This window comes from Ixodes scapularis, unplaced genomic scaffold, assembly GCF_016920785.2.
Source record: "Ixodes scapularis isolate PalLabHiFi unplaced genomic scaffold, ASM1692078v2 PGA_scaffold2__306_contigs__length_199485367, whole genome shotgun sequence".
Classification (NCBI taxonomy): Eukaryota; Metazoa; Arthropoda; class Arachnida; order Ixodida; family Ixodidae; genus Ixodes; species Ixodes scapularis.
In genome coordinates this window covers 61,328,883-61,442,444 of record NW_024609857.1, presented here as the reverse complement: position 1 = coordinate 61,442,444, position 113,562 = coordinate 61,328,883, and the positions used below count along the sequence as shown (strand labels likewise).

The window sequence follows — 113,562 nt, the reverse complement described above, 5'->3', positions numbered from 1 at the left end:
CACGACGTCGAACCGCTCGCAACTTCTCATAATCGCGTCGATCGCAAGGTATTTGGCGGGGAGTTTCACCATTTTCGTGCTGGATGTCAATGATGTTGTTATGCGGGCAGTGATGTCTGTATCTCCTGCACCATTTTTATATGCTGACTCTGTTTCGTTTCTGAAACGACTCCAGTCTGTATATGGAATTGTCCGGTTGTGCCTTCTTCCTCCAAAGCCGTCGAGGGAGACGAGTAGAGGCAGGTGGTCGCTGCCCCTGGTGTCAAGATCTGTCATCCATCGGACGGGAAGACGGAAGTCCTCAGAAACCGCAGTGATATCAATGGCGCTCCTGAGCTCTCCCCGAAGAAAAGTGTATGTTCCATCATTAAGGACCCCCATGTTCCAATAGCTGAAAATGTCTTCTAGGAGTCTTCCTCTCGCATCAAGTTTATCTCCGCCCCACAGCGGGTTGTGTGCGTTGACATCGCCACAAAAAAGAAAAGGTCCATCAATTTCCTGCAGCACGGCCTGAATTTCCTCGCCAGAGAAATGCACTCTTGGCGGAATGTAGATCGCGATGATTGTGAAGGATATGTTTTTGTACCGAAGCTTGAGACACACGTAATCGGCTGTAGTGCGAAGGGAGACTTCTTTCCTGGCAACTGAAATGTCTGTGCGCACACACACGGTGATACGACTTTTTTCCCTATCAGGAACGGAATGATGGCACTCGTATCCGGAGATGCGGAGCGTTGAAGATGCATTTGATTCGATAAAGATTGCAATGGGCGTTTCATACTTTCGTACAAAGTCCCGTATATCAGCAAGGTGGAAAGTTGGGCGAGTTGGTTGATGGTCATATTGAATGGGTCAAAACAGCGCAGACAGACGAAGGACCAGTAAAAGAAAACACACAGACACAGCGCTGTTCTTCGTCTGTCTGCGCTGTTTTAACCCATTCAATATGACCCGTATATCAGGCAGTTTGTTTCGTAGGCCGCGCACGTTCCACTGGAGCACAGTGCATTCGCGGTATATTTGATGAATAAAAAGTTCTTCTACAGAGTCTAGACGTCGTTCACTAGCGTGCTCTTGAAGTACGATACCTGTGGTGCTCGTTGCGTGTGCTGTAGGTAACTCATTTGTGGAAGTTTGATGCCTAGCAAGCTCCATCGCAGAGCCATTGCTGAACCAGTGTGATTATATGGAGAATTGCTCGCACCACAGGAGAGTCAAACGGCTTCAGAAGTTCCGTGACCACTGGCATTACAGTTCGTGCAAGGGTTCCCAGTGAGGATATCAGGCTGGGCTGTTCGTTGCCGGTCGCGCTTCGGGAGGTTTTACGGTTGCTGGTTGGCTGTGATTGTGTTTGAGCAGAGGCAGTGCGGAGCGCATGACTGTATGAATTCCGCTGTGCTGTGCGCTGCGATGAACGCTGGGATGTGCCTTGCTCTCTAATGCAATTTGGAGGCTCCACGCGCTGTTCTCTCGATGCACCTTGTTCCCGAGAGACTGATTCAGGGTTTGATGATGCACACCGTGCAGGGTGCGAACTCCGTGTTTCACTCTGTGATGCGCTGCTCTGCTCGGGGGGGAGGTCCTGCGTCTCATCATAAAGGTCACTGAAACGGTTCTGAAGAACGATCAAGTTGTCGTGTTCGATGTTGCGCTGGCCGCGGCTTCGGACGGCAGCTCGGGCAGTTTTGAAGTCTACTTTGTTAATTGTTTTGTACTTGTTTACGGCTCGTTCTTGTTGCCAGATCACACAGTCTTTCGAGGTTGCCTCATGTGCGCCCTTGCAGTTCACGCACTTGGCCCTTTCGGCTTCGCATCTTTCGCTCGCGTGGGAGCCAGAGCATCTGGTGCACACCTCGGGGCGAGTGCAAACTGCCTTGACGTGTCCAAACTTGCCACACTTCCTGCACTGCGCTGGTCGATCAACGTATAGTTCGACCTTATGTCGTACTCTGCCCAGAAATACGTGTTCCGGAGGGTCGCAGAAGCGAAAGTGACGCGAACCGTTTCCGTGTCAGCAAAACGACGCACCAGCGTGATTTTCGTCATGTTCGCGCTTAGGTTCCGAAGCAACACTTTCCCCGAGATGCTTGCGTCACCGTCCCGAATAATGCCCACAGCAGTGTTCGGATTCCGAGGCTCGTATGCCCGCACTGCAATGCCGACGAGCTTCCTGATTCGCAGCAAGGACGCTGTGGATTCTTGATTTCGTGTGTCCACCGCGAGTATGTTCAATCTCTTGCTGCAGCGAATTTCACCAACTTCGGTAGGGGCGTGACTATTTAGAGCCTCCGTGAGCTTCAGGCCGTTGAGCTTGTTCAGAAGTATCGTCGGGTCTTGCGGTGCGAAGATGACCGTCAGACCGAGTGAAACGATGGCTTTCTTTCTGCTTTCCTCATCACTGGCGCTCTCGATCTTGCGCTTCCGTTTGCGTCCTGTCTTCACAGGAATGAAGTCCTCGTCATCCTGGTCTTCTGGGCCTGATGTAGTCATGTCAGAGTCAGAAGTGTCGTTGGAAGTTGAGTTGTCATGATTTCCTTTGCTGCCGTCCACGAGCTTGCCACTTGTCCCTGCTTCCGCAGGTTGTTGACCGTTGTCGAGATGACCGGCTGCCGTTGTGTTCGCACTGGTGTCGTTTTCCGCAATCACAATTGGGGGCGTAGCCATGGTGACGGCAGCCCGAAATTGCGACGCCGGTGAGAGCATGAGTATGGGAGGCCGGAGGATACCCTCCGTCCTCCCTGGGGCTGATCGTGGGAGCAGTCGCTGTTCCGTTGGTCGTCTTGTGGTGTCGGCGAGGGATGTCTACTTCCCAGGCTTGTGTTTGCGAGCAGTTGATCTGGGCGCACAACGACGGTCAGGGAGCCACCCGAAAAATTATCAAGAGAGCGGCGGTGCGAAGGCGGGATGCCGTGAAAGGCGATCTCGATCCGAACTAGCGCAAAGCTTGCCGGCGATGTCTTCTTTTTCGTCGTCTCTCTCTCCGGTCATGTTTAGAACGAGCTCACATTAATAAGCTGCTAAGACCGGCAATCTCTAAGGTGTCGCACGAGCTCACATTAATAGGCTGCTAAGACCTGCAGTCTTGATGGTGTTGCATGCACGTTGCAAATGAACTGTGGTAGCTCGCTATGAGCTCGCGCTCAGCAGTCGCGCACTCAGCCATCGCCGGTGAATGCGGCGTAGTTGTGACGTGGCCCCTACTCTCGTCAAGCTTCGGGGTGTTCGCCGCTTGGGCGGGTCGGGGATCTAATAGAGAGTTTTAGTAGATCGTTCCCATGACTCCGATAACGATACCCGATACTCCGCCACCGCCTTCCTTGCGCATGCCTAGCATCGTTATCGGGGCTATCGGAGGTATCGGAACGATCTACTAAAACTCTCTAATAACTAAAGCTTCTTTATCCTGGGAAAAGTGGCGTCATTCATTGCTGTAGAAATGCTCGAGGCACGTGCCGCGCGCCACTTCTGGGAAGAACATGGCGTCTGAAATTTAGTAGTAGTAGTAGTAGTAGTAGTAGTAGTAAGCGTTTTATTGAAAAGGTAAACCTGAACAGTTGGCCACTCCTAAAAGTGGGGGCGAGTCAGTACAGGGTTGGGGAATGGGTTAAAGTAGGGGCAGATTAAAAGAAAATAAAGAGAGAGAGAGATAAGGACAAAGGGAAGGGATGGATGGCTGTCACTTCGTGACACTCTGCACTTAAGGTGGGGTCTTGTGGTTTATAGGCGGTCGAATAATTCTGTATCTTCTAAGAATGTAAGGAGGCAAGTGAATGATTTAGAAGCGGTCCCGGCCGGACCCGGAAGAAAATGAATTTCCTCTGTAGTGGCATGTACGTACGACCTAGCTCAGTGCTGCGCTGTGCCATCAATAATTCTAAATCTAGGCCATTAATAATTCTAAATAGTTTCGATATTTTGCAAGTGCTCGGGTATTGGATACGCACCAATCACTTTCTGAGCATAAAAGAATGATAACTTAGCTCGGTCGTTATAGAGCAAGCTTCTTGCGAGACGCACGCCTGACGCACACATTTTGCCTCCAAGACCGACGTCGCCGTAGAAAACCGTTCGTTGACGTCAAAATCGTGCCCGCTTTGATAAAGTTTTTCGCCTTTTTTCGTAGTCGTATCACGGAAGAACAATCCCACAATGCTATCTTTAAAGCCAGCTCGAAGAACTAACGCTCTAACCACGGGCACTTTCACCGCCATAGCTTCCGAAGCGAAGAGCCCCCCCCCCCCCCCCCCCCTTTGTTGTCTGCCATCAATCTCAATATTGCACGCCAGCCGCTGCGCAAGTGGCGCTGCGTGCGGTTTTATAAGCGCCCCCTATAGGTCGCTCCCGCACGGAGTGTAGACACTAATTCAGCTTCCCTGCCAAATTTAGCAGCAAAACGTAACACCGATTGCGTATCCATATATAGCGACGAGGTGCAGCTGCTCCTAGTAGATAATTTCGGATAGCAAATTTGTCACGCAGCACACTCGCTCGCCCCGAAGAAGCAGCAGCGAGCTCGTTTAGGAACAGCTATTAGTGTACACATGAAACGCGTTAAATCATTTGATGAAGAACGCCGTGAACGTAGGCGTTTGGGGTTCAGAGTATCGCAAAATGTTAGTGATGCAAGAACGTTTCACGTATTCAGCACAATTGCCTAGCAATTCGTATACATTTTTTTTACGAACGGCGGCCAGATTATTTTTTAGGCGATAGCTTAATGGGTCATACTTTGCAAATATTTCGCCCTCCTCCCTAAACGTTACTGCGCACGAGAGGAATAGAAAAACCCTTGTCTTCTCCCCCTTCTTGCCGCGAGGAGAGGGAAGTGGGGACTTTCAGTCCGCCGTGCTGCGCGAAGTGAGGGAAGAGGGCAGCCCGGGCGTCCCGCCAAGAATTGCTCAAGGAAGGAAGAATCATCGTGCTGTCTGCTTGAAAGAATTGTTTTCAAACATCACTCACGTTATGCGATATCCCAGTTTGGCAGTATCCAGTTGCTACGCGTAATGTTGGATGGTTTTAGAAGCTTCCACCTCCTCGCTTACCCACTTACTGCACGGATCACTGTTGGCATTTGTCAGTGGCACCCACGACGCCAACCACGACGGCTATGAGAATTAACCACGTAGCGCCTCCGTGTTTAAGTACGTGAAGGCACCATTCCATCCGCATTGCGCGACCGTGCTACATTTATCGCTTTCGTTTCTTCGAACGTAGTGGGCGAGAAGTACGACTTTTTCAGTAATTGTACTCATATTTTAAACGCAGTTGTGCTTGAACATGTTGTCGCCATAACAGTACCACCAAAATGCACAAAGCAACAGGTGTATTGAAATAGCCGCCACAATGCAGCGCGGAGGTCTCGATTGAGATAGACCGCTACGGAGCGAGGACTCAGGGAGATTACAACGTACGAAACATATCGGCATGCCCTACAACGTCGTGTTCCTTACACTCTTTAGTTAACGTGCAATAGGTTGGATATAAACTATGAAGCAAATTGCGAAAGAAATCGAAGAACGCTGTTTCCTACCACTCTGTCCGGCTGTGCTTAACTTTCTTGGTCACTCTTGTCGGAGACTGCTTGCTTTCGGGAAGACTTAAAATCCGATGCCTTTTCCCCTTGTTCTGTTATCGTAGCACCGTGGCACACAACAGGTAAAGCCACCCATTGAATATCGTGAGAAAATACACGATGAGAAGTCTCGTGCTAACCCGAACATTTTCAAACGTTGGGCACACAACGCATACTGACGCGGCTGGAAAGCTGGGGAGAACTACAGGTACCAGAATGCACCGCGGTAGCGGTGGCGTCGCGCAACTCCTGGTGAGGTCGGTCTATTGCACCACACCTGCGCCAAGATGGGCTTAAACAAACAAAAGATAAACATATTTCTATCACTAGTCAGTCCTTCTATATAGAGAAGCAGAAGGAAAGGAAAATGACACAACTGTGTATTTCACAGCGTCTCTCTTCGCCGTATAGTTTGTTCCATCTTTGGTGAGAGCACACTCGAAGGCTGGAAAACATACAACTACGAACAGATACTGAAAGCGTAAGTCACGAGGCATTTGCTGCGCTTGGTTGGTTTAGCCAATGAAAGGAAACGTAAAAAAATATGACGATTATTCAAGATGTCGCGCTTTTGACGCTGTTTGATTGGTGCCATTGGTTCGTAGCGTCGGTTGTGATTTGACTTAAGGTGAAACGTCGTGTATAGATTGCTCCTACACTGCGCTGACCTCGTCATCGCCTGAATGTCGAGACGATATGTCGGCGATGTCAGGAGCTAGAAGTCGCGAGAAAATGTTTCCAAATACTGGGATGACAGCTGCTGGAATAATGCAGAAGCTGGCCTTTACTCCTGATCAGATCACTCGATTATTGTGTGTGCCACTCGTCTTCATGCGCCACTTGCGTCAACCTTCACCATCTCCCACCAGCACATATGTCGAGCTTCACCACTGGGCACTGGAGTGCTAGGAGAAGCGACTTGCTTGGGGAGTGCCCGGGTTAGCGCGATTGGTTAGGGAATTATATTGTGTAGTATTACAGGTCGACCTCTTTTGGTCTTGACCGCAGGTTCACCTCAAATTTCCGAGAGCTGTACCGAAAACGGTAATCAAAAACGCCAGGCTATATTTGAATAAACACGTGCTTCCCATGCAGCAGTTGATCGAAAGGGCGGCAAACTTTGGCTCAACTCTAGTTCCAACGCCGCTAAGGCGCAGTGTCACTTTTAAAGTGCAACTGTCTGTAGGTTTTCACAATATTTGCGGGTGGTCGATTTCGCAGGTTATGACGTTAGAATCTTGAGTTTGCTAGGTTAATTAAACTTGGGGGAACTTACTTATATTGACAGACGTTTTAGTAGGTATGCTGGTTTTTGCCGGAAGTTTCCAGTAATATTACTCACTAAGTAAATAAACTACCGAGCGTAAAATCGGGAGGAGGAGAGAGCCTCTACCTCAAGTGAAGTGTTTGGGTATGCTTTACTTTTAAACGATTTTATCAATACCCATTGCTAATGAAACCTTCTCTGACCTGTGTCTTATTTCTAAAAAGAAGACAGTGTTCCTTTCGCGCCCTACTCCTATCTATTCTTGTTGCAAAAGGTAATAAGTAATTTGCTTTACTATCAATGAGCAACCCTCAACTATTAACAAAGATGAGCTCATGTAGCGATTCAATCCCTTTTTCTTTCTCAAGTGATGTGCTCAAAGATGTTGTGCACCTGCTTCAAAATCGTAAATGGCTGCTCCAAACCAGTGTTTAGTCTGCTTCAAAACGCGCTACAATACGTCAAATGCCGCTTTTATTACTGCAACAAAAAAAAAAAATACAGTTCACGGCGCCACCGTTGCCGCTCTGAGCTATACGACGTTCAGGCGTCATCGAATATACAGGGTGTCTACAATGAAAAACAACACTTTTAACTTATTTTCCGGTTTCTGATTGTGATATCGCAACATAAAACCGACAGACGCTTAGATGGCTGGAAAAGAATCGTAGGTTGTATGCGGCTTCGTGCGCGTCTCAGACAAAATAATTAAATATAATCAAAATAACTTCTGCTTACAGCGTATTCGGTGAGATTACCAGGCTATCAATAGAATTTATCTCAAGAACTCTGCAGATAGTTGCCAGCACGCCATTCGAAACTACTTTTGTCTTCGGTGATGGCGCACACAACCATTCTTAGGAGATGACGTCCACTGTTTGCAATAAAATACCCTAATTTTAAGAACTGCAAAAAAAACAAAAAAAAACGAGCAATTTTCTTTTTTTTTTTATATAGTCTGGACGGTTTTATCATACCACAGAATTTCAAACTCATACCGGACTTGATCTTTAATTCCACTTCGAAGGACATCGTTTTTTCTTTTCACAACTAGCAAAAGGTGGAAGCTGTTGCGTTAGTTTCTGCCTCTTTTCAGTTTGCAAAAGAATCTGTTTACTAGAAAACTGATCTAAGCGGCAAGAACGTTTAACTAATGGTACAACACAAATCGCTCTTCCCGAACCTCCTCACTCCATCTGGAGGACGTTTACTTCTCCGACTTAGGCACAAACATCGTTTGCGACGTTGACCCGGCGTCCGGATCGAAACTGCCGTATCTGCCCACTGCAGCGTCAGATCTTCAACAATCTTCATGCTCTTTCACGCCGAGGCATCAGCGCTTCTCAAATTCTAATTGCGGAACGATTTTTCTGGACTCACATGAACGCTGATGTCCGCGCGTGGGCATGAGCACGCATTACTTGCCAGCATAGCAAGGTGTCCCGGCACACCGTCACGCCCCTGGTAAAATTTGCACTCCCAGACACCCGCATTGTCACCATCCATGTGGACCTCGTCGAACCCCTACCGTCATTGCAAGTCTACCGGTACCTTCTAACCGTTGTCGGCAGTTTCACGCGCTAGCCAGAGGCTCATCAAAGACATCACTGCCGAGACTTTCACCTCCGCGCTTCTGTCCCCCTGGATCGCCAGCTTTGGAGTTCCCACCGAAATCGTGATCGATCGCGGACGCCAATTTGAGTCGGCCCTTTTCCGAAGCTTTGACAACTCTTCTTGGCATCGCTCATTTGAAAGCCACAGCCTACCGCCGGCAGGCAAATGGTTTGGTCGAGCGTTTCCATGGCCATCTCAAAGCCTCACTCATGACCCACGCCACAGCAAATAAATGGGTCACGTCTCTACCCATCGTCCTCGTAGGGTGGCGCAAAGCCGTAAAGAAAGACCTCGGATGTGCCGCATCACATTCAGTTTATGTCCCATCGCTGTACCTCCCAGCTCATTTGGCCAGCCGTACCACCTCCGCCCATGGCGGCTTTACGATGACTGCAGGATTGCCTTACGTGGAGGATTTAGCCCGTCTGTTCGGTGACGTTCTCGCTACACCGACGCGGACACGTCAGAGCAAGCCTCGCTTCGTCCATAGGGACCATGCGCAACAACGGCTACTTGTTTTTGCGCGTCGACAGCGTCCGCCGTTCGCACCAGCCACTTTACGCTGGATCCCAACTCGTCGTGGCACGCGGCGAAAGAACACTCACGCTGCGGGTCAATGGCTGTGACACGGTCGTGTCCGTCGACCGCCTCAAGCCGGAATTCGCTGAGAGCAATACAATCGCTAGGCCGGCTGATCTTCCCACCGTGTACCCCGAGCTCCAGAGTAGCACACGCGACCCGCATCAAACACTCCAGGACGGTTCACTGGGACGACTCCGTCTCCAAAGGGAGAGGGGGGGAGCTACTGATGGAGAAAGGCAGACGCATGTGACCAGTGTCTTCGCCGAAATAACATGGTTGGAATTCCTCAATCCCCACATAGCTTTGTTCGCCATATGAGTACGCCAGCTTTATTGTTTTATCGCGAAATATACTATCATGACCATAAAATGCCACTAGCAGTTCATTCCTGTAGGTTGATGAACTGTATAGTATAAATCACACAAACACACACACAAAAAAACACGCCTTACTTAAAAAAAAAAATTACTCAAAATGTTTGTTTTGTTTTTTTTTGCTTTTTTTGCGTCCGAGTGATAACTACTAAACAATCAGGTATACATCTATCTAGAAATATTACGTTCCTGCGTACGTTTTATATATATATATATATATATATATATATATATATATATATATATATATATATATATATATATATATATATATATATATATATATATATATATATATATATATATATATATATATATATATATATAGAATGGTCGTCTTTGTATTATGCAACATTTTGTTTTCATAAATAATCCTAGCTGTTAATTATACTGTTCGCTTACGTTCGCGTTTGCCCGCGGATCTGTACAACACGGGGTTATCTACTCTTGTACAAGCACACGCGATTCGTTACCTGTCCTTTGTTTGCTTACCCCTCTATCCCGAAAGTTGGAGAAGTCCTGCATCTGAATTTTCTTAATTAAATCCAAGTCTTTCACGAGCAGCACGGGTGTAGCGCCGTTGTAAAACCTTCGTGCAAAAATAAAAAAAAAAGATGTAACGCAAGTTTTATTATTCTGTTTGTGCAAAGTTTACAAATTACACACCACATCAGAAATGCGACATGTAGATTGGAATACATCCACGAAACAGTGTGGAGCATGATGAGTTTGAAATTATGTGCATACTTGACATAAAACTGTGTTGGTATTCTAGATTCATCAGGTTTAGTTTGTGATCGGAGTCAGTATCATATGTTATGTCTATCAAAGGGACAAAGCAAAAACCCACAATTATAATTTGTTAAAGTGCATACAAAACTCACCCGACTACATCTCCATACTTGCTGATCCAATCGTCAAACATTGTAACGGCCCCCTAAATATAAATATGGACAGAGGATTTAGGTGACGGAGCCAGATATGTCTACAAAATCAGGAAACCATCGGAACATTAAAATACTAATTGATTTCTGAGAAGTAATTATTCTCCCGCCTTGTTATTTCGAATTTTTTTTTCTAACGCCACCGCACTGAAATGATTGAATGGAAATTTTTTAGAGCCGATATTATTTCCAATTTTAAAAGCAAATATAAAAAGAAAAATATACATATTTGAATAATTGCGAAAATGGGCCTGGAAAACGCGCGGCGCGATTACACTAAGGATAAATGAAGGACGTTTACAAGTCTCAGTAACGCGAAACTAGAGCGCAGCTCTTGAGGAGGAGCAAGGGAGGGTACGAAGGGGAGGATATGCCCGTCTTCCTCCTCCGTACCCCCTCTCCTCCTCCTCCTCCCCTCCTCCTCTGCTGCTCATTCTCCCCTCCTTTCACCCTCCTCTACCCTCATCCTCTCCTCCTCCTCCTTTCATCCTCCTCCCGTTAAATCTTCCCGCTGAATAGTCCTCTAAATTTAGCGAAAATTTCCCCGAAAAATTTAGCGGGTTAAGTTTCCCCGCTTAATTATTCCGCTAAGTTATCCCGCTATATCTAGTGGAGAAACTGAATTTTTTCATGGGCGACATGACGCGAAGTCATGAGATGTCATTTTCACCGCTAGATTTATCTGGAAAATTGACGTCACGTGACCTCAACACCAATTCAGCTTGCCCACTAAATTTAGCCGGGAAAATGACGTCACATGGCTTCGTGTCAAGTCACCCGAGAACAAATTAAGCTTTTCTGCTAGATTCAGTGGAAAAATTTACGTCAGGTGACCTCAACACCAATTCAATTTCCCGCTAAATTTAGCGGGGCGGTTGCGCCGAGGGTGATGGCGACTCCGCTCAACGCAAAAACGGGCGCCTAAGATCTGCGCTCTAAAATGTGCGCGCGCAATGTAGAATAACTTTTGTCACAACCGCGGATAATGGGGAAGCTGAAAGTACGTTTGAACTACCAGGGGTTCTTTAGAATCTACCAGACAGGACGCGGTGTAGTATCCCTATACTTCAATTTTCCATGAGTGGCAGCAAAACGAAATCTGTATATGATAGAATGCAATACACTGAAGTAGTATTCTAAATTAAATATTAAAAAAATATATACATGCGCGTCATCTATACTTGGTAACAGGTCAAGAAGCTAGGTCGAGGGTAAGGAAGGCTAGGGACGAGGAGGCAGGCGAAATGTTGGAAAGGGGCGGGGGGGGGGGGGGGGGGAGGGGGGAGTTGCCTCCTCTCCTCTCTAGCATTCCATCTTCTTCCTCCTCCCCAGTCTTCCTTTCCCTCGCCCTTGGTTCTTGGCCTGTCATCGACTATATGCTTCAACAAAAAGAGGATGAACGGAAATTAGGCGAAAGATCTCACCCTTTCCATGAGTTCGGACATGTTGCCATAGATGAGGCTCGGTGTGGGTCCAGGAATGCCCAGTTTTTGAAACAGAGAAAACCGACTCCTTCTTGACCTGTGAGATAAAAAAAAAAAAAAAGAAGTGTGCGTGTATGTGTGTATGTGCGCGTGGGGGGGGGTGAAGGGAGTACACCGTCTTAGTTCTGAAACTACCTGATGTAAGACCGTTCTAGATTCTAGGAATTATATCCATAGGTAAAGACTTCACTGCGAGAAATCTGGTCAGTCTACTTTACCGAAAAGCACTTGATAGGGCCAGTTGTTCTAGTGTACGGAGGAAGCACGGCAAAGAACAATTGACAGAGAATGTGTTTAGACCTTTAAAGACACAGACTGCGCTTCTGTGACACTGAACATGATGCTTCACCATGCTTACATAATGTGCTCAATGGCAGAGTGCAGACTGTTCTTCATAGGTCTAAACATACGTATTTTTAGCCTCGACATTCGCAAACCTCGCTCCGTACTTAGGTTGCCGCGAGTGGCTCTCCGAAGAAAGCTTTGAGGGGAAAGTAGGCGCATCAGATTTTCTAGAACGTAGTCTTAGGGATCGGTACTCAAAATCTATACGTACGCAATCCAATTGAGGGTCGGGAGTGCTTAAACGTAGTACGTACCAAAAGAAACAAATGCTAGTGTACCGCGTGCGCATGCTATATTAGGGACTTTTCGTATATCGTTCCATTCGTCCCAGAACGCTTTTTCCGCAACCAGCTACGAGATCCGAAACTCCTCAGACGCGGCTACTGCGCACTTGCGCAGTAGCCGCGTCTCCATCGCGGAAAGCTTATCGAAGGGAGGAAAACGGTCTACGAAAACTCTCTACAGGTAAGCTGTAGAAAAGCCTACGCAAAGTCTGCGTTCGCAAAATAAATTAATAGAGGGTTTGAGCGCTGCTTCTAAGACCAAACACAAGCACTCTGCGTTTTCGTTAGCGTTCGGTGCTCCGCACTATACGCGTTCGCCACACCCACGCTACGCGGCGATCTTTGCGTACGTAATACGCTCGCTGTCGATTTTTCGTGCGTACGTAGCGGCCCTTTCGCGTGCCCTTTTCATTGCTCTAGTCGCGCTCGAGGCAGTGTAAGACTTCCCTTCACTGAAATATGCGAGCCACATCTCAAACTGCTAACCGAATAGGCAGTTTTTTTTGCTGTTTTTTTTATGATGTTTGCTATTTTGAATTTTGATGTAGCTGAGTTGGGTCAAGATAGTGAGCCAATTCATTTGCCGATTGGAAGGTGCTAGATTTCAAAGGGTTCGTGCCAATAGCTCTATCTTTCTTAGCTATACTTTCTTATTGTACTTATGCTCACACTATTTACTTCAGTTATTCCTCACCCAACCCGTCATACCTTAACATGGCAACCGTCGCACAAAAAGGATCTATAGTGATTAAAAAGAAAAAAAAAAGACAGATCACTCTCACAGCCGGCACCTGGAAAGAGATTCGCGACACTTAGTTAACGATGAGATTCGAGGCATCGGACTGGCTTAGCCTAGTATTACAGCGAAGCTGTATACGGCTAGGGCTTCCTGCATTCTTGGTATCCGTGTGCAAAGGCAAAATTGCGTGTGAAAGCGCTTCATTTTATGAAAATGCATATACTCCCTTTCACCTTAATATGCATTCTGATAAGGAAAGACGTCGAAATGTGTGATAATTGAGATATACATCCGAGAACAATGGGCCCTGTCCCGCTCAATTCATGTGACTTCACTGCTTTACATATATAAATGCTGCTGCTTGTATATTTGTACAGATTATATATATATATATATATATATATATATATATATATATATATATATATATATATATATATATATATATATATATATATATAGCATTATATCTACAGGTTTAACTTAATTTAATATAACATTATATGTACAGATTTAACTTCAGCGAAGAATCTCACCAAAGTTGTAACAAGTGTATATCATAGTGACCACAAAGCAATCATCACTCCCGCGGGAAGTTCTTGAGCGATAACTCGGGATCATGGTAAGAGCACCCATATCATTGATGGCGTCTACTATGACAGGCAGCACGAAGAGTTGTTGTTCGCGTTGGTTTCGCAATCACCTATCATTCGTTTCTGTAACGAAGGTAATCATTTCGGGACCTACCGCAATCGAACAGGGTGCAACACAGCTGCAAGAACGCGCTCTAAAAATTAAAAAAAAAAAAAAAACTCGCGCTGTTCGTGAACGTTAGGGTTTGCTTTTCGCGCAGTTTGTCGCCGACGATCGAACGACTCATAGAAAAATCGCAGAAAGCCGCGGTTGACCTGGTAGCCACATTTCTTGATGAGTTTAAAATAAAACAATAAAAAAGTTTCATTTTCATTAAAATACTGGATTGCTGGGCTAGTTGGTTTATCGGCATAATGAAATGAAAGCAAAACTGACGGGATAATGTATGACAAATAAAGTGCGCATGTGTGCGTGTGTTTCTCCGACTTTGCCCGCCATTTTTTTTTTTGCGCTTTTTATTTTGTGTTATTTTCAAACATTGTTGCTCTTGTGTTTTTCAAGGATCTTGGTGGCGGTGGAAGCAGGCGTAATTAAAGCCCCAAAAGTATTCGAGAGGCCCACTTGACAACGTTTACGGAACGGACGAATAAAATCGGTCTGAGCGGTTGGTTTTTTAGCGTACAATACACACACGCCACAGGGCAGGAGATGAAACGGTCACAATCCTAGTGGTTCACTTCAGCTGTGTGGGCAATGAACATAAACTACTCATTTGTTTCTGACGCAGCGTTCGATTGGCCTATCCAAACGATTTTTCAGAGTTCAGCTGGTCCTTGTGTTCAATCAGTGAAATTTGAACACGAATTCCAGCCGGATGCGGACACATGCAGCTTTCGTTTACGATTTCTATCCAGCGCTCAGCCGAGAGAGGCAAGCACTATGTTAGGGGAAATAAAACAAACAACAACAAAAACATCTAGTTGTTCGGAAAACAAGCTAAACAAAGTGGGGCACTTTGTTTAGCTTGTTTGCCAAACAACTAGGTTGTTAAGAAGAACGCTAGCAAGGCATGCTCTATTTTGCTTCGAACGAACACAACACTATATTTTTATTTGAGGTCATTCCCTCAAGTACTTATAGTATATAAAGAAAAAGTCAATGCCTCTGTTTCCTGTGCGTTTTTTTTTTTTTTTGAAGGGGAGGAAAAAGGGGGGGGGGGGGCGGTTGCGCATGATGCTATAAGTTTCACGATATCTCCTGAGGACAGCAGTTTTCTTCATAAAAATGAAAGCAAATCTATGAAAAAAGTCTATAAAATAATAAAATAAAAAAAAACTGTAATAGCGAATTCACGTGGTTCTTTCTGCGTGCTCTCGAGCGCTCTTTCCAGAGCGCGCGAAATCGAGTGGTTGAAAGAGAGTGCTGGGGCCTGATCGGGTGGTTCCATTCCGAGGGCGCCTCTCCCTCTCAAGGGGTGTCCAAACAGGACACTACAAAACCCGCGACTCCGACAAATCGTGAAAATTGAAGCGGACGCTTCTATTTTTACGGTCTGTCGGAGTCGTGAAAATGTTTGCAGGAGTCGTGAAACTTTTTACGATCACGACTGCTCTCCTCTTCAGATTGACGTCAGACGCCACCTGCGTCTGGCTCACCTCGCCAACGCCCTCGCGTACCGCCGTCGCCTCGGCTCGAAGGCCAAGGCTTTGGGTGGATTTGGGACATTCCTGCGTCGAAGGGTGCGTTTCGCCCGCCTCGGATCTGCTTTCTTTGTCGAGATTCACTTTCGTCGTGATGGCGTCCGATGCGGTTCCGTATTGCGAGCGGAGGCCTTGAGCAATTGACCGACAGCCAACAGAGCGTGTGAGTGGCTTTCCGGACCCACGTGATAAGCAGAGCAAGGCCGCCGTGGAGGAAGCGAGGGGAGATTTGACGGAGGGAAGTTGTAAAATAAGGAGAGAGCCGAATATATTGCACTGTGATTTGTGTCACACTGCGATGCTTGCACGATATTTCGCCGTGAGAAAAATGCGGTTTATTAACCATTTTATATTCGCCTGCTCAGTCGTACGCATGACCGCTATCGCAGCGCGTTCACTGTCGAAAACGCGATGAGTTGACATCTGTTCCCAAGTGTTGGCTTTCATTCCGTTCTGCAAAAATCAAATCGCATACTGTTGTTTTCTTTTTTTTTTACATTCCGATGAATAAAACAATTTACGTCAAAACCATTATTTCATCACGTTGCGAGCACAAATTTTTCTCAATCGTCCACCATACGCTGTACGATCGTGTTGTTTTTAATGCATTACCAATGTCCAGAAATTTTACTTCCGTGACTGGTCTGAGAATCTCGGAGCGCTCTGAAGCGAGCAGTTGTGATCGGCTGAAAAGGATCCCGAGTAGCTCTGGCGGCGAGGAGGGGGCGCTCTGCTGAATCGAGGTCAGAGGGGAGAGGCGACCACCCGAATTCACCATAAGTATCGTACTTTCATGTAGAACCTTGATCTCCGTTTATGGTTAGGTCAATGCCCCCTAATTACCTGGTCTAGAATTTTTAAGTCATGCTACGGGAAGGTTTTTTTTTTTTTTTTTTTTAGAAGCAAAGATCTGTATAAAAATGTAATACCAAAAACTGTAAGTACCGTGCTTTCATGGAGAACCATAATCTCCGATTATTGGTTAAATCACAGCCCTCAAAAACCTTGTTTAAAATTTTTTAGTAATGTTAATTTTTTTTTTTTTTTTTTTTTTTTGTAGAGGCACAATTTGAAGCACCAGAGTCGCGCTGCCGACGCTAGGAGTACGCCAATCAGATCACTCGGAGAACCAAAAGGATGAACGTGGATTCGAAGAAGCTCCCGTGGGGAAAGTTGCTGAATGCATGTCGTTAATAAAATCACACATACCCGTCAATAAGATGAACAATTAGAAACGCCACCTTTACCTGAGATTTAAAGGGTCATTGTACGCCACGCGCCACGCGAAGGGTACTGTACCTGCTTTAAAACTATCAAAATGATTGAGGACTTTTTTGGCATTTAATATGTTCGCTTTATTTTTATTCCTACTTCCATAAGCGCTGCTTGTGAGGATAACATGTGCTATGACAGGAACCGCCGATGTTTTGAGAGTAGTTTAGACATTTAAAAACAAACTGAACACCGTACAAACTAACGTGATTAAGCAAAATTTCAGCATATTCGCAATGGTCACAAAAAAAGTCATGAGACAAAACAGTCTAACAAGCAAAGAGCAAACAGGTAGTGGTGTTGGGAAACCTGAATAGATGGTGTAAGTGTCGTTGGATAAGAAGGGGGTGAGTGGCCAGTTTGTTTCCGGAGCAAAGCTCGGAGAACGTTTAGTGAAAGTTCACGCTGCAGAACCCAGGGATCCTGGCTCAAATCCGCACCCTCTGCCCATTTCGACCTGAATGAGCATCGCACCGGCGTGCGGTCGTGAATCGCTACTGCGTGATGCACGTTAAAGGCTAGCAGCACCGGGTGACTCACACCTACAGCTTACACCCCAAACACCCATTCGGGCTCACTAACATCCCGCTTTGTAGACTTGACACACAACACAATTCCTTTCTTCCGGTTAAGAACTCGTAAACAAAATTAACCGACATTTTATTAGTATATGGCAAGCTTACGGAAAAAAAAATACAGGCGCAGATGACTTCGTGTTTGCAAGCAATCAAGAGGGATTCTGATTGCACCAACATTATTTGACATTTACAATATCCATAAAAACTAAGAAAGCAATATCGCCTCTGGTGATTGTTAAGTAAGAGCTTTACCAATTAAGCGCACTGCGGTAGTCCAATATTATCCCAAATAACATATATATATATATATATATATAATTGCATAGATTTGTCATGCGGCCTCGATTCAAATGTAGGGCTTTCGCGTTAAGAAGGAGTCGCGAAAAGAACGGTGAAGCGGGCCCTGCTTTTGTATAATAAATAAAATTGGCTTGGGTCGCTAGGCCTAGACAGGTCGTTACGGCCGCTGAAGGTCCGCGTATCAATGGAGAGTCTTAAAAAGATGAATGGGAACAGGGCAAGCAAGCGCTGGCTTTATTTTCGTGCGGTACTGAGATGCACTACTTCGTCACCATGCATGGTTTCGGTTTCGATCGAAACCGAAACCATGCACACCTCTCCATGGCTAAATGGGTCCCATAATGCGACGTACACATTGTTGCGTGACAAGATTTTTGGAACTAGTTTATTGGTGATTGTTTCGATCAGAAAATACGTCTCCCTGAGCCTTAGATATGAAGTCAGGAAGCTGAGGTAATGTCGTTTTTTGTCTGTCCTGTTTTGTTTGTTTCTGTCGAGGCCTGTTTTACTATTTGGGGGGAGAAGGGGGGGCACGCAAAACATGTTTCACAAGATTTCATATAAAGCGTTCAGATAACTGACAACCCTGCTGTTAAGAACCAAAATGACTGAACTGCCATTACCACTGATCTCTATTGTAGTAGGCAACATTGTGAAACGGGATCCCGACGGTGGCACCACCGGCGGCCGTTCTTTGACACCAGACAATACATGCGAGTTTCTAGGAGAAAAAATATAAAAATTTACTTTTTGTAGTCGATGAAGTGTCTTGTAAAAACAAAAAACTTTTTATGAGGTTTCGCCTGAATAATAGGATGGGGATTTGCAGTCGTTGGTAAATGTTGCGAAGGTCCTTAAATTAGACAAACAACGCGCCATTCTCTGTCGTCTGCTGCCATCGTCGGAATTACGTGGCTCGACTGTTCCGAATCGTCGCAGTCGACCTTCAAAATCCCCGTTCTTGCTTAAAATAACTCATAACGCGAACACAGCTTTTTTTTTTTTTTTTTTTTAATATTTTAAAAAGAAACGTTACTTTAGGAAACAATAATGGATTTGTCACCATACATCGTCTGCTTTATTTAGAAACAAAACTGATGTCTTAAAACGAATCTGTCACCCTCCTTAAGTAAAAATACAAGAGTGAGCATGGCCTCAAAGCATACCTTTCTGACTGCTTGCATGACCGCGTGGCTCCCACCGGCTGTTCGTGGGGCCCGTGGAGGAATAAGTCAACGGGGGATAGAAAACTAGATTTTCAGCTAAAACTTTAGTCTATTAAGTATCGACATCACAACACAAAACTTTTCTCGCCCTTCCTAGAAAACTTCGTTAAAGTTTAATCGTTCAAAACATAATAAAAATGAGAGAAATCTTACTTTTTCACGTTTTTTTTCATCGGGTTCAATATACTTTCTAGTGTCAAACAAAGGCCGCCGGTGGTGCCACTTGACCCCCACAAAAACAAGCCTCTATCGGCGGTTCAGCCCGCTACAATAAACATCTGTAATCGTTGGACTGGAGCGCAGCTCATCTAGTGACTTTAGTTTTCCTACTCACCTGTAGAAAAACAGCGAGGCCAACAACAGTAGAACAGCGATGAGACAGAACATCGCCGCAGGTGTTCGCGCTCGCGATTGGAATGGAAGCGGCGCAATTTCCTGCGAGAGTCGTTTACGAGAGCCGCTTTGCGCATACTGCGCAGATTTCGCCTGTGGCGAGAGTAGGCGTTACCACACATTTCGAGGGCTCGCCCGTGTGAGGTTCACCGCTCCACGTTAAGTTGCGTTATTTGAGAGTTCGAGCGGCCGTTTATGCAGTCCGCTCCGCTTAAACTTACCCACTCAGCCTTACCGGAACGGTGAGGTCGAAACAGGTTTTAGGTTGCCACAGAGCCGTATATGTAGAGAGTTTGGACATTCATTGGGAAGTATAGGAGACAAATCGTGAGGCGCCATTGGCCGAAAGTGAGCTGGGCGTCTTCCAAGGCGTTTTCACAAATTCGAATGTGGCCAACCAGAAGCCGGTAGTAACACCCTGGCAGTGGTCGCGAGAAACAAACTTAATAGGTGCGTCGGGGTAACTGTCGGTGATTGAAAATATGGTGCACGTGATGTTTCAATCACGGTCATCCAAAATCGTGGTGGAAGAGTGCGACTAGTGGAACGATCGACACAACCTCTACGCCAGGCGCCGAGGGCCGGGAATCTGCCGTCCGAGCGGTCACACTCCGTCCGAGCGAAACAAAGTTGAGCGGCACATTCGTTTCTCACGTCTTTCTGCATGATCATGATCGAAGCATCACGTGCACCCTATTTTCAACAATGAAGGGTTATATTACATTTCACTCTTACGCGCTTATAAAAACGATCAAAAACTGTTTATTGTCACCACCGCTAGGAGATTCTTTTCGGCTTCTGATTGGTCAAGAGAGCATGTCAAGCCTAAAGTCACTGGATCCTGGGAAAGTAGCGCCATTGCCTTTCTTACCTACTAGCCGGACACAAACGGATACTAACATACAGACGACCAGAACCTCGCAAGGCGATTGGCTACTCTGTCTACGTTGCCATGGAAATCGCCATCTCGGTTCATTCACATCTTCCAAGCTTCCAGAAGGTCGTTCTAAACCAATCGCTCCAAGATCACCCTGGAGCATCATCGTCCTGGAAACGTTCGTCACAAATATAAGCGTATTTGGCACTGTGGATGCAATCAACTTATCATCCATGGCCATCTCGACGGATCTCCTACTATTATATTGTTTTTCTTGCGTATTTCAAAAGAGTAAACTTATTTTTCAATGCCTCCAAGCACCGACACAGCATGTGGTGGTGCTAGAAAGATGTACGCCTGTTTCGCCGGTGTGTGGATGGCAAAATGTCGGTATACAAGAAACGTCTCGATAAAGCTGCTCGTCACCAGCGAATTTGAATCGGCTCACCAAGAACCTAGGGGTCAAAACAAATAGCTCCTATCACGGACTAAGATGGCGACCATACGGGGAGCTTAGCGCTACTTTCCCAGGATCCAGTGACTTTAGTCAAGCACTCTTTCTGCGCCTCGTGTACACCCTGCAGGCTCTGCCCCGTGCCTCCCATTGACCAAACTCTCTATATAAACGGCTCCGGCTAGCCGCTGCCGTCGTGCAGTTCAGCTATGGTGCCAAGTACGAGTCTCCGACTGCTTTGATTACTTGGTCCAAAAAAGTGGTCCCTCGATTTTCGCGTTGTGGCGTCATAGAAATGTCATGCTGTCGTCGGTCGCGATCCTGGCGGCGTCTCAACAGCGGGGGTGTATGTGGCAGACGCCTGTTCTGCTGCAGGTAGCTCTTCGGCTGGACAGTCCACAGAAACCTCGGAAGCCAGGAGTTGGGACGACCAGAGCCGTATATTGGGAGAGTTTGGCCAGTGGGTGTGGCGACGAAGGCGCCGGAGAGGAGAAAAGTAAGTGAAAGGGAGGAGAGCGCCGAAGGAGCGAGAGAGAAAGGAGGGAGCAGAGAAGAGACGACCACCATTTTTTAGCAACGCTGTCGGAGACTGATCGGAGAAGAGCCCTGCTGAGGCTACGCGTCGTCTGCTACGGGCCGACTTCTTTTTCGCCTCAATAAAAAGTTTGTGGCCATACGCCGAAAAATCTTCATTTATTAGCTTTTTAACCCACCGAGGAATTACAGAATGTCATTTTCTTGCCACAGCCAGCGATATAAAAGGCAATAATCGAGATTTAGATGCCGATCCCACGCATTCCGCCGGGAGAATGATCGAAGACGGCGGCCCTCCCCACTCAGGTGGGAGCAGCCGGGAGTTGACGCGCATGCGCTCATGCCTCTCGCTCTAGGTCTCGTGCTGATTGGCTCACTTGGGAGGAGAGCGTTACGGCGGCGAGATCATAGACTGACCAAACTCTCCCCATACACGGCTCTGGGGACGACTTGACGACAGGGACACTCCCGTCTGCTCGTGCTTTTAGAGTGCAGCTCTTGGCGCCCATTTCCGGGTTGAGTGGCGTCGGTGTCGCCGTCGGCGTAACCGTGAGGTCACGTGACCCCCGTGAGGTTACGTAACCCCAATGAGGTCACGCGATCCCAGTGACGTTACGTGACCTCGGTGAGGTCACGTGACCCTGGCGACGTCACGTGACGTCACCGGTGTCACATGACTTCACGGGGTCACGTGACCTCACCGGGGTCACGTGACTTCACGGGGTCCATGTGAACTCACTTGGTGACGTGATGTCACCGGGGTCACGTGACCGACATTGGCGGCAGCGGCAGCATTGAGCAGGCACGACCAAAGTAGTCCCCTGTATCTTTCAGATAACAGGAGCGCTGCCGGGACAACACTGCCGTGATTTGAACTTCAAATCTGCTGACTTCGGAGCTACGAGCCTGCCTAGACCAGACAAGGCTAGGTCGACCGTGACGTCGCCACTGCTGACAGCAAGCGCTTCCGTCGACCAAGCTGAAGCTACAAAAGGCACCTCAGCGGAGCCTTTCCTTCACATTGGCGGCAGCGGCAGCATTGAGCAGGCACGACCAAACTAGTCCCCTGTATCTTTCAGGTTGGTGTTCTTTTATTCCCTAGTACCACGTTTCATGCCGCTGCTGCTGCTGCTGCTGCTGCCAAGGTGTAGCCATGAGTTCCATTGGTCAGTGTAAAACTTGTGAAAAACAATTCGTATCGTCCGATGCGAAAATTGCGTGCAGCGACTGTGATGGTTGCTACCACACGGGAAAATGTTCTGGAATTTCTGACAAAACAATCAAAACGAAGGGCGAAGCGTATCGTTTAGCTTGGCGCTGCCCAGCCTGTCGTCGTTTAAAATCCTGTGCACAAGCTCGGGATCCTACACTGAGTGACAATTTGGAAACGCACGATGTGCGACAAATGCTAAAGGTGATCAATGAGAAACTTGACCAACTCTTACCGCTCAGAGAAGTAGTTGAGGGCATTGAAGATTCAATGCAATTTTGGAGCGAGCAGTACGACGAACTGCGGGAACGAACAGAACAAATTGAAAAGGACATCAAAGACCTAAAACGCAGAACGGAAAAACTTGAGGCGCAGGACGTTGAAGTAAATCAGTTGCAATGCGAAATCGATAACCTTGAATGGAGAAGCCGGCGCCTTAACCTCGAGTTTCACGGAATACAGGTAACCGAAAAGAAAAATTTGCTGAGCAAACTAAACGTACTTGCCACACAGCTCGAACTGCCACAGCTTTCTGATATGGACGAGGTGTCCATTCACCGTCTGCCTTCAAGGAAAGATAAAACGCCGGGCGTAATCTGCCGCTTTGCAAGACAGGCTGATAGAGATAGATGGTGGGAAAGCAGAAAGAAGTTATGTGATTCGAATGACACTCTGTTTCTACTTGAAAACTTGACAGGACGATCCCGTTCTCTACTTTTCAAAACGAAAGCCTGGGCCAAAAGGAACAATTATAAATACGCGTGGCACAGCAATGGCCGAGTGCTTGTGCGCAAGTCTGACGGAAGCCGCGCGGTGGTAATCTCTAATATTGCCGACCTAGATAAGCTTCGATAAGAAATGAGCAATCGACTATCTATGGCAAGTACAGCCAGCGAATCATACTTACTTCCGAATTCTTTTGAAAGGCATCTAGGAAAACCGTTCTTGCGGTCGTTTAAATGTTTTCACTTGAATATACGCTCAATTAAAAATAAAGAATCCGATCTTTGTCTATCATTTGATAATTTTGGGCTGCAATTTGATGCAATATTGCTAACCGAGACATGGTCAACTGACGAAACAAATGTATTTCGTCTCCCATCGTATAATACCTTTTATTTAAATCGCCCTAGTAGCCGCGGCGGTGGAGTATGCATTTTAGTCAAAAAAGAATATAACTGTGAAATATTGTCAGACTTTACTGTAAATACGAGTGATTGTGAACTTTTGTCGATTCAAATACAAAACACGGTAATTGCCGTTTGTTACCGCCCTCCCAGTGGTACCGTAGCTACATTCTTGGATTGCTTAGAATCAATTTTTGACTTTATTACACAAAATCGTTTCAATTTCATCTGCGGCTGGGATATGAATATTAATATGCTAAAAAGTGATTCGACGAGGTCTAAACTAGATATTTTACTAATGACTCATAATTTACGGAATTTAATTATGCTACCCACAAGAGTGACTGAGCACTCTTCGTCTCTAATTGATCTGTTTTTAACAAATATAAGCTCGAACCAAGTAAAAGCAGGGGTGTTTGCCTGTGACCTAAGTGATCATCTACCAATATTTATCTGTACGAAGGGGCATGTAAAAAATAAAATATTGCAGTCGGCATACCCAGTACAAAAAATAACAGAACCAAATCTGACCATCTTTTGTGATAAAATTGCACAAACAGCTTGGGAAATTGTACTGAACAGTAATGACGCAAATGACGCCTATGATGAATTTCTCAGCATTTTAAAACCGATATATGCAGAAAGTTTTCCTTATGTACGTATTAGGAAAAGCAGAAAGATTCGTAAGCCATGGGTTAACTCCGAGCTTCTCGCAAGTATTAATGAAAAAAACAAGCTCTACAGTCAATTTATTAAAACTAAAGACCAAGAAATATTACGCAAGTTTAAAACTTGTCGCAATCGTCTAGATAAAGAACTGAAAAAGGCAAGACGCGATTACTTCGCAAATCAATTCATTTCTGCGGCAGGGTGCTCTGAACTAATGTGGAAAAGATTAAATGCCGTCTTAAAGCATAATATTTCCCCCGACAAAGTCAACAAGATAATCACAGATGATGGTGAGTTATTTGGAAAAGCACTTGCAGATGCTTTTAACAAATATTTCGTGAATATTGTCAATAAAACCGTAACGAACTGTAACCTCGTGAACATTCCGTCCAACCCGAATTCTATTTTTCTTAACCCTGTAAATGAAAAAGAAGTTATCACTACAATTATAAATTTAAGCAACAGCAAGGCTAAAGACGCTGATGGATTTTAGATAAAACCAATTAAGCACGCTGTTGAACTTCTTGCCCCTTACATAACGCATATATTTAACCTTTGCCTTAGTCAAGCTGTTTTCCTCGAAGAATGCAAGTTGCCCATATAAATGTGCTGTATAAGAAAGGCGATGAAAATGACATGGGAAACTACCTCCCCGTGTCGATACTTCCAATTTTTTCAAAAGCGTTAGAAAGAAAAATTTTAAACCGTTTTATTGACTTTGAGCAGAAGCATAACCTTCTAAATGAATCTCAATTTGGTTTCCGTAAAGGACTCGGTACAGAGTCCGCACTGCTCGCGCAGAAAGAACTAATCTTGACCGCACTCGAGGAAGGAAAATTGGTTCTTGGTATCTTTGTAGATTTAACTAAAGCATTTGATCATGTAAATCATACATTGCTTGTTCAAAAACTTCAACGTTATGGTTTTAGAGGGAAGGCTGCATCCTTAATCACCTCTTATCTAATTCATCGTTTACAAACAGGCCGTATAGACGATCATTTCTCCGATCCACTTCCTGTTTCTTGCGGTGTACCACAGGGGAGTATTCTGGGTCCCTTTCTTTTTAATATGTATCTAAATGACATCGTCTCTGTTGGATCAATTCTGAAAGAAAGACGTTAAAAATACAGCTAGGACTAGGACCAAATGAAAAACTTGAACTGCACCACCTTCTTGGGCCGTGGTCAACGTCTGGAGACGCACATAAGGCCACGAAAGCACTAATTCATTTTCTCTCTCATACTCAATTATTCAAGCTGCTATAGAAGTTGATGTATATGATGTAAATACGTATTATTTTATATAATTTTTAAACTTTTCTTTTTTCTCTCTCTTTTTTTTTTCCCCTTTCTTGTCCCCCCCCAACCCTACCCCCCTCTCCTTTACGAAGTAGCAAATCAGCTTTTAAGCTGGTTGACCTCTTCGTGACTGTAAATAAACAACTATTCTCTCTCTCTCTCTGTTGGATCAGATGTTAATATGATTATTTACGCTGATGATACCAGCATATTTATAAACGAAAATGTATATAATGAGATAGTCGATAAAGCAAATTCGACGTTACAAAAACTAGACGAATGGACGTGCCGAAATAGCTTAAAGATAAATATAAACAAAACTAAAGCCGTCTTATTTCGTAGTAAAAATAAAAGCGTCATGTTAAATCAACCAATAATGCTAAATTCGACACCCATTGAAGTTGTTTCTAGTTTTAAAGTACTAGGGGTTGTTTTTCAAGAAACTTTGTCGTGGGATACACATATTGATTCCGTAGTCGCTAAGCTGTCCCAAATAGTCGGACTTGTTTACCGTAATCGGCACGTTCTGCCACGAAATATTATGATTTTAATTTATAATAGTTTGTTTTCATCTAGGCTTAACTACTGCCACTTAGTCTGGGCATCCACAACTCAAGCAAATCTACATAAAATACATGTCTTACAAAAACGGTTCCTAAGAGTTGTTGAAAATATTCCGTCTTACTTTCACACGCATGAGTTGTTCGTAAAATATAATGTATTGCCAATTCATAACATGTACGATTATCGGCTTTCTAAAACTTTTAAACAAGAGGTAAAAACTAAATCATCATTTTTAAAAGGACTAGCTAACTTGCAAAGCAATACTACCGCCTACACTACGCGCCATGGTGAGCCTTGGAATGTTAGCACTTACAGAACAATCTACGGGCAAGATACGTTGAAAAACAGACTGCCAAGGTTACTAAATAGATTAGCTGCCGGAAATGTTGATTTTTTAGATATTACGTTTAAAGCATTGCGTCGTTATTTCAGCCCCCAGTCGGCTTTCCTTATGTAAAAAATGCTGTGTAATATTATTAAACGTGAAACTAGTTGTGCATGTAAGTAATCTTTTTATTTTTATTTTTTTTCTTGATAGTGCCTTTCAAGATATCCTACAATTGCGTGGTTGTTACGTAATTTGAGTGTGTCCATTGTTGCTTCTCTTTATTCTGTTTATCTTGCTTTTTCTGTTAATGCTGTAATCTGTATGGTATGTTGATAATTTTCTTTTTATAGTGCTGCAAATGCCAATGTGGGGGCCTGTGGCTTTGTCAAGCTGGTCTTGTGACCGCTTTTTCCACAAGCCTCCAGTATCATGTACTCTGTATTTGATGCAAATAAAATATCAACAACAAAAACAACAGCAACGGCGACGCCGCTCGGAGGGAGGAGTAGCAGGCGTGATGAGGAGGTGGGGAGGAGGAAGGAGGGGTGTACCCTCCCCTCAGTACCCTTCCCTCCTCCTCCTTAAGAGCTGCGCTCTTATTTGGCGTTACAGGGGGTTGTAAACGGCTTCCATTTTTTGGCGGTACTTCTAGTGCCAATCGCCAGGATTGCGATATCTGACAGCATGACACACCGGCTTTTCTGATATCATTTGTTGGCACTTCGGGAGCACTTGTGATGTTTGGGCGGGACAGAACGCTAAACACACCTGTTGGATATGCACTCCCGGCACCATGGTTGAGCGGTGTTGGAACTAACGCGAACTACACACGAGCTACACTTAGAGTATCAGCACTTTGTTCCCCGATATTGTGTTGGGCGCAGTCATTTTGAGGATTTCTTAGTGCAGAGCAGACGTAATACCCGATCGGCATGATTCAATGTGTGACTTTCTTCAGCAGAACATTCAGTGTTAGGGCAGTCGGTGGCCGAGTGGGCTAGCACACACCAGCTCGGAGCACGTGGAGCGAAAGCTCGCTTTGCAGAACCCAGGGATACTGGGTTCAATCCCCGCCCCCTGCCCGTTTCGATCTGGATGAGCGTCGTATACCGGCGTGCGGTCGTGTATCACTGCAGCGTGGTGCACGTTAAAGACCCCAGGCTAGCGGTTGTGCCGCGCTGGCTAAATTTCTCATCTACAGCGAGTGACTCGTCGCAACTTTGCCGTGGCTGACCATCTACACGCTGTATAAATGTCCACACAACCCCAATCATAGATTTGGTGGCAAAAAGCTGATGTAATATTGCTTTCTCTGTTGCGAAATGTTAAAGCACTTGTGGAGGACGGAAAAGCGTTTCTTGTGATTTCAGATAAAGCTTCATATAAGTGGCAGCCATAATTTTAAGCTTCAAGATTGGTAAGTGTCGTTACTCTGAAGCGTAGCTTATTTCGTGACACTAGATGGGGTATTTGGTCTCTGAGTGGCGGCCAAGTTTTACAGCGCAGCTCTTAGGTTCCCATTTCCGCGTTGAGCGGCGTCGGCGTAACCGCGCGCGTTGAATTATGGCAATTTTTCCCGCTAAATTTAGCGCAAATATTTTTCCGCTAAATTTACTGTGAGAATTCTCCCCCTAAATTTAGCGGGAAATTTTTTCCGCTAAACTTAGCGGGAAAATATTTTCGCTAAATTTAACATAAAAATGTCCCCACTAAATTTAGCGGAAAAATTATTCCGCTAAATGTAGCGGGAATTTTTTCCGCTAAATTTAGCAGGAAAACTTAACCCGCAAAATTTAGCGGGAAAATTTTCCGCGCTATATTTAGCGGGGAAATTGACGTGAAGTGGACCTCAACACCAATTCAATTCCCTCTAAATATAGCGTGAAATGTTTGCTAAATTTTTCCAATAAATTTAGTGGGAAAGTTTTTGCTCATTTCCCACTAACTAAGCGGACTAATTTTCCGCTTGATTAAGCATTGAAATTTTTAATAAATTTAGCAAAAAATTTTCAAAAATTTACCACTAAATGGGAGGGCAGCAGGCGAGGAGGAGGGGAGGGTACGGAGGGAGAGGAGGAGAATGCCCTCCCCTCCGTAACCTCCCCTCCTACTGCTCAAGAGCTACTTTGTGTTAAAATAAATGAAGTAAATTAAACTGCGGATTTATTTATTTTTATTTGAAAATACTGCCAATCCCTTAGGGATTTTCGCAGGAAGGAGCACACAAAAGTAACCGCCGAATTCAGAAACCTCACTCAAACTACACTCAAACTGAAGGGCCCCTCCACTTCCTCGAGGAAGGCGCGAGGGCCGGCGCTGGCCAATCGCGAGGACGGATCCGCCGTCGCGATTGGTCAGCGCCGGCCCTCGCGCCTTCCTCGAGCAAGTGGAGGGGCCCTTCAGCTTGAGTGTAGTTTGAGTGAGGTCTCTGAATTCGGCGGTAAGTACACACTCGTTCACATTTCATCACGTCTACAATATAAAAATGCAAGTAATTTGTACAATAAACACTGGGACATAACGAAGAGTAGAAATACCTTTAAGATTAATGCGCAAGGGTTAACATACATCTTTTAAGCCAAATTAAACATTTACTGTTCAATCACACGTGAAAATAAAAAATATGCAAATCAGGTCATTCATAATTACACATCACTGTGCAATAAAACATCCAACCGAGATAGAAATGATGTGATGGATGGAGGTACTGTTAGCAATGACAGGATCTAGTTGATTCCATTCTCTAGTAGCTAAAGGAAAAAAAGAGTAGCGGAAGCAGTCATTTTTAAAGCAGTATTTAGTCAATGTTTTACTATGTTTGTGCCTGGTCTGACTAGTATTTAAAAAAAAGACGTACTTGGATTTGTCAATTTTGAAAGCATCATGTAGCAGAGAGTACTAGAACTTTAGCCTAAGTCGCTTAGCCGTCTTAGCTAGTGTAAGGAGGCCAGACTTTTTAAGAACTTCAGTTGGGGAGTCGGTGCGCCTGTATTTGTTAAGAATAAATTTTATGCTTTGCGCTATATATTTTCAAGCTTAGCTATACTTTTCTTCGGGTAAAGAAACCAAACGATGTTTGCATATTCCAGTGTTGGTCTAACAAGACTAGTGAAGCTAAGGCTTTAGTGGGTGTAGCGGCTAGCTTAAGAGTTCTTTTATGTACATAAGTTTCTTTAGTGCTTCTGACATTACATGATTTACGTGTAGGTCCCACCTTAAATCTGAAGTCATAAATAAGCCTAAATATTAACACTGATTCATCCATGAGATCGTTACATCATCAAAGCCGTACTGAAAATCAGAAATAGATGTCTTTCCTGTTACAGACATACAATTTTGCTCACGTTGAGAGACATCTGCCAAAAGCGCACCATTTATTGATCAATTGAAGAGAGCTATGCAGCACAAGGTGATCATCCGATGAGTTGATTTCCCGGTATATTATACAATCATCTGCAAATGATCTAATTTTAGCATTAAAGTTAGTTGTAATATCATTCATGAAAAGTAGGAAGAGGTCTGGCGCAAGGCGGAACCTTGCGGAACGCCGAAAGTGACTCCGACAGTTTCTGAAGCCTCTTGTCCATATTTGCACAAACTGGGAACGATTTGATAAGTAGTATTCAATCCAACTGACTATAGCAAGTTTCAAGCAGTTGGGTGACTGTTGAGTGACCACTTCTAAATCCATGTTGTTCAGGAAAAAGAATTTGGTGTGCATGAAGAAATGTTGTAATGTGCTTTAGAATGATGTGTTCAAGTAGTTTACAACAGGTACAGGTGAGATGAATCGGTCTAAAGTTCGAAGGGTTGGTGATGTCGCCTGATTTGTTTATAGAGATGGCTTTACTTTTTTTTTTTTTTCATTAAGCGGGTACTTGACACGTGCTAAGAGACTTATTAAGGATAATGTACAAGTATTTGCTCATCCATTCAGCGTATCGTTTCAAGAAGGCGTTAGGCATATTATCAGGTCCGCTGCCTTTTTTTGTATCTAGGTTGAGTAAGAGGCTGAAATTTCCTGGTTCAGTTATTACTAGAGGCTCCAGAGCAATAGCGTTAGGTTCGTCTGTTACTTTCAGTCCGTCTGTAAAGACGGACTGAAAGTAACTATTATACTCATTAGCCTTACTCCGGCTCTCTTCAGGGTTTGGACTAGGAGAGTTCGTTTTCTTGGGATTAACAGGGGGGGGGGGGGGGGGGGGATCCTAAAGAACACGCCAGAATTTATTTGGCGTGTTCTTTAGGATTTCATGAAAAGTCACGTTGTAAAACTTTTCTTTTGCTTTTTTTGTTATATTTTTAGCACTTTTACCAATTCAGCAAGCTCAAGTCTACCCTCTGGAAATGCTTTCGTTTTCTTTTAATCTTTCGTATAGCATGGAAGATATCGCGGTTGATCCAAGGATTGTGTTTTTTTTTTTTTTTTTTACTTTTCTGTGTTATGTATCTAGCAACACTGTAATGAACTATATATCTGAACTTTTTCATAAATCGTCAATGCTGACGTTATCGCCAGAGGCATACCATAGAGTAATATACACAAGGAAAAGAGCTGACACTGACAGGCCCCGGCGGCCCAGATAGAGCAGTGACAGCTAGCGCTCCTAGCGAACGGCATTAAGCTTAAATTGATTCCGGTTCCGGTCAAGTGAGTTTCGGTTTCGTTTTGGTGTTTCTGCCCCAGTTCTCCGATGCCTTTTATCATCTATCCAAATACTTTACAAGGGGGAATACATTCCACTCCTCTCAAATACAATAGCCTCGGCGCGGACAGGTTTTCTGGGCTTGGCGAGAGCCATCTATCGTCGCGGAAATCTCGGCTATCGATGATATTGGTGTTCTACATACCAAATTCATTGTTGTGGCAGTGCGCGAGACACGTGCCGCGCGTCACTTCTAAGAATAACATGTCGTCTAAACCCTAGCTCAGTGGTGCACTAAATACTTTGCTGCGTTGTGCCGCCATGATCTTCCCAAGGGTCGCACGTTCCACGTGCCTCCTGCATCGACGCACCTTGCGCTAGTTTTGAAACATGAAGGGGCCTTAGAGTGAAATCGGAGACGACACCGCCGCGGCTGCCGCGAACATCCACGTGCACTTGCGCGTGGACTGACGCGGACCTCCACCCCGTCAGGGCTGGATTGGGCGCTGTAGGCATTTTGTCTAATGCAAATGAGCAGAGTGGAATGTATTCCCCCTAGTAAAGTATTTGATCTATCTCTCTTTCCTCCTCCCCCCGCACTCCTCTCAAGGCTCTCGGGAGCTCCTCGACTTCCGAAGCCGCTGTCTTTTTCTTTTTTTTGAATGCTGACAAAGTTTTATTTTAATTTTTACCATAGAATCGGTGCAAAATGTGTGAAACAATATTTAAACTTACTACTGTAAAAAATTAGAGGGACCATAAAATGACCTTTTTGCTTTATCCAGATAACTTTGACATTAAACCGTCAATGTTCACTGAATGCCGAACAGGCATCCGTTTTCGTCTCGGTTTATTAACTTCTACACAGAAAATTAATGAAATATCGACTTTTTCTTTCTCTCCAACTGACCGCAAAACAAGCCGTGACGTACGCCGTTTCCGGAACCGGGAGTTTTCTCGGCAGTAGGAGAATGGGAGCGTTAGCGGCGACGAGTTGGGGTGCGCCGGTAGGTTTTACTGCGCTGATGTCACCAACGTATTTTCTGAATCGGCGGATCTCATCGCCGCATCGCAGCTGAGCTAAATTCAATGAGATATGTTGCGCTACAACGACAGCATGGGACAAGTCCCATACGCCGGTATGCCTGTTGGGAAGTGCAGCGAGTCTTCCGGTGAAGACTTCAGAAGTCAACCCAACTGTCATCATTGGTAAAAGGCGGCCCGTGTCAGTCGTTTGCAAAGCCACGTAGAAGGAAACAAATTGGCGCGGCGTTTCTCGCGGTCTCGGAGATGCAGGAGCGAACCGACGTTAAAAAAGATACATTTGAACTACGAGTGTCAGCAAGAGCCACGTAAATACCTGTTCACACTCGGAGCGGACGCGCGCGTTTGATGGAAGTGCTGTATTCGCACTGTTGGTAAGCGCTTCGGGACCGATCTTTTACGATTCCAACTCGATACTGACGCGACACTCGGCAGAGAAAGGTTGGACCGGCATTGCATGTATACCTCCCACGAACTGTTATAGCTCGACAGTGACGTGCAGTTTGTCGGAATAAAAATGGCATACCAATAATAAAGTGTACATACCGTGTTACGAAGGTAATCCATACGGCGTTTATTTCAGCTCTATATCACACAAAACAAGAAGATAAAATCGACGAAAGTCCCTTTTTGACGAGTGCTCGTCAACACTGCCTCGGAAAACAAGGGGAAGAGATTGACCTCACCTCTTAATCTAAAATTGAGGTCAGCGATCAAACTATAATACGGGAAGGGTCCACAAGGGTAGCGCGGGCATATTCCATTCAGCACGCTAGCCGGTCGTAGGCAGACGGTCTTGCGACGAAGCAACGCTGCGCCGAGTCGGAGTGCCTGCTAGGCCTATATTCTGAGCAGCTCGCTTCGTCGGAGTCGGTGGATTCGTCGCCATTGTCGCTTTTCTCGGGTGTTCGTGGATCCAGCGTTCTTGTTCGTCGTGGTCTGTTTTAAGTACTTTTTTTCTTGCTGCTTGAAGTCGGCACGCGCGTAGAAACGTAGAAACACATAGAAAAATAAACGTTCAGTCAGTCAGAGTTTCGAGAGGAAGGAAATCAAAGGAAATTACCGTTCGTCGGTCGTCGCGACCCAAGCGACCCAAGTACCTGAAGTCGGCCCTGCCCTACTGCGCACGCGCAGTAGCTGCTTCGTTTACGACGCGACAGATGGCGCTTGGCTCTTAGCATTATCAAATTTGGCAATTTTCGCCACACATCTCTAATTATGCTACAAAATGTGGATCTGAATATTATTTAACAAAACTTTTAGGAAACATTCGCCGGCTATTTATTGTTTACGATCGCGGTGCTGGTGAGGTAGGCTCTTACCCAATAGGCGACGTGGATTCGGCTGACGTGCTCCGTTTCCGCGGATGCATCGTTGTGAAAAGGCAAAGGAAAGAAGGCGCAAAAGAGTCCAGTTTCCTTTTAAAAGTTCTATAGCAAATAATTTTTTTTGGCTCCCTATTTTTGTGTTTTTGTGTTTCTTTTCACACCTTTTACGACGTGCGGTGGATGAAATTCAATTTTAAAATAATTTCATGGTCCCTTTAAAGTTACCCAATCGCCAAATTGACTTCTGGCTGGTGAAGCTGGTGTAGGAACAACAGTAAGTGGTTCGAAACTTTTTATTGGACCACATTCATATATACATGCTTTACTTAAGAAGTTCTGTATGCTTTATCAGAAACAGATACTCACAAAAACAAATGAATATGAAGGAGTAGAGAATATCGTACACCCCGTAATAGATTTTTAGCCGAACCAAATTAACAAAAACTTTCCACGTGGATATGTTTAGGGGTTAAAAGCGCTAAAAACGACGGACGAGTAGGAGAGACATACACCACAGAGCGCTACTTGCAACTGGTTTAATAATGGAAAAACCACACGTACCGCGAAACCAACAAGACACACATCCGATTCAGTTCCAACCGTCGCTAATCACATTTCTTAAGCGCGATCCAAACCAACGCTTCTTTTTGCGCCTGTAGGTCGTGCGGCTGCGGATGTGACGCATTTCGTGGCGTTTTTGCTGTTTCCGGGCGCGCTTTCTGAGTCAGAACTGTGCGCTTCGGTTTGGACGGGCAAAACTTGGGGCGAGCGCGCACGCGCGCACGCAGGCACGAGCGCACAAGCAAGAGAGAAAGAGAGAGAGAGATCGCGTTGTCATGTTGGAAGAGAATAAAAGGGGGGGGGGGGGGGGGAGGAGAGGGCAGCCAGACGGCGAGAAACGCGGAGCCGGAACTAGCTTGCCCTCCACCGATTGGCCGGGACACAGGAGCGCCCTATACGTCACCGCGCGTTTTTGTGCGCGTTGAGAAAGAAGTTGAAATCAACCAACTTTTTTGTGCGCGCCCGGAAGGAGCGAAGAAGCGGCGCGACGTCACGAAAATACGTCACATCCGCAGCCGCACGACCTACAGGCGCAAAATGAAGCGTTGGTTTGGATCGCGCTTTACTCTTACACCATGCATGATCGTAAAAACGATAACTCTGATTCAAACAGGGCTATCGATGGGGCACTTACACACGTACCCTCGTCATACTCGGAAATAAAAAACGCTTCCGTTATCTCCCTTGTCTTTCTATTTTTGTTCCGTGCCGAAATGGCGGTGTTGTCTAAATGTCAGCATGTTCCACGTGGAACATGCTGACTGATCTATTCACTCCACGCCGACTCGGGCACGGGAAGTGAGTGCAGAAATAAATAAGACATCGGTATCATTAGCAGTCAAAAGGGTATAATAAAAGTGCGAAGCACACACCAGATAGTACAAATTCCCAATTTCTGGCTAATATAAAAACACGAATCGGCATAGTTTGAAACTCACTGCGGACGAGCCACCACCAAACAATAAGAACTCTTTGCGGAATCTGACAAGATTCAACGTCCCTGAACATTCACCGAAACACACTTGTTCAGGAAAGAAGGATGACTTCAGAAAAAAACGTAAAAAAAAAACTATAGACAGTGCATACCTTTTCTTTCAAACATATATAGCCTTTGTACACTATTTTCTATAGAAATTTTGTAGAAAGTGGATAGATGTTTTTGTAAGGGCGCCGGGATAAACATTTGCTGGAAATAAGGGAAACAAATTTTGGAGTGCAGGCTGCACCACCCAATTAATAAGCACTTTCTATATTTGATTTGGCAACCACCTCTGTTAATTCACTTAACAATTAAACCTGTATTGTCGTCTACCAGCCACTGAAGAGTGCAACTGCACTTTATACAAGCTCCGGTTAAGATATCGAACATGCCAACACAAGCGTATTTTGCATAATATTTTTGAAAACCTTTTGTGGCACTCCTCTGAGAAAAGGCTAAAACCACCCAAGCCTGAAAGTGTGCGATACAAGGCAGCACACAAGCCTCGAGCATGCGCCACACTCTATCATGGCAAGAAAGCGATTTTCTAGTAGCTGAATGAATTTAAAGGCAGCGTGTGATGGTACTACTAGGTTCCCGGAAAGGTTTCCAGGCACGCGGTATGCTTTTAGCAAAAGGAAGCACTGGTGAGGCCCGGTCAGGTTGTCAGACTCATCCCTCAGCAGCTGAGAACAGTCACAGCTGTGGGTTTTTTGTTCAAGCAAACCCTTGATCAAATAGCCCCCAGCGTAATAAGTGGACGAGTCATCAATTATGTTAGACCTGATGTCTGATGTCAGCTCAGAAATATGCTCTACAGTAACGGGAATTTATCAATTGGAAGACATTCCACATTGTCTGCAATTGAACTCTGATGGTGCGAAAATATTAACAAATCGCTGACGAGGTCCCCAGCCTTGTCATCCTCTACGTTTCCGTTGTTCGACTGTTTGAACAGTTTTTTTTATCTTTATGTGTTTTAGTGCAGAGGTGAACTGAGACACATCTGGGTTTGTACTGCAGCCCAGTATTCGGTGTACAGCTCCAAAAGTGTTTTGAAGTGGGCCTTGCTGCAGGCACCGTGTAAGTAAGAACTTAAAGTCATGGCTGTTCGAAAGCTCGTCCCAGAACCTGAGGACATTATTTATAGTAACTTGCCACCCTATGATGGTTTGTGGCTGCCTCCTACTTTGGAACTTCCAGGATGAAATTCATCCGACTTGCTGGTGAAAGAAAGCAAGTATTTCAGATTCTCCTTTCAGAATGGCAGGACGCAACTTCTGCCCTGTCTTCTTTAATTGTGAGCTATTTAGACAATCAAAAGGCCTGTCTATTCTATCACAGGAAAAGGCAGTTGCCATGGCCGCCTCAGAAAGCTCCTTGGCGTAAGCAAGGAATAGAATTGCAAGACAGAGTGATGCACTCAGTTCCTGTGCGGCATGCTTTACATTCATGTTACTGAAAGGTTTAAAAAAATGTGTCTCAATAAGTTTCGGAGCGAGTAGCAACCTCATGTCATGGGTAGAACCCTAAAGTTCAACAATATGGGACGACTCAGTGACCTCATTTACAATGCAAAGTTTGTGTGCTTGGAGACTGTTCCTGTTTTTCTTTTTTTTTTTTATGAGGTGCGGAACATGAAAGATAAAGTAAACATATTCGTTGTCAACTTTAAAAAATGACTTATCAACAGACACGCCAAGCTGGTTGGTCAAGCTTACGTTTAAAGCACCCTGATCACAGACCACAGTTTTTACTGTAAAGCCAACAGTCGTAAGCTCCCGAATGAGAGAAATGAAGAGACTGCGGATAACAGAAGACGGTGCTGAAGTGTGCCCAACAGTGGATGCAAGGGACTGAACCCATCGCCTGGAAATTCCTGAAAGCACAACAATCAAGGCTCTACCCGCAATGGCAAAGATTCGTTCAGCACCTACATCTCTAAACCCATAGACAATGCCATGTGCAAGGTCGTAAGTCAAGTTCTTTTTTTAAAACAATCTCATTGAAAATCAAAGTGCACACACGATCATAAGCAGCTCGAAAGCTTGGCGGAAACAACAGCGCGAGAAGCTCATGCCGCTCGGCTTCACGAATTCACGCCGAGTATGCGAGCACGCGGGCGGTCATGCGTGACCTTGTTTGACGCAAAGTCAACCGAACATCCTGCAGCAGAAAGCACAGACGGACCGCACGCACGGCACGGACGAATGACGCACGGACGAGCAGAGGCTATGCACAGCGAAGCAGAGGCGACGGCGTGCAGGCAGGCAGGCCACGGCAGGCGCCATTCATCACGTGGTGTTTGTGACGTAATAAGTTAGAACTATCTAGTCGTTTTAGGTACTTTATACAATTTTAAAGCATAACAATTTAAAAAATATATACTTCTAACAGAAAGAGTTTTAATTAATTTTAACCAAATTACAGAAAAGCGCCACGTAACGGAGGGCATTAAACGAACTATCTGGGCCGCGAATCGGCTTCTGTGTCCTCTCTTTACGTTTACTATATTACTCTATGGGCATACTCCGTAAAATAAAATAAAAAAATCATGGGAAAGATGAGATAGTATGGTCGCGTCGTCGGCGTTATTAAAGTTAAGCAGAATGGATGGGCGAAGAAAAGCGGATGGTGTCACGAATCGGGAAAGAACAGACAACAATTTTATGGACAGATATACCGTCTATAACATCGACCCGTACTTAAATTTCTGGAAGATGGTCGCTAAAAAATACCACATCAAGAATGTTACTAGTTGTTCCGTCGACACGTGTAGGCCGGTGAACCATTTGCGTGAGGTTGAGACTTAATATAATGTCAAAAGCTGCGTCAGAACAGGTTGTGTCATACTGAAGAGTGGACCAATTGATATCAGGTAGGTTGAAATCGCCAGACAAAATAAGTTTGCAATCTTTAAGATGACTAGACATGTAATCATGCAACGCGGTCAAGCTGTCAAGGCCAGTGCCAGGTTTTCTATCAACTGCACCAACCAATATCACATGCTTTTTGAAAATGACTTTGCAAAAAACGGCCTCAACGTCAGGTATGTCAAGCAAACGTGTGAACACGATTCTTTTTTTAATTATTTTGGGCACGCCACCTCCACGTGATTGTCTGTCTTTTCTTATGATAATGTAGTTTGGTGGTACTACTTCATGATTAAGCACAAACGGTGATAGCCAAGTTTCTTTGAGAGTGACAATGTCAGGTTCGTAATCAAGAAGTACACATTAAAAGGCAATAGTTTTATTCAATAAGCTTCTTGCGTTTAGATTGATTAGTTTTAGTTTTGCAGGTCAGTTCCGCGGGAGATGTTACCTTCGCTGGCTTGGTCGTTTCTTTGAAAAAGAATCAAGATTATCCTTCTTGATATCGTCCCAAACAAATAGAGTGCCATTGATATTGATTTTGTCGGATACTAGTTGCACTTTTTCTCGTCAATCTCCATTTTCCTTGGCGCTATTCAACAGATTTTTGTTCTAATTTCCGGTACAGGGCGGGAAAAGTCTGTCTTCACCGATTGCATAGAAGGTTCCTTTCAACTTGTGGCAGTTTTTGAGTATTTTTGCCATGTCTCTGAAGTCGAATAGCTTAAAAATGACCGGCCTTGTTTTGTTTCTTTTATTTTTTTTTTTGGTCAAGTTTATGTATTTTTTTACATCCCGCAGATTGAACCTTGAGAGTTTCTTTGAGGATCTTTTCGGTAACAAAACTATCAAGTGATTCATTACTTTGATTTACGATTTCTAGTATTCCATAAACAATCAAGTTTGACCTTCTACTACGATTTTCGAGATCGTCGATCTTAGCAGAGAGTGTTCTGTAGTCCCAGGCACTACGGACATTTGTTCCTGACAGGCAGTGATTCTACCGTCAAGAGCTGTTGTGGATTCCCTTTTCTGGTCTATCGCCGGGAGCCTTACGTTCGTTTTAATATTCTCTGCTTTGATTTCCTGAAGGTTGTCTCAGATTTTCTTCAGCTGTTCTAGAATATTTTCCATGTCAAGACCGGGGTTTGTTTCGACATCTCCTCCCAGCAATAACAGATCCCTGATAAACGAAGAGGCATCACGCAGCAAAGGACACAACGACCCTGGGCACGGCAGCACAAACAGGAAGAGATTGTCGCTACGCATACACTTGCCGTAGTTTCTTCCCACCTGTACAAAAAGGCTGCATGGTTTGGAGGTATTCATGCTGGTAACGCTGCCGTGCCCATCGCCGCCGTCCCGGGAATCGTCCGCATTTATAGGGTAGCTGCTAGGAGGCGCCGTTGATGTCCCAGGCGTCAACCAATCCGGCGCTGTTGCAGCCTGGCCGTGCAGACTGCCGAGATACGCTGATATCACCGGCAGCGGCGTCGGCACGTGGGCGTCAGTGGGGAACAGTGACTGTGCGCTAGGTTTTGACGTGGTACTATCGGTGCGTCGATGAAGTGGTCGGGCATGCAGAAGGCCCAGCAGGATCTGCACAAAAAGGATGCATGGTTTGGAGGTGTTAATGCTGGTAACGCTGCCGCGCCCATTATCTTAAGAAAATCGTTAAGAGACTTGAAAGACCGCAGCGACATGAGACCGAGCGCGTTTTGCAGTATCATAAATCAACAAATAATCCAATTAAGCGAATGGTTAAATCGCAAAAACGATCGAGAAAGTTAAATACATGTAAATGTAATATTATATGAAAAAAAAATAAACCCTGATGTTGACGCATTATTATTTCTACACTCTAAAAAAAGTTTGTGCGTCTACTTTCACCCACAAAACTGGGAGAGCCAATCACCGCAACTTACGAAAGCAGCTCAGCGAATGACAATGCCGAAACATATGTTTAGACGAAAAAACGCAGTCTGAGTTGCGACATTAAGCAATGCAAAACGTCACGCTTGCGTTGCTTAATGTCACAACTCAGACTGCGTTTTTTGTCTAAACATATGTTTCGGCATTGTCATTCGCTGAGCTGCCTCCGTAAGTTGCGGTGATTGGCTCTCCAAGTGTAGTGCGGGAAAGCAGACTCAAGGGCTTTCTTTAGAGTGTAGCATCAGATAAAAGGCAAGCTGTACGTTCGTTGTCTATATTCTCTCCGAGTTCCCTCGCGTAACCAACAGAAATTGATTTCAATTTATTATGAATGCAAAGGACGACGATTTCAGTAAACGCACATAGCCTCCTTTGCTGACCATTGTCGTCAGCTTCCGATCCTAAATGAGCGATCATAAATATATGCGCTTGTTATTGTGAATGTTCGGCCGCTATTATTAACCAAACTTTAATTGTCCAAAGTAATTTACATTTGAACCCTCGTGCTGTCTTGGTCATCCGCATAATCGATGTGACTTAGTGATAACGCTGATTCCTGCGCCCCATCCTCGCACGCATTCGGTACGCCGACAGTGAAAATAGTGAAATTGTTCTACAAAATTAACTGCAGACGTTGTACACATCATGATGTAATGCAAATTTGTAATAGATACGAGCATGGAATCATACTTTACAATGTAAGGCAAGAAAACACTGTGAAGCGGGGCAAGAAACAAGAATACAACGTATCTGCCAAGGCGCGGCGCGGAGGGAGGAGCGGAGAGACGAGCTGAAGGAATCTAATGGCGGCCACGTCCCGTGAACCTAAGATGGCAGTGCCCATGCAACTGAGGATGAAAAGTGCTATATCTGCAGACGCATTAAATACCGGCTGACATGTTTTGTTGTTGTTTTTTTACAGCGATATTACAGCGATAGCTGTTAGTGGGACACTTCGCGGTTTCACGCCGTCGATCGCGCTTTATAGACAGGGGGCATTTTCGGCACTCCGCCTCCAAAACATTCCACTGCCCGCCCAAAAACACGTCGCTAAGAAAGCAAGATAACATGCATTGCCATGCATCATAGCAAAATAACACGCATGGTCAGTAAAACAATCCTAGCTGGGCAATCTGGCAATGCACTGGGATAGGTGCCCATGTGACCCAGTATTAGCACGAACAACAATTCCCCAGGAGATACGCAGATAGAACTGACCTAGAATTTTACGACGTATTCTCCATCAGAAAGCAGGAGAATACAACTGCAGTAATACTCGCTCAATGCACCTGACAGATACAGAGTGTTATTTTCTCAACGAATAACCAGACAGATGGTATTAATATTGATAGGTAATAATCCCTGCAGAAGGGGAGCAAAGGGGAAAAAAGACAAGCACAAATTTCGAAAAGACAGGTGACTGATCACGCTGAAAAAGTCCGCCTGGTCCTGGTATATCGAACCAGGTACTTCTCCAATTCCAGTGGAGTGCTCTAGCAACTGAGCTAACCAGGAGTTTGACGTCAGTAGAACGAACGGGTTTTATCAGCCGCACCAGTCACCTGACTCTGTTTGGAGATTTGTGTTTGCCCTTTGTCCCCTTTGCTCTCCTCCAGGGATTATTATCGTTTATTCTGTCCTGCTGACCTGCGCCTTTTGCATTAATTGCATTATCATAGTATTCATAGCGTGTGTTTGTTTCAATAAACCCTCACTTGAGAGTGCACTTCGTCTTATACCTGCTTACTTGTTCTTGTTTATTCGGCTCTTTTCGTTTAGAACGTGGGACCTTTTGTAGAAGTGACGTACACAAGAACACGTATACGCTCCCCTCCTACGCAGGCAGCTGAAATGCCCCCTACCTAATACACCCTCTTCGGTTTCAAAACGCTAGGGAATTTTCGTCCGGTGTTTCTCGGTTTAGCACGAAACGGCCGATGCGGAATTTGTGGCACGCGCTCGCACTTTTACCTTTCGTTCGGTCCATCTGTTCTGAAATGACACGTTAGTGACTCCGACGTCACGCCTCAGCTGTCGCTGCGGTTCACCTGACGGGTTGCGTAAGTGTTTACAATTTTATTTTCTGCTAGGGAAGGCGGTGTTTGAAGAGTTTTATATCGTGAGTAGCACGTTCATACGAAACAAGGAGAAAAAGAGATTAGTGTGAATAAATGTGGAGTAAAAGACTTTTGGTGTTAAAGATCTACGAGAACTGAGGCCGAGAGTGGCTAACAGAGTCTGGAATTATAGTGACTGTGAGTCGTCCAAATAAATTTCGCCCCGTCGACTCATCGTTTGATATTAAAGCCCCTTGATAACATTTATTAAAAAACAAAGACAAAGGTTTGAGAGGAAAGATGATGTAAAGTTTGAGTGACATCGCTCTCGACACCCAGCTCGATTTGAAAATCAATTTTTCAACTTTCTTTTTAACCGAAAAAAAAAAAATCGGCTTTGAGGAAGGCGTTAGCGGTAACCAAAATGTAAAGGCAGAAACCACAAGAAACCAAATCAGAACTGATTTTATAAATATAACAATAAACGTAACCGTAACCGTTATAATTTTTTGTTTGAGTCTGGCAGTCATCCTGAGCTCCACCTTAGCCCCCGTTTTTGTTCCGGCACTGGTATACCCGCCATGCAGAACAATTTTTCATATCGTTCCAGGAAAAAAAACAAAAAAAAAGAAAGAAAGGAAGGACGCAATGCAATTGCGCGGTTAGCTTGTTCTCGCGAAAAGCTAACTGCGCACGTAGCAGCCCATGATTCATTACTCCACTTAATGTGCGATGTGAATTATCGCGGAAATATTTCGGCCCATTTAGTATGGTTTAAATGCCGTGCGGCAAGTGCAACGCAACAAACGACAAAACGACATTAAAAAAAAAAAATCCGTTGAGGCAGGAGCTATGTGTTCTGCGCAGCGCAGCAGCGCAAAAACCGAGCAAGAATGTTTTCGATTTCGGGAGAGGCCACTTCAGAGAGAAAATAAATTCAGAAACCTAGCGCAGGCTTCTGCAAATTTCCGAACGAAATGGAATTGCACCATTTCGATCGGAATGAGCATCGCACTGTCGTGCGGTCGTGATCGCTACTGCGTCATGCACGTTAAACACTCTAAAAAAAAAGTCTGTGCGTCTACTTTCACGCACAACACTCGGAGAGCCAATCACCGCAACTTACGGAGGCAGCTCAGCGAATTACGATACGGAAACATATGTTTAGACCGAAAAACGCAGTCTGACTTGTGACATTAAGCAATGCAAAACGTCACGCTTGCATTGCTGAATGTCACAACTTAGACTGCGTTTTTTGGTCTAAACATATGTTTCGGCATTGTCATTCGCTCAGCTGCCTCCGTAAGTTGCGCCGATTGGTTCTCCGAGTGTTGTGAGTGGAAGTAGACGCACACACTTTTTTTTAGAGTGTAAGAACTCGTAAACAAAATGAACCGACATTTTATGCCAAGCTTACGGAAAGAAAATACTGGCGCAGATGACTTCGTGTTTGCAAGAAATCAAGAGTGAATTATTCTTATTGCAACGATATTATTTTACATTTATAAAATCAATAAAAACTAAGAAAGCTATGTCGCCTCCGGTGATTGTGAAATAAGAGATTTACCAATTAAGCACACTGCGGTAGTCTAATATTTATTTATTTGTTTATTTATTTACAAATATTGCTGATACCTCTCAGGGATCGTAGCAGGGTGGAATGCAACATAAAACAAGGCGTTAAAGTACCAAAGGGTTACTCATTCAGAACACAAAGCGGAAACAAATTCACATACAGAGTCTTGGTTAACAATCTTGTAAGGAAGCCTATTTCATTCTACAGTCGTTCGAGAAAAAAAGAAGGATTTGAGACTGTTGATGCGTGGTTGGTAAGGTGCAATGATAAGTTGGGTTCTTTCTTGGGTGGCGTAACCGGTAGAGAAAGTGATATATACGTCATTTTATAGTGTTCCTTAATTAATTAAAATTAAAAAAATGAAGTCTGCTTGCACGGTTTCGTTCTTTAACCGGGACAAACCCAAGCTGCTTGATAAGCTCGAAGATGGACGCCTTCTTATAGGCATTAAAAATGTGTTTGCATACTACAGGGTCGGTCGGATAAGAGTCTAGTTCGCCAGGACTCGAGTATCTGAAGTGGCTGATTTTAGTGTTCGTCTGAGAGAAAAAAATAATCTACGAAGGGCATTAGAGGAAATTAAATTGATCTCTTTAAACCATCTAGCATCGGAACTCATCCAGAGACCTAGATATTTGAATTCAGTAACGAATTCTCTTAGTATATGTTTGTTCATTGGATGGGATAATGAAAGTGGCTTCTTTTTATTAGTGACGGACATGCAAACACTTTTGTCATAATCTATCCACGTTTGCCATGTTTCACACCCCTTCAAAATCTTGTTCAAATCATCATTAAGTTTAATTTGGTCATCAACACTACTTCATTATACAGCACACAATCGTCGACATAAAGACGTATTTTGAAGGAAATTTCGTCGGGAATATCGTTGATAAATAGCAAGAACAACAAAGGCTCAAGTACCGATACCTGAGGGACGACAGGGTCCACCGAAAATAGGGAAGAACACTCAATTTTAAATCCTACATATTGTTAGACGCTTGTTAGGTAAGCCCGTATCCAACCAATAAGTTTATTGTTTTTAAGTAGTTATTCAATTTCTCTATAGCATTGCATGCGAAACTTTATCGAACGCTTTCGCGAGATCGATAAAGATCACATCTACCTAACTTTTCTTGTTCAGGGCGAAGGCAAGGTCATGAATTGTCTCAAGCATTTGAGTCGTTGTGGAAAATTCTCGTCTGCAGCCATGTTGGCTGCTCGACAGTACGTTATGTGTTTCTAGAAATTCAGAAATGTGTTTATAAATATTGTGTTCAAGGAATTTGCAGACAGACAAAGCTAATGAAAGAGGTGTATAATCAGTAATCATCTCTCTTTTTCCGGTTTTATGCAGCGGTTTAACTCTGGCCACCCTCCAATCGATCGGCACGTCGCCTTCATTTAGTGACCTGTTAAGTATATAATGCTAGATATTTCGACACAAGCTCTGCATATCGTTTTAGAAACGCGTTTGGCAAGCCATCCGGCCCACTAGACTTCCGTGGGTCTGTGTTTACGAGTAAGTTAAAAATTCCCTGTTCAGTCACACGCACGTTCTCAAGGGCTGGTAAGTGGTCGAACTTGGTAAGAAAAGGTTGAGACTCAAAGGTCGAGACGTCAGATGTGGGCAAGACCCCACTTCTGACGTGCTTCTGGGCCTGTTTGAAACAAGCGGCTTCACACAGCTGTGCATGGAGGCTACATACACAGCTAATAGAGGAAAATCGTCGTGCCTTGACCTCTGCTTTACTCTTAAATCCAACTCTTGTCCGGGACTGTGCTGTCACTGCTGGCCTGAGCAACTCTGATCACAAAGCCATTCAGCTATCGACATGTCTGTCCCTTCCTACCCGAGGGAAGCACAGTCGGCTTCTCCGTGCCTACAGTAAACTCGACTTTGAGCACCTCCATCGGCTTGTGCGCCTTGTCCCGTGGGACGCCCTGCTTTCAGAACACGACATTGACGGCATGTGCGAGACCTACACATCTCTGATGACCGCCCTTACAAGCGACACTGTGCCACTCAAGCGTGCCCATCGCCCACGCAGCGCGCCCTGGCTTACATCAGACATCATTGCCCTCTGCAAACAGAAAGATAGAGTTTTCCGGAGGGCGAAACGGAGTCGCTGCCCAGAGGATCTCACCGCTGCCAAGGACATTCAGCGTGACGTCAAGAAACGTATACGTATGACTCACCGCGCTTACACTGAGGACATCGCCGCTCACGCGATCAAAGAGCCATTTGTTAACTCGCAGCGGCAGCAGGCGCTGCACCCCTCCTTCTCTGTCGCTAACGGTTTACTCTCGTGCCCATCCGACATAGCTGAAGCATTTAACAAACAGTTTGCTGCAGTCTGGGCCGATTCTTGTGTTAACTCGCTGGCCCCCTCTAGTTCAATTACCACTGTTCCTCGTGCCGCCACAACTGGTCAGCCTACATCCATTTTATCCTCCATTACGATAACTACTGACGACGTCCTTGAGGCGGTGTCCCAACTTCGTCCTTTCCAGAATCCGGGCTCCGATGGTATCCACCCTCTTGTACTTAAGACCACAGCCCCCTTCATGGCCCCGGCCCTCCGCCGGATGTTCCAGCGTATACTGGACTCAGGTGTTACCCCTCGTCTGTGGAAGGTAGCCCATGTCACGCCGGTACACAAAGGACATGGTGCTCTTGCTGATAATTTGTCTTCATACCGCCCCATTGCATCCACCTCAGTCTTGTGCCGCACATTTGAGCGAATTCTCAACTCTAAGATTCGCCTGCACCTTGACAGCAATAGCCTTCTGTCACCCTCACAGCATGGGTTCCGCCGCGGCCGCAGCTGTGAAACTGCCCTTGGCACTCTGGTCCACATCGTCAGTGCACACCTTGATGACCGCACACCCGTCGAGTTGGTCCAGCTAGATCTCTCTCTCGTGCCTTTTACCGGCTTCCCCATCCTGGATTGTTGGCGAGTGCTGAGCTAAAAGGGCTGCGTGGGCCCCAGCTTCGCTGGCTCGGTTCCTTTCTCACTGGCCGTACCCAGCGAGTTATCTACCGAGGTGCTTCCTCAACAGCTACTCCTGTCCTTTCTGGCGTCCCACAGGGCAGCGTCCTTGGCCCTACCCTATTCACCATTTTCATCGACAGAATTACAGACAACTTGGCCTCAACTCCTATCCTATACGCCGACGACATCTCTCTGCTCCAACCCATCCGCTCTCCTGCTGATTTCGTCAGTCTACAGGCTGACCTGAACCGTTGTCTGGACTGGACGCAGCTGCGCCATCTCCCCATCAATGCAAATAAGCGCTCGACAGTGACTTTCACTAATTCGAGTCGCCCACCATTTTCTCTCCAACCACCTCCTCTAAAACGTGGGCATCACGTGATAAGCCGAGCCAGTACGGCTGTGGTGCTTGGAGTCGAGCTTGACTCTCGGCTGAACTTTTCCACGCACACAAATCATACTCTATCCAGGTATCGCCGCCTGCTAGATTTCGTGACGCGCGTGACCATCGGAATGCCGGCGAGTGCATTCCGATGTCTGTACACAGCGCTCGTTCTTCCTGCCCTTGAATATTGTTGTGGTTACCCCAGTCACAAGCACTTCAAACAAGTATTGCCAGCGTTCAACGCCGTCCAGCGTACACCTTTTACCGCCGCACAACATTTAAGAATGAGCAACTCCCCTACGTTGGAATTTCCTCCACCGAAGTGCTCCGGCATGCCTCCTGGCAACCACTTGACTCAAGAGTACGGGCCTCAACAGTGCGACTAATGTGCCGCGTCATGTCCCCTGGCCACCAGGAATTGCCCTACAGTCCGCGCCTGAACAAACGAACAGGCCGTCTTCAGCCGCTCCATACGCGCACGCAACGCCACGGCTCATCTTGGCTGCCCCGTGCAGCAGCTCTATGGCGTCGGCTTCCATCTGTCTATGGCGTCGGGTGGGAAAGTTCCAGAACTTTCCCACCCGACGCCGACGACCTCAAGACTATAATGAGGGCTGCCCTACGGGCCACGCAGTGCAGCGCCAGTATTGACACACGAACTGACCCGTGAACAACTATGAACAATAGGACCCAGGCTGGGCCCGCAGGCCTTTTGGTATGGGCACCCTGCCTTCTGTGGCCCTTGCAGGCCTGGATCTCCTAAAATATATGCAAATAAAGTATTATTATTATTATTATTATTATTTTTATTATTATTATCATCAGTCGCCCAAGATGCCGCATGTGTGCTCGTCTGCGTTTGCTTAGTTTCCTTTTCTCTTCCACCTCATTCTACGACTTATCGTGCCACGTGACCTCGCACTGCTCTCCAAGACCCTCCGTGGTTCTACCAACTGAGTGATTGTTGGCGTGTGCTCGTCGTTGTCGTGCCTGTGCGACTCGAAGGATATACAATGTTGATCCAACTGAGTGTGTGTTGTGTTCTTGTCCTCGTCGTGCCTGTGTGACTCCTGGGCCCTGTGAGGCTTAGCCTATTGTCTGTGTGTTGGTTGTGTGTTCGTCGTCGCCGTGCCTGTGATACTTTTGTCAATTAAACTGCTGGGTCTGATCCTACAAGCCCCTGATGGCTTTGATCGGGCCCGAAACTGATCTTGGTACTGGGCAATTTGAGAATAAAGATTTATTATTATTATTATTATTATTATTATTATTATTATTATTATTATTGTTATTATTATCACGTGTGAACACCGATTTAAACTGTGTTGAAATGATCAGCTCTTTTTGTGGAGTTTGTTTCAAGAACGCCATCAATTGTAAACGCATTTGTGTTTGTAGTGCTTGGTAAGATATGATTCCAAAACTTTCTGGGCGACGATTTTATAAAGTTGGGAAGAGAGATGTTTAAAAAAATATTGTGTTTATCTGCCCTCATTTGTTTTTTTTAACTTGTCGGAAAGTCCTTTAACGTTGTTTTTTAGGGACCGGTTTAAATGGGTTTTACATTTCGCTTTTAAATGTCGAAGTCGACGTTTTAAATGAATGGATTCACGTGAGATCCATGGATTGTTACGGCTTCGCTTTATAGTTCGTACTGGCGCATACATTTTAATACAGTGATTCACAATGTTCTTAAACCTAAGCCACAATTGGTTAACATCAGAACAGGACTCGGATGAACCTAGGAAAAACGCATAAACTGTAAATCAAGCGTATATAAGATTGATGCATCATCCGCGTAAAGGGAGTCCAGCACATTGGAGGCCTTGGTGTTATCTTTGACAACCTCGTTCGAGAGCTACGGTAGTACAGCATTGTGGTCAGAACTTTCCTCAACCACTTCACAAGAAGATAACTTTGCTACAGAATTTCAAATAAAAACAAGGTCTAAAATAGACTGCGAGTTCCCGTGCACTCTTGTGAACAATTTTACATCTTGCGATAAGTCAAGCAATTCTTCGTTATATTCAAAGTCAACACTGCCTGGAAAATAATTAAGCCAATCTATGTTAGGTAAGTTGAAGTCTCCGCACAAGAGAACTCTAGTTTTACTCGTTATATCCTGCGCGAGATAAGCCTTTAAGGTTTGAAGAACAGAAATAGGCGAATTCGAAGACCTGTACACGACTCACCGTGTATCGTCACCTAACAGAATACGCCCTCGACACCGTAGATATCATCGCGTTTCACGATTGCTAATGTTTTTATATATGCACTACGGCAATTACGTTAAGTAATCAAAAACCACAGGCGGTAATGTTTTTAGTCATAGTTTCTTAATTGCTTTGATATCGAGCCTTTCGCCTTTTGTTTCGTCCCAAATGTAAGTCGTGTCGTGCACAGTCATCTTATCGTAACGAAGCTTTACCTTTTGATTTTGATCACGCTCATTAGCCGCACTATTCTACAGGTTTCTCCTGGTCTCACGAACTTTAAACGAGAAATCTTCAGTAATCTACAAATTTGAGCCTTTCAGCTTAGCGCAGTTGTTCAAGACCATCATTTTTTCACGATAATCGAGAAATCTAACGATGACAGGCCGTATTTTTTTTTTTCTTCCGAAAGTCTGCCTACTTTATGACGGCGCTCAATTCCAGTCACATTCGTACCGAGGCGGGTTTTGAAGACTTCGTTTGTGACATGGTTGGTCAACTTATCGGAAGTTTCTGCGGATAGTTCTTTTACGCCGTGAATGGTAAGATTGTTTCTGCAGCCTATGTTCTCGAAATCGCCAATTTTCCCAAATAAGCAAATAAATAAATATATATATATATATATATCTTCCCTTTTTTTTATCCTGCAAATTAACTGCGCCGACACAATATGGTGCCTGTGACGCGTCTCCAACTAATGTGTTTACCGCGTCCTATGCTACGAATGCATCAAAAGTTGTCCCGAGGTGGCAACAAATGACGTCATAAAAGCCGGAGTATTACGCTGTCGGATGTCGCGATTCTGGCGGTTGGTCGTAAAAATGCTGGCGAAAAGCACGAGCAAACGCGAGTGTCGCTGTCGTTACGGCGTCCCAACTTCTGCGTCGCTGCCGAAGCTTCCGAGGGCTGTCACAGTGGAGAGCGACCTGCAGCGGGAGGGGCGTCAGCCACATTCACCACCGCTGCTGGGACACCGCCAGGATCGCGACCGGCGACAGCGTGACATTTCTGTGACGTTAGCAGGCGGAAATTGAGCGACCACTTTTTTTCGGACGCGGTAAGCACACCAGCCGCAGACGCGTTCCAGGCACCATAATTATACCGACAGTCCAGACGCTGCACACTGATGCACACGGTTACACTGCTGTGTCTACATTGGGCGGACGGCGTTCACGTGACACTTCGACGTCACGTGAAACTAAATTTCCGCTAAATTTAGCGGAGAAATTTCCCGAGATTAATCCACTAAATTTAGCTGGAGTTCCAGAGTTGCAGCATTGTGGCGTCAAAGTGTCGCCTGACGTCATATAAGATGACGTCAATTTTTTTCACACGACGTAAACGTTTTGAGGTTTTGGAGATATAAAAAAAGTCAAAGCTGCACTAATGCCCTCTGTGCAGGTGAGTTATAGCGACAGGGAGTCATAATACAGTGGGCTAATCATCGCAATAAGTATAATAATTAACGACGCAGCACATGGTTGAGATAACACAACATCGGGGCTGACTTAGCTCCGAGTTACCGGTGCATTGCGTGTGTACGCTGGAAAGGTGAGGTAACATGTAGCGAAGCGCTCATACAGCGCTCATATATCGCTAAGTTAACGCTGTGTCTATACATGGCTTGGACCTTACGTCATTGGATTATGCTGGTACTCCTTTCTACGCGCTGCTGCCGAGAAATAATAATGTCGATGGTGCGAAACGTACGCTGCAGAGGGTATGCTCTCACACAATACGAAATGTTACACCCCTAAGAGCGTAAAAACGCTCTTCCAGATACTTGCAAACTACACTCTTGAAGCACCTTTATCGTAGAGTGTTGTTGCTTTAAACAATGTACACCTTTTTTTTTTTTTAAGAATGTGAGAAAGGGTGTGAAAAAGTGTGCTACGGTAAATTGAAGCGTACAGCCTTCTGGCCATTGTTTGAGGAACGATCTCAAAATACTTCTTGCTCCTTACAATGTGTTTTATACTTGAAGATACATTCCTTGAACTTGGATACATCATTATGCTCTAAGGCGAAATATTGACAAGAAAAAAACAAGATAGTGTAATCTTCGCAATTTCGGATGCTGTGCACCTGCGAATGAGTGTATTTGAATTGTCGATATAAAGGCGACAGAGCAGTTACTATGCAGGGTCATCATTTCTTTCTTGTGCGTGAACCATTACGGCTGTATTTGATGTTACTGTGTATGCTATAACTGTGTGTGGTGCTTGTTGTTTGGAGACTTCTGCTTCTAACACATTGTCCCCTAGAATGATAAAATCGCCAACATTCTATTTTTCCGTCGGTCACCAGCATCCTAAGGGTTTTAGTGTAACACCATTAGGGTGTTAGCCCCGGGACGAGCTGCTTTCTACCCTTAAGTGTGTAAAGCTTTTTAGTATGGAGCAACGGCCACCACAATGATCTCTGTTGTAACGATGTATGTGTGAACGGGCCTTTAAAGGAACCTTCCAAACACCGTAACATCCAGAAAGCTTGACATTACCATTCGGATAGGCAAATAATTTTATGCTTCCGAAGTTCACATTTTTCGCGATAGCGGTGTATACACCTTTGACTGGAGCCTGAAACGCCGCCGTCCCGTCACGAACTCCCGTTTGGAAGCCCGAAGGACGTCTCATTGTCGCCAGGTGCCTCGACAGGAGCTCCACCTCGACGGCCACGCAGACAGCGAAGATGTCAGCGACGAGGGCGAGGAGGGGGATGCGGCGGTATCACGGACGACTGGATCCTCGATGCTCTGGTGGCGGTGGAGAGAGGGCACCGGACCACCTGGGACTAGAACTCCGAGACGGTCCTGAACGCGGTGCGCAGCCACGCGGAGTGCGGGGGGCTCCCCGGGATGACCAACAATAGCTGCGGCACAGCGCACGCAGTCGGGGCGTAGTCGTCGTCGTGGTACGCCCATTGTGCCGGAGGTGTGCCCGCGACCCATCGCGGAGTGTCAAAGCTCGATGGAGATGCGCGCTGTGTAGAGCTGCCTCCCTCATTCGTAGTCCTACGTCGTTTCTTTATTCCTTTGCTATTTTATTTTTGTATGCGCCGTCGTAGCAGTCAAGTTTCTCACGACGTCTCCATCGTTGTTCTGTCCCCTTTCGTGAACATTTATTGTCAAAGAGTTTAAAGCCGTTCTCAATTTGCATGGGGAAGTTGCCGACTCGGCTGTTTTCAAGGTGTTTATAAACTTCGTGCGTCGGGGTACTGAAGCGTTTATTTACTTAAAAGAAAAAAAAAGCGCGTTTTCGTTTACGGTGTTTCCGGACAAACAAAATATTTTTTTCCGTTCACTTTTTTTTTTTTTTTTAACGGAACAATGTTTGTTGTTTTTTCAGGTTGTTTTTTGGGAGTAATGCCTGTTGGTCCCATCAAGTTTGGAAAGTTAGATTAGTCTTCCATAAAAGCTTGTTCTCAATCTTTTCAATTCCTTTTTTTTTATTTTCTTGAAAGGTTGCACGTGTAAAATTACAGTACTGCTTGCTGGTGGTAACAATACTGTGGTCACCTGCTCTCTTTGACGAGTTCATGATCGTTCCCAGGAGGAAGTTAAACAGTTTCACGTGTAATCCTTCTTTATGAGTTCGTTCTTTAAAAGTCGCAGCGGCGAGTTGTGAACTGAAGCCATAGATTTTTCCCCAAATCGAAGCGCCCTTGGTGGCATGGTGGCACGAAATGAATTCTGGGTACCAGTTGGCCACTTAGTTTTGGGTTTAGTTTCAGATTTTGTCAAGATCACCGTTCCATGACAGAACACGCTGCTTGCGTTTTCATTGCTGTGACTTCCTACAAGTATACAATACTGTAGGCGTTGCCGGGAAAGACACAGAACAAAACACTTGGCACTGTCTTTGTGGTTCCCGATGTGCCAGATTTTGGGCAAAGATACGCAAATGTAGAGCGATGGATTGCAACGTCCCCACTGGTGCCCCTATCGTGCAAGGACGTTCGCATTCGCGTGAAGAAAAGTTATGCAGGCTTGGACGTTCACGTGCTTGGCTGCAGGAGTACAAAGAGCGAATGTCTGATCGAAACCGAAACTATCCCACCCCGCTCCGTGGTTCCCAGCGTGCAACGCGCGCAGTGCTGCATGGAGGAATTTTGAAAGTGGCCTATTGAGGTTCCCACATAAATGACTCTTTTTGCGTTCCTGACGCAGCGCTGAGCTTACTTAGCCGAACGCTGCGTAAATGTCCTAAAGCCGTTACGCAGTACCTTGTTTTGTCATCGTTACGGGCACCTATCAAGATGTCCGTAGTCTAGATGATCGGCATGGAACTTGCACTACTACTGTGCTAGATCTGTGACGCGTCTAATTTCAGTTTTGGCAAATACGAGCTATTTTGCAGCATTACATTATCTTTTGAGACAGGATGGTATAAGCAAGCATCTTTATTGAGAGTTCAGTCATCTATGAACTAGCGAGCGCGATCGTCGCGGTTACCACCATCCCTGAGAGTGGCGAACATTTGTAAAGGAACGTACATATTCGTCACTCGTTTCTCCTCCTGTTCGACGACTCGAGGCACTTACTATACTTCGTTGTCCCTTAAGTAAGACCGAACGCTACCAACGCTACGAGCCAATAGTGCCAAGCACGCTTATTGGGTGAAAAGCGATAAACATAGATGCCCCCCCCCCCTCCTCCCCACAAAACAAAAATAAAAAATAAAAATTACAGAGTATTTTTTATTGCAAAAATCAGTTAAGCATCGCCGAACGCTCATGTTCCGCCCAAATGTAGCCCCATATTGTTCCGAACCGGATGCCAAAGATTCATTACTAAGCGTTATCTTATTAAAACGTTATAAGTGATTTTTTTTTTTTAATTTTCAATGAGAAAATGGCGGCCGACAGAGCTCTCGAATACAGGGAGCTCTATGGCACCGTGTCACCTAAAACGGCCAAAAATGGGCCCCATTTTTTTATTAAAACTTTTTAAAAATAATTTATAACTTTTGAATAAGATAACGGTCTGTGTTGAAACTTTGGCACGTGGTTCGGACCTCTAGCTAGTGCTACGTTTGGGGAAAAAATTTGTGTTCGATGACGCACATTTTATTTTTTCGGTGAAAAAAATAAACTGCGTAAACTTTCTTGGGGGACACCCTGTTTATATCACGCGTCATTTTTTGTGTTTCTGTTTATTTCGCGCCATTTTTCGTGTTTTGTGCTAACGCCAACTGATCCAATCAAGCGCCAAGAATGCGTCGTGACATCGCGTTCTAAGTAAGCGTGTTTGTGTTACAATTATAGCTTTTGGTCCCGCTTGAACCTCAAATGAAATGGACTATATTTGATCTTCATTCGATAACTCCGCGGTCGCCTCCTGCGGCTCTCGTGGAAGGCAATCTTCTGAATTTCGACAACATTTCCTAACTTTCAAGACGAAAAAGCAACATCGTGGATCAGTGGCGTAGCCAGGGGGGAGATGGGGCTTCAGCCCACCCTCCCCTCTAAAATCTAGCCAAGCCTATATTACACGGAGCTATTTTGACCCCCCCCCCCCCCCCCCCCCCCCCGAGTCATACACATCCCATCCACCTTGTTAGACCCCCACTCCACCCCAGGCCACCCCCGAAAACATATTCCTGGCTATGCCACAATCATGGATTGAAGAAGTTTCAACAAATCGCGCGCTGTCAACACCATCTAATTTAATTAAAGTCCGTGCGCTAGCGTTTAAACGACATCACGTTGAGATTCAGTGCAGACACAGATTGATTGGTCAAGTGTGCTGAGTGAGCGTTAGACTGGGCCTCGTGCAATGTCAGTCTGTCGAAGGACGTTGTGGGTCAGGATAGGGACCAACTGCACAGTTGGCGTTATCCGAGCATCATAACGTCACGGGTATATGTACATAGATGTGGCTGTTCGCAGGCTTGGGTGATTCCAGGGCGTGTCGGCGCACTCTATATGGCAGGGGAGAAGGAAGCATGCGGAGTGCTGGAGAGGAGAGGAGGAAACCCCTTCCTCTTTTCAGCATTTCGTCTGCTTTCTCCTCCCCAGCCAGAAACCTTTTTTAACCTGTGACTGATTATGATTAACGATTGCAGCTCCTCGCCGGCCGAGAGCGAGAAAGGGACTGTTATCAGCTCTTCCTCGTTGTCATAAAAAATGTCATATGTAGGCAACGACCTTTGTCGCACCGGGGAGGCCATTTTTCGGCGATCTTCGTTCTTTCGTGTGCGCAATTTGCCAGATTGAGCGCCTAACTTTCTAGGCGAATATCTCAGAACGCGGGCTGGCTACGAGGATTTTAAGAAAAATAAAACAGTCTAAAGAAAATAAATTTGTTTTATAGTTTCCAGTACAAACACACGCCCTAAGTAAAATAATTAAAATAATATTTAATTAATTAATTAGCGCACTAGCAGCTGGAAATGTCCTTGCACCTAATTTACGCCTACGAACACAACCTAGATGCAAGAGAGATATCACATACTTTCAATATGATAAATAATTTGTTCTGTTTATCCGCAGATTTTCTGCGTATTTGCTCTTTATGTACTCGGTCACATAAGCACAGCTTTGTGGCCACTGAAGTATGCAGGGAAAGGAACACAATGCACATATGAGTCAACGTTCCTGCTTAATACCAAATCGAGACAGCCTACAGTGCTCTATACGAGTTTTGCGTGGGCTGCTTCACACCTGGTATTACACGAAACCTGGTTCTACTGCAAGAAATATGAAGAACCACTCGTTTTCTCAACTAGTGAAGTTGACGTTAAAAGTACCCGGTGATGAGTAGTGATGCATCATCGAAACATTCCACTGGAAAGTTTTGAGTCGTGAAGTTCTTGATGGCAGAGTTGCATGTTTTCCGAACTGTAGTCCGCGCACTGTACAAGTTTAAATCTTCAAATTTGACCCGGTCCGGACAATCTACAGGTGTGAACTCTACAATTATTGTTTAGATCCGTCGTCTTGATAAGACGTGAAAGATCTTATGAATGGCAGAGTATATTAATGTTGAGTAATGTACGATACAAGTATTGTGAGCTACTTAAGCGGACATTTGTGAAGATGTGATTCGTATTATATATATATACACGAGATGCGTTCATAAAGTTCGTATCATTGTCCCGAAGAAATAGAGATTCAGCAATCAAACTCGAGTAGCAGTTGAGACTTTCTCTACATGTTCGCTACCAAAAGTCATCCACTTTTTCCAGCGATAAACCACATTCTGGAGGCCATTGTTATAGAACTCCTCGTTTTGAGTGTTCAGGAATCGCTCCACTTCAGCAATACCTTGGTCGTCGTCCTTGATATGATTTCCCCTTATTTACCACACTGGAAGCGTCTGCGCCATTTAACCAAAATGCCATAAGCTGGGGCGTCGTCCCCAAACAACGCTCCCAGATTCGAATGGATATCCTTGGCATTGCTTCCTTTCAAATGGAAAAAAATGGATCACTCCATGTTCTTGGCACCGACGGGCGGTGTCATTTTTTTCCGACTCCCTAGTGGCGTTCCACGCTACTATAACATGCGATGTTTGTTGTGCAGAAACTAGAGGGACGCGCGCTGCGTCCCTCTAGTTTCTGCACAACCGATAATATGAACTTTATGAACGCTCCTCGTGTATATATATATGTATATATATATATATATATATTATCATTATTATTAGTAGTACGTTTGGTCTAGGCATTATGTGCGGACTATGTACCGGGTGTATAAGCAAACCCGTTTATTTTTTACCCCAAAAGTTTTCCTGAGGTCTATATACCGCGTCAGGACTGAAGTCCGCAAATATGCTACACGGAAACGACGATAACACCCATTGGGCTTCACGGCACAGGCGTCGCCACAACTGAAAGTGAGCAAGGAACGATGTTCGGGACGCGAAGCGCCCTCCACGAACTTCACTTATCCCTCAGCGCCTCACCCTCGGCACCGTCGGCCGCGCGGTCGCGCCCTCGTTCGAACCCTAACATCGACACTCGGTGAAAAAGTCGGCGAGAAATCCGGCGGTATTCATTTGCCGGCGCCAAGGTCAAGCGTGGCGCCGGCCAATCACGGCCTCTGAATTTCTCGCCGACGTTTTCGACAAGTGTCCAGACTAGGGTGCCTGGTTGAATGTGGTCGCGTGATTCGACAACGTCACGGAGTCTTCTACCACGAGCCACGCCGATGCCATGAAGGAAGCTGGGAATTCTCTGAAGCAGCTGTCGCAGTCAAATCGTTCCAATGCGGACCGGAAACGAAGAAAACCGGCACACTTCTTCCCCGCCAAAGGTAATGCGCGACACGAGCCGTAGCAAATACGTATCCTGCGTGGATAGCTCGTAATTCAACCCGAGGTCATTGCCGGGTAGCGGGATGAATCCGAGAAGCGGCTAGTTGCGATTGCGACACCCCCCTCGGCAGCCGAAAGCCCAGCAAGGAGGACGTACCAACCGGCATGGCTAGTTCCCTGGTCTGTGGCGAGGTTCAACGAGCGGACGGCTGTAAATAATATACACCGGGCGACCTGGTCGTGGCATTGCAACGGGTTTCGGGATGGGCGATGTCGCGCGACAGAGAAAGCGACGGCTCACACGCGGAAACTGGTTCCAAGGTCGCTTACACGCGCCGCGATGGCCCTCGAGCGGACGGTGAAGGGCGAATGACTCGTTGGAACGGCAACAGAAACAGTCGGGCCTTCCAGCCCCGACTGTTCCCAACTTTCTTGGACATAAACACCTGGGTTAATGCTCTGAAATAAGCATTTCAACTGAACAAAAGCGAACATCGCAATGTTTCCCGGGAATATTTTAGATGGCAGTAATAAAATATTAATAAACAGTAATTAAACTTTTAGACGTGTATAGTTTTTATTCCATGGCTCTACAGTTTCTTTGCATCGAATCCTACAGGCCGCACTCACAAAATTAGGAATTTCTGCTTTTCTCGTCAAAAGATGGCAATGTTCCCACGGACTCTAATTGCCTGGATATCATAGAACGTAAATCAATTACAATTTTGATATTTACTGGGCCATGCGGTGGGCCCATTCGAAGGTTTAGCTATTACAGTCTGCTGAGTTCATGCTGCCGAAAGACGTGTTTTGCGTATTAAAAAATAACGGGGTGTAGTTACTTGGCACTCGTTACACGCTCGTTAAATAACTAAGCAAAACAAATTCAGGAGGGGAGCATCCTATTAAGAAAGTGGAGATTCGCGAGTGATTTTTCCTACAAACAAATCAAAGCTAATACGAGCTACACGAGACGTTTGCTAGTAATTCTATAATAACATATGTGTATGCTCGCCTATGTTTATTAAACACGCTCATATAATTTTTTTTTTTTTTCACTGGGGTACAAACAATAGAAATCTCCATATAGTGCACTCGAAAGGGGCAACCGACGTAAGTATACGCTCATTTTTTCAGCGGAAGATCGCAAAGGGCCTCATCCCGCAATTACGTTCCAGCACATCTCACGAGCAATGTGTTGGATCCTAGGATGTGTTGCACCTCATTTCACATCAGGGAGTTTTAGGGAACCGTCTTTGTACATCCGATAGGGTACGGTTGGCCGTCCGGAACAAAATGCAACGTGACCCTGCTTGTTTTATTTTTTTTTTTTTTTTGCGCGTGATTAGTTTAGCCGGTGGTAGAAAACGCACCAACACGATGACCACCTGGACGATGCACTTTTGGCGATGCTTGAATGGATTAATTGGACGGTACGCTCTAAAAAAAATCTGGTCGTAAAAGAATTTTTAGGGGTTCTTAAGATTGTCTATATTTTGCATTCACAAAAGCTATTTAATCACCCCCTAAAAAGGTTCTTCGTGCAAGCAAAAATTCCGAGGACACCCAAGCACTTCTTATGAGTTGTGAATGCGAAAGCATGAATCTCGTTCTTCCCCTCCCTTTGTTCGTCTGCGGCGTACTGGCGTGGACGGCCACGTTTCGCTACTGCCGAGGTAGCGGCCGACGGTCGAGAGCGCGCACTCGTCAAGTGGCCGCGCCGCGCTGAGCTCGGCCGTGCAGCCTTTTCGGAGTTTGCCCGTGCGGGCTCTGCAGGCTCCTCCTCGTCCTCAGCCGCCGGCGGCTGATCCGCTGCGCCGCCATAGAGAGGGCTTCTCATTGGGGCTGCGTTCCTTGGAGCAGCCAATGGAAACCTCCTTGCTTGAAACTATGACGTGCGCCAGTCAATGGGAGGCTACCGTCAAATCGCCGCTACGGACGACAGGCTTCGTTCCAGTGGGACAGGGGAGTTTACGTGCCGTTTGGAACGGCTTTAAAAGCTGATGACGTCAGTTTTCTCCATGGAACAGTTAATGCTTTCGCAGTAATAAACGAGGAATTCTTTTACGCTCCTTTTTTTTATGCAAAAGAGTTCTTCGTCCCTCAATTGCCTTTCTAGTGCGCCGGGTGGAGGCGATAGTGCAGGCGAACCGTTCTTATCGAGTTAAAAGAGTTCTTGGGGCGTTAAAAAATTAAAAAAAAACAAATTGTTTTTTATTGTAGCGTTCGTCGCGGTTTGACTGAACGTGGTACGCGATATAAAATGTGTTTTGAGTGCGCCTACTTGCTTAATGTGTTTGCTTTGCATGATGTAAATTGGAAAAAGAAAAGTTCTTCCGCAACGTGTCATATTACGTCCATCAGAAAAACTATGTCGAAATACCGGTCATTACTTTCCCTGAGCCAAAGCGCGTACCAAACAACCGATTTATTTAGGCTGTTTGGGGGAACAGCTCTTAACCTTGAAGGCGTGTTTTTGGAGAAAAAAAAATGTTATGCTACTTAGGGTCCCCCAAGGTCACGAGCGTTTTTAGGAGTGCTACTGGCCGGGATGCTCTTTGACACCAAAACCCTTAAGCCCTTAATGAGACTCGTAGCCCGTTGAGGCAGACCAAGTTCTAGGCTGTATAAGCATACACAGAGCTAGCTTTTTTTTTTTTTTGCGTGAGCTGGGGTAGGGTGAGGGGCTCTTGCTACTGCGGATGTATCATAGTGAAAAGGCGGCAATCTCCCGAAAAAAAGAAGGTACGAAACAAGTCGCCACATTTTCGAATTTGCGTAGCGAAAGGCAGGCTTTCGATTTTCGGCCCTCTTTCTTTTTGGCCAACTAAACGGTACGCGATTAGTGAGATCCCAATCTAAAATTATTTATCCCAGCCGCAATTTCATTTAATGTCCCTTTTAAGGTGAAATGAAGTATAGGGTGTTTGTGAGAAACTCAAACCCGGCTTTTCGCACCGCAAAAATAAACTAGACATCGCGGAGAGAGCTCAAACTCCGTCAGAGTTTCGAGGAAGATGCCAAAGTTTCAACACTAATCGCTATCGTATTCAAGAGATAAAAGCGATTTTCTCAAAATTCCAATGGAATTTGTATTTCCCATTTGTAAAATGTGACCAATGAATGTATTTTTTTTTTGCTTTGCTGTTTTTTTTTTTATTTTTGTTAATTAAATGTTGCATTTATCCCCCCCCCCCCCTTTTTTTTTCTTGTAATGTATCCCAATTGGGATACCTTTGAGAAAATGAAATCTGATCTGATCTGAAATATGGGGGCCGACGGAGCTCCGGATACATGGAGCTCTATGGCGCCAGAAACCAAAAACGGGCAAAAATGGGCCCCATTTTCCCACTGAAGATTAAAAAAAAAAATCACTTATAACTTTTGAGTAAGACAAAGGTTGATGCTGAAATGTTGGCATCTTGCTCGAACGGCTTGGGCTACGTCCTAAGGGTGTTTGAGCTGTACGCGATGTCTAGTTTATTTTTTGCGGTGCGAAAAGCCGGGTTCGGATTTCTCACAAACACCCGGTATATAGTCAGTGGCGGAAACGCACACTCGTGTCAAGTCCCCACAGTCTTCTGTCGTTTCGCAGTACAAGAGGCTACCAGAAAGAAGAAATGGCGAAGAACGGAACACAAAGCAAAAAGTGCAAAGATAATAACCCGCGCCAGGCATTTCTTAAGTTGTCAGCAAGTACAGGGAAATACATACATCTCACTCAGCGAACGTGCGTGCAACAGCCTCAGTGTGGGCAGGTTTTGCGTATTTCGAACGGCTGGATGCGCCGTAGCCTCGGGGTTCTCCCCTTTGAACTGGCCTGCCACTATCTGTCGTAGTGGGCTTCCCGAGCGCCGGTCAAGGCAGCCGCCTTCTGCATTTCGGCGAATTGGGACTAAGGCGAAACAGCGCGGAGAGCACGATGCTCGTGCGTACTCGGACGCGGGGTGTCCACACAGCCAAGGGGGGATTCGGCGCTCTACTGCGACTGAGCGGAACGAAATGTATTTTCCATAATAAAGCCAAATAGCGTAGAGACTGATACAGGAAACTCCGGTGTAAAATGTGAGACGGAAGTGGAAAGCAATCCTGGCGGTATGGAGTGGACAACTCGCCGCTTTCCCCGGAAATGAATCAAGTGCGTGTGACTCACTAGAGAAATTGATAGTCCATAAAATATTTCCTTTTTCTTTTTTTTTTTTGATGGAGCATATGGAGCATAAGCTCGTGATATTGGACCTTGGGTGGTTCTCATTTGAACCCGTTCACATTTCTACCTTCTCGTTTTTACCTTCTCATTTCAACCCAGCGCAAAACAACTTTCGCGTTTCTCCCTTTCTCATTTAAACCGTTCTCAAAATAAACTTTCGGGTTTTGACCCTTCTCAAAACGACTTTTCTCATTTTAACCTTTCTCATTTCAAATTTTCTCAGAACATACTTTCTGGTTTTGACCATTGTCAGAAAGACTTTTCTCATTTTAAGCTCTCTCCATTTCGAACCCGATTTAATCCAACATCTTAATCTCGCAATCTTTCTGCGGTATTTATGGCGAATTTGGGTAATTAATTGCCTTCGAGCCACCGGCGACCAAAAACGCGCCAGCGGCGCATCACGTGACCCTCTCCACCCGAATGCAAAGCACAATGAACTGGCGTTTTTATTTGAATGGGTCGCGAGTGAGCTCTGTTAGCTTCTTCTTCGATCATTCTTTGGTACCACGAGCACGCTGCATACGCCAACAACATAAATTACGACTCTTTGAGATGTGTGTAAACAGAAGCGGCTTCACAAAAACTTTTCAAAATATTGGCATTACCACAGTCCGTACAGCTGACAGAATATTAAAATATAAATCAATGAAAGGGCAGATGTATAAATCAGTGTGGTTCTGCCCGCACGCGCGTCAAATTTCAATAAACTTCGTTTGGATTTTGTTTGGATTGAAATTGTAATGCGTGTTCAAGTTTCAAACTGCATCACTATTCATACTTTTTTTTTCAGCGGTGTAATAACTTGTTATCACAGAGTTGTAAAATAAAGTGATGTATGATGCAGCCCGTGTCTCAGAGAAAACATACGTTGCTCAGGCTGGATAAATTCTTCCAAAAATGTTGACCTGCTTCGAAACATAAATTATCTTTCTCTTCGTTGTTTTTGCTATCTTGTCTCAGAGCACAAAAGGGTGCCTGTCTCGATGGCTTCGTTTGCCACTCGAACCCGCTATTTTCCGCCTCAGCGAGCATTGTTTCGTTTGGTTCCCTATCCCGATTCAAATGTGACGATACCGGATACAGTCTGGCAGACAAGCTGCCCGACCTCTTGGAGCTCGGGAAAACTTCTGCTGGTAAATTGCCGGTACACGCCTGAGATGCGCAACCCGAAAAGCTTGCAACCGCCAGCCTTTGACCACGCGAACGCCCTTGCCGAAGATATGGGAAAGCTTTTTTTTTGGGAAAATGACCACCCGAATTGGCCATTACAAGCAATAACACACGACTAGCACAATGATCCATCCGCTCCACACGACATCTTAACGACATACCGCGACAGAAGAGAAATGAAGTACCGAATCTGCGCTAACACTTTTGAAACCACGTCACCATGTGACCACGTAGCTACGTCAACAGACTCGGGGTGGCACGCAGGCATAAGGAAAATTGTTTCATGTGCTATGCAAGAGATGGTGCCGCTTCGCTTCATCTTCAACCTTCATCCTTCAACTGTTTTTCCTTCTTTCCATACCTCACTACGGTGTTCAAATGACAACGGGTTCAAATGAGAAAGGGTCGAAACGCGAAAGGTTAAAACGCGAAGGGCGTTTTGCGAATGGGTTCAGACGAGAAGGGTTCAAATGAGAATGGGTTCAAATGAGAATGGGTTTAAATGAGACGGGTATAAGTAAGAAAGGGTCGAAACGCGAAAGGTTAAAACGAGAAGGGCGTTTTGCGAATGGGTTCAAACGAGAAGGGTTCAAATAAGAATGGGTTGTTTTGAGATACACCCTGGACCTCTTGGTATTTTGATGTCAAAATGCAGTGTGTTGTATAGACCAGTCACGATTTGTATAGCGTTTTTGTACAATCTAAAAATTATTAACCTTTTCTGAGCTTGTTGATTTATTTGTTTTATTCCTACCTAAACATGTCTTATTAGATGTCCTTGGCTCCAAGTGACCATAATTGGCAATGGGCATCAATGTTTTATGAGATCGACTTGAAATTACTCTAAGTGACTAGAAGTGATTAATATTGATAATTATGTGATTTTTCGTTTGCTTACACTTATGAACGACTTCAAGTAGCTTATGTTGGCTATTAGCATCTTCTTTGACCAGATTGACCTTAAATGGCTGCCAATGGCTATTGATAACAGAATTGACAATTATCTATTTCGGCGTTGGTGAATGCATATGGCTTCATTAATGAGTAATAAAAACTGAGCTATTTCTGTTTTTAAACTGGAATGACTTCAGGTGGCTATTGTTGGCTATTAGAATATATTTCTGACCAAATTGGCTCAATGGCTACTAATGGCTGTTAGTCAGTATAATAGAAATTATCTGCTGTCTGAGTGTTTATAAATAAGAATGGCTTCAAGTGGCTAATATTGGCTATAAGCACCTATTTCCAAACAGATTGGCTGCAAATGGCTACAAACCGCTATTAGTATATAACTATTGCTTGAGCTATTTTTATATTTACGAAATGGAATGGCTTCAAGTGGATAATGTTCGCTATTTCTATTTATTTTTGACCAGATTGAATTGAAATGGCTGCTGGTGGATATTGATGAGATCGTTAAACAATTATGTGCTATTTCGGGGCTTAAATTTGAGTATGGCTTCAACGGCTACTATTGGCTCATGCATCAAATTTTAGATAAATTTTATTGAAATGGCTACAAATCGCTATTAGTGACTAGTGTTGATATTGATGTGCGTTTTAGTGTTTACTAACTAGAATTACTTGTGGCTATTGTTGGCTATTAACATTTATTTCTGACCAGATTGGCTTCAAATGTCTAGCAATGGCTGTTAGTGAGTATAATTGACAATTATGTGCTATTTCAGTGTTTATGGATGAAAATGGCCACAAGTGGCTATTACTGGCTGTGAGCATTTATTTGTATTGCAATGGCTTGATTTGGCTGCAAATGACTATTAGTGACTAGTGTTGATAGTTATGAGTGATCTTTGTGTTTATCAACTGAAATGGCTTTAAGCGGCTATTGGTGGCTCTTATCATCTATCTCTGACGAGATTGGCTTCAAATGGCTAGCAATGGCTATTAGTGAGTATAATTGACAATTATGTGCTATATCAGTGTTTATGGATGAAAATGGCCACAAGTGGCTATTACTGGCTATAAGCATTTATTTTTACTGCAATGGCTTGATTTGGCTACAAATGGCTTTTAGTGACTAGTGTTGATAGTGATGAGCAATATTTGTGTTACCGACTGGAGTGGCGTTAAGTTGCTATTGTTGGCTATTATCATCTTTTTCTGTGCAGATTTGCTTAAATGGCTAGCAATGGCTATTAGTGTGTGTAAACAATTCTGTGCAATTTCAGTGTTTATAGATTAAACAGGCTACAAGTGGCTATAAGCCTTTATTCTTTATTAAATGGACCTGAAATGGCTGCAAATGGTCATTAGTGAATAGTGTTTATAGTTATGAGCGATTTTGTTTTTACTAACTGGAATATCTTTTAGTGACTATTGTTGGCTATTGGCATCTATTTCTGGCCAGATTCGCCTCAAATGGCTTGCAATGGCTATTAGCTAGTGTAATTGACAAATCTGTACTATTTCAGTGTTTTTGGGTGAAACTGGCTACAAGTGGCTATTACTGGCTTTAAGTATTTAGATTGGCTTAAAATTGCTACAAATGGCTTGTAGTAGTGTTGATATTTATAAGCAGGTTTTATGTTTACTAACTGGAATGGCTTTTAGTGGCTATTGTTTGTCTATTAGCATAAATTTCTGGCCAGATTCGCCTCAAATGGCTTGCAATGGCTATTAGCAAGTATAATTGACAATTATGTGCTATTTCAGTGTTTTTGGATGAAACTGGCTACAGGTGGCTACTACTGGCTATAAGCATTTAGATTGGCTTAAAATTGCTACAAATGGCTAGCCGTGACTAGTGTTGATATTTATAAGGCGGTTTTATATTTACAAACTGAAATGGCTTTTAGTGGCTATTTGTGGCTATTAGCATCTATTTCTGGTCAGATTTGCCTCAAATGGCTTGCAATGGCTATTAGCAAGTATAATTGACAATTCTGTACTATTTCAGTGTTTTTGGGTGAAACTGGCTAGAAGTGGCTATTACTGGCTATAGGCATTTAGATTGGCTTAAATTGCAACAAATGGCTAGTAGTAGTGTTGATATTTATAAGCAGGTTTTATGTTTACTAACTGGAATTGATTTTAGTGGCTATTGTTGGCTATTAGAATCTATTTCTAGCCAGATTCGCCTCAAAAGGCTTGCAATGGCATTAGCGAGTATAATTGACAATTCTGTGCCATTTCACTGTTTATAGACGAAACTGGCTGGAGGTGACTATTATTGACTATAGGCCTTTATTCTTTATTAAATTGGCTTAAAATAGCTTCAAATGGCTATTAGTGGCTATTCTTGATAGTTGTAAGCAATTTTAGTGTTTACTAACCGGACTGGCTTTTAGTAGCTTTTGTTGGCTATTATCATTCATTTTTAACCAGATTGGCTTCAATGGGCTGGCAATGGCTATAGCAAGTATAACTGTGGATATTCATGAATAGACATTCATAGCCATTCAATGAATATTCACCAAGAGCCGTTTATAGCCATTCAAAGCCAATTAATCTGGTAAAAAAGAGATGATAATAACCAAAAATAGTCACATGAAGCCATTCCAGTTTGTAGACAAAGAAATAGCTGCTAATTATAAATACTAGTCACTTAGAGCCATTTGTAGACAATTCGAGTCAACCAGAACAGGAACATGCCTATAGCCAATAATAGCCAATCCAAGCAAACCTTATCAAGGATAGGTGCTATAACCAAAAATATCCAGTTGAAGTCATTAAAATCTATACACGCTCCAATTGCATAAATTGCCAATAATAGTCGCTCATAGACATGTACAGCCATTTCAAGCCGATTTGACCAAGAACTGCCCATAGCCAATAATAGTAGACACTTGAGTCCATTCATATTCAAAATATCATGAATACTATCCCACTAATCGTCACTAATGTTCATTCTGAAGCGATTTAAGGTGATATTGTTAAGATGATATGCTATTGCCAACAATAGCCACTTGAAGCCATTTTCATTCATAAGTATAGAATAGCGGAATATTGCGGCCAATAAGCACTAATAGCCATTTTTTGGCAATTCGAGCAAACCAGGTCAATAACAGATGCCTATAGCCAATAATAGCCATTGGAAGCCAACCCAGCCTGCATAAAATCAAATAACTCAAAATACTGACTGATCGTCATTCATAGTCACTAGAAGTCATTTGGACCCCAAACCCGCCATATAATTTATAAGCGTGATCATATAGCCAATAATAGCCATATGAAGCCAAATCAGTCTGCACACAATCAGGTAAGTCGAAATATTGACTAATAGCCATTGATAGTCACTAGAAGTCATTTGAACCACGAATCTGCCATATTGCCGCGCGCAGACTTGCAGAAGGTTCTCGTTTATTCTTGCTGCGGACATAACTGCTATCGTTTCTGTTGTTCTAGAAAGTGCGTGTTCATTCTCGCCCCAAGCGCGCTACGCTCGAACCTTCGCCGCCGAATCTTCGAGATAGTGACTCATTCTAGATAAGAGGCCGCCCGCGATCTTGTCGAGTCAGTTTCGCCCCAGCGTTCGACTCTGCTGCTACGCCGCCTTCGACGCCCGCGACGCTCTGTTGTTATTTTTCTATTTCCTTTTATTTTTGGCACAAGTTCGCCACATTAAACGTCTATTTCTTTCTGTGTATTTATTGTTTCTTTTGGTCACCACCCGTGACATTTTGGTGGAGGTGCGGGGTACCGCATGCCCGTGCAGCGCTCACCTCCCAGTTCCCGCAGTGCAAGTCCGAACCCAGCCTCCCGAGGACCGAGCGAAGACCAGATCGAGACCCGATCCAGTCGCCGCACCCAAGGTCTACCCCCGGAACACGGACTTCTGCCACCCCGGACCAGGCAGCCAACGAGGCCGACGATGGAAAACCAGTCGTCGCAGAACCCGTCCGCCGCCGCCGTCGTATACCTTCCCGTCTCACCCCGGACTCCGACACCATTCCACGGGGAGGTCCACGAGGATGTTGAAGATTGGCTGCAACATTACGAACGAGTTGCCCGCCATAACGCATGGACACCGGAGCAGTGCCTCCAGAATGTCTACTTCTCTCTGGAAGGCACGGCACGCACGTGGTTCGAGAACCACGAAGCGTCCATTGCGTCGTGGGAAGAATTCCAGGCCGAGCTGCGACGGACCTTTGCCAACCAGCACCGACGGCAGCGTGCCGAAGAACTCCTGCGAGCGAGAACCCAGGGGCCGACCGAGAGCGTCACAAGCTTTGTCGAAGACGTTCTTCACCTCATGAATCGCGCCGACCCAACCGCTCCCGAAGAGAAAAAGCTGCGGGTCTTGATGCGCGTTGTGAAGGAAAACATCTTCGGTGGCCTTGTGCGGAGCCCGCCGACAACCGTCGAAGCTTTCATCGCCGAAGCAACCAACATCGAGCGCGCGCTTCAGGCACGTGCTTCCCACTACCAGCGACATCCAGGCGTCGCTGCACCCACACTGCTTAACGGCGAAAACACTCTGGGTACACCGGACATCCGGGAAATTATCCGAGAGGTTGTCCGGGAGGAACTGCGAAGGTTGCTGCCAACTACCAGCCGTCCGCCAACCCTTTCCATCGCCGAGGCTGTCCGAGAAGAAGTGCATCGGGCGCTCCAACCAGAGGTTCCCGTCACCACGGTGGCACCGGAGGAACCGACGTTGAGCTACGCTGCGATGGCCCGACGACCGCCGCAAACTCCCCGCCAAGCCACGTCGCCACCCCGAAGAGACGCCCCAACGCCGCAGTACCCCCGACGAATGGAAGATCAGGCGCCCAGGAAGACAGACGTCTGGAGGACGGCCGACCGACGCCCGCTGTGTTACCATTGCGGGGAAGCTGACCATGTGTACCGCCGATGCCCATACCGACGACTCGGGCTGCGCGGATTCCACCCAAGCGACCCGCGCCCCCGGTATGGTGAACGCCCTCGGGAGATCGACGAGTACCTGCGACGACCCCAGTCCCCCGAGCCTGCGTCACGCCGAGAGTTCCGGTCGCCGTCACCGCGACGTCCAGCTTCGCCGATGCACCGACCCCGACGTGAAAGCCTGTCGCCCCTCGCTCCACGCCGGGGAAACTAGGCGCGGCAACCCCTGGAGGTGGAGTTGCCGAAGACGACCGACGCCAAGATCCTCCACGAACGTCGGAGGGCCCCCACTCGAACGCTACCGGAGACCGAAACGACGCTCCTGAAACGGTGTCCAACAACCTAAACGTCATCATCGACGGCCACGACGCATCGGCACTGGTGGACACCGGAGCAGACTACTCAGTCTTGAGTGGGAGGCTCTCCCGCCACCTTCGAAAAGTCACGACGCCGTGGGATGGACCGCAGATACGAACCGCCGGAGGACACCTCATCACGCCTGTTGGAAGGTGCACCGCTCGCGTCGAAATTCACGGCGAGACGTGTCCGGTAAAGTTCGTCGTTCTACAAGACTGTTCCAGAGATGTCATTCTTGGCATGGACTTTCTGTGTGAATACGGCGCCGTCATCGACCTGGGTGAGAACAGACTGACGCTGCGGAAGCCTGTTCCGCCTTCAGTGAAACCCCAAACAGGGTCAGCCGCTGTCCGAGTCGCCACCGACCTCGTGAACCTGCCGCCGCGATCAAGTATTGTCGTACCCGTCGTGGCAGATACAGCTACCTGCGGCGAAGTTGTCCTAGAAGGCAACCTTCAATTGCTCCTGGGAAGAGGAATAGGCGTCGCAAGAGGGGTAGCAGAACTCCAGAATGGCCGCACTGTGGTCCTCCTGACGAACTTCCGAAACGAAGCGCAACACCTCACGAAAGGGGCAGCCGTTGGCCACGTCGAGGAACTCCGAAACTCCGCGGAAATCGCCGCCATTGCTGACGAATCCTCGCCACCTCAGCAAGACAGTACGTCGCCAGCGCAGCTCGACATTGACCCTAAACTTCCGGGCTCAAAACGACATCAGCTGATTAACCTCCTCGCCAAATACCGCGACTGCTTTGCGACGTCGTCCAAGGTGCGCCAAACCGCCGTTGCGAAGCACCGCATCATTACCGAGGACGACGCGCGCCCTGTGCACCGATCTCCATACAGAGTGTCCGTCAAAGAAAGGCAGGTGATCCTGGAGCAAGTTCAAGAGATGCTGAACGACGACATAATTCAACCCTCAAGCAGTCCTTGGGCCTCCCCAGTCGTACTGGTTAAGAAGAAAGATGGGACGCTTAGGTTCTGCGTGGACTACCGGCAGCTGAACGCAGTGACGAAGAAAGACGTCTATCCACTCCCCCGCATCGACGACACGTTAGACCGGCTGCGCCATTCTCGATACTTTTCATCGATGGACCTGAAGAGCGGCTACTGGCAGATCGAAGTCGACGAACGGGACCGAGAGAAGACAGCCTTCGTCACACCGGATGGGCTGTACGAGTTTAAGGTGATGCCCTTCGGACTATGCACGGCGCCCGCAACTTTCCAGCGTGTCATGGACACCGTACTGGCAGGACTGAAGTGGCAGAGCTGTCTCGTCTACCTCGACGACGTCGTAGTGTTTTCCGGTGACTTCGACGAGCACTTGCGACGACTCCGAGCTGTTCTCCACGCCATACGGACCGCCGGACTCACCCTCAAGCCGTCAAAGTGTCGGTTCGCCTATGACGAGCTGAAGTTCCTAGGTCACGTGGTTAGTAACGAAGGCATTCGTCCAGACGCAGAGAAGACTCGCGCCGTCGCAGCATTTCCAGCGCCCAGAGACAAGAAGGCCGTGCGAAGGTTCCTTGGGCTATGTGCCTACTATCGGCGCTTCGTTCGAGATTTCGCAAAACTTTCCGCACCGCTCACAAACCTCACGAAGGACGCCGAGAAGTTCGAATGGGCCGAGGAGCAGCAGCAGGCATTCGACGAGCTGAAGCGACGACTGCAGACTCCTCCTGTCCTTGGACATTTTGACCAGGATGCGGAAACCGAGATTCACACGGACGCAAGTAACGCAGGACTTGGCGCGGTACTGGTTCAAGTACAAGAGGGCACCGAACGAGTCATCGCCTACGCAAGTCGGACATTGTCCAAGGCGGAGCGAAATTACTCCACGACTGAAAAAGAATGCCTTGCGGTCGTCTGGGCGATCACGAAGTTTCGTCCGTACTTATACGGAAGCCCGTTCCGCGTAGTCACGGACCACCACTCGCTCTGCTGGCTTGCGAACATCAAGGACCCGTCAGGACGCCTTGCGCGATGGAGTCTCCGACTACAAGAGTTCAACATGACCGTAGTCTACAAGTCAGGCCGCAAGCACAGCGACGCCGACTGCCTGTCCAGAGCTCCAATCGAAACACCTTCCGACAGCAGCGACGACGATAACGACGAGTGTTTCCTGGGCGCAGTGAACACCGACGACATGGCCCGACGTCAACGAGACGATCCTGAGCTGCGCGCACTAATGGAGCACCTGGAAGGGCGTGGGAGTGCCATACCACGTGTTTTTTCACGAGCCCTGCCGACCTTCGCCATTAGACAAGGAGTTCTCTACAAAGAGAACTTCGGCAACAACAACTCGACGTGGCTGCTGGTAATCCCGACCGACCTTCGAGAGGAGATCTTCCAAGCCTGCCACGACGACCCGACGTCCGGACACCTCGGTTACAGCCGGACACTGGCCCGTATTCGTGAAAAGTATTACTGGCCCAAGCTCCCTAAAACGGTCCACCTATACACACGATCATGCCATGAATGCCAGCGACGAAAGAAACCTCCAACGAGGCCGGCCGGACTCCTGCAGTCAATTCCTCCGCCAACGGCACCCTTCCAACAGATCGGAATGGATCTACTTGGCCCTTTTCCACCGTCGACGTCGGGAAATCGCTGGATCATCGTCGCCACAGATTATCTCACGCGGTACGCCGAAACGAAAGCCCTTCCTTCCGGAACTGCTGTGGAAGTTGCCAAGTTTTTCATTGAATCCATCGTCCTCCGGCACGGCGCTCCCGAAGTCCTGATCTCAGACCGTGGATCCTCGTTCATGGCCCAGCTGACACAAGAAGTCCTTCGTCTCAGCCACACCAGCCATCGTCGCACCACGGCGTACCACCCTCAGACCAACGGGCTGACGGAAAGACTCAACAAGACCATCGCCGACATGATTTCGATGTACGTCGACGTGGAGTACAAGACATGGGACGAGGTGTTGCCGTACGTCACCTTTGCCTACAATACGGCCGTGCAAGAAACCACCGGGGTTACACCCTTTCAACTGGTTCATGGTCGCAAAGTGACGACAATGCTGGACGCAATGTTACCCCACGAACCGGCTGCCGACGGAAGCGACGACGCCCAGGTGGTTTCCCAACGGGCAGAAGAAGTCCGTCAGCTCGCCAGACTCCGGATTCAAGCCCAACAACGTATCGACACTGGCCGCTACAACCTTCGTCGCCGGGACGTCCACTTCCAGCCGGGAGACAAGGTGTGGGTCTGGACACCGATCCGCCGCCGTGGTCTCAGCGAGAAACTCCTGAAACGGTACTTTGGACCATACAAGGTACTTCGTCGCCTCGGCGAGCTGAACTACGAGGTGATGCCCGACGGAACACGAACTTCATCACGCCGCCCTCCAAGACCAGAAGTCGTCCACGTCGTGCGCATGAAGCCGTACTACGCTCGATAGGACTGTGTACCTTATGTGTTCCAAATGACTCTTTAGTTTACCGTTATTTCTGTTTGCTTTGTTTTCGGTTTGTGCTGCATCGGGACGATGCGCTTTTAAAGGGGGGGATAATGCCGCGCGCAGACTTGCAGAAGGTTCTCGTTTATTCTTGCTGCGGACATAACTGCTATCGTTTCTGTTGTTCTAGAAAGTGCGTGTTCATTCTCGCCCCAAGCGCGCTACGCTCGAACCTTCGCCGCCGAATCTTCGAGATAGTGACTCATTCTAGATAAGAGGCCGCCCGCGATCTTGTCGAGTCAGTTTCGCCCCAGCGTTCGACTCTGCTGCTACGCCGCCTTCGACGCCCGCGACGCTCTGTTGTTATTTTTCTATTTCCTTTTATTTTTGGCACAAGTTCGCCACATTAAACGTCTATTTCTTTCTGTGTATTTATTGTTTCTTTTGGTCACCACCCGTGACAATATAATTCAGAAATAGGATCAAATAGCCAATAATAGCCATTGGAAGCCAACTCAATCCGCACACACTAAAAATGACTTATTGTCATGAATAGTCACCTGAAGTCATTAGACCCCAAACATGCCATATCATCAGAAAACGTTATCATACATCCAATAATAGCCATTGGAAGCCAACTAGTCCACACATAATCAAATAATGTGAAATACTGACTAATAGTCATTGATCATCACTAGAAGACGTTTGAAGCTTGAATCTTCCATATAATAAATAAATATGACTGTATAGCCATTGGAAGCCAACTCAGTCCACACACAATCCAATAGCTCCAAATAGTAACTAAAAGGCATGCATAGTCACTAGAAGTTATTGGGACCCCAACCCTGCCATATAATTCAGCAATATCAAATAGCCAATATTAGCCATTGGAAGCCAACTTAGTCTTCACATCATCGAATAACTCAAAATAGTGACCAATAGTCATTAAAAGTAACTAGAAGTCATTTGAACTACATATCTGACATATGAAATTTTGATCAAAAAGCCAAAATTAGCCATTGAAAGCCAAATCAGTCCGCGCGCGATCAAATAACTCAAAATAGTTACGAATAGTCATTGATAGTCATTAAAAGTCATTAAAAGTCATTTGGAACCGAAATCCGCCATATAATCAGGAAATAAAATCAAATAGCAAATAATAGTCATGCAAATCCAATTTGAGACATAACCTCACAAATATCACAAAATGATCACTAATGGTCATTAAAGTCTTTCACGAGTGGAACTACCCAATAAACAGCTGCTTGGTCTATATGTTAATAGGTGGGAACAGCGCAGGAAAAACCGACGAAGGACGAGTAGAAGAAGTGCACAGACACAGCGCTGACTAACAACTGAATGTTTATTTTCAAGCGAACCAGAAAGTAAACACTGGGTGTGGAAAGGAAAAAACACAGAAGCCAAAAAAAGGGAGGAAACCCGATAAAACAAGACACTACCTCGCCATATCACTTTCACACACGTCTGCCACAGTTCCTGATAAAAAACACTTCGTCAGCCCCCAAGTTAACCGACGGAGCACTGACGCATTCTTCCTCCCCCCTTGATAAAACTTTTAACTTTTATCAAGGAAGGAGGAAGAATGCGTCAGTGCTCCGTCGGTTAACTTGGGGGCTGACGAAGTGTTTTTTATCAGGAACTGTGGCAGACGTGTGTGAAAGTGACATGGCGAGGTAGTATCTTGTTTTATCGGGTTTCCTCCCTTTTTTTGGCTTCTGTGTTTTTTCCTTTCCACACCCAGTGCTTACTTTCTGGTTCGCTTGAAAATAAACATTCAGTTGTTAGTCAGCGCTGTGTCTGTGCACTTCTTCTACTCGTCCTTCGTCGGTTTTTCCTGCGCTGTTCCCACCTATTAAGATGCTTAACCAACTCGCCCAACTCTCTGCCGTGTTGGTCTATATGCCCCGAAATAGCTTAGGATATTGGCCCAGAGCCACCAATACCCCTTGGAAAGCGATCTAGTTTATACTCGTCCAAAAAACTCAGGAGTACAATATAATAGTCATTGCAGTCTTTAGACAGGTAATACTGAACCGGACACTAATTCTACTTCCTTATAAGTACTGGCTCTTCGTTAAACAGTCAGTGTAGCATAACGGTTAAGAGTTGAGCTTGTTGGTACATACTTGTAAATATATCAGCTTGAACTTTAGAAATAACTAGAACACAAAGACAGAAAGGACCTGTCTCACAGCAAGTTCGCTGTGTGTCATATCCTGTCCTTTCTGTCTTTGTGTTCTAGTTATTTCTAAAGTTCAAGCTGATATATTTACAAGTCAGTGTACCATTTACTGGCTGTAATTACTACGTCGTGTAGCATTTCCAGACTCATTGGAGGTGAATCTCATATAATTTAAAATAAATACCCATGGAGCAATTACATACTTGAATTGCTAAGCTTTTTTTCTAACTGCAAAGAGCCAGTCATTACAGCTAGTAACAGCCATAGCCTTTAGAATGGTCCATAAACAGTCACCTTCCTGGAAAGTGACTAATTGCCGGTAGGTCATTTGTACCAGGTGTAATACATAGGTCCATATAATCTAAATACTTACTGCTAATGTGACGCGCACCTCATTATTAGAAATACCGTGTATCAGCTCTTGCTCAATTGAAATCGTCACACCGATTTGCCCTATATTCACAATTCCTCAGAGTGTGAAGAGAAAAAATAGTGTAGTGAATGACTGTTATCCTTTTAATTTCGAGCTCATAGTGTACCATCCCACACCGAGAGATGACAGCACTTCTGTGCCCCCCGACAACCCCATGTATTTTGGCCCCAGTTTCCAATATTGGTAGTCAATGGTGTTTGATAAAGCATGCGATCAAACCTGGCGGCAAAGCCTGCATACTAAAAAAAAAATGTTCGCGAGCTTGCTTTGTTGCGGAACACGAGACAGCCAAACCAACACCAGTTAGATCAGCAGAAGGCCTCCCCATCGTGATCACAGTCAGATCGATCAAGGCCTGAGATTGGGCACGAGTGCTGCGTCAGTGTCCGGCAGGGGCTCGTGTTCAATCAGCGCGTCGAATAAGGTCGTACTCGGGCCCGATAGCCGAGTTAGCGCGATCCGACTGTGATGACATTTCATGGAGGGAGAGGAGGCGATGCGGGGGCTTTGTTTATTCTATACTTCGTCTCACCCTACGATGGACTAAAGGCAGAAGCTACGGACCGCCAGATCCAATCACGAGCCACTTACAAGTTGCGTGGTATTTCGCTTCGATGCACGTATCGGCGCCCCCGTCTCAAATCACTAATGGGGAAGGGCGGACGGTAGTTCGGATTGGATAGCACTGAGTGACTCAACAATTTTACATTGCAAAGAAAGCTATGTCATACAAGCTCTTTGCAGTGTCGAAGCTATAAAAATGATGCAGCGCTTTTGACTCGGAGGATCATTCGTCCACCCCTAACCAATGCTAAGCGTGCTATATTTTAGCTTGCAACGAGATTGGACTTTGCGGTCCGTGGCTTTGGCTTTAGTCCATCGTAGGATGAGACGAAGTATAGGTGGTGTTGGCCAAACGCGGAGAACAATACCAAAGTCCTAACGAATAACGAATCTCACAGACCACAATTTCACTTTTAAATAAATGCGATAAGTGCAGGGACAGCGATTATGACGTTTCACTTGCCCACTGTGTCTGGTCACGTCGCATATTTCAGATCTAATCGTTTTATGAGCATCGTCATTCAGTTCCTCTGTTGTCCACCCTGATTGGATGTCTCTTTGTTCTCAAGAAAAGTGAACTCGGAGACTTTTTTTTTTTCGAGCGCAGTGAGTAAAATGTGCGTAACCGAGTGAGTTGCAACGACCAAGAACCGTGGCGAGGAAATATGTATACAGAGCGGAAGATTTGCGCACAGAGGCTCAACTGGAGCAGCGAACCTTGCCCCCGCGGAAGAAGCTGACTTGCCCTGCCGCACAATGCAGAGGAGCACCTGTCCGAGTCGTCGATGCGAGGTCCTTCGGTGGCAAGAGCGGTGCGCGTCGGTTCTTCACCCTGGGCGTCCCGCCGTCTGGTTGGGCGGCGGGGGAAACCCGTCCGCTCTTAAAAGCCAATGTCCGGCGCGAGGCTGGCCCGCGAGTCCACTGCTACCGCACGCCCGACAGGATGGGGCCAGCCGTCGCCGCTGCACTGCTCTGCGTCCTCGCGCAAACCACAGGCAAGGCTCTAGGAAGTTTTAGCGTTCGAATAACTCCGATAACGATACCCGATTCCCTTCTGACGACTCTCAGCATGCGTCTTTTTTTTTTCTATTTCTGGTATGGTTATTAGAGCCCAAAAATCATCTATTCTACAACTTTCACCATCTGTGCATTTAGTATACACAAAAGAATCGGTTATATCACATGTGCTCTACAGTGCTTAACTCTCCAACAAAGGGTGGTTTCCGGGAAAAAAATATCGCCCTCTGATACGCTAACCTCTTACTTTAAAAAAAAAGTGAAAGAAAAAAAGGAGAAGGGTATTTTTTGTGCTAGTTGCATGTTTTTGTTATGGTAGCGTTATGGCGATGTCATTTGTCAACTTTCTCCAACAGCTGTCTCTCTTTTTTTTTTCTTCATAGTTTGTTTTCTCCGCAAAGCACACCCTTTTAACGTGAAATGTATGGCAAGCAAGTGTTCCAAAAAGCATATGGGACACATCGGAATGCAATTTTAATCGAAGAGCGACATAAAAAAACGCGCAGAGAACGCGCGATGGGCAAGCGGCCAGGCGCTCACCGTCATTGGTAGAGGTCGTGGGGAAGCACGAGCAAGTGGGACGTATTTGGCGGATAAACAAACGCACTTGGGGCGCAAGGGGCAGATGAACTTACGCGCCGTATAAGTTCTTTGGCTTGGACTACGGGTTTTCGCGGCACACGAAAGTGTAACCAAATCGTGTTTTGTGTAACAACAAAGCGCACGTTCTTTGAACTTCGCCAGTCACGTGAAATCCGGTAAACTTTTTGAGCAAGAGATCGCGCCTCTAAATTTGGCAGATTTTACTTGATTCTACGTGCAAAATTCATGTACTCGTTCTGAATACGAGACTTTTGACGGAAATAACCAAAACAAACCGATTTTCTTTCTTTTTTTTCTTTTTTTTTTCTTTTTTGTAGGAATTTTGGAGATTTTGTTATTTTGGTTCTCGCTAAATGATAGTCCGTGACAGTTTCGGTTTTCTGTAGAAGAGCTCCCTTAAACTTCGGGGCAGTTTCATGAGTTATAACCGTCGCGGACAAATATTTCTCCTGCCGCAAAATGCTAAAAAAACAATATAATAATTACTACTGCTCTTTTGTTTCAGAAGCCTTCAAATGGGACGATTTGAGGGGTATGTTTCATTTAATATACTCTGTTTTTGTAACAAATTATCTTTTTTCTTTTAATTCAGAGTTTGTTCCTGTACGTGTTTGTAATGATGTGTGTGAGCTAAGAATGCTTGTAGCCTTTACTTAAAGTTTTCTTTCTCTTCCGACCAAAGCGCACACTAAATTTATGGAGAGTAACGTCAAAGTTCAAACAAACTTACACGACGTTGAGTAGGTTCGTTCTATACTCCGGTACACACGAAGTTCGACCGGAGCCGATGCTATGCGATCGGTTGAAGTCGGTCAATCAGCGCCAAAAGTTCGTCGTCACAGCTCTGGTCGTCTTTGAGAGTTTTCTTTCGTCAGCCCAACCAATCACGGACAGGAGAAAACGCGGGATCGAGGCGTTGACGCTGTCCACGATCGGCGTGCAAACGACGAGTACAGAAATAACCGTTGAAGGCAGTGGTGTCACTAGGGTTAGCGGCACCCGGGGCGGTGGCCCGCCGTAACTCCCCCCCCCCCCCCCTCCCCTCCGCTCGGCGCCCACCACGACCCCCCCCCCCCTCCCCACCGGCCCGTCGCGACACCCCCCGGAGCGCTGCACCCGGGGTTGTCCGCCCCCTCCGCACACCACTTGTGACGCCACTGGCTGAAGGAGCAATTCGTCTCACCGAGCGTCCCGCAGACGAGTCATGATAATGGAATATTTTCATGTATCATGGAATAGCTCTATATGTGGCACCCCCGCTGCACGCGCCTCGCAATCGTTACTAATATCAGTGCTTAGAAAAGTGGAAGAGCGGTCGTAACCGAAACACGCCCCTAAGGTCTTATACTTTTCGTCTTGCCTTAAAGCATCCATATTCTTGCGATTGGATGCTTGGCTTGTTTACATTTAAAGTGTGCCGTATCGAAAGAAAATGCATTTAGCGACTTGCTGTTGGTGTTCAGACAACTTATATTACTTTGAAAAAGCAGTGTTACTAAATTTCAAGGAGATAAACGTCGTGATTATCATGTGTAACAGAGCCATTGCTTTTGTAAAGAAATGAACTGGTTCTAACAAATCTTCCTAACCCGAGCTGCTGTAGAATAAAAACGGTAATGTTCTTTCTAAATCTGTGATCGATGGGATGCTGAACGCACACGCTGTCTCTGCCTATTCAACTTTCTTCAAGAACGACGTCTCTACCGAATCAAAGAAGCTCAATGTCATATAAAAATATGCGCACGAAAATTAATTCTGCTCTTCTTTTAAAATGTCCGCTCTACAGTTTTATATTTCGGCGCCCTAAACCGCGTCCGTGGCATGGAGATTCCGTTTCGCCCTCCGAAGCGCGACACGTAGGGTTCGAGCAACGCGTGGTCCCTTCCTTCAAGAGCGTTCTTTGGGTGTTCGCTCGTAACCTCAGTTCCATAGCGGCACAAAACCCCAATATATTCCTTTTTACTTCAGCGTTCACCCCCATCACTGTCAAACATCGTAATCGGCGTGTGACACCCGCTGGAAAGATTCAGAATTACTTTCGAGCATCTGATGATGCCAGTGTTTGACTGGAGCTGCGGATATTCGCCGTTGAAATGGTGAAGGTTAAATTTCGCGCAAGTACAAATAAGGGTCCGGGTTTCCCCCGTAGATCTTGATATTCACTAGGTATAATTTGCGGGGCTTCAGGTATAAGCTTACGGAGTGGTGGGAGAACCTTCATTTTAAAGCAACAAATACTTTTTAAAGGAACCCTCAATCCCAAAATGTCCGTCCGTCCGTCCAATGATTTCCCTATAAATTTAGCGGGAAAACTAAACTGGTGCTTATACTCCGTGCCACTAGTTGCGTGTAGTACAGGTGAAGGCAACACCAGGCAAGAAGAGAAAACGCAAGCACTAGGAAAGCGCTGAGGAAGAGGAGAGAATTATCCGCTCCTCTCTAACGTTCCTAGCGCTCATTCTTTCTCCCACTACCCTCCTCTCCCGTCCCACCTTCCCAGCGTTCGCCCTTTTTCCCTCCGCACGGCGGCGTTTCCTTCGCCTGCACTGCACGCAACTAATGCCCGTTGCAACTCAAGAAGCTAGAGCGAAGGAAAGGAAGACTGGGGAGGAGAAAGCAGACAGAACGCTGGAGAGGAGACGCCTCTCCTCTCCAGCCTTCCGTCCGCTTCCTCCTCCCCGGCATTCCTCAATTAAAACTTTTATAGCCATCTGCCAGCCGGAGGAAGCTGTTTTCGATTGTTCCCCGTCCTTGTTCCCATTATATTTCGTTGTTGTGAACGACACCAAACGCGAAAAACATTATCGATGTACTGCGCCTAAACTGACAAAAATCCTGAAGGTAAATTCAATCGCTGTAAACTGATACAATATTTTGGTTACTCACCTCCGATTTCTATCGGTGGCGCGTTCACTGCCGCTCTTCTCGGCCTCGCCGCACTGGCGGATGCCATAATGCGGGCCCAGAAACGTTCCTAACAAGTTGAAAAACGTCATCCGCGGTACACGAGAACACAAGACGCGCCCTAAGTCAGATACCCAGCACTTTGGAGCACCCAACCAGAAGACCCAACGCGGGAGCGGCACCCCGAAGAACACTTTCGCCAAAATTTCTAACCAGTCAGCATGGCCGCGCAACCTGACGCTCGCTAGATGGCTCTACGATATTCAAAATGGCGCTACCCACGATAAAGTGGTTAATAGTCGGTGCCAGCCACAAGTTAAGAGTAAAGTGGAAGCTCCTCCCACCCCTTATCGCTTTAGCAGAGCGAACGCTGGAAAAGAGGCGACCTACCCTCCAGCGTTAACTCTACTAAAGTGGAAGGAAGTGGGAGGAGCTTCTATTTTACTCTTAATCTGTCACCGACTATACGCTCCGTGCGGGAACTATAGACGCTTTGCAGCAGCTGTGCATGGGCGCCGCCATAACTGACCTTCAGTTTTTGTTTCCTCTAATTCCGTTCGCTTCACTTCATTATTACCATAGCAGGCCAGGTTATTGCCATCCTAGGTTTTATTTTGTCTTTCTCCCCAGCATTGGCCTTTGTGGAGGCTCGTCAACACCAATTTCAATGGCTCGGTATTTCGGTAAAACAAGAGAAGGTCAGCAATGGTGGCTGTATTCTGGCGCGTGTGTAAAGCGTCTATAGGGGGCGCTTTGAAAAATGCTCGTAGCGCCGCTAGCGGAGGAGCTGGCGTTCGACAGTGAGGCGCGTTCAGCAGCCTGCGGCGCCTTTTCGCATACGAAGCTGTGGCGGCGGAAGCGCGCACGGACAGAACTTTTGCTTTTTGAGCCGATACTTTGAGGGTGACGTTGCATGAGTGTTGGGGCAGACATAAGAAGGGCATCTAGCTGTTCTCCACTTCTTATATATTGAGTTTGAGTCGCTATTAGGGGTAATTTCTCTAGTTGCGGCCGAAAAAGGGGTCGGAGCAATTTTCCGAAAAGCAAGACGGCCGCCACCATAATTGCTATGAGTGGAAAATTTGTTTCGCTCGTAGATGTAAACCGGACTGCTGGAACGGTGATATCTGGAGGCGGGTGAGATGTTCACTAAGTTTCTGCACGAAATGTGCCAAGTTTCATTAAGACAGCAGGTGTGAAAGTTGTGTTTCTAACGAATAAAGAAATAAAGCGGAACGGGATATCCACTATTGGACCCAAAATGTTGTTATAACCAGGCTGTACGAAGTGCAGATTTGGGTACACAGGTGCTTGGACTTGACAGTAACATGATGCAGCACTTATTATGCCAAAAAGAGGTGGCATAGGAAACCCAGGTGGGAATTTTGTTTGGGCGGCGTAACTCAATGGTTACCGGTTTTGACCATGAAAGGGCTGTCAAGAAAATACCACTCGTCGTTGGAGGTGGAGACTTTGCTGATAAAAAGGGACTAGTGGACTCTACCCCAATTGAAAAAAAAAACTTTACGGAAGGTGGTTCTAAAGCCTAAAAAACAAAGTTGTCGGCCAACACGGTTTGGCCGTCAAAGGCTTTTGCGGTCAGCTGTTGTGTAATAGCCTGTTGCGCGAGGTGCTGATTTTCGGCACACAGGTACTTTGACATGACCGTAACTTGGCACAACACTTATTATACCAAAAAGAGGTGGCATAGCGAAACCATGTGGAAATTTAGTTTGGGCGGCGTAACTAAACGAGAACTGGTTTTGACCGTAAAAGGCTGTCAAGATAATACCACTCATCGTGGGGGCGGGGGGGGGGGGGGGGGAAGCACACTTTACAGGTAGGAAGGGATCAGTGGACGGTACTTGCAGTTCAAACAACTTTGTGATAGGTGGCTTTAAAGCCGAGAAAAAAAAATGTTGTCTACAGAACTCGGGGTGTCAGCGTTTTCACCTCCAAAAGGAGGCTGATCAAAAAAGAAAGCACACCGCAAAAACTTTCACACTCAATTGTGAATTCTCTAGTGATTCCGAGTTTTATTGTAGTTTTCCTTAAATTCATATTTGTCACTTTTCTTTTTTTTTTTTTTTTTTCGTTCGAATTTTTTTACACGAAGTACAGATTGCGTGCCATACTTGTCCGGAAATATCATCGACACGTACGATGGGGACGAAACTTCTTTGGAGCGCATTCCTCCAACGAACTTGGCACTGCATACCCGCGAGTGTGGGATGGCATTTCAGCTCGTCCCATCGGCGCTAACACATGTAGGCATCACTGGTACGAAAACAAACGCACAGCGCAAAGCGGCAGTGTGGAATATGTCAGCCGTGCCGACGCAGTGGCAGATATGATCGGGAGACTAAATTTCTCGCGTAGTAGGGCACGGGTCCATCGTTGTGAATGTCCCACAAAACATCGGCGAGGGGAAAAACTGTGAAACTTTGTCCCCACGAGATACGACGCATAACTATTGAAGTACTTAGCGACGCAGCACCGGCAGCACTTCATGCTGTGAACCCAGCGCAACCGCACCGCTCCGACTTCAATGCGTACCAATCAATGTACGTGGCGTGGTTTCGGTTTCGTTTTCTCTAGAGTTCTCACTGCCTACCTTCGGTAACGGCCGCGCGGCGGCGCGCCAGTCGCGTCGCACGGAGTGAATAGGGACGATCACCAGCATAGTGCAATGACGTCATATGTAGGGTATGAGATTAGGCGAGCACAAAACATGGCATCGGGCCAGAAGTGAGACTACGAACACTAGTTTTCTCCCCAATACTCTTTGCCGACAAGATTTATACCTGAAACTCCTAGAAACAATAAAAAAAAAAGCCACTGTAGGGGATTTTTTTGCTAAAGTTCACTTGGGATGTCGTCACCCATGTACCATACTGTTGCTGAGGAAGCACGTTTTCAGTGGCCGTTGGATCTCGTCGTAGGCATCTACTGATGATGCACTCAAATTGTGCCGTAAGATGACTTTTAGAGCGCAGCTCAGGCTCCCGTTTCCGGGATGAGGGGCGTCGCCGTCGCCGTCGGCGTAACCGTGCATTGCATTGTCGGACGTTTCCTCGCTAAAGATAGCGAGGAAATTTTCCCGCTAAATTTAGTGGGAAACTTCTCCGCTAAATTTAGATAGTAAGCTTAACCCGCTAAATTTAGCGGAAAAAATTCCCCATTTAACTTAGCGGGAAAAATTCCCCGCTAAATTTAGAGGAAAACCTTTTCCGCTATATTTAGCGAGAACTTTAGCTAAAATGCCCCACTACTGTCAATGACTAAATTTTCGTGAGGACCTAATTTCCGCGAATTTCGCGAATCGCCTACAATTCGCAAAAAATACGTCCCGCGAACAATTCGGGCAATATGTGAACGCTACGGAAGCTACACTCGATTCTCGAAAATTAGAACCCGTGAATAATATCTAAATTTCAGCCTTGGCCCGATTCGTGAAAATTTGAGCCCGGAAAATTAAGTCGTTTACAGTATATGGGAGGGGAGGAGGAGGGAAGGGTACGGAGAGGGAGGAGGGGCATACCCTCTCCTCCGTACCCTCCCCTCCTCCTCCTCAAGAGCTGCGCTCTAATTCGGCATTACGAAAAATTGTAAGTGCCTTTCATTTTTTTTTATTATTATTATGGGTGTTGGAAAATAAAGTTATTTTCAATTATCCCCGTGTTCAGGTGTCGTTCTTATTCCTTTCTTTTTCTTCCAGTAACGTGGGGAATGCGCAACTGGCAGGCTAGAGCCTTCGCCCAGATGCCCCTGACCGCACAGCAGGCACGGGAGCAGGACTTTGTTCAGCTCAACACTCGATGCAAAGGTATACCTGGTCCCAAAACGCTTTGGTGCATCATATCTCCCACCTCTAAATCTCGCTTTCTATAGAAAAAAAAAAGTCACCTATCAATAGCAACCTTAAGGACGGAAGAGGAAGGGAGAAAAATGTCTACACGAGATTATTCATTTAACCGCTCCGCTTAATTTTTCCTACAGAAACACTCGGTCCATCAAAAACGCTTTAACGAAATTCGCCGGTCGCATAGAGGCAGGTTGCTTCTGAAAACACAAATCAAAAGTTTCGTTCAAAATTTCCCATGCAAAATCCGCAAAGCGTTTCTTTTTTTTCTTTTTTTTTTCTTCCTTTTTTTAGGTTTTTAGAAAAGGCTTTGAAAGCTTGACTAACACAGTTGGTGGGGATGAGTTCCGCTATCAAGCGGACATAATATACGGGGCTAATCGTCATAATGAGTCAACTGAGTAAAGAAAACGTCTCCATTATTTTTCCTTTTTTTTTTTTTCTTTTAGTAAACGCGGACAAATGGTTTAAATTAGAAACTTGCTGACCGGTATTGAAATCAGTCAGGTTTAGAAAAACGTAAAGCGCGTGTGATGCGCGGAGGTGCGCTAAAGTGGCGACTCGTGCAATAGGCTCAAGGTCGCCGATGCGAAAATGCGGCCGCGCGGTTTCGCTGTTTCTTATTTCCGTGTTTGCGCATCGCCAGCATTGCGCCCTTTTCGCGAGTGGCAACTTTAGCGCATCATGAACCGCGTTTCCCGCGCGCTCCAATTTGTTTCTAAAATTGACTGATTTGATTGTTTTCGACGAAGAGCAAATTTCTAATTGGAACTGTATCTGTTTTCTAATAACCACCAGGTCAATTAACTATCGAATTTCAGTAAATATTTGACTTATTGTGACTCTTATCCGCCCTTATATTATGTCCGCCTGGTCGTATAGCTCATGAGCACAATATGCATTAATGCATAACATTCACTTTCTTCGTCTTTTTTTAAGGGACGATACAACGATATTAGTTTGGAACGTTTCCTCTTTATACGAGCTTAATAACACCAGTGGAGCCCGAGTATACTCGCAAGCAAACGCTTCTGATCGATAAACCTCTTTGTTACGGCGTAATTTTGAGGGCTAAAGTGACATTTTTATTTCAATCTCTACTTCGCAAAAGTTGATAACGTAACTCTGAGGTCGCAGTGTTTGAATAGTCCCCCGAGTGACGACCCCGAGTGACAAAATTTGAATGCGGCTCATCAATTGGACCCGAGCATTACGTGAGCACTCGATTTCGGCTCGTGATAATCAGTAGCTCAAAAAGCATTCGTGTAGTGGCTTGTGCCCAATCCCCGCAATGACGACAGTACGCGAATCATAACAATGATTGGAACTTAGCGCGTAACATGTGTTTTGCCAACCCCAGGGCGTGAGTAAACATTGGCTGTATTTAATGGCTCCGGATCACGTGGTCGCTTGTTCCGGTTGCGAGTTGAGGGAGTAAACGCTTATTTAAAACGTACAGCAAAACAGACGGGACGGAAAAAAGGAGACAAGCAACCCCTGCTTTCTTTCGTCCCGTCTGTTTCGCTGTACGTTTTAAATAATCATGCCTTACCAACACACCAAGCTTCCATTCTGAGTAAACCCTTCTCGTTTTTTTGGATTTTTTTTCTGCGGCTACTATGGCGTGTGGAGAAAAACTAACGCGTGTTTTATAAGCTATAAATGCCGGGGGTTTATTCCAAGTGGTATTTGCGCAAACTACAAAAATAGTTGCATTGCCCCTTCAAGCAAACCTGTGAAGCCTAAAAAATAAACTAGCAGTCACTACAGAGGGGCCCCTTTCCAGTAGAGGTTGAGGGCTTTCCGCAGTGCTACTGGTCGTTGAAATCTCTGGAGGTAGCATTGTTAAACGAACTTCCGTTAGTATAGTTCCTAGATTCTGACGATACGTGAATGATTTATATCAACATGTCCCCCCCCCCCCCCCCCGCTTCCCCTCTTCCCTGTACGATTTTCGTATAGCCTGCTTTTTTAGAGCAGAATTTAGAGCAAAACAAATGGAACTTCATCGCAAATTTTCAATTTGAGAACACACGTTTATTCTTGTAGAATACCCGTTATTAAAATACCTGCAACATACCCATACGGAGAGCAATGGATTTTGTATGACTTAGCCATACTTTGAAATAAATTGTTGCATATTCATATAATTCCGGAGATGTCGGCAAAAAGGTTTTTGATCGCCTACTTCATTTCTGCTGAATCTTTCTAATCCTGCAAGAGCTTGCTTCTCAAGTATTTTTCACTTCATTTTTTTTTTTTTTTTGTAAACGCTTGTTTATATTTGTGTTATCTGTTTTCTTGTGTCTTTTTTAATTTGTGTTTTAGTATAGTTTACTGTCTGTTTCTGCAGTGGCGCCTGTATTGACTAATGACGGGTGGCGGGAGCGTCGTCAAGCTGCTTCGTGCAAGTTTTTCTCCAGTCCACCTCACTCCTCTAGAGTTAAAATAAATACGATTCCTTATTTAAAAACTTGTGCCTCAATACAAAGACAGTCGTCTCAGAGGTTGCGATTTTATGATCCCCCTGGCATTACACAGTCATGTCTCGTTAATATGGACCCTGTTAATATGAATAACCCGCGATATGGACGCCCTTTTAGGAGACAAAGTGGGCAAGTACGCGCATTTTTGTCTATTTGTTGTGGACAACTCACATTATGGACGACTTTTGGGAACACGGCGGTGTCCACATCAATGTGACATCACTGTATATGTTTTCCACGGGTCATCCAAATAACTACAACAAAACATATTCCACTCATCAAACTTTCGGTGGTCGATCAGGTGCAGGAGTGGACGCTACAAACTAAACTGAAACCCACCGTTTGCCCCAGGCACGTTCTATGGCTTGCGGTTTATGAAGGACGACGACCCTTCGGTGGTTCTCCTCTACGACGTGAACGGAGTCATTGCAGGACTTCAGTCCGGGGTAAGTGAGCAGAGAGAGCGCAGCAACACGACCAGAGGTACTGTCACTCCGAAGTTCACATTCGTGCGATGCACCAGGATTCTGCACTAACGTCCATTTGGAACCTTCCAAATCTGCTTATTTCTGCTGTACCGTATGTTCAGAGCTCTATGTTTCTGGATCTTTACGGTGCGTTCTTACTGGAGGATGCATGTGAGAAACCGCGCTAATTTTGACGCCAGCGGTCAACACTTGGAAGTCGGCGTCGAGCGGGATTGGTTCGAGACAACCTTAAGTTACGGGAGAGTGGGGAGGGATGTGACGGTGGGAGGAGAAAGACAGTCAATATATTTTTTCGATAGTTCTAAAAAGTTGATGAGCTGCTAGATGGATGACGCCGTTGCAGCGTCATCAATCTACTTTCAACTGTAATGGCGTACCCGCTTGGTGTATTGTATGCGATCTGAGTCGGTGGTTGCCACTTCGGCACTCAAAAGTAAGTTGCACACATTTGTTTTTCTCAATTTCTGAACCAAAATGGTTTGGCCAACGGCTGTAGTAAACCCTTGAAAATATGTGTTAATAAGGTGCTTTTAACCACCGCTATCTTAAGCTTGACATCTCACCTATTGCCACAATTGATAACTTACCGTATGCAAGAAAGTTTGGGAGGAATGAGGGACAGTGAGATGTTAAGAGGAATGGGACGTTGTTTCAGTTCTCCATTTATAAAGATTGCTGCTCTGACTGGTACAGAAACACCAAGGTTAACCTGGTGTTTCTAATCCTCTCATTGAAGTTCATGCTGCATTTAGGCCAACAACTATTTGTTTTGTGTAAAATGTTACCGCAATCTTGCATGTGTCCAATTCGTCCCTGGGGGAGAGTGGAATAGGACACATATTTAGTTCCCCTATTTTTTAACATTTCTAGAAGAGTTAGAAGAAAGTGCCGTTCAGCTGATGTAAAAGGTTTTTCACCCTGCATTTATTATTATTATTATTATTTATGAATACTGTTCACCCCAAGTATGGGGCTTTAACAGGTGTGGGGTATAGAAGAGCACTGAAACATACAACATCAGGACTACAATACAGTACACATTGAGCGACATTCACTTAAAATAAAGGGGCTGAAATAGCACAAACATTCAATATATTATATAGCACTCAACAAAATGAATTCTCAGCACTCGAAATCGTTAACGAAATTTCTAAAAAATATTTAACTACTAGGAACATAAAGCAATATTTCTATGTGCCCATTAAACTACACAAAAAGACTAGAATGAAAACTGTCCTGCCCCTCCCCACTCTCCCCTATCCAATATAATCAAAGACCCTGCACCATAGCATTTCGGAGTCATCGCAGTGAGATCGAGCGCATGCACTGGTTGGACACGAGCACTGCGTCAGAGCTCGGATTGTCCTCGTGACCAGTCAGAAGGACGCTGGGCGTTTGGCTCGGGCCCAGTGGCTGAGTTGGCGCCATCCGAGTGTGACGACGTCACGCGGAGGTAGAGGATGTTCATGCACTGGCTTTCATTATTCGAGGCGGTGTCGTCCAAGACCGAGATTTGCAGCCGAAACAAAAGTTTCCGTTGTGCCCAAGCCAATCAAAATGCAAGGTGAAAATTGTGTCTTCTGATACTCTCAGCCTGTTTGAATCGCAAATCGTGCCTACCATACTTCCCTGTCTTCTAGCTGTCAGCAGAGGGGCTCTTTAATACCTTAGGATTATTCGACCCTCCACCAGAGGGGTGCATTTGAGCGTCAAACGCAGCGCCTACGAGGACGAGCTGTGGAATTCGTGGCGGGCGGCACTTACGCGAGTTCGGTCCCATTTGCAGTAGTTGGTTGAGTGTCTTTATCTCGTATCGGTGAGGAGACATTGTATACTCGTTCTGACAGCACAGCGGAGTTGCCCCTATATGATATCGCGCAGCAGTCAAGTGTTGGACACTATAGTCCGTTGCAACCTAAGAACGAAGGGCGAGGGTAAAACGGGCCGGAGAGGAGGAAGCAAACGGAACGCTAAAGAGAGAAGGAGGTTTCCCCCTCTCTTCTCCAGCGTTCCGTCTGCTTCCTCCTCCCCGACCCATCTTACCCTCGCCCTTCGTTCTTAGGTTGCAACGGACTATAGAAACGTGTCGTTCTTTGTTTAGACTGATCATATTGGAACGAGAGGTGGTGGTGATGAATACGTCTCTATTGATATCGAGACGCGGCTGCTAAACGAAGTTAAACGACGTGACGACGCGCGAGAGGGTGACTATCGTGGAGCCTCGTCGTATTTGTGAAGCTCCTAGAGAAATCGAACCGCGCAGGCACGGCGGGAAACAACAAATATAAACGGCAGGTTTTTTGTGTTTTTTTTTTTTCGCCGACCGGATTTGGACGACAGCAAACGCATGTTTTGTGGGAACTTCTATATATAAAAGACTGAATTCACGTTAAGATTAAACTCGTTGCGTTCGTAGGAGAACGTCAGGAAGCGTCCGATACGTTTCGTTGAGAAAAGAACACTGGTTTATTTCTGTACAAATACAAAGGACAAAGTCACCGACACTGGCAAGGGAAAGAGAGAATAACAGCAAAGGGGGGAGAGAGAGGCGGGGTGGTGCGATGCGTTCCAGATGTGTCCGAGCCGAAGGCCAGGAGCGCCCCTCCGTTTTATGACCCCCCTCACATTCCGGGGCCTGGGAACCGCAGATACCCGAACGAGGGCCTGTTTGTGTTTTGCGACGTTCACTTCGTTTTCGAAACGCGGGGCCACCGAGTCTGGCCGAACAAAACAATAACGTAATAAATAATAAATATTCTACAAACATCTCCCCCCGCAATGAGCATACAATTGCTCATTAGTTCAAAGACTCTAACGGATACAGAAGTTGTACCGGTCGTTTAATGACCTTTCCATGGGGGATCCTTATTGTACATGAACGCACGCGTCCATCGCGCCCAGGGAAAGTTTTGACAACACGGTCCGTGCACCAATTCTGCCGTGGCCGTAAATGTTCATATACGATTACAAAGTCTCCTTCTTTAAGTCCAGTGGACTTGGTGGGTCGGGAGTGGTGCGCAGAACGTAATTCGTTTAAATACTCCCGACGCCACCTTCTCCAGAACTGGTCAGCAAGCGCCTGCCTGTGTTTCCAGCGCCTCTGAATGTCGGCGGCGCTGGGCTCAGAGACGAGGTGACGTTCGCATGGAGGGAGCGACGTAAGTCGTCTCCCAACAAGAAAATGCGCTGGTGTGAGCGGGTCTGGTTCGGATGTCTCAGCGTAGACGAACGTTAGAGGCCTGGAATTTAGTACAGCCTCGACTTCCGTCAACACTGTGCTCAGTTCTTCGAATTTCAGAAACCCATGAGCCAAGACCTTTTTTAGAACAGTCTTGACGCACCGCACCATCCGTTCCCAAAACCCGCCCCACCAGGCAGCCCTCTCAACAATAAATTTCCACTGCACACGGAGGGACGCGAACACAGCAAAAACCTCCTCTCTTCGTATGCAGTCCCAAAGTTCTCCGAGTTCCTTGTCGGCCCTGCGAAATGTCTGAGCATTGTCAGTCAGCACAACACGACACACTCCTCTTCGAGAGATGAAGCGTCTGAAAGCCAAGATGAACTTCTCCGTTGTGAGGTCACTGACAAGTTCTAGGTGCACAGCTCTCGTGACGGCACATGTTATCACGAGGATGTAGCACTTTTTCACAACACCACACTCCTTAGCGAAGAGAGGACCTGCAAAGTCCATGCCAACGACCTCAAAGGGATCGGCCGGGTTCACCCGAAGGCCCGGCAGGGGTGCTGTAGCTTCACAGCCCGGCTTGCAGTGAAGCCGATTGCAAGTCACACAGCGTTTCAGCATTCGCTTCGTCACTTGTCGAGCCCTTATAATCCAATACCTCTCCCTGATCTCCGTTACGGTGTCACAAAGACCCGCATGAAGTAGACGTTCGTGGGTCGCGCGAATAAGCAGCTCAGTAAAGAGGTGCTTGGGAGGCAGGATGATTGGGTGCTTTTCCTCCAGCTGACGTTGCGTCTTCTGCAACCTTCCTCCGCCGCGAAGGATGCCATTAGAGTCAAGATAGGCCCCCAATGAACCTAGCGGAGACCCCTTGCTGCACTCCCCCTTGTCTTGTATTGCGGCCAGTTCCTCCCCGAACTCTTCACGTTGCGTTTGTCGCACCAGGAATTCTTCCGCGTCGCTCATTTCCTGTGCTGTCAATGATCCCTGCTTTCTCTGAACTCGCCGGCAATTCAGTACAAAACGCAGGATCCACGCCGTGACCCGCAGGAGGCGATTCAGGCTGCCGTAGCGTTGCAATGGAATGAAAGGCTCCGTAACAACAAGAGTGACACATGGCCTCAATTCCCGTTGCTCCTGCTGATGAATGTCGGTGTCGTCCAGTCGTTCTCTTGGAGTCCGTTGGGGCCATTCCGTTTGGGAACCCTGCAGCCAGTCCGGTCCTCTCCACCAGAATCCGCTAGTAACCAACGCAGGAGCCGTCAGTCCCCTGGTCAACAGGTCTGCAGGATTCTCGTTGCCTGGACAGTGCCCCCATTGCACAGGATTCGTCAGTTGCTGAATTTCCGTTACGCGGTTCGCGACAAAGGGCTTCCACTTCAAGGCAGACCCCTTGATCCAGTGCATGGCGATGGTCGAATCAATCCAAAGGTAGACAGCCTGCAGCGGTGTCCTCAGCGTGCCGATGAGATAGTGGTGCAACCTTGCCGCCAATAAGGCTCCCATGAGTTCAAGCCTTGGTAGAGTCAGCCTTTTAAGTGGAGCGACTCTTGATTTGGACATGAGAAGCGTAATCGTTACGTCGGTTTCACTCTCTGTCCTGAGATAGGCCACTGCCCTGTAGGCCCTGGGACTATAGCGTCGGAAAACAGATGAAGTTGGACAGTCGTGACGTCGCTGTCCCCCTTCAGGCTGGTGTATCTTCGTGGAATCGACATCTCCCGAAGCGCAGAAAGTTGGGAACACCAGTCCGACCATTCCCCAGCGATGTTGTCAGGAAGATGTTCGTCCCATCCCAGTGCCAGCTCCCAAAGTGTCTGAAACAATAGCTTCACTGTGACGACGACGGGGGCGATCACCCCGAGCGGATCATATATTCGGGCAGATGTCTGGAGAAGACCGCGCTTGGTGAGCTTGGTGTTGTCCACGAACCCGAGTACATTTTCCAGGTTGACAGTAAGCCGATCATCCACTCTGTTCCAGAGCAGGCCAAGGATCTTTACGACTTCTGTGGTTTGGCCTGTGGTTTCTGACCTGTCGTTCGCTTCGTTTGAGTTGAAGACACGCTGCAGGTCGTTGTCGTTTGTGTTCCACTTGCATAGTTTCATGCCCGCTCCTGTCATGATGACGCTGGCTTCTTCGTAAATTACACGAGCTTGAACATTTGTCTCCGCGCCCGTAAGCAAATCGTCAACATACAGACACGTGTCGATGATCCCCGCAGTCTCGGGGTACGTTCCCTTTACAGTGTCTAAATGATGTCGAATCGTGGCTGAAAGCAGAAAGGGGCTGCATGACGCCCCAAAGGGCACTCGCGTCATTCTCCATGTCTCAGGCGGGTTTGCCAATTCGTCACCCCTGGGCATATCTTTGAACCAGAAAAAGCGAAGAGCGTCTCTGTCCTCCGGGGCGAGGGAGACCTGCAGAAACGCCTTTTCTATGTCGGCGCTAAGAGCGATGGGGTGCTCACGGAAGTTCAAAAGCACTTGCAGCAGCTCTGGGTTCAAGTTGGGCCCAGCATGAAGATGATCATTAAGCGAGGCAGAGTTTGGAGCATGTGACGAGGCGTCAAACACGATGCGAATTTTCGTGGTTTCGCGGTCCTCCTTGATCACGGCCCGGTGAGGCATATAATACGTCATGCCACTGGGCCCGTCTTCATCCTCAGGGGGAACTCTTTCAGCAAAGCCGTTGCTCATATATTCCCTTATCGACTTGTCATACTGCGTTAGCAGGCAGTTGTCTCGGCGAAGTTTCTTCAGCAAGGCTGTCAAGCGCATAGAATCTACCTCCTTGTTGTTCGTCAAGTGACGCTCTGAGGTCTTCCAAGGGAGGCGGGTCTCGTATCTGCCGTCAGTCATTATCAGGGACGAGTTGAAAGAAGTCACCAGTTCTTTCGATGGCTCATTACCTTCGCTACTCTGGGAGGTGTCCTTAATGCCAAGGCTTTCAATATCCCAGAATGCACGCAGTTCAGTTGCGATGCACCCTGGGGTCTCGTCAACGTTGACTCTGAAGACGGCTGTCGTTGCGCATACGTTGGCAGCGTTGTTCACCTTCAGGGCGCCCTGCAGAGACCACCCGAAGATAGTCTCCACGGCGGTCAGTGAAGGGCTGACGCGATGTACGTTCCCGGTGGTGACCCTCCAATAGTAATCCGCTCCTATTAGAATGCTCACTCCACGCTCCCTTTGACAGTCCCCCACAGGTAGATCAGCGAGTGTGATCCCTTGCCCTTGTAGGCTGTTGATCAGATCACCATCAGTGATGCCCAAAATCTCTCCGCAGATCTCCGGAACCTCCAAGGCCTCGATGACGATTTCGGCGTCTCCGTGGTGGCTTCGAAGTATAAGCTCCACCCGGCGGCATCTTCTTTTCGTACCACGCGCCGACTCACCGAAAGCGAATATCGTTAACTCCTCCTCTCCAACTGGTCTACATCGAAGTTTTTCGGAGGTGTCTCGACGGATGAAGGTTCGCTGACTGCCTCCATCGATTAGTGCTCGCAGGGAAGTCTCGGTCTGACCCCTCGCTCGCATCCTGGCCGTTTGAAGGAGCACCTGATTGTGGTTGGTTGTACAGGCGCTCGAGATGCCAATAAACTGAGGTGGGTTTGAGTCAGAGCTCGTCGACTGCCCTGCTCCTGCCCACTCGGGGTCGCACATCACGGTTAGATGTCTCCTAGAACACCTTGCGCACGATAGTTTCTGGGCGGACCTGCACTCTCGGGAGCGATGGAACTGCTTTGTGCACCGAAAGCACCTGTTCTCCGCCTTCAGTTTTTCCTTCTTTTCTTGGATCGTAAGGGGTGACGTACACTTCTCCAAGATGTGCTCGTTAGAGCCGCAGAATACGCAGCGCCTCATTTCTGACTTCGCGGCACTGGTCAATGCTGCCGCAGAGCCTCCCTTTTCGGAGCGAAACTCTCGGTGGCGCGATTCGGGTGCCGTTCGTTGGTTCGCGTGGGGAGTGAGCTGTCGGCATTTTTCTCTGGTTTCCACCTCGATTTCAATAAACTCAAGCAACCTCACGAGGTCGTCTCTGCCTTCGGTCTGTGGTCGCTTTTCGACAATCAAACTCCGATTGTATCTGAGAATGAGCTCAGGAGGAAGAGATCTCTGGAGAACAGTGTGCAACAGTACCCCATACGAATCTGAGTCAACTCCCAAGCTTTTGAGGCTCCGCATGCGTGTCTGCACCTCGTCATAGAGCCTGCGGAGCCCATTCGCCGCGTCTGACATAGGGATTGGTTTAACGTTCAACAGGTGCGTGAGGTGATCGTTGACGATGACGGAGGGTTGGCCGAACCTCTTCCTCACTAGTTCTACGGCCGTGCCATAGTTGTCCCCGGTTACCGGAATACCTTTGATGACAGACTCCGCTCGGCCGACCAGATACACTTTGAGATATTTGAACTTGTCTACGGGAGACAAGGCTGGGTTCTGGTCGATTGACGATTGAAACTGATCCCAGAATGTCTGCCACTCCGCCAGCTCTCCGTTGAACTTCGGTAACTCCAATTTGGGTAGCTTTACGTTGGGGACAGTTGCGCCGTTACCCCTTTGTACCTCCATACGCGACACGTTGCTAGAGGTAGAGGAGGTTGTCTCGTTGTTCGTGACTTCTTGTAGCTGCCTCAAGGCTCTAGTTCTGGCTATGCTGATAGCATCTTCATAACCGAGGCTAGCTTCCGTTTCCTCCTCGATATCGTTCACGTCAGTCAGGTCGGCTACTTGTTGGTCAAGCTCACGAAGCGATTTTTCTTTTAAAGCAAGGAGAGAAAGTTTTTCGTCAAGCTCACCTTGCTGCGATGGAGCTCCTTTCATTGCTGTGGTCATCTCGTTGATAATCCTGGTGACCGCAGCTCGGACGACCGCTCGTTTTTTCTTCAGTTTCTCCATTGCAGCCGCTCGTTCACGTTGTTCGTTGGCTTCAGTTCGTGAGGCTGTCGCTGCTTCCGTTGAGTGTCTCTTTGCCAGAGTGAGTTCCCTGACGTTCTCCCGGGTTTCGGCACCAAAATTGTGGGAACTTCTATATATAAAAGACTGAAGTCACGTTAAGATTAAATTCGTTGCGTTCGTAGGAGAACGTCAGGAAGCGTCCGATACGTTTCGTTGAGAAAAGAACACTGGTTTATTTCTGTACAAATACAAAGGACAAAGTCACCGACACTGGCAAGGGAAAGAGAGAATAACAGCAAAGGGGGGAGAGAGAGGCGGGGTGGTGCGATGCGTTCCAGATGTGTCCGAGCCGAAGGCCAGGAGCGCCCCTCCGTTTTATGACCCCCCTCACATTCCGGGGCCTGGGAACCGCAGATACCCGAACGAGGGCCTGTTTGTGTTTTGCGACGTTCACTTCGTTTTCGAAACGCGGGGCCACCGAGTCTGGCCGAACAAAACAATAACGTAAAAATATTCTACATGTTTCTCAAGTGTAATCGTATCATTAGACGTGTACTCTTCGACCGAAATTTGTCGTACATGAACTATCGGTCGTAGGTTTCGGTTTCCAGTATTTACAAGATAGCACCAATAAATTTATGCCAATTTTTTTTTTTTTTTGGGGGGGGGGGGGTTTTGTTCCCCCATCCCCCCAAAAAAAAAAAAATTGGCATAAATTTATTGGTGCTATCTTGTAAATACTGGAAATTATTTTTGTTTTGGAAGTTTGATAAAAATGCAGAGGAAACGAAATACCAGAGATAATTCATGGCTTATAAATTACTTTTATACCTGATATATTATTAAGCTCCGTGCCCGTAATAAAAAAGTGAAAGCCGTTTACAACTGCCTCTAACGCCGAATCGGAGCGCAGCTCTTGAGGAGGAGGAGGGAGGGTACTGAGGGGAGGGTAGACCCCTCCTCTTCCTCCTCCTCTTTCTCCTCCTCCTCCCTTCATTCTTTAATATGCTCAGGGTGGTCACCCGACATAGGGGGAGGGGGTCACGTGACCTCGAAGGGGGTGTCACGTGACTTGGGGGAGGGGGGTCACGTGACCTTGGAAGTACGTGACCTTGGGGGTCACGTGGGGATCACCTTGGGGGTCACGTTACCTTGAGGTGACCTGGGGGGGTCAAGTGACCTTGGGTGGGGTCACGTGACCTCGGGGGGTCCCGTGACCTTGGGGGGCTACGTGACCAGGGGGTCACGTGACCTTGGAGTGACCTTGGGGGTCATGTGGGGGTCACCTTGGGGGGGGGGGGGTCGCGTGACCTTGAGGTAACCTTGGGACGGGTCACGTGACCTTGGGGGGTCGCATGTCCTTGGGGTGACCTTGGGGGATCACGTGACCTTGGGGTGACCTTGGTTACGCCGACGCCGCTCAAGCCGGAAACGGGCGCCTAAGAGCTGCGCTCTAAAAACAACCGCATCTCCACGTGGTGAATGACGTTGATTGGGGCGAAGCTCTGGTGGTGCTTGTCTGCGTAGACGCTGAGCCGCAGCATGCCGAGCCTTTCGTTCCTTTTCATCCATGTCACGCTGCGGTTGAATGCTCAAATCCGTATATAACCAACGTTATTAGAACAACTCAGTTCTCGAACTCCGCTCCGGAGGGTGGTCCCTTTGCTTAGCGCCTGTTAGAGGGCGCGCGCTCCACATTAATACTCGCTATCATCATCATTGACGGCGCGCTTGTGGCCGTTGCCATAGAGATCGTACATGGCCGTTGTATCTGGTCTACTGAGCTTACGGATGTTAGTGGCGCTTTTTCTGACAGTAGCAGACGACTTTCAAATTGTTTCTGCTGCAGTTGGTAGTCATCGGCACATCTACTATTACAGTATGTACAAACTTGCCCCGATTGTACAACCGGATTGTGGCGCCGACGAATTTGGGTTGTTCGAAACGCTTCGCGCTGTCAGCACAGCTAAGGCAGCAGCATTTTTTAGTAATGCAAAGCGTATGCCAAAACGGTCGTAGCGATTTTTATGCTCAAATTGTAATTTTTACTGGCGAAAGGGCCCAAATCAACCAATAACCATGCTGAACATCGAAAGGAGTCGGGACTCGCAAGCAGCCGCGGAGCAGTAGCAGACGAAAACGCGTGGAATAATGCACCGGCAGCGCCACCTAGCTGCAAAAAAAAAAATCGGACACGGTTTCGGACCCCCTCCAATGTGCAGCGTCTATGGGAAGTACCATAACTGAGTTGATCTAGTAACGGTGTATATAACCACGTTCCATGTCACACATTCTCTTTCTGACATGGATGAAAACGAACGAAAGGCTCGGCATGCCGCGGCCCACCGTCTACGCAGACAAGCAACACCAGAGCTTCGCCCTAATCAACATCATTCACCACGTGGAGATGAGGTTGTTCGTTTTTTGTTTGTTTTTTTCCCCACACGAGCACGGGAGCACGTGCTCACGTGCTCGTGAGCACGAGCACCGGACGCCGGACATCGGAGGGACATACGGACATGGCTAGCCTAGGGTGCCTCAATGTCCTTCTGTTAAGGGTGATGCCACCCTTTGTAGTACCCGATGCCGACAGCACGCGCTCACGGGTAAAATACAAAGAAATTGACGAAAACAAAATGTCGCCATAGCACAGTCAGCGCCACAAACGCGTGCAGGGACACGCTCTTTCACGCGCTTTTGAACAAAAAAGAAAAATAAATGTGTGGGACAAAATGGCCAGATGTCTCCACCCTAAGCAAAGCGCACATGAAGGCACCCTAGGCTAGCCTAGTGTGCCTCAATGTCCTTTTGTTTAGGGTGATGCCACCCTTTGTAGTACCCGATGCCGACAGCTCGCGCTCACGGGGAAAATACAAAGAAGTCGACGAAAACAAAATGTCGCCATAGCACAGTCAGCGCCACAAACGCGTGCAGGGACATGCTCTTTCACGCGCTTCTGAACAAAAATAAAAATAAAAGTGTGGGACAAAATGGCGAGATGTCTCCACCCTAAGCAAAGCGCACATGAAGGCACCCTAGGCTAGCCCCTAAGGAGCTTCGCCCCTAAAACGCTAACAAACGTCGTGATGAGGCTGCGAATACATGCTCATAAAGGTACAATTATAACAGAAGGATGTTTTGTAATCTCTTTTCCCCCACTTGTCAACCACTTCTTGGTTATTTGTGACTTATTTTTGTAATTTATTTATTGATTAATCCGATACAAATTAAATACCGATGAATGTCAAGAGGACGCTCGCAAAATACGTGCCAATTTCTTTTCCCCTCAACTGTATAAAACTTAAAGGGGCAATCATATTGAAGCGTCTACCTTTTTTGCGGTTTCCACTTCTCTTGAGGTTCGGGTAAGCCAGCGGGCACGGAGTGTGTAACTAAATATAAGTGCGTCATATTTTAACCGGACGACGCGGAAACCTCCTTCACCTGCAAGGGCGACCCGCGGTGCCGAAAGGGCGCGATATGTGACGACATCATGACGTTTTAGGCTCTGTCCTTACTACTGGTCAAGTCGCTAAAAAAACTTTTTTAGTCGAAATAGAAAATATAATTGGCGCGAACCATTTCAATTGTTTATGAAAGTAGATTTGTTCAGTATTTTCAATCAGAAAAGAAACAAATGCAGTTTATAAAGTACGGAAACAAGAAGCCTCCACAAATCGGTAGAAAAGTCGGCGCATACTAGAAAGGTGAAGTGGGATCAGGCACCAACGAGCGGCGAGCGTAGAAAGGTCCCGGATGTACCCGGCAGCGTTGCGGTCGTATGGCCTCGAGGATCCGACCGGCTCCGAGAGTTCCGAAGGCCTTCGGCAGGCAGGTTCGGCTTGCGGTTTGGCCGTTTGGCGGTATGGCAGCGCAAAGTGGCTCCCTTTCTGAACTGATCTTTACCCCGTGTTTGCTGTCGTTTGTGGCCAATGAAGTGGCATGCCGAATTAGTGTTTAATCGCGCGGCAAATGCAATGCTAGCCGCCCCGGCCGCCCGCTTCACAGAGCCTATCCAGCACATGCTTTAGTGGCAACGTTTTGAGCTGTCAACACGGAGTGCGGCAGCCGTGAGCGCTCGCTGAGCTCACTACCCCTCCGCTAGTTCACGGCCACTCTAGCGACCAAGGACGTCATGAAGGAGGCTATTTTGATTGTTTTTGCAATTTTAATTTGCCTATAACTTTCAAAATAAAGCGAAATTCGAGAAAAGAAAAGTTTCATTAAGTTACTACATTCAGTGCGCTCAGGTTCAGTGCAAATTAAAAACCAGTCCGAGTCGTTGCAGGGCGCCTCCGCCGAAAGCGGGGAGCTTTGGGCGCAGCCAAGTGCCAAGAGAGGAAATCAATCTCGCATATATACCTGACAAACTCGCCTATTGCAGCGTAAGCAAAGTTCATAGTCCATATTCCTTTACATTTCTTTATACTTGCAATGCATATGTTCGCGCCCATATTCCACGTGGCCCACCTCTTGCCCAGTTCCGCGCGGGGCGTGGCAAGGCGCATCCTCGAGCGGGATACCTCATGGACAACATTCAGGGACAGGACATCCACTTCCTCACTGTGTACTTCATACCGCCAGGTAAGCCCTCACCTGTAGAGCATCGATTCACCGGCCACCGTACCTCTGCAGGCAACGGTTTAGCGCGTAATGGCAGAGAACTCCCGTCCCGTACTCATGTACCACGCATTGCGGTTGTTCCTAGGCGAAAGTGCGCAATACACTCCTTTCAAAAGTTCGCGCCAACGACTATCCGCCATTGCTTGATCCCACACTCTGAGCTTGTATTGGACACGAGCGCTGCTTCAGCGTTCGTCAAGCACTCGGATCCAATCACACGCTTCCCAAGCAATGACGACCGCCAATGTTGCTTGATGGACTTTTGAAAATAGTCTATCCTAGCAATGGAGCCTCTAACCGAGCTACACTTCAAATTAGCGACAGGTCAGCGTTTTGGAACTGAAAACTATGGTTGCCAGTTATCTTAAACTTTACCTGAAAACGCAGGATATGCTTTCCGGTTCTGCAGAATTGTTAAAGCAAACCGCGAGAAGCACAACAGTAGAATGTGAGCTTCCTGAATAGGAGAGCGCAATAGAAAGAGAAAAATGCGCAGCTCTTCGCCGTGTTGAAAGGAGTGACAGCGTTATGCGTTATTTCGCGTACCCACTTTCACCCTACTTTCATTCATATCATCCACTCTTTATTTACTCGATCACATCTGGTTACGAAAGCATGTAGGAAAGAGAACGCACTGCACACACGAGTCCCTGCCTACCAAGAGCATGCGAGTGAGAGGTTGCATCTGACAGTGCAGGCATCCCTCGCCATATGCGGAACGCAAATTCGTCTGCTTTTTTAGCAGGGGTTGCGTTGACTTCAAAACGCTGAGCTCCGATTGATTTTGATTGAAAGGATAGGGGGTCGTCCTCAGTGCTAGCTACTTTTGAGGTCTACCCACTATCCTTCCAATCGGAGCCAATCAGAGCTCGACGTTTTGACGTCAACGCAACCCCCGTAAAGAAGCAGACGAACTTGCGTTCCGCGTATGACGAGGGATGCGGCGTCCCCCGCCAACCGCACGAGACATAACTGGCCGGCAACAGCTAAGTGTGCGCGGATGTCACGGGAGGTGCAGGCGGGAGTGTTCTGCCTAGCACGACGCCGACGCCTAGAATACAGCTGGGAAGTTACCCATAGAAAGTGAGGGAGAGGAGGAAATGGGAGCACGCTTGGAGGTCAGAACGCCGAGCTCTGAGGTCCCCACGCACTATTATCTCTTCCTCTCTCTCTCTCTTTCTCTCATTTTGTGGCCGTATATTGACTGGAGCCCCTAATAAGCTACGGTTCGGAGTAACAACACCTTGGGACTGTGAAACACTATCAAAGCGAGTGAAACACGCGCCACGCGCACGAAGCTTGAAAATGGCGCCTGCCGTAAGCTCTTCTTTTGGAAAGGTCTATAAATGACAAAATTGTCCCACTATCAAACAAAAAATTAAAAAAAAAACGCCGAGGTAGTTTAAGCATCGTTTTGACAGTTCGACGTGTTCCGTTAATGCTAACAATTGGTTTTTAATATGTCCGCGAGCAGCCTTTGTTTGGTTGCGTGCCTAGGCCCCTAATCAATGGCTCGCACGTAACAGCATCGCATCATGTTGGTGGCCAATCCTACTTGTTTTGGCCGAGAACAACAAATGAACCCGATATCACCAGGCAGTTTGACTTGGACACCACTGCCGCAATGCATCGAGAAAGCTGTATTTCTGCACGTGCGACAACCCCGTTGGAACTCTGCACGTGCAGAGCCTACAGGGCGATTCACGTACTTGCTTGAGTCGGACCGAGTGCAACGGCTCGCGACGTACGGGTTGCTATGGCAACAGGTGCGTCGCCTCGAACAAAACCGGTTTTTACCCCGTTTTGTTAGAGCCGACGCAGCTTTTTCAATAGCAACCCGTAAAATGATTTACGTCGCAAGCCGCTGCAGCTACATTCGCTCGTATTCAAGCAAGTGTGCGAACCGACGGCACGGGACATCCTGTCCATTGCCGAACGCCTTCTGTGGTCTAAGGTTATGGCGGCGTCACACATGTGCGCCGAGCGCTTGGTGAGCTCAGTATATTCAATGGTGCGCAATCTAGGGTGCAGAAGGTACGCACTCAGCAACAAGGCCCCAGAATGGTCGCTGATGTGACGTATGTGCGAGTCATGTATAAGGGCCTGGCCCCAGGATTCAGCTTGCCTTCACCGGGTCGCGATTGTGCATCCTCTCTCGTCATTCCCTCCGTCGGACGCAGAGCTGATCTGCAGCCGCGGCCGCAGCCTACGGGAGCTGGAGGAGGAAGGCGTCGGCTCGAACGTTTACCTGCAACGGGAGAGCGAGCTGCTCAACGGCATCGTGTCGGCGCCCCGCTACGACGACGACGTGCGGCACAGCCTCTGGGTCCGGGCGTCCTGCTTCCCCGGAATGGGTCAGTGTCTCAGTGATCATGCTCCATCACGTACAGGAGACGTTCTTCTAGTTATGGAATGCTCGATAACACGGACCTTCTACTTCTAGACATGTGTTCACACCGTTCGTTCGTACGTCTACGCATACCCCATGGCAAACCCATGTCAAAGCGACTGTCACGTGACCTGACGTCACGTGCCCTGTGTCCAGTCACACGGATCACGTGACACACGTAAAACGTATCACATAAGACGCCGAAATTCCCGAGACTGCTAGAAAAATCGACAATTATACACTAAAAGGTATTTTAGTGTATGTTTTGACCCGCACTCTCGGGTTGCGCCCCTAGATTTAGTTCAAAGGTCCCATAACACGTGACACCCCGACTTTACACTATGACGTCACGGTGTAACGTGACACTATATATCGTCACCGTGACATCCCGTCACGTCACCTCACGTGTCGCCATGGCATCACGTGGCATCATCACTAGACACCGTAGCGTCAAATGACAGACCACCTGTTCTTAACTCCCCCAAATGACTGTGGCACCCGAGTCAGTGGCACTTGGGGCGGTAGCCCGCCGCGACACCCCCTTGGGCGCTGCACGCGAAGCAATCCGCCCCCCCCCCCCCCTCCCTTTGTGAAGCCACTGCGTGTCAGTAATATTCGTAGGCAGCTCTGGCGTCATACGGCTGACCTCAGATGAAAGGGCTCTTAACTTATTTTACGTCATGACTACGCACTGGTCAATAACATCCGGCACACATGGGGTGAGTCTAACAACGGCTAAGTAAGAGCTACCAGTCCAGTCGTTTCTGCACCCTCGGACTGACTTGAGCAAAATAACCTTTCCTTGTTAAATCTTAATGCCAGAAGCCTTTTTCCAAAGTCTACTGAACGTGCTTGCATTGCAGCGTCATTCCCCGCATATGATTTGTGTCGCTGAAACTTGGCTGCACGATTCCGTACTTGACTGCGAATTTACTCGCCCTAATTGTAATGTGGTTCGTTGCCATACGTCTTCTGTAAGAGCTGGTGGCGTTGCAGTTTTTTCATGTATGACGTTCTTTTCTTTGTCCTTCGTTGCTTACCAAATACAAAGTCATTGTGGTGCAAGATGCATGTAGATAAGTTCGTCCTTGTAATTGGGGATATTTACAGAGCTCCCAGCTCTTCCGCTCAATTGCTGTTTGATATTCATCATTATCATATTGAAACATAACCTTGGCAACTTCAAACTCATACCTACGTGTGATTTCAATGCTCTTTGCCTAAATTGCAGTACGCTATAACGGCAGGTAGCTTTGATAAAATTCTGTGTAATGCCCTTGTTGGACGTTGCAGTGTCATTCGATTTGGATCAAGTAGTTAATCAGTGTACTAAAAATAATTCAATCCTTTACCTTGTTTTTCTTAGTCATAGCATTACTTTGTCTGGTTATGAATGTTCCGTTATAGGGGATTTATCAGATCTCAGAGCTGTTCTTACAAAGCTAAATATCAGTATTTTACATACGAATCCTGAAATTGTCACAGTACTGGACTTTGAGAGAGCTGATGACGCGTCCATTCTTGATGCAATTTTTTTTTTATTTTGATGAATTTGTTTCCCCAAGTCATGACTGTGATGTTGGCGTGCTGCTAAACAAATTCTGAGCATTAGATTGTGACTGCGTTAAAAAAAATCCTGTTAAAACCAAAAAGAAGAATTCTACTCGCTCATGGATTACTAGAGAGATGTTGGAAATATCATGTCATGTTAAGAGGAGTTGAAAATTGAGACATTGTGCTAATCCTGTAGAGGAAAACCGGTTTGAATGTTTGAGTAAACATTTACAACAAAAGATGGTTTTTGCAAAGGTTAAATCTTTTAATGTTACCCTATCTCGATTTGTGATGTCAAATCCTGCAAAGTTTTGGAGCTCTAGCATTCCCAGAAATGACACTCCTCGTAGTTTTATTATTCGGGATAAATGTGTGAGTGACACTGTAGTTATTTCTAATGGCCTTAATAAATGTTTTTACTGTGTTTTGTATTTCTTAGATTGAAGGGGGGGGGGGGGGGGGGGCAGTGAACCTAGTTTTCGTTCAAACGTTGCGTGTGCGTCGTTAGCAAATATCCAAGTTAGTGTTTCCAGTGTACACAATTCGCACTTGAACTTCGACTGCAAAAAGTGCCCTGGCCCAGATGATATTCCGAATTCCTTTTTGCATTATTATTTAGATTGGACGTCGAGATACTTAGCTATTATTTTCAAGAAGTCACTTTCCTCCGGAACGGTACCTCGACTTTGGAAATCAGCAAGAACAGTTTTTTTTTTTTTTTGTTTTTTTTTTATTATTATTTACAGAAAAAAACCTGCTTCGCCGTGAGGCATTATTTCAGGGAGTGGGTTTCATACAAACACTTATGTTTTAGAACACAAGACAAGTTCCCATATAGGAACAGGTTAAAAACAGCCCTAATAATTATACACCATTTTTTTTTTTACGTCTTCATCCAGTAAGCTTCTCGAACATATAGCATGTAAACACATTTCCAAGCATCTTAAAATAATTCATTTCTCTGTTCTCAACAGCATGGTTTTCGCCAACAATACTCAACCACTACGCAACTTCCGGAATTCACTCATGACATCTCTTTATCTTTGGATAAGAGAGGAAAAGTTGACACCATTTTCATTGATTACTCGAAGGCTTTTTGATAGAGTATCGCACCCCAAGTTATCTTTGAAGTTAAAAGTCATCCTTAAGTGTATCCTTTTACTATATTCCGTGTCACTATTGTTGCGTGCAGTACAGGCGAAGGTAACGCCAGGCGAGGGGAGCAATGGCGAGCACTAGGAAGGCTGGCTAGGAGGAGAGAAACCTCCCCTTCTTTAACATTCCTAGTGCTCTCTCTCTCTCCCATCGTCCTATATCCCTCCTCTCCCTTCCCGCCTTCCTAGTGCTCGTCCTTTCTCTGTTCTCTTGGTGTTGCCTCCGCATGCACTGACACGGAGATTAGGCTGGATTTCTTATTATCTGAATTGCCGGTCGCAGTTTGTTTCATATGCTGATGAAATCTATTCGGAGGTTTCGGTTAGTTAAGGTTCGCCGCAAGGATCGGCGTTAGGTCATCTTCTATTTATTTTGCACATCAATGATGTTGTAGAAAACATACTGGTTAATATTTGTCTTTATGCCGATGATTGCGTTCTGTACAATGACATCACGTTCATTAACGATCAGCTGTTACTTAACGAATCTTTTGTGCGCTTTCTTCATTGGACTAGAAAATGGCAAACGGACTTAACTTTGATAAGAATGTATTTATGAGATTTAAAAATAAAAGATCGCCGCTTGTCACTTAGTTATGCTATCTACAATAAACTTTTAAACGAAGTTAGCTAGTTTAAATGTTTAGGTGTTTTTATTACGCCCAATCTTAGATGGGATAGACATGTCTTCTTTATCTGCTCCCGAGCCCTTAAGAAGTTGGGAGATGTCAGGTGGACTCTCAAATGCTTTACCAAGGAAGTCAAACTAGCCACCTACAGAACCCTTGTTAGGCCCATTCTGAAGCATGGATCTATTGTCTCGGACCCCTGTTTAAACAAAATGTTAGTCTACTTGAATCCATTCAGGCCAAGGCTGAAATTTTTATTTTTAATCGGCATGACCGCAATTCCTCTCCTTCATCACCTTTGCCATCTCTTGGGCTCCAACCCTGTGTTGGAGGCGAAAGATAGATCGACTTAAAATGTTCCACGGAATTGTCAATGAAGACTGCGGCATGGAGCGAACTAAATACATTTTAATTTTTACTAATACGCGCACCAGACGATCTCATCCATTCAATGTTGTTACTTTTCTGTGTCATATAAATTGTTTTAAAAATTCATTTTTCCCAATAACTATTGATGACTAGAATGTAATTGACGGACAGATTCGTATGCTTTCTAGTGTTGATTTTATTCCCGCAATTAACAATCTTTCTTCCCCTTAATGCATGTCGTTTTAAGTTAATCATTTTCAAGGGCATCTTGTTTTTCTTTATTGTATTGTTCATGTACCTATATTTTCCACTCCTGCAATGACCTTATATGAGGTCGTAGTATGTACAAATAAATAAATAAATAAAACTGGGACGGGGGCGACGGGAGAGGTGGGAAATATAACCGTGCTTCACTCTTAAATAGAATCAGAAAACTATACTTATTGAGGATGCCTAACGGGTAGATTGATGCAGAAATGAAATGAATCGCTCAACTATGAAAACTATTCAAATCTGGCGGATATTTTTTCCGCGCAAACCAAAGCCTCCGATGGCGCCATCTGAGGTCGAGCCGGTGAACCCTAAGGGCAATAGTTCTTTGTGAAAAATCGAGGTGGCGCCACTCTAAACTAGCCGTCTGGAGCTAAAAATACTATTTGGTTAGGTGGTGCAAGACACCGCCCGATTCAAAGGGAACAACCGCCATGCATGCATACATCTGTTGTGCTGCGAGTGTATTGAGTGTAGGCTGTGATTCTTGTAGTCCTAATTTTTTTTACGCCGATAGCTATTATTGGCGAAGTTCCGCCAGCGATTCCAGGGTGTTTCGTGTTTCGCATAGGGTGCTGGCCCTCTGAATTGAACGGAAAACGCTTCCCGCTCAATCTAGCTGATAATTGCAGTATCACCGTAACATTGTGACGTTACAGTGCCACGTGACGTCACAATTTCGCGCTAGATTCAGCGGAGAACTTGTTCCGCTAATTTTGGGGAGGGATTTCGACCGCTAAAATTAGCGGAACATGTTTCCCGCTCAATACTGTGGGGAAATTGTAATGGCACAGTCTTACGTGATACTGTGATTTCCAGCCAAATTTAGCGATAATTGTTTCTCGCTAAAATTGACTGGTAATTGTAAATTGTGACGTCGATGACAGCGAAGTCAAATATTCCCCTAAGGGCATGTGATATCATAGTGTCACGTGGCGTCATGTTGAAGATATTGGCAGCCATAAAAAAAGGCGCGCTGAAAAATGTATCCGCTACATTTAGTTAGGATATTGTGATGTCACGTGACATGACCTCACGTGTCACTGACGTCATATAACGTCGCAGGTGCATCAGCGTATGCAGCGCCACTATGGTGCCGGGAACGCGCCTCCGACTGGCGTGTTAACCGCGTCTAAAAAAAGTGCCTATAGACCTTTTCTGTGTACTCTCGTCCCTAGACACCTAATAGGCCTGTCCAGTATGGGCGACGAAAAAAATACTAAAACGTTTTAACCTGTAACTAGTCAAAAAATAAGGGGGAGGAAAAAACAATAATGTGTGACGGTTACGCTTTTATCCTAAGTGTCTTCTACTGGCATGGCGACGGCAAAACAATGTTTTCGCCCATACTGGAGGTAACGACAATTCAAAATGGCGGCGCCCTTGAAGAAAAGGTCTATAGTCTGTTGCAACCTAAGAGCGAGAGTAAGACGGGCCGGGGAGGAGGAAGCAGACGGAACGCTGGAGAGGAGAGGGAGAAACCTCCTTCTCTCTTTAGCGTTCCGTCTGCTTCCTCCTCCCCGGCCCGTCTTACCCTCGCCCTTCGTTCTTAGGTTGCAACGGATTATAGATTTCAGCCTGTTGGCGTCATAGAATTGTTTCACTGTCGCCGGCCGCGATCCTGACAATTTCACAGCAGTGACGGTGGTTATGTGGCAAACGGCTGCTTTGCCGCAGGTCGCTCGCGGGCTTGAGAGTCCATGGAAGCTTCGGCAGCCAGGAATTGGAACGCCGTGTCGACAGCGACACTCGCGTTCGCTTGTACTATTTACCGGGACTCCTAACACCATCCACAGGGACCGCGACATCCGACAGCGTGACGCTCCGGCATTGTATGACTTACTTTGTTGCAACTTCGGGACAACTTTCGATGAGTGGGCGGGATAGGACGCTTAAGTCGGAGACGCGCTCCAGGTATCGTAGCTTTACGGTTGTTGCCGCAGTTCATTTGCGGGGCATGGCAAGGGACGGGTAGTCGACTTTTTTCAAAAACCCATCAAGCAGTGTTGGGTAAGGTGCACCTACAAATCACTTAAAGTTCAAAGTAAATGAGAGGTAATGTACTTGAAGTAAAGTATTGCACATCGTGTACGATGTACTTGAAGTAAGGTACTTTCAAAGTAAAATACACGCACTTTTAACGCAATCTTTTATTGTGTCCTCTAATTTCCTCTACACACGGTTGCCAGATACTCCCAGACAAACTCGCCAAATATTTAGTTTTAGAAATACACCAGAAATAGTCAAATGTTCGGGAATAAAAATAGGCCAAATATATGTATAAAACCCAAATACATGTATAAAGTCCACGTATAAAACTTCATACGAGGTATATTTGTAACAATTCTTTTGAAAATGATGACATAAAACATGAATTTACAAAAGATTGCAACAAGAACACCAAATGTTACTAGCTTCCATAACCAATGGCGGAGCACGGGTACATCACTGCAAATATTGAAACTCGCCAAACAAAGATTTCGGACGATACTTCAGATAAAAACGATTGCGTCTTTGCGACCAATTAACACCATTGAGGACCTACTTATTGTAGTGTGACGCTTGTGACGTGAATAGTTTACTTTCCTACTCTCTTGAACTAATATTTGTTTCCTGCCTGGCTCAAAAATACGATGTTCTTAGAAAAAAAATGCTTTGAAATTGCTTGAATTTCGTGTGTGAAACACGACGGAGCAGGGATACTCAAAAATTTATTCCGGAATACAAACATTGAGATACATCTATTTTAAGGTCAAAATACAGGTACTGAGGTACATTTTTCTTTAAAAAAACCCTGAAAAGAAAAAAGAAAATGTTTCTTTAACAGTCTGGTTGGGGCACACGTGTCAAGAAATAAATTTTACGCGAAAAAGCTAATTTTTTTGAGTAATATTGACGGCGAGAGATTTATTTGAAATTCTGCGCGCAAAGTCCATAACGTCGCGGGTCATTCCGGAATGACCATTTCAATCGTTCGCTCTTTCCACCTCAAGGTGAAGGCGAAGCCGATCCACCTCTCTCCCACGCGCCCGAAATCCCGAGAAAGAAAACAAGTGGAAAAAAGGTGACTACCGACTAAATCGCGTCTCGCGCCGTTAATATTGCTCTAAAGTTTTTTGTTTTTTTTAATCGCCTAAAATTAAGTTTTTGACACGCATGTGCCACCAGACTGTAAAAAAAACATTTTTTTAGTGGTTTTCTAAGGTAACGGGATATCTACCATATATACTACTGCAAAAACTGCAACAAAAAAAGTATCTTGGAATACAGATATAAATACAAACAGAAAGTTTTTTTTTTCCCCGAATCGTTTAGGTGCTGAGAGAACAGTTCGCGTTGAATCGTAGTGCTCGTGTTTTAGTTACTGTGGGCAATATATAGAGCTTTTGTTTCAGTTTTTTCCTCTGTAGATGGTGTTAAGTAGCTGGTTCGTGTTATAAAGTCTGGGACCCCTCACCCCAAAAAGGTAGTTTCCAGTTTATCGTAAAAACTCAACAGTTTATTTTCAAAAACAAATGTAACTAACTACCTAAGCCTGGCATTTAACTACTGAAATACAAATACATTTTTAAATGTATCTTGGTACAGAGATACAGATACCCGAATGTATATCTACGATATTATCCCGATAGATTTGTATCGCGATACTGTCCAGCCCTGGTGTGAAATAGCTTGAAAAATCTAAATATCCAAATGGCCAACCACCATATTTTCCCATTAACTACAAAAATAAGTAGCCCAATTGGCCTATTTATAGCCCAGCCTTGCAACCTTACTCTAACGGCGATATTTTAACTGTTATGTATTGCCCCGGGGGTAATCGCGGGGTGCATGACTTATTTTGGTAATGGCGGCGAATACTGGATAGTGTAGCCACAATTGGGCGCCATTTTCAGAAATGGCGCCCAATTTTAAAAATACCTCCGATTTATGAATTTGGCGCCGGTTGCACCTGCATTAGAATATGTGGAAGTGTTTTCTTCTTTTTTCTTTTTCTTTTTTTTGTGAGGGGGATGTTTGGTTTTTATGCGAGCATTTTCTTTTGCCGTTTTTCGGCACTGGCTTTTTGATACCGACTCTGTGCATCATTGCTCAGGCAAACCGCCATTAATGAGTACTAAAATTAAACAAACAAATGAATGCATGTATGAATGGATGAATGAATGACTGACAAAACATATTTTATAAATCAATGATTTTATATTTTTCAGACAGGAAAAGAGTGATTATCACGAGGAACGTTTTTAATTATTCAAAGAACTTTTTTTCTGTGGTAGTCGTAACTTGTCTAAGTTACTCTTTGTGGTCGTTCCCGAAACTAGATGGGCGTAACTGATAAGTGAATAAAAAAGTGCATTATAAATTAGTTTTTTTTTTTTCTTATTCTTTACTGGAAGAATATGTCTATAATTATTCAATACTCCTGCAACCTTGCAAAGCTTTTTTTTAAAGAAATATATGTTACGTGAGCATTCCAGTTCAGTATGGGTTTAGAAAATATTACACCCAGAGTCTTGATACTATCAAAACACTCTATTGGGGATGATACAACAAGCAAATCGCATTAATCTATTCTTGGTACTGAAACAAAACTTGCCTTAGTTTTCGCAGTGTTGACTATAAGGGAGTTAATAAGTATACACGCTTATTCGTATCCGTACATTTTCCGTTCATCGCGTACAATGTTTATCTCCGGTAGTTGGTGCACATGACTATTTTAATCACCTGGACACTCGCCTCGTTGACCTAGTGGTGGTCAGAAAAAACGTGCGTCGATGCAAAGCAACAAACTCATATTTATAACCGCTAAAACTCAAAATAATAAAAAAATGGGGCTCCGCTGAGACCGCCCTGCCGCACCGTATTTGCAGCCAGGTTCGTGCTGTTCTGTGTCCGAGCTCGGAGCTCGGTGCCGTCGGTGTCGCTCCTGCCGGGCGCTCAAAACGTCATTAGACCCTTACGTTGCGTGAGCCACCACTTTTAATACCCATGCCAGACGGGCTAGTTTAGCGCAATTTAAGCGAGTGCACTTCAACCCGTCGAAACACACTCCAAGTGTGTTGGTGCTACACGGGAAAACTTAGTGTCACTCCAAAATGATGGCAATGACGATGGGTAAAGTAATTGGCACGCAAAATATTAAAGTGCATACGCATATTTTCATAAATAACTTCGTCGTCTTATTAAAAACACGTTACCCCACATCGTTGCGCTAAGTCACGAGCTTTAATCCAAATTTAAATCCAATCTGATGACTACGATCAGCCATTACAAGCCAAGTAAATCCAAAGTCTAGACATCGCTCTCATTCGCCACAACGAAAAAAACAAATTGGGGTGTGTGTAGGTTTATTTAGCCTAGAACGTAGTCTTCCTTAACGTGCGACTTGTCTCAGCTGTAGATGAGAAATTTAGCCAGTGCAGTACAACCGCTAGGAGGCACGTAGCCGGGGGGGGGGGGGGGGGGGCGGACATGGGGCTGGGGCTTTCCTTCCCCCCCCCCCCCCCCCGAAATCTTCCATTTTGCTGCGGCCTCCTCTCTCTCCGCTCCCATTTAGCGGAAAATGTTGGCTAAATTTTCCGCCAAATTTCGCGGGAAAATTTTCCCACTAAACTTATGTGTGACGTCACATGACACGTTACATTAAATTCCACGTGACACATCACCTGTGACGTCACGACGGTTAAACTTTTCCCTCTAAATTGAGCGGGAAAATTTTACCCTCGTGATGTCACACGTGACAACACACGGGACGTCACGTATGACGTCATTTTGGGAAACATCCTATAATCCAACACGTGGCTGCGCCGACGCCGACGCCGCTCAACCCGGAAACAGGCGCCTAGGAGCTGCGCTCTAAGACAACGTTATATTAATGAAATATTTTTACGCCTATTGGATGATTCTGATTCGTCATCGCAAGCCAAGATAAAGAAAGAAGCATATCCAACTTTGGCGTTCCGCTTCGTCCCATAAAAGTCTACCAGGAGGCTCTGACACTGCCTAATTAGATCATACATATCGTGTTGTCTCGAATAGTTACATGCTGATACAAAAGTAGGCTCTTTCCTTTTCTGCTAACTAAGATAGCCTTGGCATGACTGACATTGTCGTCTTTTATCAATTCACCGCGGCGCTAATCTTGGCACAGATCAGCTTAAATTTCAAGTTCACCCCACTATTTGTTTTGCAATGTCACTCTTCTCTGTCCTCTCTTTCGCGAATTTCTTATTTTTATAGAACAAAATTTTGCGCCACGTTTTTGGTGTTTCTGTTGTTATGTTTTGCTGTTGAAACACTGCTATTGATGCCACGCGCACTCGGTCGATTGAAATAGTTCGTCAAACTCATTCGAAGCCAAGTATGTTCCTCAGGAAGAGGCCGTGTGGCACATTACAGAAGTGACATTAAAGGCGAAGTGCACTTGGTTGAAGTGCACTAAATTAGCCTGTCTGACAGGGGTACAAGTATTGCGCTTTGGCGCTACAACCTTTTTTTTAATTAAGACATCATTGCGTTCAAGAAATGAGTCGACCATTTGATATGGTGTGTTGTCATCCGGTCGAGTTTTGGATTTTCTTTGTTGTATTTTACCTTTGTAAACTGACTTGATGCTCAACCATTTTAGTCTTCTAGCTGTCGGTACGCACTGTAAAAAAATTTATAAAAAATACTTTCACGCACCGAGTATTTTATCTCTAAAAAAATCTGTCAGTCACGTTCATGCAAAACACGAAGACAGTCAATCAAGTCGAATAGAAGGATCCCAGTAAATAGAGAAGCACGGAATCCGATTAGACTAAAGATAAGAGGTGCACAGGGACGATTATTGAGAGTGACGTGCACATTGTCCTCGCGCGGAACTTATTTCACAGATCTAGATGTATTCTGAGCTCCATCATTCGCTGGGATTTGTCTTTTGTTAACCGTGATTGACTCTCTAAATGAACTCGGATACTCTTGTAATATATAGTTACACGATCCATTTAAACTGTGGTTAGGCAAACGGCAGTTACCGGCCGCTGAGCTTTGTTTGACCGAACTGAACTGAGATGGAGTTACACGGCCATTTTGCTTGCAGTTGAAGGGTTGAAGACAAAGCAAAATCAACTGCAGTGTCTCGTGTTGCGATCAAGGACACGTTTTTATGGCCATTATAACTGTTTAAAACATAGTTAGACCTATAATTTTCTTTGTTGCGCGTAACAATGATTATCAAAACCCCTAAAATAAATACAAACATGGGAGACATGAGGGAAGCCGCTTTGCCATCGACCAGAATCAATGGCAGCGCCCGAGGAGTGCGAGTAGAGTGCGGGCTTCGCCATGTCCCGCGACATGATGTAATTGCTTTTGCTGCATATCGGCCTTCGAGACATCTTTCTTTCTGCAACATTTGCCTACACGGTTCTTTCTAATTACGTCCCTGGCATTCCGAAATAGTTAGTGCTTTCATAGCCGGCAATGCAGCGGTCGTCGCCATCTTTAGCTCAGTTAGCGAGCCCAAACAGATCGTGGAGCTCCGTTTGCGCTAACCATGGTTTCCAGCCGCAGTTTGGTGAGCCGTGTAACTCTTGCGACCGAGTACGACTGAGAGAGACGAGATCTCTTAAAACTTCATAAAAGTTTTTAAAATGAGGGAACACACTGGCATGGTGGCGCCATCAATGCGGTGACCCTGGAACTGCATTTCACAAGAGCGAAGGTTTTGCGGGATTTCCGAGGTCAAATGTGCGTAATACTCATAGAAAGGCTCGTTTAGAACATTGACAAAAGTTT

The 113,562-nt window shown here is 46.0% G+C and overlaps 2 protein-coding genes and 1 pseudogene across 2 annotated transcripts; 2 read left to right on the top strand and 1 right to left on the bottom strand.

Annotated features, from left to right (window-relative positions):
- The first annotated feature begins 22,538 nt into the window (after window positions 1–22,538).
- On the top strand, window positions 22,539–23,320 carry LOC121836370. The gene has a single exon (XM_042291267.1). It carries the CDS (start codon window positions 22,539–22,541, stop codon window positions 23,196–23,198), a length of 660 nt encoding a protein of 219 aa, XP_042147201.1. The 3' UTR covers window positions 23,199–23,320.
- Window positions 23,321–37,808: 14,488 nt separating this feature from the next.
- LOC121836497 lies at window positions 37,809–46,236 on the top strand (annotated as a pseudogene).
- A 2,796-nt stretch (window positions 46,237–49,032) lies between these two features.
- On the bottom strand, window positions 49,033–94,795 carry LOC121836496. Its single transcript, XM_042291407.1, has 2 exons — window positions 92,684–94,795; window positions 49,033–49,134 (listed from the first exon to the last, which is right to left on the bottom strand). The coding sequence occupies exons 1-2, from the start codon at window positions 94,793–94,795 to the stop codon at window positions 49,033–49,035; spliced, it is 2,214 nt and encodes a 737-aa protein (XP_042147341.1).
- Window positions 94,796–113,562: the final 18,767 nt, after the last annotated feature.

What these genes read in the sequence shown, in the direction of transcription:
- LOC121836496 (XM_042291407.1), bottom strand. Translation starts at nt 94,795, where the DNA reads ATGGAGAAACTGAAGAAAAAACGAGCGGTCGTCCGAGCTGCGGTCACC. An exon ending in ACTTGACGAACAACAAGGAG is followed by an intron (nt 49,135 to 92,683) that starts GTAGATTCTATG and finishes CAAAATCAAAAG; the next exon opens with GTAAAGCTTCGTTACGATAA.
- LOC121836370 (XM_042291267.1), top strand. Translation starts at nt 22,539, where the DNA reads ATGCTAAAGGTGATCAATGAGAAACTTGACCAACTCTTACCGCTCAGA.